Genomic DNA, 140,129 nt, shown 5'->3' on the forward strand with positions numbered 1-140,129 from the left:
CCTTATACCTTTTAAAAAATGTCTGGTGTCAAATCAGTCCAATATATCCAGGATAAAGCTGTATTTTCAATTATATTTTTCTTAAACAACATGGGTAACAAGCTCCTTTTGCGATAATGAAGCCTTTGTCTTTGGTGTTAAAAAAAAATTAATCTAATTTATTTTCTCCAGGCCAGGGACATCAGTTTTTAAAATGAGAATTTACATTTGCTACAGATGCTGCAAGCTGGCTTTTTGCACAAATAGATCAAGATGTTTCTGTTTGTCTTCAGATCCTTGCCAAGGGTTGAGCGATAATTGAACATGGCAACAAGTCTGCTTTGATCTGCATGAGGAATTTCAGTGTGGGTAGCACTCAACTGCCTGGAATTCATTCTGCTGTGGATCCAATTCAATCCAGTTATTTCAGTGTACGCATTAAATGCCTACTATATGTAAGACTTAAGTGTGGGCTTCCCTGGTGGCTCAGCTGGTAAAGAATCTACTTGCATTGCGGGAGACCTGGGTTCGATCCCTGGGATGGGAGGATCCCCTGCAGAAGGGAACCCATTCCAGTATTCTGGCTGGAGAATTCCATGGACTGTATAGTCCATGGTGTCGCCAAGAGACGGACAGAACTAAGCGACTTTCATGTGTAAGACAGTATGCTAAGGCTGAGTGCTTGTGGAAAAGAAGTTACCATATAAAAAGGAAGGGTTGAGACACGGGGTGGGGGAGGAGAGGAGATGACAGACCTTCAGTGACAACATTTGCTCATTCATTCAACAAGCACTTCACCAAGTGAGGCGTTGGATGTCTCGGTTCCATTAGCTCCTTTCTTGAGTGGTTAAGGCATTTCTAAACCAGAAGAGGAATGAATTGTGAGGCTTGGCTGGAGAGGCAGTCATAAAATATGCTGAGTTCTTTGCCAATTTTTAGTCACTTTTCCCAACTGTAACCTTTTGCTTCTCGCCCTGCTTCTGAGGCAACAGACCACATTGCAGGTATTTAGGAAACAAGCTACATTCATCTGTAAACCAAGCAATACATACTGTGCTGATTTCCCAGCTATATTCTTTTTTGATTTTGATCATTTTATTTATTTATTTACCTTTGGCTGTGCAGAGCCCTTCTTGCTGCCTGACTTTTCTCTGGTGGCACCGAGCGGGGGTTCCTCTCCAGCTGCAGCGCGCGGGCTTCTCACTGTGCTGGCTTGTCTTGCTGCGGAGCCGGGCTTTAGACGCAGGGGCTTCCTTCAGTAGTCCTGGGACACGGCTTCAGCAGATGGGGCTCGCAGGCTCCAGAGCACAGCCTCAATAGATGTGGCTTGTGTTGCTTAGTTGCTTAGTTGCTCTGAAGCCTGTGAGGTCTTCCCAGACCAGATATCAAACCTGCGTCTCCTGCTTTGGCAGGCGGATTCTTTACCCCTGAGCCCCGAGGGAGCCCTCTCGGTAATATCGTTACACAAAGAACTTTTCGCTGAGGATACTGAAAAAAGAAAACCATGCTCTCTGTCGTGGCCCTCGGGAATGCTGAGGACTGGAGTGGCTAGAAGGTTCTAGATCCTGTGCCTGTAAGACACAAGGTCGCCCCAGGATTTAACCTTGACTCCAGGTCTTTGCACAGAATTATTGCCACTTTAGGAACAACAGCCTACTATTCTCTCACCTGAAGTGGAGACGAAACACACATTCAGGCCAGCGAGGAATAAAAGGGACCAAACAGCCTCAGCTGGGGAGGGTGGGACCCCCGGGGCTTCCTGGATCTAACTCACCAGACCCAGAGTTTGGGGTTGAGAAGGGCGGGCTCTTCTATAATGCTTTAGTCCCATCTCAAGTTCCTGAACTGTCGTACGTTTCCAGGTCCCCTTTCCCGAGTTTTTTGAGGGCCCGGAAAATTAGAAAGAGGGTTTTTGAAGATCATGGCTGTGCTAGGGCTGAGCTTCTGCAGAACAAACACTGTCCTCCTGTCTGAACAGCCGTCCTCAGATGCTAAATGGGGGGTGACCTGAGGACAAGCGAAGGGAATTGATGAACTCTGTCTCGGTTGGTCAGATTCTTCCAGCAAATTCCAGTGAAAGGGCTTCTGTCACAAGGGGACCGTTAAATAAAGGACTGTTTGTGCTCAGGGGGGCACTTTCCTCCCACATGTGTTCAAGGACTGCCTTCAAAATGACAACAACGACAAAATCCCCACCCAACCAACGATCCTGGATTACCTCAGTTCCTAATCCTTCCAGGTCTTTCTAACTTGAAAAGCAAAGCTTCATCTTTGGATTGTGAGGCAAGGGTCTAAAGCCAGAGACTCATTCCCCCAACCCCCTTCCTTCCACCCCATCTCCCTTGGGGGGTGGGATGAGACCTATCTTGAGACATATTTTTAAACCAACTGCCCTGCTCTCTGCCCAGCCTCCCACTTCTAAGCCATAATTTTAAGCTATGTTTAAAGTGGACCACATGGAGACAATTAAATCAAAAAATTCCTAGGCCTGAGGGGCCCAGAGGATGAGAAAGACCTAAAGGAGAACTGAGGGAGCCAGACAGAGGTCCAAAGAGATCTTCCCTGGTGGCTCACGGTTAAGAATCTGCCCGCAACGCAGGAGACATGGGTTTGATCCCTGGGTGGGAAAGATCCTCTGGAGAAAGAAATGGCAACCCACTCCAGTATTCTTGCCTGGGAAATCCCATAGACAGAGGAGCCTGGAGGACTACAGTCCATGGGGTTACAAAAGAGTTCCAGCAGCAGCAGCAAAGGTCCAGAGGAGGGGGAGGTTCTGAGCGAGGTGTGGGGAGGGGAGAGGGAGGGGAAGGGAGAGGCGTGGGGGGCATTGAGGACATCTCGAGGGGGAGGTTGGCTCACTTAGCCTCCTGGTGGCAAGTCCAGACTGCCTCCCTCCAGGCCACCTGCCAGTATCCTGAGACCCAGTGAGCCAGCCGAGAATCAGGAACCACATCTCGTGCCGCCTTGTACATGCGTGCTAAATCACTTCAGTCATGTCCAATTCTTTGCAACCCCAAGGCTGCAACCGACCAGGCTCCTCTGTCCATGGGATTCTCCAGGCAATAATAATGGAGTGGGTTGCCATGCCCTCCTCCGGGGGATCTTCCGGACCCAGAGATCGAACCCATGTCTCTTCTGTCTCCTGCATTGGCGGGCAGGTTCTTTACCACTAACGCCACCTGGGAAGCCTGCTGCCTGCAAAGAAGCTTTCCATCACATCGGGGTACAGGTGAGGAACCTGGGGCCCTCCCTAGGGTGCAGAAGTCCAGGTTTAAGGCCACCAGCATGTGAGTAAGGACACTGCCAGATCCCCAATCAAGGACAAGGGCAGATTCCCCGTGACACTGTGCCCAGGGCCTTTCTGGTTAACATTTTCACCACTGGGGGCGACAAAGGTTGCTCCACCTTGGTTTGGGCCCCTTTCTCCTTTGAAGCTTGCATTACCCCACCTGGGGCCCTGATCCTCCCCCAGTTAAAGCACACAGCGAGAAGTGTCAGCTGTGTGGTAGGACGGGTGGCCTCAAGGCCATCCAGCCAGCGGCACCATTCAACACAGGCAGCCTCCCGTAGCTCGAGCTGACTTGGCCCAGGGATGATGCAGAGAAAACCTTCCTACCACCTTTCAATTTCTTCTCTTTGAGCTCACAGTTCCTTTAGTCTGGTCCCTTCTAGAAGAATGAGTTTTTCTAACTGGTGTCCTTTACTTCCGCCTTCAAGTTAAAAGGTGAGCCATTAGCTTTGGACTTGTAAGTCTCTGGAAGGTGACGATCAGTATTGGTCTGTTTTTGCTCCTGAAAGCTCTGTGCATTTCTCTTTTAATTAAAGTACAGTTGATATACAAAATTATGTGAGTTACAGGTGTACAATATAGTGATTCACAGTTTTTAAAGGTTGTACTCCTTTTATAATTATAAAATATTGGCCATATTCCTCACGTTGTACAATATGTGTTAGTCGCTCAGTCATGTCCAACTCTTTGAGGCCCCGTGGACTGTAGGCCACTAGGCTCCTCTGTCCATGGAATTCTCCGGGCAAGAACACTGGAGTGGGTTGTCTCTCTAGTTGTGGTGAGAGTTTCTCATTGTGGTGGCTTCTCTTGTTGCAGAACACAGGCTCAGTCGTCGTGTGCACAGGCCACAACCATGCATATAAGTCTTCCTGGAGCATGGATTGAATCCGTGTCCCCAGCACTGGCAGGCAGTTTCTTTTTTTATAGTTTGGAAGATAATTGGTTTACAATATTGTGTGGGTTTCTGCCATACAGCAACAGGAATCAGTCATAATTATACATATATATCCCCTCCCCTTTGAGTCTCCCTCTCCCCTCCTATCCCACCCCTCTAGGTCATCACAGGGTGCCAGGCTAGGCTCCCTGTGTTATATAGCACCTTCCCACTAAGCAGGTAGATTCTTAACCACTGGACCACCAGAGAAGCCCTGCAAATATTTTTTGCATGCCTGCCATTGTGCATGGCTCGCTCTCATCCTTGACTTGTTTTAGACTTAACTTTGCAGTCCTGTGAAGCTTCACTATATTTCCAGTTGTGTATGACTTGTTCAGGGGCACAGAGCAACTTGAGTTAGAATTGGAACCCTAGTCAGAAGATTCATGTACATCTTGGCTCTGTGTCCTGAAACCTTTCTTTTTCATCACTGTCTTGCTTTTCTTTTCTTCTCTTTCTTTCATAGGCTGGATTCAGCACCTTGGAGACAGACTCAGGACCTAACCATCTGTGGACCACCTGTGTGTGCCCTGTAGCCAAAGACCACCAAGAACAAAGTTGGATTTTCTGATCTGTTGCAGGGAGGGAGGCTGTGTACATGCACAGATAAGGAGTCACAGGGCCTCTCAGCACAAGGGACTTAGAATAGAACATGGACTTGTGTTAAGTGGTGTGTGGGAAGTTTCAAGGAAGCAGGGGTTTGCTCTGGATTGAATGGTGTCAGGAAGCAGGATTCTACCATCAGGAACTTCTGTTTTTATATAGAAGGTGAGATGAAGGCATCAGGGCTAAAGCCTTGGTTGTGAAGAGACAGCTGTCACTTGGGTTAGTTGAGTGATTTCTGTGGTGTGGGCAGAGGCTTAGTTTGTGTCTGTGCTCAGACATGACTACAGAATGGTCTTGTTTTGTCAGGCTTGTCTGAAGTTGGTGATGGGTGAGACTAACTCTGTTTGAGAGGAGAACGTGGCACCTAGCTCTGAGTGCCTGGCTGGTGGGAGCTTGATGCTAGGGACTACTTTTGTCTTTGTCATTACAAAGGCAAAGATTTGATCCTCCAGTTCCAGTCTTCTTTATATCCTAGTCTTGTATCTTCATGATGGGATAAGGATCCTCACATTTGAAGAGGAGGAGGAGGGATGGATGAGAATGAGGAGGGGGATTTGCTTACGGTGGGGGTGGGGTAAAATAGTGTCTTAGCTTAGAGGATTCATATCTCTGTAACCTAAATGGATCCAGGATTCCATTCCTCTGCCTGAATAGAATGATATTCCAAGGCCGTGTTAAGCAGACAGGGGAAGGAATTAGGATAACCTGTGTATGTAGGTGCCTTGTGAATTATGGGAGGAAGTTCCAGGTCGAGGGGTGGGGCAGGCATAAGAAGTGTCCATTCTCATTACAGACAACCCTCACTTAGAAAGGTAATCCACTCTCTTCGGAAACACAGGGTGATTGTACATCCCAGTTTTCTGGTATATCCTTGATTTAAGTACTATGACTATTTGATACCCTACATATAGTTTGTCTACATATTATATTGTTCTATATAATTTATTTTAGAAGTGCAAGAGATTAACTGAGGGAAACACCTGTGAAAGAGCAAGGGTTCAAGGGAGCAGCAGTTGGCAGGGAGAGGCCTCTTCAGTACAGGTCTGACCCTGTGTGAAGAGCAGCGGGGAGAAAAACAGACTGGGTAGGAGGAGACCCAGACTGCAGCACACTTCTGGGACATTCGGGGCCAGGTCTTTCAGGAGTTCCCAGGCTAAATTTTCCTCTTAGAGGGGTCACCTCTCTGGAGGGAATGGTTCTGTACTCAGTCACTGCCTAGAGGCAGCCAGGGAAAGACTGGCCCCTGCCCCTTCCCAGACAGCACAGGCTGTCAGCCAACTCCTGGTCTTGGCAGCAGGTTCTCTTAGAGCCATCTGAGCTGCACCCTCCATGGCCATCCGTGTCTTCGGTCAGCAATACCTTTCTTTCTTTCTTTCTTTCTTTTTTTTTTTGAGTCACTGAAGCAGATCAAGTCCTCCCAGAAGCAAAGGCCAAGACAGGATTAGACATGCAAGAGATTTGTTAAAGAATGCCTTTGAAGTATAAAAGGGGGAAGAGAGGAGAGGGGGAAAAAACCCTATACAAATGTGACTTACACTGTGAATAAATGCGTTCCTATAAGTGCTTTGTTGTTTTAAGCCTCTGTTAAGACATACACCCTGAATTTTGGCTTGGGAACTATGGTTTCTAAGTCGTGTTAAATGATAATACTGTAATTTAGGAAGGGCAAACAAGGTGATATGGGCTTCCCTGGTGGCTGAGCAGCAAACAATCCGCCTGCAGTGCAAGAGTCGCAGGAGCCGCAGGTTCCATCCCTGGGTGGGGAAGATCCCCCGGAGGAGGGCATGGCAACCCACTCCAGTATTCTTGCCTGCAGAATCCCCAGGGACAGAGGAGGCTGGCGGGCTACAGTCCATGGGGTCACAGAGTCAGACACAGCTGAGCGACTTAGCACGCACTCACTCAACAAGGTGATGGAGGTACAGGAGAAGTGGACCTTCCGCAAGTTCACCTACGTCTGTGCGGACCTGGACCACCAGCTGGACACGACCTAAAAGCGGCGGTAAGGCGGCTGCTACAGCGCCTGCGCAAAGACCTAGACTGAGGCTCCGCCCACAGAGGAGCCAGAGGTGGGGTGCCCAAGATGGCGGGCAGCACGGAGGGCGTCTACAACTGTCAAGACTTTCAGCCAGGTGTAAGTCGAGCCTGAGGTGATTGGCCACTACCTAGGTCAGTTCTCCATCACCTATATGAGCCTATGAAGCACGGCTGGTCCGGCATGGAGCCACCCACTCTTCCCGCTTCGACCCCCTCAAGTAGCTTGCTGGCCAGTAAAGGCACGGACTTGGCTTTAGAAAGAAAGACACTGGGATTTAAAGCATCAAATCAAGATCTGCCTCAGCCACTCTTTTTTTTCACACGGCTCCCTTCTGTGAGGACTTCGCATGTGTCCTCGCCCTCACTGCTTCTCCACTTCTCTAAAGGGTGGCTTTGCCTGGCAGGGGACATGGGGCTGTTAGAGCCAGTGCCTGGGTTACTGGGGGAGTAGGCGCTCCTCTCGTCCCAGAAGGAGTTCAGAGAAGAGACAGGGCGGTCAAGAAAGCAAAGTGAGGATTTAACTAAGCAACGGCACACTCTCAAAGGTGAGAAACTGCACCGACTTTCTTTGGCAAGCAGGACATGTGGGATGTACAAACGAAGGGGTGGAATATGCATTGGGGAGGGAGGGTTTTGGGGGGTCACGTACCCGGATTTTCATACTAGCTCCATCTTGGCCAAGGGGAGGAGGGATTTTTGTCCTTATGTAGTCTTGATGGGAAGTGTCATGACCTCGGTGCATGATAGGAACATCTTATCTGCAAGGTTTTATTGTAATGAGAGCTTAGTAAACAAAAGGTTACATTTGAATGCCAGAAATTCCTACCATTTCCCACCTTTCTTTAGCTGTCTCCAGGACACTTATCACCCCAAAATGTGTGGTTTCGCATGAGTCTGAAGGATCCTTCTTTGTCTGCCTAAGGACCCCTTTTGTTTACAAGATATATGATTTCCTGCTATTGGCCCCTGTGCCCCTTTCAGTTCGCCCCTGGCCATCTCCCTGCTCCAACATTACTGCTTCAAGGAGTCTGGACACTTAAAATCTTCTAAAGGAGAAAGTATATATGGTCCATCGTCTCTTTTTTTTTTTTTTTAAATTTTTATTTATTGGCCACATTGGGTCTTCATTGCTTTGTGCACACTTTCTCTAGTTGTAGTGAATGGGGGCTGAGACTGTAATGGTGGTGCTCTGGCTTCAGTAGCCTCAGCATGGTGTGCTGGGTAGTTACGTTGCATGGGCTTAGTTGTCCCAGGACATGTGGAATCTTCCCGGACCAGGGATCAAACCTTCATCCCTGCACTGGCAGGCCGATTCTTAACCACTAGACCACCAAGGAAGTTCTGGTCCATCTTCTGTAACTGCTTTGAACTGAGCATGAGTGTTGTCCCTGCCTGTGGGTGGAGATCTCCTTCCTGTCTGTGAGAGACAGGGATCTCAGGATTGTTTACAGTTTTGGAGGTGGAGAGTGGGGAGTAGATCCAGTGGCTGGTGGTACCTCATCTTCGGGTGGGATGAATTAAAATCCCTGATGCATCATCGTTTGAAGAGCTGGAATCCAAATCCAGGGTTTCTTCCTGATGGGTATTGCACTATCAATGAGTAGCTTCAACCTGGTTTAAGGTTTTCCTGGTGGAACTAGCTGATGAACTGCCTATTTGACTCTGGCCTGGTTATTTGGCTTGTATGTCTTAATCTGAAAGGCAGTTTCCTATTACTACTGCACAGTTGTTTTCCCAACAATGCAAAACAGGAAAGCTACCCTTAGAGGATAAAACCAGCCCCATCCCTCTGTCTTTGAGCAGCCTCAGAAATGCCAGGTCCCTTGCCAGGAGAGTGAACACCTCAAGAAGAGGATCCAGGCCTCGTGGCCTAGTTTCTGTCAGAGTAATAGGCATATGGAAGGAACTCAGTACTTACTAGCTGGCTGTTTGGAGAAATGGTTTGCACAAAGCTCTTTCTGCTAACAAAGTGAGACTCTTTGGCTCATTTTCTTCCAAGCTACATGACCTTGGCTAGTCACTTAACCTCCCTGGGCCTCAGTTTTTTTCATCTGAAGATAGCACTGTATAAAACAGCAGTGCATTCTAGTGGAGAAAATGGTTAGTTTCATAGATTGTATCATGATTTTTAGCATGAAAGAGAGACTCATAAACTGTGCTTTTCATGAGTCACCCATGAAAAACAGGTGAAGTAGAATCTAATGTTAACCTTCAGAAATAGCCTTGAAAAATCTGGGTGGAAAATGTGTTTTTACAGAATTCCTTCCCAGCAATCACAAATCCACACCAATGCACATGATCATCAACTCCTTTTCACAAGTTTCACAGTCACATCATGAAATATCTGAAAACTTTCTTCAAGATTCAGGAAGGACTGAATGTAGATAATAGATAGTACATGGGCCTCGGAACTCAACAGACCTGAAATCCAGCCCCATTCATGGATGTTCTTAGAAAAACTATCCTCTCTGCACTCTGTTTTCTTCAACTATAAAATAGGCTTAATCAAACCGCTCTCCTAGGTTAGTATGACTGTTGAGTGAGGTAATTCATGAGTTGCTGTCAGGACACAGTAAGGGGCTTGTGGGTCACTGCCCAGCACATAGTAGGAATGTCCACACTGCTCATCTTCTTTGCTTTTATGAATACTTCCACCGTCTCTCAGCAAAGCCAAAATCCAAAGAATGTGCCTGGAGGTTGTGCGAGGACACGTGAGTGGTTTAATGTTTTCATTTGAAGCAAGTATGTTTATGTGTGTGAGAGGGAAGCTCACATTCCAGGGGCTGACTCTGACCAGAGTTTGAACCAGTCTTCTTTGCTGTCCAACTAGCAGTTATGCAGGAAAGCCTGTGGTTTAGGGATATTGGCAGAGATTGATGGGTGAGTTGGCAACCAGGAAAGATATTACTGACACCTTGATTAACCTCTTCTCCAAGGCAAAGAACTGGAAACAACTGAACTTGCAAAAGAGTTTTTACCCAGTATTTTGCCTGACCGGCACTTATAGCAATATTTCAAGTTGTCCCTTTGTTGGACATCCTCAAAATTTTTGCACACCAGGGCAGCACATGGTAAAGAGGGAAATGGGTGATGGTGAAAGAGGGCTCTATCATCAGTTCTAATAAAGAGTAGTGTATAAGCTGGAGATCTAGAAACCAGTACCTTATCACTGTTTATGCACCTTGGAAAATTTTAATTTTGTAGCCAGGGCCATAAGGAATGGTGAGGTGAATGAAGCATTTAACTGGGGTACAAAATTTAAGGAAGTGCCTTAAAACTCAGTAATCATGATGCAAAATATTTGAACACAGTGCTTTAAAAAATAAAAATTAATGCAAACAACAACAACAGGTCAAAACTTAAAATCCCAGGGCAGGTGTACCCTAGCTTGAAGTCCACAAGTCTCAGTGTCTTAAAAACGTAAGAGCTTTTGCAGCTGATTAAAAATGGTTAACGATTCTCTTGCTTATGCTGCCACCTGCTGCTGAAATCAGGCAGTGCCGCAATGGCAGTTCTCTACCAGGACCCTCTCTCGTTCGCAAAGGCCTGGTGCCCTCTTGCGGGCATCCACCCAGTGCAGGAACTTTGAAAACCTGTGGCCTCCTACATCCTGCTAGATAGCTGAGTGGGGGTAAAAGAGCCCAAGACTCAGCCAGACTGAGACCTGCATCTCATTTTTGCTTCTCACTTGCTAGGTCATCTTGAAAAAAAAAACAAAACACCGCTGTTCTGAGTTTCAGTTTCTGTACCTATAATGAATGTCTTCCATCATTACATCTTCCTAAACTGTTGAATTACATGAGGTGGTTTCCATGACGATGCCAGGCAGGCTGTGTGGCAGCCGTACACACAGAGTTCACTGTAAGCTCTCTATCCTGGCATAGCCCACTCCCCCTGATCAAATCAAATACCATCAATTCACTGCTGAAGACAGGACACACCAGGGAGAAAAGCTATGGCAGAAGTCCCCACAGGGGATGATGCCATGGCTGATCTGGGAAGACCTCCCCTAAGGGGGTTACTAGAGCTGGGCCTACATGGTTGGATGGGCCAGAGGGCTTCACAGGGCCACTTCTCTGATGCTTTATCTCAGGGAAGGTCCAGTACCGTGAGACAGGCAAGGCCCTGTGGAAAGGTGGTGGAAAGGCCAAGGCCCTGGCAATCCTGGCTCTGCTGCTTACTGGCTCCGTGACCAACAGAAGTCACTCAGCTTCCCTGAGCCTCAACTTCCGTTTCTACAAAACGGAGATAGTAACATGCCTGTCCCTGGTGGATAAGATTAAATAAGATGACTTTATTTAAAGTTCCTGCGATTCAGTGGGCTCAATAAGTGGTAGCTGGTATTGCTAGGATGGAATTTTCTTTGAGGAGCAGGAAAGGGGGACACAGTCAGACAGTGTTGGTCACTCTCATTTTTGACTCCTATTCGGCAAGAAGGGGGATGCAAAGATTCCCTGTGGGCAGACCGTGCTCTCACCCCAACAGGACTCAGCGTGTCAGTGCACCCCAGAAATGAATCCCCAACAGAAAAGGGTGGGATGGGGGTGTCCCTTCTGCCCTGGAGTTCTGGAGGGGATGCTGGAGTGGAGTCTTATGATAAGAAGCCGGGAAATCGGAATAAGGGCTGTAACTTAGATAACAATAGAGTATCAGCGTTCATTTCCGGACCTTGAGGAAACGTCCATGCTTCCATGAGAAAATGTCCTTGCTTTCAGGAAACACACTTAAGTATTTAGGGGTAAAGGGGCATCACGTCTGCAATTTACTGTCAGACGGTTCAGGAAAAAACAAAATGATAAGCAAATAGGGGGAAATATTAGTGTTTGTGGAATCTGGATGAAGGGTATTCGGAAATTCTTGCAAATTTTTCTGTAAGAGGGAAATCAAATGAAATATGAAGTTGTTTAATTAAAAAAAGGCAGCTGCAGTCAAGGGTTCCGGCCTCCCCCCTGTTCTCTTCCTCCCTCCCCTTCTCTCTGCACCCAGCTCGCCATCCTTCACCACCTCTCTGCTCGCCTCCTAAGAGCCTTCTCCCAGGGAATTCCAGAAGGGCTTCTGGACTCTCCCCGCCCATGGGAACCGGCACAGATCGCAGCCACTCTCCATCACGGTGCACCCACTTTATTTGCGAAAGGAGGCGCCCAGCGCGCGGGGGGGCGGGGAAGTCCCCGCGCCCCAGCCCAGCCCTCCCGGCCCGCTAGACGATGGCGAACTGGCAGACGTAGGGCAGCTTGTCCCGGCAGCGCTTGTCGAACCACTTGCCGTTGGCCGCGCCCGACAGGGTGGCGCAGTTCTCGACCTTGCCGCCGTCGGGCTGCGCGGTGATCTCCGTCTCCCAGTTCTTGTAGGCGATGTGGCCGCCGGTCATGTCCACCCAGGCGCCCTCGGACGCCATGTCGTTGAAGCCCAGCCAGACCTCGGCCTCGCTGCCCACGCTCTGGCGCAGGTAGTCGTAGAGGGAGTCGTTCTCGGAGCCCGTCTGCGGGGTGCCCAGGGTGCCCCCGCGCGAGATGCAGTCCTCGCTCGCCTCGTGGAAGGTCTTCGCCTGGACGAAGGCCAGGAAGCACTTCATATGCACCTTGGTACCCTTCAGACAGACTGGGAGGGGAGAAGTGGCCGTCACCCCAGGCTCCCCAGCCGAGAGCCCACTGCCAGGGGCCGGCTCACCCCGCTCCATCCAGCCCTGTCGCCGCGGAGGGGCTCCAGGCCCAGCCCCGAGGGCCGTGCTGTGATGGGCACTGACGCGCATCTCAGACCCCTGATTCACAGCAGGGGTGGAGCCCCTGCTGCTGGGCCTGGGCCCAGCCCCCTCAGTTGCAGACAGAGGGCCCCTCCCTCCCTCAAGATCACACCCCTCCCCTGGGTGCCCCATCCAGCGCCCAGGGGAGGCAGAAGAGGGGGTCATCTCTCCCCCAGGCAGGATAATTCTGCCTTTAGCAGAATTAAAAGGCCCTTTAGGGACCTTTTAGCTTGGAGGCTGCACAGGGGGGCAGAAGCTGACCTTGGGTGCCCCTCTGCCGATTCTGCTTCCCACCGCCCCCCTTCACAGCTGGGACTCTAGACTCTTCCTGATGAATGAACCCCATCTCAGAGTGGGCTTCCCAGGGAGCCCCGCCAAAGCCACCCGCTCTGATCTTCCTCCCGCCCCACTCTCCCTGAGATCTGGGCCAGGGGACATGCTGACCCAGAGTCCAGACCGCACTCCAGGTGCTGAGGACCCCAAATCCCTGCCCCAGGGGCCCAGACAGGCTCCCAGCATCTGCCAGCAACCTCATCTGGGTCAGTGCTCCTGAGGGCTGGTTGGGGTGGCGATTGGGAGCTCAGAGCTGAGACTGGCCAGCCCCCGGACAGAAGAGATGGCCCAGGTAGTGGGCCAGGAGCTCGCTGTCTTGGGCTCAGGACTCTGAGGAGTCCGAGAGTTCTAAATTTGATTCTGGTCTCAAAGGTTGTGATGAAGGTGTGTATTTGGTCTAATTAGGAACATAGACTGTTTCTGCTTAGCAGTTTATTCTTTAGCTGAGTTTATAACTGAGATATTTAGACAGTTGGAGTGTATGTCTCCATTTGTCCTCTTGCTGCTGATCCTCAAAATTTTAGGGGTGGGTCTGCACTCCACCACCTCCCCCGCTCTCTCACCCGCGCTCTCTGTTACTCTCACTTAACACATGTCCCTGTATCCCCGTGAGCACTGGACACTCCTGGAACTCTCAACTCCAGGCCTGGAGCGTCACTGAGGTGTCTTACTCACAGACACTGTCCCAAGTCAGCCAGCTCTGCCATGTCCCCTCGTGTGGTGCATCCTAGCCGGGCTTCATCGCCCTTCCCAGCCTGGCCCCACACTGTCTTTCCTTCCTTCTGGGGACACTGTGAAATGCTACCTAGACCCTTTGGGGTGAAGGCCTGGCCACCCCAGCTTTTGGGAGCGCTGCCCAAAGACAACTCTTAGCTCTCAGCCTCCCTTTGGGGATTGCCTCAGTGGAAGATAGCCCCTTGCCCACAGCGTGCCCCTCCCCAGGGCAGCCCCCACCCAGGGACTGGCCCATGAGCCCCCTTGTCCTGACTCAGGACAGCTCTGAAGGGCCCTGCCGAGGTCAGGGCTCCCTCTGCAGTCTCTGGGGCCTTCACTGAGATGCAGGGCACTCTGCCCACTCCTGAGTCCTGTCTCTTCCCTTCTGATCCTGGGTACTGATCAGGTACTGATCCTGGGAGGTGCTCCCTCATGAACCTGCAGGCTCAGCTCCAGCTCAGGGCCGCTTCCTGGGAACCCCGCCCACAACACTAACTTAGTCCTCAGTAAGTGTCAGCTCTCAGTACCTTACCATCGTAACTGACATTTTGTCACTCTGGCCTACTTGTGATCTGGTGGGTTCATGCTGGCCCTCCCTAGCTCTGCTCCTGCTATGCCCTCTGCATGGAATCCCTCTTTATCTTCCTACACCTGCTTTAAGGGTGCCAAGGAATACACTGGTTCCATGGGTATATTGAGGCCCCCAGAGCAGGGCTCCACCTGTGTCTCCTTGTGCCTGGCAGAGGCTTGCTAGGTGGGGACCTCACATGTGTTTGTTGGTTGGGGGAGAGGAAGGGCAGATGGCAGGAGGGAAGGGTTTCTCCCCTAACCCCTCATTCTCTCAACTCTTTGGCTAGGTCAGCAGAGCTCAGGAATGCTTTGTGTGGGGTTCTTGGCAAGGTGACTTGCAGATTGTCATAAAGAAGAGGGTGATGAGAGAGAGAAGGCCCCCAAGCAGACCGGGAGCCCATGAACCTTCTGGGAATCACCAAATGTGGAGGGGGTGCTTGGATCTCTGTATGCCGTGGACTTTGCACAGGGAGGTCCCCACGACATTGCCCACCTCAGAAGGCAGCCGGTATCTGGGTTGCATGGTCTTTGCACAAGTGCAGAGCTTAGTCATGAGACCTTAGAGCTTGCTCCGCAAGTCCAGCCCCAGCCCTTCCACTTTACAGATAAGGAAACTGAGGCCCCGAACAGCATTGTGCGCATCTTAAACATTCCCCCATGTGTTAAGTATTAGTGATCGTCTGTAGTCTGTGTCCTCCAGGGCAAGGTCATGAAGGAGTAGGTGAGTCTGAGGTGTGTGAAAATTGGAGACAATGTGAAAGGAACTCGGTGGAGAGGAAGAGAACGGGTTGTCCAGGCAGGCTGACCAGGAAGTGCCAGGGCAGGTGGCTGTGAGCTGACTGTGTCCCCAGGCTCCACCGCTGGGGGTTCTGTCCATCCTGGCGTAGCTGGTTCGTGCAGAGCCAGGAAGACCACAGCCCACCTCTCCTCACGCCCAGCACACACCGGGCCGGCCGCCTCCACTCCCACCCTAACCTGCACTGGCCAGCAGGGGAGTATGGGCAAAACCAGGGGCTCTCTGTCTCAGCTCCCCTCTCTAGAGCAGGGATGAGAAATCCTGCCTCGGCACAGTGATGATCACTGGGAGTGACAGGATCAGCAAAGCTGCTCCACAGGTGTTGAGGCTCATGCCCTACAGGACTGTGGGCCGGCTGAGTGGGGGGTCTCCTGGGGGCTCATTAGGATGGCCTCTGCTCCACCAGCCCTCCAGGGCTCACGCGTCCAGCGGGCGGTAATGGATTCTTGTGGGAGAGTTCGTTGTCCTCTTGGGACCTTCCTGCTTCCACACATCAGGGGATCTTCCTGAGAGGAAGTAGGCTGAGGAGGGGCCTTCTTGAATCTGGTGCCTGGACTCAGGGAGCCAGCCAGTTCCCTGGTGCTGGGCCAGAGGCTAGAAGCGGACCCCTGACTGCTGGCCTGAGCCCCTGTGTCCAACGCACCCCCACCTGGAGAGGCGGCCACATCCACTCACCCGTCTGCAAGGCCTGCTGCTCCTTCAGCAGGGCCACCTCCTGGGCCAGGCTGTCCAGCTGAGTCTTGAGCTCCTCCAGCATCTTCGGACTCACGGCATCTGGGATGAAGTCAGAAGGAAGTGGGGACAATCCCTTGATGAAGGCAGGAGGGATGGGGGCAGGGCAGGGACTGGAGGGCTGGACCACCATCAGCCACAAGGGGACAGGGGATGACCCCTCGACCTTGATGTCGTGGCACACTCTGTCTCTCCCTGTTCCTGCCCGCGGTCATCCAAGTGATTGCTCGTGATTTCCCTTCTGCCAGGGACCCTCCTTCACTTGCTTCTGCTAACATGAGACCTGTACTGCATTGTGTAGGAGGGATCAGATGGGATGGCGATCAGCAGGGGTGGGGTGGGGGTGCAGGCAGAGCCTTCAGTGACCCCCCCCCGCCCCGACCATCCTCCCAGCTCCAGAGGAGAACAGAGCACGGGAAGCAGGGCCGGGGCCCTGGCGACCTCCCAGGTGTGCTTTCCCGGAGGAGCAACACACAGACCAGCAGGGCGGGTGCCCCGGCTGGCAGGGACAGGGAGAGAGAGAGTCAGGGCACTCCGCTCTCGCTGTCTGCTGTTCTGCGGGCCTCCAGCGCCCTGGGCCTCCATGGGCCACCCGCACGGCTGGGGAGGACCAGGGCATTGTCTGGTTTGACCTTCTTGTCCATGTGATGAGATCTGTGATTTACACGTTCAAATAAATACATACTACATCTTCGGTAAACTTGAGAGATTAGCAACTCTTTTCCACATTGAAAAATTCTGTTCTTTGCCTTTGGAACTGTGTATCCTTTACAAAGAACATCCTTGGTGGCAGTTTTCGCTAATGTTCATGGACATAGCATGCATGCCGCGAGTCCTCTGTTTTTAATGAACATTTTGTGGAAGGCAACACAGCCATATAATTTTTAAATACCCGAACAGTTCAAAATGTTCAAGTCTCTTTCCCAGTCAATCTGCTTTCAGCTCTCTAGTTTCTCTTCCCAGAGATAATCACTGTTGCTAACTCTTGTGAATCCTTCCAGAAAAGTTCTATGCATATACAAGTAAATATGTATTTTTTTCTTTGAAGTAAATATATATATATTTACATAAATCCCTTTTTCAAAACAAATGTCACATAAGTATCCATTCTGCTTTGAATTTTTTGTTGTTTACTTTATGAACTGAACCTTGGGGATTATTTCCTGTCGGCCCCGGGACCCGCCCATTCTGTGTTGCAGGCCTGTGGGTCTCCACCGTCCTAACGTGCCCTTGCGTACATCATCCATGACCAATGGGCAGCTGTCCATTTACAGTGGCAGCTCCGGGAGGGGCCTGAGTGCAGCTAGGCCCCCGGCCTTGCCTCGTCTGTGCCCTCGGCCCCCGGCCAGCCGTTCTGCTGCCTGCATCAGCCTTCTCATCTCCTGGAGCCCTGTGGGGGTGACAGCCCACGGCATTGCCATGGCACTTCACTAGTGTTGTCTCAACACAGCCCGGGGTGACCTCACTGCAGGCAGGGCTCCAAGGGCAGGCCTTGCTGAGGCCAGGGCCACCCAAGGACACCCCAGGCCCAGAGGCCGCGGAGGGAGAGCAAAGCCGCCTCCACTGTCCTAGTTCAGCCATGAACATTTTCATTTCCTCAAGGCTGTGATACACCGTAGAACCACGAATTGTTCGTTTTTCCTTCCCCTGTGAGTTACGTTATACCGTGTTCCAGATGCCTTACGTGTTTTCTATCATTAAATCCTCCCAACCAACCTTTTGAGCCAAGGCCCCCATCTCAGTTTCACAGTTGAGCAGCCTGAGGTTCGGAGACAACAAAGCGGAGCCTTGTCAGCCCTCCCGAGGAGAGTCGGACATCTCCAGGCTGCCGAGCCAAAGGTTTGGTTTCTCTTAAAATCTTGGGGTGGTGGGGGAGGAGTGCGTGTCCGTTAAAGTGATCTGGAAGGTTCTTTCCGATTCTAAGAGCCAGTGACTCTGACAGTTCTGACAGCTGCCCCTGTGGCTGGAGAACTCACCCCGTCCCAGTCTGGGGGGCGGGTGGGTACCTCACTGATGTTCGCTGGGCTCGGGGAGAAGGGGAGAGAAGGAGAGAAGGGAGGGTGAGGGCCTGTCAAGGAGAGAGCGGCCAGCTCCCCACCCACCTCCTTACCTTTCTTGGCATTTGCAGCCTTCTTGACCTTGGCGGTGGGGGCATCGGCGGCGACCTGGGTCAGGAGGGAGAGGAGGCAGAGGAGCAGGCAGGGCCCCCAGAGCGCCATGCTGCTGCGGCTGGGCTGCGGCTGCTGCTGCCTGCGTGGGCCTGGGTCACAGAGCACTGGCGGCTGGGGCCGAGCGGTGAGTCTTAAGGCAGCGGCCACGGGGACCTCTGTCCAGGAAACCCTCCCAAAGTTGGCTGCCGGAGTGCCAAAAAAAAAAAATATATATCCTGCAAAAAGAGGAAGGCCTGGGAGCCACAGAACCTGGCTGCTGCTCTGGGAACACCCACCCAGCATCCTGGCCCCGCCCTCTGAAACAGAGTCATTGTTTTCTAGGATTCTGAAAAATACACACTCGTCCTCAGAGCTCCCATCTGCTGGGCAGTTACCTCGGGCAGGCACTGGGTCACGCTTTTCCCTGGCCTCACAGAGGCCTCACACCAGCAATCTGAGGCAGGAGCTGGCATTTCCCCATTTTACAGTTGAGGAAACTGAGGCTCAGTGAGGTTAAAGGAGCCTCAGCTACCGGACCTGTTCGAGGCAGCACCAGTATCTGACCCCAGCCCGGGTACAGAACAGTCACGGAACCGTGTCTCCTTAGGGAGAGAGCTGGGGCCCGCTGCCAAATTGTCTGGAGTGTTTGCTGCAATTCTCTTGTGGTTCTGCGTCTGTGTTCTTGTTGCATGTTTGGTTAAAAATACAAAGAACTTTCCTTTCTTGCCTTCACTCTCCGTTTTTCAACCATCCTTTCCTGAAGCCAAGATGACCACGGTGGAAGAGGGGCAGCCTGGTGTCCCAGAGTGGTGTCAGAGACGGGGCAGGGAGGAAAGAATGTCCCCAGGAAGGGGGCCCTGGTGTGGGGTGTCAGGACGCAACAGGGTGGAAGCGGGCACCCCCCGGGGGAACAGAGGTCCCACATGCAGTGTTGGAGTCCAAGCGAGGAGAAGAGATCTGCGTGGGAGAGTGGGTGGGGACACATGGGAAAGAGTGCTTACACGTCAAATAAGTACATTTATTAAGACCGTGGGGAAAAAACAAAAAGACCATGGGAGCCAGGTTTCTCATTGTCAGGAAAGGGAGGTACAAATACATAGAGAAAACATAGAGAATGTTTCCGACAGTGTAGGATTAAAATTGGAGCTGTCGGTGTGCAGTTGTGGACTTGGACACATGGAGCCGAATCTGTAACTGTCCACGGAAGTGAGCGCATCAGTCCCCCAGCTAGACGTCTGGGTGGAGCAGCGGCCCCACCAAAGGCTTGAGCATGCCCAGCATCCAAGTGCTGGCTTCTCAATACAGCTTTCCACAAAAAGGAACCGCAGCACCTTGGAGCAACGGCTTATTACAGGGCTGGGGCAGGAAAAGGCGAAACTAAGCCCCGCCCAAGATATTTTGCCAGAACATAAGAAAATGTTTAAAGAAGGATGAGAACGTGGCAGGACACGGAACCAGCTTGAAGCAGCTTCTTAGGGCCCAAATCGGGGACAGTTTGAACATCAAAATATTGATAGTAACAGTAAAATAGGAAGCCATGAGTGCATGGAGATACAGATAAATAAGTGAATACACTGGAAGTCTGATGAGTAATGAGATATTTTCATTGTCTCAGATTATTTGCCCACAAAATACTTATTAACTACAAAGAGGAAAAGAGTCACCTTGCAACGGAGAAGCCTGGGCAGATGTCACTTTAATGAAGTGACCGAGGTCAGCACCATCAGTAACGGACCCAGCAGAGAGCCTGCAGCCCCCAAGCACCTGATGGGCTGTGGGGAGACTCCTGCCAAGGACACAACGCACAAGCCCAACCGAGGGGCTCCCTCCACAGCAACTGCCCAGCAGTCTTCAGAACTGTCCAGGACACATCTGAGGACATGAAGGAGGTCGCAGACAGAACAGCAAATGTGCTGCGCTCTGGACCAGACCCTTCTGCTCTCTGGATGCCCCTGGGATGGGGTGAGGAGCACATGGCAGGGATGGTACGTCGTGATGATGGAAGAGAGGGCCTCAGCCACAGGGACCACGCACTAAAGCGGGAGGTGGTGATAGGGCATCAGGTCAACGACTCCCTTGGAAATGGCTCAGGGGAAAAACGTTCTCTGTGCTGTAGTTGCAGATTTTGTGTGAGCTTTAGATGGTTCCACAAGAAAATGCCATGCTATGTAACTCAGGCTCTTGCAGGGACCCCAACCTTGCTCCGTCTGACCTGGGCAGGGACGTGCCGGAAGCCCAGTGGGCCAGGCCCAGCCCTGCGGTCCCCCAGGGCCAGAGCCTGGGGCAGGCAGCAGGCACTCTGTGCAGCCAGCCCTTCCTGTCCGGGCTGGCCCTCATGTTCTCAGAGTGCAAGAGGGCTTTATATTCTCAGCCGGGCCCTCAGTGGGAGGTTGAGGGCCAAAGATTAAGCAACCTACCAGGGAGTCTTGCTTCCTGGAACTCTGGATGGGTAGCACACGGTAAGAGAAATTATGATTCTCTTTTTCTTTTTGAAACTCCGTTGCGTTCCTGATTTTCTCTTCTCGGCTCTTGGGCAGCAGGGAAACGAGAGGAGTTTGTTTCCGAGTACAAGGCCAGCACAAGCCCAGTTGTGGAGGCCGTGCCCTGGGTAGGCTGGGGAGGGGGCCCTAGAGGAGCTGCTCGGAAGCCTGGAACCCTCTGCCCTGGGGCTCACCCAGGAGGAGCCACAGGGGAGCCAGGCTGCGTCAGACCTGCCTGGGGCTGTCCTCACCCGGCCGCTCCCTCGGTCACTGCACCGCGTGCCCCGGCCACTGTGCGGCCCTGGGGGTGCAAGGCACCCTCTGTGCCAGCGGGGCTGTGGCGACCTCTCCAGAGGCAAGTGGCCCAGCGTCCCTCAATCTCTGAGCTAGACAGCTGAGTGGAGGAGGACACGTGCTTTAACCGATATGGGATGTCCTTTTCCATTGATCTCCATGTGTCTGCTTAAAGCCTTCCTGGAACGAGCAGCTCATTACTCTACAACATAGCTGGTTCCATCATTCGTCGCTTGGCTTGTTATAAAGTCCCCCTGTGGTGAGGCAGGTCCCTGGTGCACCAGAACAGTCGTTTAAGGGGCCAGCAAATGTCGGCAATATACAGCCTTGACATACTCCTTTCCCGATTTGGAACCAGTCAGCTTGCTTATTTAACTTATGTGCAGAGCACATCATGTGAAATGCCGGGCTAGATAAAGCACAGGCTGGAATCAAGATTGCCAGGAGAAATATCAATAACCTCAGATACGCAGATGACACCACCCTTATGGCAGAAAAGCAAAGAACTAAAGAGCCTGTTGATGAAGGTGAAAGGGAGTGAAAAGGCTGGCTTAAAACTCAACGTTCCAAAAAACTAAGATCAGGGCATCCAGTCCCATCACTTCATGGCAAATAGATGGGGAAACAGTGGAAACAGTGACAGACTTTATTTTCTTGGGCTCCAAAATCATTGCAGATGGTGACTGCAGGCATGAAATTAAAAGATGCTTGCTCCTTGGAAGAAAAGCTATGACCAATTTAGACAGCATATGAAAAAGCAGAGACATCATTTGGCCAAAAAAGGCCTATATAGTCAAAGCTGTGGTTTTTCCAGTAGTCATGTATGGATATGAGAGTTGGACCATAAAGAAAGCTGAGCGCTGAAGAATTGATGCTTTTGAACTATGGTGTTGGAGAAGACTCTTGAGAGTCCCTTGGACAGCAAGGAGATCCAACCAGCCCATCCTAAAGGAGATCAGTCCTGAATATTCATTGGAAGGACTGATGCTGAAGCTGAAACTCCAACAGTTTGGCCATCTGATGTGAAGAACTAACTCATTGGAAAAGACGCTGATGATGGGAAAGATTGAAGGCAGGAGGAGAAGGGGACGACAGAGGATGAGATGGTTGGATAGAATCACTGACTCTGTACATGAGTTTAAGTAAACTCTGGGAGTTGGTGATGGACAGGGAGCCCTGGCGTTCATGGGGTTGCAGAGACAGACTCGACTGAGCTATTGAACTTCTGAAATGTTGGCACCTGGCCTTGCTGTCCCTCTTTGATTGTCTCTCCTTGTTCCTTCCCCTCTTCCTCCCAACTTTCCTTCCAAGATACAGTTTCTGGACTTTTAAAAATCTTGAAAGCCTCTTTGCATAGAATTCTGCTTGCCACAGTCCTCATTGTTTGTGTTTGTGTGTGTTCTCAAGGAGTCTGCTGTGGACAGGGGCCTGTCTCCTGTGTTCAGAATGGACACGCTATTCAGAAAGCCACTCTTTGTAGACACAGCATGCCTCATTTGTTGCCCATGTTGAGCTTAGGGCCATTAACCCCCCAGGTCCTCTTGTCCATCCCTAGTTCTACCCGGCCAGGTGAGGACCACCATTTCAGCCACCTGCAGTAGACTCACCACCAGCCCTGGTGGGGTTTGTGGATTTCATCCTCCCAGCATAAAAGATCTTCTCATGGACCGTCCCCCAGACCGCTACCAGCTGATAGGGCACTGAGCTGGGGGCATTTCAGCCAGGAGATCTATGCGGAGTTACTGCCCACAAGTGAAAGGAAAGGTCTGTGCGCTCACATCCCACCCTCAGGGCCCAGTCTTCTGTCAGTTTCCCTGCACAAAGACTCATTTTGATAATAAAGCCAGAGGCAGAAAAATCTGAAGAGGGCTCCGAAAGGCACGTTTCAGTTTTTTTTTTTTTTTCCCTCCCAAGCTGCTGGAAATCTGAGTTACATAAAACAAGCGCAGGCCACCCCACCCACGTTGTGCACGGATGAAAACATCCCCCACCCCCACCCTGGTCGCGCACAGATGTTTCCTTTTAGCTCCGCTGGCCCTGGGTCAACAGAAATGTGGCCCGCCTATGGAGCAGAGAACTTTCCACACTCTGTTCAAAGGTAAGAAGATCCAGGCTGCACATCTCCAAGAATGCTGCAAGGGCCAAAGACCTGTTACCATGGGCTCAGTGACCCTCGTTAGGAAAGTCACTTGTTCCTTTTTGAACCTTTCGTTGGCCTGGTTCTGTCATTCACTCAGCAAGTACTGCCCCTGCCCCTGTGTGCCAGGCCCTCGGGCACACACAGCGCGGAAGGCAGTACACCATCTGGCCAGCTTCCCGGCTCCGTGGGGTCACATTTCTTGTTGTTTTGTCCCTAAAGGTCAGCAGTACCCTAGTGGAAAGAGAACTGGGAGTCTTGGATTCTAAGCAGAGCTCAGACACCCAGCACTTGGGTCTTCTGGGGCAAGTTATTCCAGACCCAGTATCTCTTTCATAAAACAGGATAATAATCTCTACCCTGCCTACACAATGGGATTTAAAAAAACAACACTTTTTCCTTTATATTGGAGTATCGTTAATTAACAGGTGTTGTGATAGTTTCTGGTGAACAGCCGAGGGGCTCGTGTATCCATTCTCCCCCAGACTCTCCTCCCACCCAGGCTGCCATGTAACACTGAGCAGAGTTTCATGTTATACGGCAAGTCCTTGTTGGTTACCCACTTTGAATATAGCAGCGTGTACAGGTCCATCCCAAACTCCCTGTCTCTTGCCCCCATTCTTCCCCTCCCCCGAACAACCATGAGTCTGTTCTCTAAACCTGTGAGTCTGTTTCTTCCCTCACTTCATTTGCGTCATTTCTTCATAGACTTCACATATAAGGGATGTCATCCAGTCCTTCTCTGCACAGTGGAAGCCTGGGTGTGAGGCGGCCGGGCCACCTGTAAAGGTGTGGGAGGCTGGAGGATGGGGGTGAGACGCTGCACGGCCCTCAGGGCTCCATGGCCTCTGTCCGCCGCCTTCCTCCTTCCACCCCAGCACTGAGACACTAAACTACCTGACCTGTAAATTTGGGAGGAGTCAACCTTGCGTGTGCAGCCCAGTTCTGCACTTATCTGGTGTCTCCAGCTGTAACAGCTCACGCAGGAATAGATAATCTGATTAACTCTGTGGGATACTATAGATGGCCATCTGCTTTTCTGACACCTTTCCCCCACCCCTCCACAAATGGCCTTAAAATTCAGCAAATATAAACCCGGTTGTGCATTTAGGGATCCTGAAAATTCACATTATCACACTAGTCATGCACAACCTAAGTTTTGCTGGTTTCTCTTTTTCCCCATAGAACCCCTCTCCGTGCACCAGGTTAGATCTTTAGCCCGTGTCCAGAATCTGTGGGCCCCCAGGGAAGGAATGGGCTGGTGGCAGACTGTTCCCTTCCAAAGCTCTGTCTCCTCTGGAATTTTTCAGAGAACAAGCGTTTTTTTTTTCATTGATTTTCTCTGTTGATTTCCTATTTTCAATTTCATTGACATCTATATTGCTATGTTGATTTTTTATAATTTTTCTCCCTCTGCTGACTTTGGATTTAATTTGCTCTTCTTTTTCTAATTTCCTGAGGTGGGAGCTTAGATGATTGATTTTAGATCTTTCGTCTTTCCTAATATTCAGTGATTTAAATTTCCTTCTAAGCACTGCTTTTGCTACATCCCACAAATTTTGATAAGTAGTGTTTTCATTTTCATTTAGTTCAAAATATGAGATTTTATTTGCGATTTTTTCTTTGACCCAAGTGTTACTTAAAACTGTGCCTGTTTAATCTCCAAGTGTGTGTGTGTGGGGTGGGGGGTGGTTCCAGCTATCTTTCTGTGATTGATTTACAGTTTAATTCTATCATGGTCTGGGAGCAGGTCATTGTGATTTCTGTTCTATTAGATTTGTTAAGGTGCATTTTATGGTTCAGAATGTGGTCGGTCTGCATGAACATTTCCAAGTGAGCTTGAGAAGAATGTGTGTCCAGCTGTTGATGGATAAAGCAGTCTATGGGTGCTAAGTCCCTTCAGTCGTGTCTGGCTCTTTGCGATGCTGTGGACTGTCTTTACGACCCTCCAGGCCCCTCTGTCCATGGGATTCCTCCAGGCAAGAATACTGAAGTGGGTTGCCGTGCCTTCCTCCAGGGGAATCTTCCCCACCCAGGGGTTGAACTCACATCTTATGTCTAGTCTTTACCACTAGCACTACCTGGGAAGCCCCCAAAGCAGTCTGTAGATGTTCATTATATCCAGTGCTGTTGGCGAGTCCAAACACATCCTTACCAATTTCCTGCCTGCTCCATCTGTTCATCTCTGACAGAGGGATGTTGAATTCTCAAGTTATGATAGTAGATTCATGTATTCCTCCTTGCTGCTCTGTCAGAGTTTTTTACCTCATGTATTTTAATGCTCTGTTGTTAGGCATGTACACGTTACAGATTTTTATGTCTTCTTGGATTTTTATGTCTTTTTACTTTTATGTCTTTATCATTATGTAATGCTCCTCTTTATTCCTGATAACTTTCCTTGCTCTGAAGTCTCCTCTGTCTGAAATTAATATAGCTACTGTAGTTTTCTTTAGATGAATGGTACCATGGTTTATCTTTCTTCCTCCACTTACTTTTATTCTATATGAGTCTCTATTTAAAGTGAGCTTCACACAGCTTGCTTTCTCTCTCTGGACTCGCCTGCTGGTCTCCCCAGTTCAGGGAGCAGTGGTTGCCTCGGGTCCTCAGCTCTCTTCCGGCTCTGAGAAGCCCTGCAGTTCTGCCAGCCTGCTCAGTTCTGGCTTCTCCTCTTCAGTTACTCCAAGTGCCAGTGAGGCCCAACTTCAGGGGCCGTCCCAGCAGTGAATTAGGAAAACTTCAGATCTCCTTGCCAGGACATTAGGCCCCCTGCCCAGCCCTGACCCTGCCCAGCTCAGAGCCACTCCCACCTCTGTTTCCTTGGTACCTGCCAAGCCAGGTCTTGCGACTATTTTGATGAGTCATGCCTTTCTTCCCAGGGCAGGGCCTGTGTTTCCCTGCTTAGGCTGGGCTGTCATCAGCCCCTAGTTATGGGCCTGGGGCCAAGGAGGGAAGGTGTTATCACTTTATGAGAAATCTGCCTCAAGTATGGTGCCTTTGTGGAAACTGGTACGGTGTTTCTCTGGGGAATGTTTCTCTAAGGTGGGAGTTTCTTCTGCCTGCCCAAAGCGTCCAGAGGAGTATGAGGGACCAAGATGCTGTCTTTCTCCCAGGTCAGAGTCCCCTTCTTTCCTGACCAAAGCCCTGTCTCCGGCAAAGGACCCTGCCAAGGGCATCGCTTTAGTTTCCTGTGCCGCTGGGCCATTCTCGCACAAGCACTGATACTGGGATGAACTTCTGTTTTCACTCTTTGGTGACATCTCCCGAACTCAATTATTAGGTCAACGGGAATGAAATTTTTAAGACTTTTAATACACACTGCCAGACTATCTTCAAAAAAATATTGAATAGCATAGATTTACGCTCAACTGGCAGTTATTTGGGAGACCATTGCCTTTACTGAGCAAAACGCAAACTGCTGTCAATTTTCGAAATTCATGTGCTTTGTAGGCTTGAATTTACACGATTTGAGAGACCAAGGAATCAGAGAAATAATAAAAGCCATTAGAATATTCTGTAACACTGCATTCCTTCCATGCCTACCCTCACTGAGCACCCCCTGCCCACAGGCTCCTGATTGCCTTCTGGCTGATTTTAGTCCTTCTCTCCAGCATTGACTTAATGGCCAGTAAAGACAGCCTCTGTTTCTGCTGGATGAAGTAGTGGATTTCTCTAGGACAATATTTTCCCAAGTCTTTGCCAGTCTCTGCCTTCAGCTCTCTCTTCCCTTATTCTGAGAGCTGCAGTAATCAGACAATTCCAGGAAAGCCTCTCTGGGAGAGACCCTGCTCACTTGGTATTCTGTTTCATCTGTGATGGACGCTTCTTCCAGGTAGGGTGGCCCTCGAGGAAAGGTATGGATGGGGCGCTAGAGACAGACGCTGACATCTGCTTCTCCCCCTTCACCTGCACTGGAAGTGCTCCGCCAACAGGCCCAGGCGGGTGGCGGTCCCACAGCTGGACTGGGAAAGCCTCACCTGTCTGTAGCAACTCTCTGATGCCTTTAATCATCAAAACGGAAGGCTTCTCAACTGTGTTCACGTTCTGGTTGCAGCTGTGCAGTCCCACTGTTAACGGGCAGTCAACCAGCGCCCAGGGGAAGAGGAACAGGCTGATCACCGCCTCGCTGGTAGCGCTGTCGTGGCGCCCATGAGGACTCTCACTGGAAAAAAAGCAAAAAAAGCAAGCCCCGGCTGTTCTCTCTACAGGGCAGCAGCTCTGAGTCCAAGTCTAGGCAGCCGCTTCTCTCCACTGGGCACACCTGGCCAGGCCGGGAGGAGGTGCCCACACCAGGACCTCTGCAGTCAGTCTGCAAGGGCTTCAGCTCACATTATGTTCTTTCCATTTGGCAATAAAAATTCCTAACTCCTTACCCTGTTTGTTTAATGAAATGCAGAGAGTAAATGCCACGCTGAAGCACTCTCCTTCATGAATCAGCTCCTTCCCCAGGGCTCTCTTGAAGATCGATTGGGGAGTTTCAGTTCCCCGGGAAAAGGAATACAAAGACTGCTTCAACCCATGAATATACCTAATTCCAACACGCTGCCCTGTGAGTAGAACACAGGCTCATAGAAAGCATGTTCTGATGCCGTGGAGAATGGCCTCCCCTTCTGTCCCCAGAGTATGAAGGCAGGCTGAGTAATCAAATGACAACATCTCTAAAGCAGCCTTCTTAATACTGATAAAACATGGAAATCTTACAAAACACCAGGGAGTGGTTATAAAACATGAAGCAATTTCCAAACAAGAGTGATAAGAAAGGCTGGCTAAGGACCAGACTCTAGGGGAGCTTGGCTGGGATCTCTTGGAGGGCAAGATGCAAGAACCGGGCTTCCCCAAAACTCGGGAAGGCTCAACAGCCAGGCAGAAGCCCTGGGTCGGTACCCAGGGCAAAATGCCTTCTCTATCTCCTCAACCAGGAAGCCCCCAAACGCACGAGGTGCATTTATATTGTGTGTGTGTCTTATCTTGAAAGCTCTAAAGGGGAGAAAATTGACAATATACATATCATAAGCATTTCCTTTGAACTACTTTTCTGCTAGGTCTTATTTTAGTGTGTGTCTGTTGTTCTGATCTCCTGCAGAAAGAGACAAGTCTTCCCGGGGAAGCCTGTGACCAGAGTCCTCCACTGGAGCAGGTCTCTGCACCTAGTCGTCATTCCCTAGATAAGGGTCAGACTCGCCACAGAGAATGGCATCCTGGCGTACAGCTGAAGAAGTCAAGCCATGTCACACACGAGACCAGAAAATAGACTTTAATTTTACATGTACAAATGTTGCCTTAAATTCATAGCAGTTAAGAAAACAATGTATACAAACTTCAGCTTCCAAGGAAAAGGAGGATACAAACATTCGGCAGTTGGAGGCTGTTGTGCAGATCAGCCCAGGAATCCGACTTTCTGTCTCTTGGGCCCCAGGCTCTCCTCCTTGTGTAGAATACTCTGCAGGGAGGCGTGCAGCACCTTGCCCACACGCTTGCCGGTCTGCAGATGGAGAAGGGCAGACAGAAGAGGGCACATGCCTGCCCGTGAGGCACACACTCTGACCGAGAGAAGCGTCCCTGCCAACCAGCCATTCCAAAGCTGCACACATTCCATTGGCCTTACGGGACTTTTATTCAATATAAAAACCCCAGGGAGTTCCCTGGTGGTCCAGGGGCTGAGACTCCACACTCCCAAAGCAGGGGGCTCGAGTTCGATCCCTCGACAGGGAACTACAGATCCCACATGCCACCACTAAGGATCCTGCATGCTGCAACTAAGACCAGGTGCTGCCAAAAAAAAACCAAAAAACAAACCAACCCTCCAAACCCCAAAACCATACTGTAGTTAACATTCTGAGAAAGCCTCTATTCTGAGAAGGGGGAAAAAGACAAAGGAGAAGGCAACCCCCAAGCAGCAAGCAGCAAGGAACAAAAGCTGCCTCGGTCCTTAGCTGCTGCCACTAGAAGCAGCAGAACAGTCAACCCGGTCAGAACTTGGTTACAGCCACTGTGTTGCAGAGAGAAGGCATGGGGAGACCACAGGGAATCCAGAATCTATCCGATGAAGGAACAGATGGTGCTGGGAACCCTTTTTAACAAGCAGTGTCTAATTTGCCTGCCACCAAAGGAGACCTGCTCAGATAGGACCAAAGTCGCTATCTGAATAGAGTCTTTGATGTTACTGCCACGCAGAGATGCTAAAAGCACAAATTGTTGGAATCAAGACATGTCAAGAGGTCAGACAACCCCACAGGTTTCCTAATTAGCCCCTTACACAGCAGACAGAAGGGGGCCTTAACAAAAAAAGCCCAACTATATAACAAAAATCTTTCTTTATGCAACTGTTTTTGGGTCTCATGAATCATTTCAAGAATATCATGAACCAACTACAAGTTTCCTCTTCAAGCCTCCCACGTTCTCATACCAGCTTTAGTTCACTTGTGCTACTGGTTCGATTCGCGACAATGTGAGGGAGAAAGACACCCAGGCCCTGACCCCACCCAGTCCTCCTAGTCGTCGGTGGAGTCTCCCCAGGGCTGTGTGCCTGTTCCCCTGACCCCTGACTGTAACAAGGGATGAGACCGCAAGTGTTAACGAAAACTCATATGAAGAGAAGAGCTTAGTCTAAAGACTGGGAAGGGATCAGTTCTGTGAAATGCGAAGTCAGGATTAAGGTCCAAAGTGACTTTGGGAAGATTTTTATCGCAACATTAAAAAAAGGAAACAATGTCCAAGTAGGGGACACTGACTAGGGAAACGGATTATTCATATGAATGAAGGCAGGGAGAGAACAGGAAATGCGACCAACAAGACACCAGGACTTGAGAGATCTGGACCTGGACTTGCAGGAAAGAGGTTCCAGCGGTTGGGGGCGGCAGACACATAACCACCTGAGTGTCTACGCTTTATCAGGAGCAGCAGGAGTGAAGGGGACAGAAGTGTCAACTGGTCAGCTCAGGCGCAGCTGGAAAGTGCCCAAGTGGCGCTGCCAGGCCAGAGGAGACTGAGGGGAGCAACCCGCCCAGAGGCTGTGGGGGGCTTTCCCACCATCCCGCTTCATCTCCATTTACACACTTCCAGGCCCATGCAGAATGGGGAGACCATCATCCTGTATCCCCAGCTCCACCTCTGCCCACTCTCCTCAACAGACAGGAAGCAGTTGGCCAGGAATTCAGTTCCCTCATCCAATCACCGAACCCTGGGGTTTGGGAGTTACAAGTAACTCTTAACATTACCAGTCCAATGTTCTTATTCAGAAACGTGGAACTGGGGTCAGAGAAGGAGAGGACAAGGAACTCTTTGGGGCAGGTCGCTACCTCCTGGTCCCAAGCCCCCACCCACCACCATCTCAGTTAGCTCAGTGACATCTGCCTTATACCAGCTGCCCCCCAACCCCCAAAACTGGAGTGAAGAGGAGAAAATGGGGAGAGTTTCCAGTGTGCCCAAGGGGAAGGAGGCAGCAAGCGCTCCCAGCCCGGTCGCAGCGCCCACCTCAGAACCACGCTCACCTCCAGCATCTCGAAGATGCTCTCTGGGTCCAGGCTGCCCTTCCCCACCTTCCTCATGCACGTCACGACTCCCTTGCTGGTCACGGACACCAGCAAACTGGCCAAGGAGCAGGCCTCCTCCTGAAGGGTAGCGTCCACCACGTGCCGATAGCCAATCTGCAAGATGAGGGCAGCAGTGCACACGCGTGGGCAATGCACACCCCGGACCCCCACTTCTGAGGGCCTCGCGGAGGGAATATCTACATCACCCACTCAGGGCTTACGTTAGATTCCTCTCATAAGGAAAATATTTGAAGTTCTGTTTGCTCGTGCTGTTGAAAGGCCACCGTGTAAACAGTATAACAGAAGCATGAAACGGAAATACGGTGGGGTGGGCAGAGAAATGGTCAGAATTAAAATGCAGAGACCTTCCAAGTCAGGGGCTATCCAGGGGTCTCCAGCAGAGGTCCCCTGGATGTTTCGCTGATGACAGAGATGAATGCAGAGGGCCCATGCTTTCTTATGGACGTGCTCAAGAATGAGTCAAGGGCAGGTGGCTCTGGTCATCCCAACACTTCACCACAGACCAGGATCATGTAGCGATCCTGGTGGAATTAAACCTGGCCTGGCAGTCTGATCTGTATCCAGTGGATCCCGAGTGGAATCATGACAGTCTCAGTCAGAACAGGCCTCTCTGCCCAGTCCTGGGTGGTGCCAGTCACGCGTGAGCATCAGCCAGCTGCTCCACTCCACAGGCCTTGGTGCCCCACACTTGATGTAAGACACCCAGGCCCTCTGCTCCAGCCCTCATTTCATAGATGTGCTCATTAGGGCCCACAGAGGGGACAGTGTCCACCTTTCAACCACCTTTTTACTATTCAAGCAGCCCAGACACCGGAGTTGATAGAATTAAAGGCAATATGCATTCAAGGTTTTTTGGTGAAATGCCTGGTAGGCAGAAGGAGCTACGCAAACTCTGGCTACTGTTACCATGAACCCACTCATGTGCTCCTGAGACCAGAGCCATATCTTCCAGATAAAAAGAAAAAGCTGTTTATGGTAGTGGTCTCTAATATAACAAAATTAGTGGATTTAGGTTAAAGGTACTTCTGTATGGGTTGTAAACCATAACTTCTCAACCTACTAGGTAACCTTAATGGGCCAGGGCTGGAGGAGATCCGACAGGGAAGAAAAAACCATGAGATATAAGCTCATACTTTGCACAGGGTGACGATGCAGGGGACATTCTCCACGCTTAGCTGGATGCAGTCGTAGGGGTCATCCGACAGTTCAATGTCCTTTGACCCTTCTTCGTCTTCCAGAACACGAACTCTTGGTATCCTAGAAGCAGAATTAAAATTGCCACTTACTGAAAGGAAGCATGGTAACATCTTTTTCTTGAGTTGGAATCCCTGTGCCTCAGAAGATGAAGTCATGCTGTGCCCGAGTTCCCCCTCAGCCCTGCCAAAAGGGTACAGGTGACATGGATGCAGTGAGGGCTTTGAAAAGTGATGCTGGGCAGAGGCAAGTGGAGAGGGGCTAGAGGGGGGAGGGGATTGAGAGGCACAAACTAAATACTGGGAATGAACTAAATAAGCTACAAGGATACAGTGTACAGCACAGAGAGTATAGTCAATGCTTTACAGTAACTTTAAATGGAGTATATGTATAAAAATACTGAATCACTATATTGTACACCTGAAACTAATAACATTACCCATGAATTATGCCTCAACAACAACAACAAAATTTTTTAATGAAATTTAAAACAATTCTTGGTCAACCAGATATCCAAAAATGAGCCCTGATCCCTACCCTCTAACCAAACACAAAAATCCATACTAAATGGACCACAGATGTAAAGGTAAAAGGTGAAACAGTAAAGCTTTTAACTAAGAACATCTTCATGACCTTAGAGTAGACGAAGATTATTACACAGGATACAAAGTACTCGTAAAGGAAAAAAAAGAACAGATTCAATTATAACTGAATACACACACACACATATCTTGGAGATACTGCAGGTCTGGTTTCAGACACTGCAATAACGCAAGTCACATGAATTTGTCCATTTCCCAGTGCATATACAGTCATGCTTACATGTAGTGTAGTCTATATGCTTGGTATAAGCATTATACCAATAGAAAAAAAAAAGTGCACATACCTTAATTTTAAAACACTCTTTAAAAAAAAAAAACATTTATTTTTAATTGGAGGATAACTGCTTTACAATATTGTGTTGGTTTCTGCCATGTATCAACATGAATCAGCCACAGGTATATGTATGTCCCCTCCCTCTTGAACCTCCGTTCCACCTCCCATCCCCACCCCATCCCCCTCGGTTGTCACAGAGCACCGGATTTGAGCTCGCTGTGAAAAACACTATTATTAAAAAATGCTAAACATCATGTGAGCCTTCTGTGAGTCGTAACCTTCTTGCAATAGTAACATCAAAAATTACTGTGACAAATATATAAATAAGGAAAAAGTCTGAATACTACAAGAATTATCAAAACGTGACACAGAGACATGAAGTGAGAAAATGCTGTTGGGAAAATGGCACTGAGGGACGTGCTCAATGCAGCGCTGTCACAGACCTTCACTTTGTAGAAAATGCCATATCTGCTAAGCACAGTAAAGTCACGTGCAGCGAAACAAGGTATGCCTCCGTGCGTGTGTATAATATAATAAAGATCAAGATGATGAACTTCTGCTTGTCAAAAGGCATTCTTTGGAAACTAAAAGATAATCCAGAATAGAGAAAACAAATTATTTCTCTGTGTGAGTGTGTGTGTATAAACTGACACATTACATAAAGAATTCCTACTGAACAGAAAAGACAGACGACCCAACAGAGAAATGGGCGGAAGACTTCAACAGGAACCTGTTGAAGAGGCTATTCACATAGCCAATAGACACACAGAAATGTGCTCAACTTAAAATATTCGTCAGGAAAGTGCAAAATAAAACTACAATGTGATACCAAGACACACCTACCAGGATGGCTAATATTAAAAAGACAAAAAAACCAAGGGCTGGCAAAGACGCAGAGGTGCTCAGACTCTGTACACAGCTGGGAGTATCATTTGGTAAAAGCACTTTGGAAAACCGTTTCACAGCATCTGCTAACACTGTTTGCAATGGCTCAAAACTGGCAACTCCTCAGATGCTCATCAGAAGAATCAGGGGTGGCACATTCACTGGCAGTGGAACACCGTACAGCAAAAACAAGGACTCTGACCACGAGCCACAATACAGATGTCTCAAAACATGATGCTCGGTGAACGGGGCAAACGTCAGGGAGAAAACACTGCGGGAGCCCATGTGTGCCAAGCACAAACCGACCTGTGTTAGGACTGCGGCTATCCTCGGGGTGTGCAGTGACTGCTCGGGGGTACGGGGGGGGGAGGGCTTCCCGGGGGCTGGCGCTGTTCTTGTTTCTTGAGCTGGGTGCTAGAAATATGGTGAGGCCATAAAGCCGGTTCATTCCAGTGTGGGGTGGAGCCAGGAAGGAAGAGGTGGTCCATCCAGCTACTGTTATGGAAGCAGTGGTTTTTCCCAGTGTCTCTGACAAAAGCCCCCTCTGATTCAGTCCTGCTGCCTGTCCCTACACACGCCAACGTCCAGAGCAGAGGAGTTTCAGCCAGAGAACGTCCTGCTGGAGTCCTGTGCCAAGGAGGCCTGCTGTGGTCTGCCCTGCATGAAGTCTCCGTGTCAGGGGCCCCCAGGGTGGAAGTACTAAGTAGTATCAGGTGAACAGTCTGAATTCTGATATGGTAAAAAATAAGCGCACATACATACACACATACCCCTTCCCATCACACACACACACACACACACACCCCTTCAATAAGTGCACATACATACACGCACACCCCTTCCCATCACACACACACACACACACACACACACACACACACACCCCTTCCCATCACACACACACACACACACACACACACCCCTTCCCATCACACACACACACACACACACACACACACACACCCCTTCCCAATCCTCTGGCCATAACGTGGTTCACCAGAAGGGCTAGAGGATGCTCGCGAGAATGGCCACCACCCTTCTAGAAGGCCCTGACTATAGAGGCCTCTCTGCACACCAGGGGGACCGAGCGCCTTGCAGAGTCCGCACCCCCTGCTGCCCGCCCGGCGGCCGTGCGCTGGGAAGGGGCCTTGACACTGCGCCCCTGACGGGTGTCTTCCCCAGCCTGGGCAGCTGGGTTCACCGTTCTCATGTACAGTTTGCCCAACAGCTGCATCTGGTTCTCCTCTCCCTTTCTGCCTTGGTGCCCATGGCAACCAGCTGGCAAGACAGGGAGTGATTTCTGAGGCTTGAGGTACAACAGATGGCAACTTCCTTTCTTCCCCAACAAAGCCCAAGGCCAGGCTGCTGCGGATAGCATCTGGGATGCGAGCCCTCACAGTGGCCACAAAGGCCAGGCCTGCCCTTGGCTGGTGTTAGCCAGGAGTCTAATGGCCCAGCAAGGGGAAGGGGACCCTACAGCTTTCGTTCTCAACAGAGCTTCCACCCTGCAATGTCTGACCTACATTTATTAAACTTTGTTTTTGTTTGTTGTATTTTAAACTGTGCAAGTGGTCTAAATTCACCACAGGATTCATCACACTGCTTCCATAGCTTTTTAATCACCCATAATGTGAGCACTTGAAAATAATCATAATGTCCATTTGGGGATATTTATGTCTGTCGCTATTGTTGTTCAGTGGCTAAGTCGTGTCTGACTCTTTGGGACCCCGTGGATTGTAGCCCACCAGGCTCCTCTGTCCATGGGATTTCTCGGGCAAGAATACTGGAGTGCGTTGCCATTTCCTTCTCCAGGAGATCTTCCCAACCCAGGGATCGAACCTACGTCCCCCGAGTTGGCAGAAGGGTTCTTTACCACTGACCCACCAGGGAAGCCCAGAGAGCAGAGGACAAAGCAGGCAAAACCCTCGTCCCCGTGGAGCTTTATCTGGTAACAGTATTTGGACAACTGGCAGGGTCACTGGTTTCAACTCATTCTGCTGTTCTGTGGTTTTCAAACATTTTCCTACATGGTACATGGTTACTTATGAGAATAATAATCCAAAAAATAAATACAGAAATATATCTAGTTTTAACTTATGAAATCTGTTTTCTGAAGCTTAAAATTAAATACCACTACTGTCAATGGGGAAACCCCTTGTCATCTTCGCTGACGCGCTTCAGCCGTAATGCCCTCTGCAGTCCACCACAAGGGGCCCCTCAGGGTCTCCACAGGCCCACGGTGCTGTCTCCAGGAAGGCTTACCTTGTGTTGAAGAGTGCAGCCTTCACAGCTATGGAGATGGCATCGAACAAATTCCCACCACATTCCAGCAGCTAAGGGAGACGGAGTGAGGGGGAGAAACAGTGAGCATCATTTCTCACCTTAAGTATCACCCAATGAAAGCACGCTGGTTCCTAACAAATACGGACCAAGAGTTTACACAGACCAGAAAGCAGGGCGGTGCTGCCGGCTCACCGCCCCGCACGGGGTCTTCCCGCTAACCACAAGTGCTGCCTTGCTGTCCTGGCTGTGGCACCACCGCTCGGGGCCCCCGACTGTGTGCAGAGCTAGCTCCTCAGGCAGTCGGGCCTGCGATGAAGGAAAAACTGCTCACTGGCGTTTTGCCCCAGGTTAACTCTCAGATGCACTCGGCAAGCATCCCTCTCATCTCTGCTCTCACATACCCAGCCTCCAGACAAGTACAGAATGGCGGCCACTGATGCTGCCGCCGCCACCGGGGTCACGCTGACGCCCGCAGTCACTAGTGCATGTAACGGCCGATGTAAATCTGACGCTCAAACACCTCTCACTCCATGGTCTCTGTCAAGCGTCGCAACAACTAAGGTCTTTCACACGTTTTCACCTCTGAGCAAAAGTGTTGACCATACTCGACTGCTCCTGTCCAGGGTGGGTTGGAGTCCATTATTAAGTGGAGGGCAACACACCCTTCTTCTTATTCTCAAGAAGCCTTGGCCTGAGGTTATGGAATAAAGCCAACGGGAAGAGAGGAGAGGAAGTCACGTGGAAAAAAGAAAAGCTGTGTATTTCCGTGTGTGTTTATTTAGAGTCTGTCTCCTCTTCATCTGAACTACTGACTCCTGAGGCTGGACGCTGTCAGCTCTGTTTATTCCTTTCTCTTCAGAGCCCAGCAGAAGTGCTGCCAGGAAGGAGGAGCCTGGCGATTATTTATGGAAGACAGGCAGGCTCGAATCCCGGGCCTTCCAAACTCTGAGAATCAACAGTCACACCTGGCATGTCTCACGCACTGCGTCCACGCCCAGCACAGACTCTTAATTCCCACCTTTAAGCTTTCTGGGCAAGCCTCCAGTAGGCTCCAAGCGTCTCTCCTACCGCCTCGTGTAATTACTGCTTATTAGAATATGATCTCCCAGTCTGTATCACCAGCTGGCTTGCTAACTGCAGCATGTCTGTCGAGCAGCTGGGCTGGCTCCCCTGCACCCTGGTTCACCTACACACTGCTGCATGGCTAGACGCTGGTGCTGGCCAGTGCACTTCGATTCCTGCCTTTGCTGGGTGACTGCTGACTTCCCCAGTCTGGACCTCACTTCCTCAGGCTTCAAGAAGGGTGAAAGCCACTCTATCTCCCAGAGGTGTTCAACATCTGAGTCTTTGTAAAGCCCTCCGAAGTGTGTCTGGCACACAGGAGGTGTCAGCTAAGTGTTTTAAAATAAATACGAATTTGCTCTTTATCTTCCCTTTGTTCTCCTCACAGACTGTCCAGTGCATCTGCAGCTTCTCCATCTTCCTTGCTGACAGCCCCTTTGGAGAAGAAATCCCGATGCAAAAGGCCTGCGGGTGACCAGGACACAATGACCCTGAGCTGCTCCTGGTCACCATGCATCCCTGCTCACGGGAGAAGCCTATTGGTTCTAAGGTGAGACAGTGTCCCTTTGATGTTCACCAGTTTTGCAAGAGGCTGCACTGAGAGGATAGGCTTCCTGCCCGAATCAAAAGTGCATGAGGCCCCCTCGCTGGGCCAGCCTCCTAACAAACCACAAGTGTGTGGGGTGGCACCTCCCTGGGCAGCTGTGAAGCCTGCCTCTTGGCAATGACTGTAGGCTACCAGTTCCCGCCCTCCTCAAAACCAGCACCTGTAAAACTACCTGCTTAGTAGGAACCAAACTCCAAACACAGCCTGGTTATTGGAGATAAGAAAAAGCAAATGAACTTGTAATTTCATTATTTTTACCCAAAAGCATCAGCATTCAGAACAGACCTAAATCTGCTGGACAGTTAAGCACTGCTCTTTTGGCTAGCTCTGCCCCGTCTATGATCAAACTAATTTAAAAGTTTCCAGAGAGCCCTGCCCTGTTTCATGCAGGGCCGACAATTAGATAGCCAGGCTGTTCCCAGTAATGAAGCTCACTATCAGTCCAAGATCGGCTTTATCTTCATACGCATGAAAGGACTTGTTTGGTCCCTGGCTTCACCCTCTGCCCTCAGTATGAAGTGGAAGATGTAGTCACTCATCTCAAGGTTCATAAGATTAAAGGAAAAGAGACCTAACAAGAGCCTGTATGTGAGCAAGAAACTGGCAAAATAAAGTATAACTGTAGGAGAAATTACGGCCACGTGCCCAAAACTGGGCAGACAAGTACTTAGAGGGAAGCACCAGGAAGGGAATGGAGGGCCAGGCCAGAAAGACTCCTGCAGGCACAGACTCTGGAGAAGGGAGGAGGCAGGGCCTCGGGTCCTCACGGGAAAACAAGGGGGTCAGAGTAGGAGGGCTACAGTGTTTCCAAGGGAGGATGAGGTGAGGTCACGAGTCGGCCCTGGCATTAAACAGAGCTGGTTTTGGAGCCCAGGATCACTGCTCACAAGCTGAGATCTCCTGGCAGAGTCACTTGACTTCTCTGTGTCTCAGTGCCCTCACTTATAAATGGGGAAGGCAAGTGCCCACCGGCAGAACACCTGTAAGGGCTACACGAAAAGGCAGGTGAACGCTCATCACCTTCCTTGTCGCAACTCTGCCGATCAACTCTGTCTGGCACCATCTAGAGGGCATCTCTTGTTTCCGTCTTCCCCGACAGCCTCCTTGGATAATTTGGTGCCACCGTGGTGCAGCTGCTGGCAGATTTACTGCCAGGTGGCATCACCCGTGCCCTACTGCATGTGTGCTGTATGTAAGTTAGAAACCGCTACAGGAGACCAGTGTTTCCCCAAGTACTCTCACCCTGGGAGCTGAAGACGGAAAAGGCACAGTGAGGCGAGCAGGCCCACAGGTACCCACGGGCGTGGGGCGTGGCCGGGGCAGTGACGGAGACCTACCAGCACGTCCACGTAGAGAGCCCAGCAGTGCTCCCGGGGGCTGATGCACAGGGACTCGAGGTCGATGCTGCTCTTGTTAAATATCCGGTACAGGGTGTTAGCAATCTCCGTGCCAAGGTCATCACCTCCGCGACCTTCAAACTCAGGGGTAGCGCTGGCGGAACTACACAGGAGGGTGACAGGAAAGGGGTGAGTCTTGTTGAATGCAGAGCGGAGGGGCAGGCTTTGTTCCAGGTTCCCTGGGGGACGCTGGAAGACCAGCGCTGGGAGCAAGGCCACTGTGGGAAGGCTGCATCTGCCACTTTTCCAGCCAGACACAGGCCATGAACCGGGCCAGGACCGCGCCCTGGCTGTGTGGCTGTGTGTGGTGGGAGGGCCCACTGACTTCTCACAGAAGCCATCTTTATCCAAAGACAAATGAGAAGACTGGTGAAATGAACCACTGCCAGCAGTAATGAACTCTCATATCCTGAACGTTTACTAGACTCTTCTCTGGCAGGCCAAGGAAGTAGGAGGCCGAGAGAATGAGTCTGGTCTACAGAGGGGTGACAGTATACACACCAACCCTAGACGATGAGACCCTAGACAGAATGACAGTGTAGGTACAATAACTTTCCTGGGGTTACTTAGGATATATATATACACACATATATCTGATTCTTGTTGATGTATGGCAGAAACTAACACCATATTGTATAGCAATTATCCTCCAATTAAAACTGTTTTTAAAAAAGACACATATATAATAGTATGTCAGAGTTCTGTCATAAACTTTAGATTATCATGGTACTGAAAAGCAGGAAACTAAAAACTGCTGACTTAAATATCTCTTCACTTTGGTTATCGCTTTTATTTTTCAAGAGAAATGCTTTTTCCTTCTTAGCCTCTTGAATTTTATGCCAAACTACCTCCACAAAGAAGGAGCAAGCATCAGCAATGTGCCCACCCCCAAGCACTACTCAAGTGTTTTAACAGGAAATTTTTGAGGGTTTTGCCTTAACAAAAACAAACCCTTGGTACATGTGTGGGATATGTAAACACTCCAGTGATTATTTTATTGTAATGAATTTAAGGCCCAGAAAGATAAGAAATCAGTTGTCTCAGTATGGTCTCTACAAAACCACATGTGGAAGCTCTCTGGTCCCTGTCCATCTGTCCACCCGCTCGTCCTCCCGGAAGGTCCCAGGCCCTGGCCTAGGCACTAGCGACCTAGTGGGACAGGTGCAGAGCCAAGCCTGCAGTTCCAGGGATGCAGGAGGGAGTCACATGGACCAGGCCCACAGGAGCGGTCGGGAGGGTTGCGGAGGATGTCAGTCAGTGCTGAGGGTTGTAGGGAGTCTCGAACCTGAAGATGAGACAAGCTGGTCTGACCACAGATAAGCAGCGGGATTCCAGGCCAAGCAAAACCTCTGTGAAGGCTCAAGGCTGTGCCCACCCAACCTGTGTATGCTGAACCAAACCTCACCTCACAGGTTTCTGTGTCCCTTCTGTCTGGTCCATTCTAATACAGACGTAAGATGAATCCTAAAACAATCAGAGTGTAGCGTTGTGTAATAACATTGCGTCTCTCATCATATAGTCTTCCCTGACCACTACAAGCCAGGAGAAACCCCCCATTTAAAAATCCCTAAGAGAAACTTCATCACTGCCATAGCAACCTCACTGTTCCTTCCCAGCCTCGGCCAGACTCGGGCACCGAGCCATGAAAAGCAGCTCATTGATGGTAAAATTATCAAGTCACTAGAGACCAAGTTCATTATTTTGCAGAGCCAGCAAAAGACAACCTGTTTCTAATGTAAACCCTAAGCCATCAATATTAAGTCCCATCTTTTAAGTGTTTAAAAGCGGAACTGTACAGAGCTCTGGGTGGACAAATCCAGCAGAGGTCCTTATGCTTAAAATGTTTATCCTTCCCTCATTACAGTAGGCTGAGTCCTCCTGGGTGTGACTAATGACTGGGGATGGATTCATTAACTCTTCTACAGCCCAAAGGGACGGTTTAAGAACTTCCCAAGCCAGATGGCTAAATTAATCTACCAACAAAACCACACCCCACTGGTTTTTTTTCTTTGACATTGGGCTGATTTAAAGTGGAAAATTTTCCCATTTTAAATGATTTCTCCCTCCCCACCCTTAAAAAAACCACACACACACACACACAAACAGGTTAACCCTTTCTGCATAGCTGGCAGCCAGAGAAAGGAGGATTTAGAAGCCCATGAGACCATGGAAAGCTCCCGGGCTCTCCCAGAATGTGTCATTCAGCACGCTTGGCTTGTAGCCTAGCCTCAGTCAGGTGAGTGCTCTTGGGCCTGTCTTATGTCTTACGTTTCAAGGTGATGAATGGGTGCTCTGGTCATGGGACTTACTACTAGACTGCAAATGTTGGAGTCAGTGAATGCAGACCAAGCAAGTCCTAAATAAAAAAGCTTCTCTATTTAGTACCAAGTTTAGAGAGAGAGAGACAGAGAGAGAATGCAGGCTGGTAATCTTAGCCCCCTGTTCACAGGTATCACTGTATAGTCTTCAGTCGAGGAACATACACTTGGGGATTTTTTATATAAAACAAGTGCTTTCGATAATTACAGTTACTGAAACCGATTCAGATTCTTCATGAAGTATGACCCAGCCCCTCTTCCAGGGCTGCTGGGAAATCGATTATGGAGCTGGATAAACAGAAAAATCCTGGGAAGGCTGCCACTCCCAGTTCTCTAGCCTCCTGACTCATCACCTCCACCCTGCTCCTCCTGCTTGGCATATCTCTGCTCTGACTGGATTAGGCTGAGATCAAGGCCATGTCTACCTGCAGCAGACCTGAGACACTAGGCCCATTGTAGTTCCCCTAGCAATCGACCTAGCCTGCAGAGCCGTGAAGCCTCACAGCCAGGTGGCCCAGGGATGACTCCAGGTCTCACCCTCTAGTCCGCCAGCTCCCAGGGCAGGTCCCAGTTCCCCTGACTCCTCTAGGGGCACACTGCTCATTTCCAAGCTGGTTGAAGTGCCCCAACAGAAGGATATGGGAACAGTGGCACATTCTGAGTGTTTCATCTTAAGCCCTCATTTGAAGTTCCTGGGAGAGTTACCTTGTCAGCTCTGCAGACTTTCAGAGCCCAGCGAGCCTCAAATGACTGCTGCAGGTTACCTCTCTGCTTTGCCCCCACCCTCGAGCCTTCAGCAGAGAACAGGGCCCACCTCAAGCAGCATGAAGTAGGTAAGGAAGAGAGATCGAGTGGCTCCACCCACCACTTCAGGGCTTGAAACCAATCCAGGTTCAGCGTGAGTGAAGAAAACAAATGATCACACTTGAAAACAGTTAAGATTCCAGACAAGTGAAAAGTGCAGGACACAATGAAATGTCCATGAATGAAACGTGCTCTCCCCAACTGCCCCAGCTAAAACCGGAAGCCTCTGAGACCAAACACAGTCCCTAAGCCCATCAGCACGGTGGCCAAAGAGCCGAGAAGCGACCTGACAGACGGCCGCTGTCGGTAACCAGAGTGACACACCAAGCTCACTCAATGCTCACCTTCTGGCCTTCAGACGGAAATCACCTTTTCCCAAAGTTTCACCTTCTGATAACACAGCCTGTTCTCAGGCTACAGCTAACAGGCCAAAGACACAGAGGCAGGAGCCAGAAGGTCTGAGTTCACCCCCAGTTAAAGGTGCTGCCACGCATCTCTGGAGCAGAGCCCAGGAACCCCAGCGTTCTCCTCCTCCACTGGTACAGGGGTCAGGCCCATGTCTCAGGTACCCTTCCCTAAGGGCATCACTTCTGAAACCCAGGGAAAATCACTGGGGCAGGGGAAGGTGTCTACCCCAGGCTCCGTATTTGACTCCAAGCAGATGAAAAGAAGTAGAAGCAATTAGAAGAAAAGCAAATAGGTTTCTGTGACCTCTCTACCACTGGGAATTGAAATAATTAAAAATATGAAGGTTGCTGGCAAGTAGTTAAATCAAGCTGGGCTCAGGCAGGCAGGAGGGGGTCCCAGCACCACCCAATTACTTTCCTCCCACTGGGTAACAACTCTGTTTCAGCCTGTGGATGGGTGTGTGCCTTGAGGTCTCCGGCAGAGGCCCCACGCCTGGGGCCCAGGTGGGGTTGGGGGGCAGCACCCTGAAGCCTGGGCACAGCCACAGGTGCCCAGAAGCCGTTCCTATTCGCTGCGTCAAAGTGAAGGGGTTTGTTTACACAACTATGAGTTGCTCTTTGAAGATGCAAATAAGCTTCCGATAAAGGTGGCAGCCGGAGGTGCTTGGTGACCTCTTGTTTGCAGGAAAGTGGGGTTTTATGAATCTCATGGTGATTCCATCCTCTGGCTGATCACACCGAGCCTCTTAAAGATGTTGAAGGGTGCCACCTTGAGAAACAGATTTAGGAGAACTTCCCCGGAAAGTGGGGCTTCTAAGCCTGCTGAGGTTCTCTTGAGACTTACAAAGAAGAAAGAGAGCAGCAGGCAGCCGCTCTCAGTCAGGAGAGAGGGGCTTACTTCTAGAAGCCAGATCCGGGGAAGAGGCCACTCACAGGCTCCGCCTACCTTGGAGCCACCCTCTCCAGCCAGGACTAGAAAGGGACATGAGAAGTAGGCCAATCTCGAGCCATGTTCAGACTCGGGCCACAGTGAAACGTGGCCCCTGCAGAAAGCGTGAGTGCATCACTCTCTCTGGCGTGGTCGCACTGACTGCCTTTGATCTGCCTGAGATGAATGAGGCGGGAGATAACGAGAGGAAGACAAGGAGAGCAGACGACAGCCCCTAACACGTGGTATTTTTTTCTTCCTCCACGAGCCAAGGAAAGGATAAGCTGAAGGCCTGAACAAGGTCACCACCATGTACAGCAACTTAAAAGATGGGCCGGTTCCACTGCACAGCCCGGGAAGCTGAGAGCAGCTGGGCAGAACCGAGGGGAGATTGCTCCAGGGGATCAGGACTGGAGGCAGCAACACGCTGGAAGGAAAACTAGCCAGAAAAATGAACACAGACACATTCTGGAAACTCTATGCAGGATATCCTGCTAAGGCTGGCTGCCGCAGGCTGTATGAAATAGAAAGAGCAAAGGCTCAGAGCTGGATAGACCTGAGCTGGCATGACTAGCTGTGTGAACCCAGGAAAGTCACTCACCCTCCGGGAACCCCTTGTGTCATCTCTCTTACTGGAGTTTTGTGAGGACCAACACCTGTGTTCAGAAGTGAAGACCGCAAGGCTGCAACTCGCGGTGGGTCAGCATCTTTGCAGGAAAGGGCTGACATCACAGGCGCAAGGCTGCTACCTTTAGAAGGGCCTGCTTGCGGGGCTGGCCCTTGGCTCGCACCTGGGCACTCGGCTCTTAAGAGAGGACCCAGTCAGCGGTAAACTGTGCCGAGGCCGTGCAGATAATGTATGGTGTATGCCAGACATCTGCTTTCCTTCTGGGAGTCTGCAACTTCAGTGTGTGTAAAGCAGACGGTGCCTGCGTCCCCAGTCAAAATCTTGGGTGTTGAGTCTCTAATGGGTTTCCTTAGGCAAAATCATCACACATGTGTTGCTGCGTTTCTGTAACAATCACAGCTCTGAGTACAACTATATGCTCTATGCTAAGTCCTCCGAGTCCGTTCAGGAAATCTCCGACTGTGGGGGCGGTCTTGCCCCTCCACCAGTAAAGTATCAATATTACATATCTGCACCTAGCATGAACCAATAGAGAGCCTCATCCATTTCAAGGTTCGCTGTCTCCCCTGCTAGCTGGAAGAGGAAGTTACAGATAGAAGATGAGACTGGGCTGGCAACCCAGTGAAAAGCCCCAAGCCTTCGAAGGGGAGGTGGAGAGAAAGAACACTTTGGAAAGCCCATGGAACGTGTAATGACTGGGTGCTCACTCTATTTGCATCACTTAACTTCCTCATCATCACCCCAGTATCATCACCTCCATCCTTTAGATAACAAGGTTTGGGCACAGAGGGGCTGGGTAACCAGCCCGAGGTCACACAGCTGGTCGGAGAAGGTGGTGACAAGGCTGGCTGGCCGGCGAGGGTGCAGAGTGTTTGCTCTTCCCTGTGCCCACGCGGCTTGCCCGGCTGCCACCCCCTCAGCCTGCGAGATGCTTGGCTGGTCCTCGTCCTCGCTCTGCCAAGCGAGTCATGAAAAGTTTTCTGCAAAGCTAGAGCCGGAAGACAGATGGGGCCTTATAGAGCAAATGATTCTCGTCAGCTATACAGGATTATTTCTCAAAGCTCAGTGACACCCATCATTTCATGTGACTCTTATACTATCATGTGCTGGACGGCCTGGCAGATGTCCTCCTTTTTCAGACGGGGAAAATGAGGCCCCGCTTGGCTGATCAGGACAAAGGCAGGCCCGAAGCCCAGGCCTCCTCCTGTATTTCCTGGGGCCTGGCACACCAGAGAACTCGGCACATATCTGCTGGCCGGATAAAGGATGATTAAATACAAAATAAAAGTGGGCTCAGCAGGAAACCACAGGTTCATTTTCTGAATCTTCTTTTAAATCGCTTTTCTTTAAAACCATGTGCAGAGTACTGACCAGTCAACGAAGAACTCCAAGTAACCTTCATTTGGTTTCTCCAGCTTCGGTGTCCCCATTTCTGCTTTCACGCCCACCAAGATGTCGGTGTGACCCTGTGGACACAAGCAAGAAGGGTCCTCACTCAGGGCGGACAGCCTGCCACCCAACCACGCCCTCGTCTCCCAGACACACACCTCCGGGGGACTCTCTCAGGATCAGTGCTGGGACTTGAAAAGGGGCCCTTGGAGAAGGACAGGGGTCCTTCAGATCTACAACACGAACCCCTCCCAGAATTGGCTGTAAGTCTTATGTTTCCCCTGGAACAAAATGCACCCTGAAAGTCCAGAGAGGCTGGATCCCGAGAGCCAACCCATTCCTCAACATCAACATCAGTACAAACCGTGGGTCCAGCACTCACCAGCTTGACCCTGGCAGACCCACTGGTGTTGGACACCACGTCGGTCTCCACTTCAACACATCGGTAGTCTTCACAGCCGCGGCCGTCCACACGGAGGTCTTCCTGAGTGCGAAAACCAACATCCTAAGGCTGTGGGCCTAAACCTCCGAGAGGCTCCTCAACTGACTCACTCCATCCCCCCTAGAGAAATATGTACAACAGTTCCTTTTAGGGATTCATCCAGAAATCCTATCCTGAGAGCTGATAACATTACTGTCTTACATATGAGGAAACGGAGGCTCAGAGAAGTTAAGCAACTTGTGTTCAAGGTCCCACGGTTAGGGAGAGCAAAGCTTGGCTTCCCATCTAGGTCTGAAGTGCAAAGTCCAAACTACATACCACCCTCCGGAACAGGTACACACAAAATCCGAACAAGAGACACAATAAATAAAAGCTTTTTCTTTCCAAATCTGCAATTCTGAAGCCACAGGAAATAAGGATTGTTAGTTACAAGTTCAGTTGTCTCAGCTTGTAGCCCTCCTACCCCCTAAACCCAACCAGATCTACTCTGTAAACGGCTGGAAACAATCAGCTGGTGTCTTCTAACACAGGCATTCTCTAGGACAGGGTCAACAGAGTTAGGCCCACAGGCTGCTTGTTCTGTAAGCCGTTCAACAGGAACCCAGCCATGCCTGTTCACGCAGGTATTCTGTGGCTGCTTGCACAAAACGGCAGAGCTGAGGGGCTGGGGCAGAGAGTACATGACTGGTGGACAGAGACCCACATCACTACCACCCAGCCTTTCACAGGAAAAGTCTGCTGACCCCTGCTGCAGAGGACGGGTTTCAGGGTTGTCAACGTACTACCTGGCTTTATCCTGTTATTTACTTCCTCAATTATTTACTTCTATCTGTATAACTCTTGATAACCATTTTATGCTGTGGTTTACTCCTAGCATTTATCTTGTTGCTCAACAAGAGTTCCAGATTTCATCACTGGGAGCTCCCATGGGTTGGTTCCTGCATTCTCTAAACATGCCTCAGATTTCTCTGGAGCACTTCTTCACTTCTGATAACACAAGGAGTTCCAATCTCTGGGATTTTCCCTGCCCCAACCCCAGGATCAGCCCATTTCCTAAGGAGCCCTGGATCCTTTTATGGGAGAATGGTACATAAAAACCAAGGTCTGGGTGCTAAGTAGATTCATTGCTACTAGGGTATCATTGCTTCTAGATCTTCTCAGTAGAACAGAGTCAGAAAAAAACATGTGTGTACTAACCCACGCATACACACATACCTTTATTTATGTGGATTATCTATCCACATGTGGATTAAAGAGCCATGTGTTCATACTGAGAGTTGGTTCCAACCTTCCTCCTTGTCTTATCTGTAACTTCTCTCAGACAGGGAGAAACCTGGCTCTCATTATCTACATATATCTCTGTATTTGTTAAGTTTCTGAATACACATAGTTTCAGAATTGTTACTGCCATACCCCTATGAGAAACAAATTTACTAATACAGTATTTGTGTAGATTTCTTTTTGTCTTTAGCCTTACATGTTGTTTTTGTTCAGTCCCTCACTTGTGTCCGACTCTTTGTGACCCCATGGACTGCAGCACGCCAGGCTTCCCTGTCCTTCACCATCTCCCCGAGCTTGCTCAAACTCATGTCATTGAGTCGGTGATGCCATCCAACCATCTCATCCTCTGTTGTTCCCCTCTCCGCCTGCCTTCTATCTTACATAACCCACTCAAAATACGGTTTCCAGTTGTCTCCCCCCATCCTCCCTGCGCCTCTCTTCCTCATTTGCACCCCTTTCAGGTTCAACTGTAGCCGCGGATGTTCCATTTTGAGTCGGCCACGTCCTGGCTAATTTTAATTCCTACCTACGTTTGGGCCAGGTGGTCTATCACCAGGGCTGTAGGAGTCACAGCTGTCAGGAGAGGTGTGCTCAGAAATGCCCCTCTCCCCTCATCCCTCGTTTCAGGCTCCCCTCTTCCTACTGCCTCCACCCACTCCAGGCAGGGAACCAATCTCCTTAGCTCCCGGTCCATCCTTCCTGTATTTCCTTTCCACAGATGAACCTTTACATGAGTATTTTTAATATCTTTTTCTTTCTTTTACAAAAGATAGCATACTACAGATACTCTTTTACACTTTGCTTCTTTTTAAACACCAATGTCTATGCAGGAAACCACTACACATCAGCTCGTACGGACTGTCCTCATTCCTTGTCAACTTTTCTCCTGAAAGCTTTCTTTCAGAAAAAGAATCATCACCTCGTTAGATTCTCAAAGAGGTTAATGCTCCTCAAAACGTTAAAAACAAGCACAAAAGAAACCAAACACTAGCAAAAAAAATCCAAAACCAAAAAGCAAACCACTGTTCTAAAGTATGTAACTATCAGAAACTTATCTTTAAACTGCTTGGCTAACTGCATATCTGACTTTTTTTATTTTGAGAAATTAAAATACAGAAAAGGAAAACACTGCCTGCTCTCGCCACACAGTACCGACTACTACCATCTGTCGTTTTTGTTTCAGCTCTTTCGCTCTTTCAACTCCTATTAAAGGAGAGAAAATAAACAATCCTAAGTCAGGCTGAAGTCCCTTTGCAGCCCTGCCACTCACAGCTGTCCTCTCCTTGGAGACCCCTACCTGGAGTCTGGGGAGACGGGTTCTTAAAAAGAATTTCATGTCTAGGAGAATGAGTCTCCTGAACTCTGTAGAGGGATCTCTCTTCACTGGAGGATCCAAAACTATATAACTGTGTCTCTTTACAACCCCACCTACCCCCATCCACCCCCATCCACATGAAGATTTCCTAGGTCCATCTCTGCTTGCTCCATCCCTAAGGTATGCATGCATGCTAAGTCTCTTTAGTCGTATCCAACTCTTTGTGACTCTATAGACCATAGACCACGAGGCTCCTCTGTCTATGGAATTCTCCAGGCAAGAATACTGGAGTGGGTTGCCATGCCCTCCCCCAGAGGATCTTCCCGACCCAGGGATGGAACCTGCATCTCTTATCTCTTACGTCTCCTGCATTGCAGGCAGGTTCTTTACCACTAGGGCCACCTGGGAAGCCCATCTCCAAGGTAGACCCTGATGGAAAGTGAAAACCTGGCTCAGAAACATTTACATTGAGTCTTTGGTAGGTTATACATATGGTACAAGTGTGAGCATCACTAGGAGCCTTAGTCATGGGCTTCAGGCCTGGTCCTGCCATTGACTCTCTGCTTGACCTCAAAGGTGCTTCTCTAATTCTATGGATGTATACATTAAAAGAACTACCACTGTTTGCAAGAACTAAAATAGCAGCTACTGTTTAACGTGCATTTACTATCTACCAGGCTTCTCCCGTGGCTCAGTCGTAAAGAATCTGCCGGCAATGCAGGAGATACACAGGAGATAAGAGTTTGATCCCTGGATTGGGACGATCCCCTGGAGTAAGAAACCGCAACCCACTCCAGTATTCTTGCCTGGAAAATCCATGGACAGAGGAGCCTGGCAGGCTACAGTTCATGGGGGTAGAAAACAATCAGACACAACTGAGAGACTAAACAACAAGAAAAAACTACTATCTACCAGATAATGTGTTAGGAAACCCATACATGTTAATATGTTGAATCTTCACAATAACCCTGTAATGTAAGATTTTTCATTCCATTCTACAAAAGAGGATCAAATTGAGAGATGCTAAATGGCCCAAGGCCAGAGCCAGTAAATAGCACTTGAATTCCAAGCCAGAGCTCTTAACCACAACTCTGCAGTCTCCTGTGATTTAAAGGGTCTCTTCATCGTGCAGGTGAGGCAGCACAGGCCTCCTGGAAGGACAAGCTGGCTGGTGGACCACTTGGCCCCAGTGAGGATGCTAACGACTATGAAAGCAGGGGGCCACAAGGCTACAGGGCTTCCAACTATGCTTTAAATGACCACTTGCTCTGGAAAGATCTAATCAGAACCCTTTGCAATGACAACCCCGTGTTCTAGGATGAGGCTGAAGGGATGTCAGAAAACTGGGCCACCAAGGCTTGTCTTTCCAGCCTTTAAATCACTCTCTGAGCCCTCTTCCCTCAGCTGGGAAGGGTTGGGTGACAAGAGATAAACAAGAAAGCTACAAATTTCTCTTTCCAGGGATGCATGTTTTTGTTGTTTTTTTCTGTCAAAAAAAGCACACAAAAGGAGAAAAACAAACAAAATCCATGAATCACTGCACACAGGACTTTTTCAAAATCCACTTTTTCTCATAAAAGGCTCTAGGAATTGCCCAAACCTGCTTGGCCTGGCTCAGAACTTGACACCCTACCACAATTTTTTATCTACCTGCAGTACTCAAACTAAGGAACCAATCCACATGTGAACACTTAAACACTGGCTGCCTTGAAGTAAAAGCTCCATTTAAAAAATCAGTAGAAAAAAAAAAAATCCATGGCAGTGTCTAGAGGTGACTGACCACACCAGGGAGTGGAGCCTTGTCCTCAGGGGACAGGGCACTGAGCACCTTTCCAGGAAAAGGCCTTTTGAATGCTAGGAAGGGTCCTGGTGACTCAAGTTGTTCACTCTGTGATTGCAACAACCCTGCTGGCTAGGTGTGACTCGGGACCACCTTCAACCTGTATTTAAAACTCCACTGTTGCACACCAGCTTTGGGACCTTGAGCAGGTTAGTTCCTCAACATCTCTGTCTCTTTGTGTAGGAGATCAAACCAGGTAACCCTGAAGGAAATCAACCCTGAATATTCATTTGAAAGACTGATGCTAAAGCTCCAGTACTTTGGTCACCTGATGTGAAGAACCAACTCATTGGAAAAGCCCCTGATGCTGGGAAAGATTGAGGGCAGGAGAAGAGGGCGACAGAGGAAGAGATGGTTGGATGGCATCACTGAGTCGATGAACATGAACTTGGGCAGACTCCGGGAGATGGTGAAGGACAGGGAAGTCTTGCATGCTGCAGTCCGTGGGGTTGCAGAGTCGGATGTGACTGAGTGACTGAACAGAGCACAGAGCTCACTGGAGAACTGAGACCAGATGGTCTCCCTTACTAGGAAGCCATCCCACTTTAGAAGTAGCCCGGCTCTGCAGGCCCAAGCCCAAGACCCAGCAGGCAAACCAGATGCTGTCCTCGTTCCACTCTCCAAGCCTGCTGGGTGGGCTCGCATTCCTTTAGGATGGGATGCTGTTCGCCTTGCAAAGCTGCAAAGGCACGCAAGCTGACCAAAAAGCACGCAGGCCAGAGAGTGCCCAGCTCTCTGAGGCCTGAAACTGATTCTCTCCTTGGAAACTGATCTCTGATCTGGGAAATACTTGGCAGGGAAAGAGAGTTAAAGAGGAGCTGACACGTCATGATGTGGAGGGAGGCTGGAGAGGCCTCACAGAAGTAAAGATGGGAGGATGGTGTGTACCCAGGGGCGGGCAGCAGGACAGCAAGTGGCTGCGGAGAAGGGAGACACGAGCAGAGAGAGGTAGGGGTCTCACCAGAGACGTGAAGGCAGGCAGAGTCACACAGACACGTGATCCACACTGGGGCCCCGGACAGGCAGTGTCCAGGAGCTGCCTAGGGACTTCCTACACTCAACAATCTGACAATCTCTCAGTTCAGGTCACTCAGTTGTGTCCAACTCTTTGCGACCCGACTCAAACAATCTCTCCAAATAAAAAGAGCTTCAATCTCAACAGCCACAGGCTGAACCTCTCACGGGGTCACTGCAAAGGCTGTGGATATAGTACGGATGGTTCCGGGTGAAACCACACTTCTGACGGGAAAATCTCAACTGGGAGCCAACTTCTCTTCAGGGCTGACCACACGCCATGTTCTCTTTTCTCGTCATTCCTCACAGTCCTGTTCTGTCCCCCAGACGGCTGTGTTCCCATTTTACACAGGCGGAGCTAGTTTACTACACTCTTACTGTGAATGGTGGAGTCGGGAGGAGCCCTGCTCGCTCCACTCCAGGTCCTCATTCAAACAGAAGCTGGAGGCCACGGACCTTGTGAGGGGAACCACCTGCCCTGGCCAGACCATGAAGGTTCCTATAATAACCATCAGTAGGAGATATGTTATCTTACAACAGGTTGTCCTGGTAAGGAATGCAGAACGAACAAGCTACTGCTAACTGAAGAATCTGGGAAAAGTCAAAAGGAGAGAGAGGACGCCAATTCATATATACTGCTAACCTCCCAGAATCCGCCTCGCTGGAATCCATCTTGGCTGAGAGATGTGTGCGCCACCAGGAAGGATGCTGCGTCAGGACGACTGGCCAGAGGCAACCCAGAAACGAACTTCATCACCGTGAAGCCCGAGCCTGCGAGCTGCACAGGAGAGCAGTTCTCCCTGGCCCACGTACCCTGCTGCTCTCCACCTGGGTGCCCCCTCCCAATAAAGTCTCTTGCTTTGCCAGCACGTGTGTCTCCCTGGACAATTCATTTCCAAGTGTTAGACAACAGCCTACTCGCTGGCCCTGAAAGGGGTCCCCCTTGCTACAACCTCCTCAGGCAGAAGGGCAAAGATTTCTGCAGCAGATTCCAGGCAGGCTGGACCCGGCCAGTGGCTGGCCCAAGGTCCAATGTCTAGTGACTGCATCAAAATCTCCCAACGTTTATGAAAATACCCAGTCCCAGGCTCCAGCCCCGGCTTCAAGGATTCTGATCCAGAAGGTCCAGGTAAAGCCCAGGAAGCTGTATGTTGTGAGTAAAAGGCACTTCAAGGTTTCAGAATTACTAGGCTAAGACAGAGGTTAGCAATGTCTTTCCAGGGAGGAAGAAAGCACACATTTAGCCAGTTAAGCAAACCTGAAAAGAAGATTAAATGCTAATTCTGGAAATTCTGAAATCTGCCCCCCAATTCCTGATTATAAGAAACAGCTTGGGACTTCCCTTGTGGTCCAGTGGTTAAGACTCTGTGCTCCCAATGCAGGGGGCCTGGGTTGGATCCCTGGTCAGGGAACCAAAATCCCACAGGTCTCAACTAAAGATCTCACATGCTGCAACAAAGACTAAAGATCCCTCAACTGAGACCCGGCCTAGCGAAATAAATAAAATCTTTAAAAAACAAAATCAGTTAGATACAAGTAAGTAAAACAAAGGCTGTACAAGAAAAGGCTAACTAGGGTTCTAAAGAAGCTTAGAACCAATGTGGGAAAACTACCTAAAAAGGTAATAGTAATATATGTCCATATACTATTTAAGGCCTAGAAAAATGGTAGGGGTTCAGAACTTGCCCTCCCTGTTCTTGTTTCGCCAACGTGCTTTCAGAGGACAGAGGAAAGAAAGAGAAGTAGAAGCAGTGGGGATTCTCCCTGGCCTTTGCCTTTGGGTGCCTATTTTTAAAAAGGGAAAATGGCACAAGACTTGAGTTGGGCTTTACAATCAGAAAGATCTGGATTTATATCCCAGTTCTACTGTAAAAAGAGAAGGTAGGGGGTCCTGGAAACAGGGAACCAGGCAGGCATGGCTTTCTGGACACAAGGGAAACCACTTTAGTCCTCAGCCTTTTTGTGATCTACGCCTGGCCACAATGCCTGCCCTTGAACATATCTTGGTAATTAATGATCTTGAGGGAACTACAAAATGCAGGAAAAAATGGAAAAGCAATGAAGAAACAACAGTTCTCAGATAAAATGGAGCCCTAGTTTTTCTTCAATGGATATACTTAACAGTCTGATACAAACCTTTGAGTTGTTCCACAAGAACTCAAGTGCCCACTCAGCTGGAGGATGGTAACTCCAGGATAAGACCCCAAAGTGGTCACAACCTGAAGATGATATTGCCCTTTTCTTCCCCTTGGTGAAGTGAAGTGAAGTGAAAGTCTGACTCTTTATGACCCCATGGACTATACAGTCCATGGAATTCTCCAGGCCAGAATACTGACGCCATTCCCTTCTCCAGGGAATCTTCCCAACCCAGGGATCGAACCCAGGTCTCCTGCATTGCAGGTGGATCATTTATCAGCTGAGCCACCAGGGAAGCTGTCCCCTTGGTGACTCCAATCAACTAAAGCTTGGACTCTGCTGACCTCTGCCCCAATTGTAGGCTAACTCCTCTACTCAAGCCCCTTCATGAATATACATGTGCCCTTAGGTTGTTTTCCAGTTTTGCTATTGGTAGACACTGCTTTTGAAAAGATTCCCAGAGTCCCCTTATTTGATGCAATTAGTTAATTCCTCCTTCCCCCATTCTCTGGCTTGGTTGTGTTTTTTGGTTCAACATCCAAGAGTCGACCCTGGAGAAGCGATGGCTACCCGCTGCAGTATTCTGGCCTGGAGAATTCCATGGACTGTATAGTCCATGGAGTCGCAAAGAGTCGGACACAACTGAGCAACTTTCACGACCAAGAGTCAAAACCCAGTTTTCCGATAACACCACCAGACACTTACCTTAAGACCTCAGACAAGTGACTTAACCTCTCTGAACTTAGTTCCTTATTTGTAAAGCAGACATAACACTCACCTTCAGGACTTCACAAAAATTCAATGAGATAAAACCTATGATAGAGTATGTACCTAACAAAAGTGAGACAGCTCAGCCTTCAAAGGCTGAGAGGGGATTTAACAGAATCAGTGACTGCCCACCGCGTCCTACCCGGGCTTGGAACCTTGTAGACCCGGAAAGATCCAAGTACGCATACAGTCCTAAACGGATGCTCGCCGCCTGGTGCCAAACACGCCGGCACTGGCGGCTTTAGAGCTGCACATGCCGCCCGCACAGCGATCTAATCAAAGGTAAACCCAACCTGCCGCAGTCTTTCCGGGCGAGCCGAGGCCCGGCATCGACCCGCAGGGCCAGGGGAACCCGGAGGCCGGCGCCGGTACCGCCCGCTGCCGCTACCTGAACGCCATGCACAATGTACACCTTCTCCGCTTCGCTCAGCGCCACAGACGCCATGCTGCCGAGCCTCCCCCGCCGCCTGACGTCATCCGCCCGCGTCGCCCCTCGCCAGGCACGACACCCCCCACCCGCCACCAACCCCGCGCCCGTGCGTCATCAGCCTGCGCGGCGGCCGCTCCTGCAGCTGCCGCGGCCGCCACCACCGCCTGGAGCTCGATGGGCTTCTCCTGCGCGCCGCCCTGTGTCTGGCCGAGTCCAGGGAGCCGCGGCGCCTCGTGCCGGGGAGCCATCGCTGCAGCCCAGGTCCCGGGTCGGGGACTGAAAGGGGAGCGACGACGGCAGCGGCAGCCGGAGCCCCACCGCGGGGGCCTGGGACTGGGGAACTGCCTCCGGCTTCACGGTCAGTCGGGTGAGGAAACTGGGATCGGGTGAGAAAGCTGGGGCGAGACGACAGGCGCGGGCCGATTCCGGAGCTCGAAGGGCTAGCGGTGGAAGAGGCGTGGGGCGCAGTTTGCTCAGAGCTGGAGTTGAAGTGGCCGGTCGTGCGTGTGTGTGTGTGTGTAAGAAAGAGACCGACCCCAAGTGAGAGGTGGCGGACGTCGCGATTGGCCTGAGAGAGGCTGTCTCTTGGGTCTCCTTCCTGCCCTCATGTCTTGCGTTTCTCTGGCCCATAGGGTGGTGGGTAAGAAAGAGGCGATCAAGCCCTCTTCAGGTCGTTCTCGCTGAGAAGGCCAGGAGTGAATGCCCGCTAGTCCCGAGACGTCTTCAACTGCACCCCAGGGACTCCCCCACCCCCAACCCCTCTCTCTCTGGGGCTGGCTGACCGAACGCAGATCCCCCGGGAACCTTGCAGGATCCCCATTCTCCGGATGGTTGCCGGAGCGTTGTCCCAAAGAGAGTAGAGGGGAGAGTCTTGGTCAACGCTGGCGGGGGGGTGGGGGGGGGGGTGTGTTGCGGGGGCGCAGTGCCCCGGCGTCCCCAGCGCTTCCCAGCAGGGACTGGAGGCCCTGGCTTGACCGGGTGATCGCTGGGAATCTTGGACAAAAAAAAAAAAAATGCCGGCCCCGGTCGTGACCAAGTAGGAATATGGGCCTTGAATATCCAGAAAGGATACCTGCAAGGTGAACGTGGGGTCACTGAAGGAGCCCATTAAGGCGTGGTTGATAAGGCAGGGAACAGATTTTAAAGGGGCCACGTAGATAAATGGAGGAAAGTTAACCCAAAGTGATAGTAGCAATGAGGGGATCTGATGACTTTTCCAAGTGCCCCACTTTTGAGGAACCTCCCTGTTGTCAGAAGTGAAACTAACCCTTGACTGCTTGATCGTCCAAAGAATGGCCGGTGTTTCTCAGATAGTAACCTCAGTACAGTTTCACAGATAACTCTTGGGAGCCCACTGTTGATGGGCTTTGTGCTAGCTTTGAGACACTGAGAAAAGTGAAACACAGCTTCTGCCCAGAGAAGCTCCCAGGCAGAGGGAAGGCTCCAGACCCAGCATAAACGTGGTGGTGAAGAGCTGGAACAGTGGCACCAGTGAACATAGTGGGATAGGGAGGTGGTATACCCCCTGAAGAGGGTATGGAGAGGAAGTACTTGCCCAGATTCTGAAGCACTAAACTGCTGGGCCCCCAAATAGATGGTCTCTTCTTAGTAGACTGGACATTTAGTTGTTTCCGGTGTCTCTCCATAACTCTCTGCAGGTGTACCTATAGGGAGGATGTCTTGCAGTGTTGAATTTTGCCCTCCAGGAAACTCGGAGAGGTAAGCCCGGAAGGGTTTCCTCCTTCATGAAAGTACAGGTGCCCCACCTGTTGGGACACATGCACCTTGAGGCTTTTGTGTGATTGAACGTCTGGATTCTAATGAGCACCTGGGTGATGAGATAACAGGGGACTTCTGATGTTAGAAGTGGTGTCTTGTGCTTGAGATCACTCAGAAAGAAGAGACCCCAGATGTGAAATTTTAATAGGTAGGATATCTAAGAGGATCGAGGATTTAAAAAGTGGCAGCGAATAGGTCAGAAAAGACATGGATAGAAAATTCTGAGTTTGGATACCATGGGATCATCTTTATGTAAAAATCTTTCAGTGTGTCTTGAAAACTATAGAACATACATTTGAAGTGTTTCCCAGATAAATGACTAAAGATTATTTGCTGGAGAAGGATTGGCAGTATTTGCTAAATAAAATTACAAACAATGTCTGACGTGTTAGCCTAAATCAATATAAGAGATGCAAACAACAGAATGTTCGTTTTAAATTCTCTGCTAAAACAATGACACCTTCACTAACTGTTGTACTTTAATGCAGCCAGAACATTTTTTGTCACATTTGTTGTGATCATACATTAGATATTTCAAAACCCCATAAATTCAGAGTTCTTTTTGGTTTACTGAAGCAGTTTGAAGACTGTACATTTGCCAGAAAATCAAAACACCAAGGATGGCATATTATTCTATTAACCAGCTTGTTTTCCCATCACTGTCAGATTCTTTTGAGTGTATACTGATTTGTAGGTCCATCTGTCCTAAATCTCTGTATTCTTATTAATTTTGTCTAACAATAACTTAAGCATAACAGTGCTTACTATGTGCCCAGCACTGTTCTGAAGCACTTCACAAAGACTAACTGGTTCAGTCCTATTAACAATAGCCCTGTGAGGCAGGTGCTATTATCCTATTTTACAGATTGGGAAACTGAGGTACAGAGAGATTGTCTTGACCAAGGTCCCAGGTCACATAACTGGGAATTGGTAGAGTCAGGATTTGAGAGCAGACAGCCTCGCTCCCACACCTGCATTCCTAACCACCCCCTTATGCAGGTGGCCCCTTTCATTTCATTCACCAGAGTATTTGAAGGAGGCCTGTGTTTCTTGTGGGCTTCCCTTGTGGCTCAGCTGGTAAAGAATCCGCCTGCAATGTGGGGGACCTGGGTTCGATCCCTGGGTTGGGGAGATCCTCTGGAGAAGGGAAAGGCTACCCACTCCTGTATTCTGGCCTGGAGAATTCCACGGACTGTATAGTCCATGGGGTCGCAAAGAGTCGGACACGACTGAGCGACTTTCACACTTCACTTTCTGTTTCTTGTAGGTTTCCCAGGTGGCTCAGTGGTAAAGAATCACCTGCAATGCAGGAGACGTGGGTTCAATCCCCGGGTCGCGAAGAGCCCTTGGAGAAGGAAATGGCAACCCACTCCAGTTTTCTTGCTTGGGAAACCCTATGGACAGAGGAGCCTGGTGGGCTACAGTCCATGGGGTCGAAAGAGAGTCAGACATGACTGAGCAGCTAAACGACGTATTTGTTATGGGAGTGGTAGTGCCACATAAGCTATCAGTCCAGTCAGTTCAGTTGCTCAGTCGTGTCCGACTCTTTGCGACCCCATGAATCGCAGCACGCCAGGCCTCCCTGTCCATCACCAACTCCCGGAGTCTACTCAAACCCATGTCTTAGTTTTAATTCCAAAAGCAAGGAATGTGTTCCTTTCTTGAGGGGAATGTTGAGGGTAGTGATTGTAGGAAGCCCCTGTGTCTGTTTCAGCCAGCCCCTTTAGGTAAGGGGAAAAGTTACATACAGACCAAGTAGAGCTTAACTCAATGTAGGCGAGAGCCCTCAACAGCAGAGAAGGCCAGTGGATCTGGTAAAGAGGGCTGAGATAGGCGTGGAGACCCAGGTTCCAACCACGTGCTTACTCCCGGAATAAACATCTAAGAAGCTCTTCAAACAATCAGGAAGTACTTGTTTGCATGCCTGTGTGTCCCTAGTGTTCCCGTGGGCCTCAAGTGATAAGGAAACTGCAAACACACACCTGCCTAAGAGAAGCTGAAGACTGTATTCTAACCGGGGAGCCCAGGCTCTTGAACTAGTACATGAACAAGACAATAAAATAAAGTGCTTACTTGAGACACATGGCAATTAGATGAGAGGCCTGCCTAGAATGAGGTGCTAATTGGGCAGGCCAGGCATCAAGGGCAACAGGTAAAGAGCTGTTCTTAGCCACTGGCAGCAACAATAACTTTACAGCGATGGAGGAAATCTGTCCCACCTACCCTTGTTAATTACAGCAATAAAAATAGGTTTAGGGAAGAGCTTGGGGCAGTGCTGAGTCCATGGTGCTGAAATTGCAGAGAGCTCTTAAGATCCCAGCAAGGGAACACTTTATTCCTGGTCTTAAGCAGAGGAAGCCAAGTTTTGGGCCTTTTCCTTTGCGTTCTTCCGCTTAGCAAAGCAGAGCACCAGAAAAGCAAAAGTGAGCTATTGCTGGGGACTGCCCTGGCAGGCCAGTGGTTAAGACTTCGCCTTTCAAGGCAGGGGATATGAGTTCAATCCCTGGCCAGGGAGCTAGGATCCCACATGCCCTGTGGCCAAAAAACTAAAGCATAAAGAAATGATACTGTGACAAATTCAATAAAGACTTGTAAAAAATGTCACATCAAAACAATCTTTTTTTTTTAAAGAGCTATTGTTTTCTCTGTAGAGCTGTTTCCTTTAAACACTTTGCACTTGTCCTGCCTGTGCCTTGTCTTAAAGAACACTCGGTGTAAATAACCTGTCACAGGCCAGCAGGTCTGTCTGTCTCGCTATTGTAGAAACCATGCCTTGTGATTCCAGTGATAGGAAAATTGATGGGAATGCATGGGTAAAGCTTATTCTGCTGTAGAGGAAGGGTCTTTGTGTGTGTTTCATTTTAAGAGAATGGCAGAGTGCTTCCCATGTCTTTCATGAGGGCACGTGTGAGAAAGGGGCAGTCACGTGTCCTGATGAGCCTATCTAGAAACATTTAAACACACATACATCCTGGTGGGCTACAGTCTGTGGGGTCACAAAGAGTCGGACACGACTGAGCCCCTCACACACACACACACACACACACACACACACACCCTGTCTAGAAACATTTAAACACACATACATCCTGGTGGGCTACAGTCTGTGGGGTCACAAAGAGTCGGACACAACTGAGCCCCTAACACACACACACACACACACACACACAGAGTCTGTGGGGGTCACAAAGAGTCGGACACAACTGAGCCCCTAACACACACACACACACACACACACCCTGTAGCCATTGAAAGTAACAGAGGCTGAAGTAGAAATGGAGGTGTAAAGTCTGGCCATTGACCTGCTGGGGGAACTAAGGAGGCTAATACCACTCCACCTCGAGTTTCTTCCTGTTTTTTTGTTTGTTTGTTTGTTTTGTTTTTCACTTTTAAATCATTTCCAGAGACAAATGACCAGGTTATTACTGGCTCTCAACTGTAAAGGTAAGAAGGCCACCTTGCATGTCCCACCTAATCCAGTCATTCATCTAGGCAATGTGAGGAAACATCAAGAAAACTGTCTCTTTTCATAGTTTCCTCCAAATTGAATGGGCTTCCCTGGTGGCTCAGTGGTAAAGATTCTGCCTGTAATTCAGGAGACACGAGTCTGATCCCTGGGTCAGGAAGATCCCCTGGAGAAGGGAATGGCTACCCACACCAGTATTCTTGCCTGGAGACTCCCATGGACAGAGGAGCTTGGCGGGCTACAGTCCATGGGGTCACAAAGAGTCGGACACGACTGAGCACTCATACACACACTCCAAAGTATAACCATTCAGCTATGTAGAGACTTGTTGATTGAACTCTTCAGATTTTCTGGTCAACTTGAGACACAAATACCTCCTGTTCAGGGTCAGTGGATGAAATGCCCTTGGGTAGGATTGCTTTTTCACCTTTGGATGGTGGCCCTAGGGGGACAAGTACAGTTGACGCTGCAGTTCCCTTGTAGTAAGTTTGGACTTTGCTCTGTACAGAGTGTGCATTCCTAAGTCAAGAAGGAGTAGCAGAGCATCCTGAAAGACGGGTTGGCTAGGAAGATAATGATCTATGCTGGAAAGACTCCAGTGATGCAGACCTTGCCACTAACTTGCTTTGTGACTTTGAACAAGTCAAGCACTCCAAATCTCATTTTACATGAAAATGGTCTCTCTTAGTAGGTTATAGAAGTCCCAGTAGATCTTGGATTTACAGACATTTAAATACTGAAAAGTGGTCATGTTTAACTTTATATTTTAAGACTTTTCTTTGACCACTTTCTAATGTTTGATGTATTTTAGTAGTGCTTTTCCTACTCCACAAAACATTAAATGAAAGAACAAAGGAAGCGGTAATTACATGCCATATTTCATTGAAAAAAATTGAATATGCTCAGGAAAATTGCTCATGGTTGTTTGTGGGTTTCTTTCTGAATATTAGCAAAGAATAGGGAAAGGATGTTAAAGGATACTTTTGATCATTTAAAAAAAAATCCAAGAAATTAACAGAGATGTTGAAGTTGTTCCTGAGAACAGAGAAATCAGAATCTGAGCCCTGCAGCAGACCTTAGCAGCCAGCTTCGTCTCCCCTCTTCCTTTATGGATGAGGAAGCTGAGCCCATGGAGTGTAACTGTCTTATCCCAGATTGTGAGTTAGTGAGCAGCAGGTGCAGGGTAGGATTCTGGCCACTTGACTCCAAACCGAGTCTTCATTCTGCTTTAGTCTGTCTCCAAAGCCCTGCAACAGCTCGTCACGTGGCAGGCAGGGGCAGTGGATGTGTGAAGCCTTGCTTCCTCGGGCCAGACTCCCCCAAGGCCCTGTTCTTGCAGGACGTACAGAACTCGGGGTGAGTGGAATCACCAGGAACCATCCTTGAAGCCTGGCACAATGGCCATAACTGGTTTTCTCTTCTCCTTCCCTAGTTCATCTTTCAGATCCCTCCAAGCACTTTTGCTTTTAGTCCCTAAAAAAGCCAAGCTTTTGCCTGGGTGATGTCACAGAGGCTGCATGTCTGCACATGGCACAATGTGGGGCCGGGTGCCATTTTCAACACCCTCAGGTGGGACCCTTTGCTGGGTGCTCTCGGCCTAGCATGGGTGGGCTTTCCCCCCAAATAAGCAGCGTGCTGGAACTTGGCCCTCCCGGAAGTGTCCCCCAGCAGAAGCAGACTTTAGGGCCTCAGCCTTAGGGTGACTCTCCTGGCTGACGCTCCATAGTCCTCCTGCTCCCTCAGTGAGGGCAGGACCAGTCTTCTGAACGTCAGCTGGTGTTCAGCCAAGGCCCCACCTTAGGGCCCAAAATGCTCGCGTTCAGCTCTGTGTTCTGTGAACAGCGCTGCACGTGGCCCACGCGATAGTGCCATCTCTGCGTGACCATGTGTGGGCAAGAGATTGAAACTGTGAGTAAGCCAGGGTCACTGGCAGAAACACCAGCACCCCTCCCCCTTCTGGTTCTAGTTAATGGGCAGCATTAACGATCACAGAGAGCAGTTAAGGATAGGCTCTGCAATGAGAACAGGCTTGGCGATGTATCCTGTCTCCACTGCTTCCTAGCAGTTCTTGTTTCTCCGCTTGGTCGTGTCCAACTCTTTGCGACCCCATGGCCTGTAGCCCGCCAGGCTCCTCTGTCCATGAGATTCCCCAGGCAAGAATACCAGAGTGGGTTGCCATTTCCTTCTCCAGAGGATCTTGCCAACCCAGGGATAGAACCCACATTGGCAGATAGATTCTTTACCTCTGAGCCACCAGGGAAGCCCGATTAGTTGGTATCATCCATCAGAACTAGAAAGGAAGTTAGCCACCTCTCTAACTGTTTTATGGAAGCCAGCTGACTCCTTGAGCTTCGTTTCTTTATCCATCTGTAGAAGAGCCTGGGCTAGAGTATGGAAGGGGTCAGCTAGTCCCAACGGTCTCTGTGGGATTTGAGGCTGTGGATTTGAGGGCCGGGCGCTGTGCTCCATTAAAGAGACAGCCCACTAGCAGTGAAATGGCTCACAGAAGAAAGACGGGTCCTTTTCTTTTTTCTGTTTAACAGTATTTTAAGCTCCCCTCAGGAGTGGAAGGAAAGTCTGCCTAGTGTCCGTTTCTCAGGTTCTTAAAAGAGAGCCACAAAGTTTAGAGAACTGGCTGTCCCCACTTGCTTGAAAGATGAAGACATGAAAGCTAAGTTTCATTTAATGCAGTGACCTCTCCTTAGCACCATGAAATGTGTGCAAGGAAGTAGGAAGCAAAACTCCTGTATTCTGCTTGGTCATTCTCCTGTCCCCCTCTTGCAAAAAAAAGAGAGAGAGAGGAAAAGCAGCCACATGCTGTTTTCAAAACATGGTCTGTGGAGGCAGGCAGAGCTGGTTTTGGATCCTGGCTTTATCTGACCTGGGGAATATTATTAAAAGCCTCTACACCTCCCTCTTTCCGTCTCTATGATGAATAATAAAAGCTGCAGTGCTAGGTTGGTGTGAGAACTGAGAGCTGCTGCTCCATATGCGTCCTCAATCTTAACGGGCGCGCGGCTAACGTTCGTGCCCGCCACCGTTCTTCATCAGAAAGCAGAAGAATTTGACTAAATTCTACTAGTCGGTCTTTATGGTTCTTCCTCACTCTAAAATTCTGACTCAGATAGCGATTGTTTTTACTAGTTGATCTTATGCGTAGTCTTGTTTTAATTTTTTTCTCATTGTGGCAACATGTGATAAAACATGCCCATAAAAAACAAGAATGTGTTACCCAAATGAATGGTAGTTTCTACTGATTCCCAGCGTTTCTGACGTGTATTGTGCGTGTTAGTTGCTCAGTCGTGTCTGACTCTTTGCAACCCCATGGATTGTAGCCCGCCAGGCTCCTCTGTCCATGGGATTCTCCAGGCCAGAATACTGGAGTGGGTTGCCATTCCCTTCCCCAGGGGATCTTCCCAACCCGGGGACTGAATTCAGGTCTCCCTCATTGCAGGCAGATTCTTTACCATCTGAGCCACCAGGGAAGCCCGTGACATAGATTATGTCATCCTATATGTGGGTGTATTTTTTTTTTTTTTAATAGATCCAGAAAGCCTAGAGGCAGTGCTCCAGCCAGTTTTAGCACAGTAGTACTCGGTTGTAGTAAGCGGAGGAACTGTTAGCCTCCGTGAGTTTTCAAATCCCAGACTTTTTTCTGAAATGGAGACTCATTGTTGGGAGCCTGAGTTTGTACATGAGTGGGTTTTGTAAGAAGGTGACTGATTATGAGACAGGAAGGCAACTTTAGCTTACTGACCACTTCCTGGTTCCCTTAGTGAATTTTAATGTGTATAGGATTTGCTTTTGGGGTGTGATGTGTTTCTTTTCTTTCTTTCTTCCTCTCCCTCTCCATCCCCTCTCCTTCTTCCCCTCCCTCCCTCCTTTCCTTTCTTTTCTGTTTTTGTTGAAGTTAAGTATGACAGAGACAGGAGGCAGGCAGGGGAAGCCAGACCCTCTTATAGAGAGAGACACAGTGTAGACCCCTTGGTCAAGATCCAGAACAGACCAGCAGCGCTGCCTGTTTGGATACTTTCCTGGCCTGGCAGGATACAGTGGAGAGGGGAAGATAAAGCACCTTTCCTTTGGACCACACCCTTACCTTTGGGAAACATTAGAGTGACTCATTCTGGGTTTTTTTTTTTTTTTTCATTCTGGTTTTTTATGAAGCATTTCGAGCATAGTGCTTCATAGCTCATTCTTTTTCTGAGAATCATCTAAAAATGGGTATAAAATTTACAATCCCTTTGGATCCATACGCAAACTAACCGAAATTGTTAAGTAAAGAAATAGATAAATCCATTTTTTACTTGATAAGATTCTTTTCCAGAGCTTCCAAGGAATGGACCTTTTATTCATTTTTGAAGTTGCAGTGCTGGCTTGTGAATACTTTCCCACTTGAAGTTCATTCTTCTAAAACATGAGAGGTTCTGAATCTATACAGTTCCAAGATCTGCTTGTATGCTGTGTTTGAATGCATATGTGGACATTAGAGCATTGAGTGGGTGTGGTGTTTTTGGAAGGGAATCCTCACAAAGTTCTTTGAGTTGCCTGTAGGACTTCAGTTTAGATCTAGCTAAGCCGTGTGTGTGTGTGTGTGTGTGTGTGTGTGTTTGTGTATACATGTATGTGTGTGTACGTGTGCGTGCGTGAGCACTCAGTCATATCTGACTCTTTTCGATCCCATGGACTGTAGCCCACCAGGCTCCTCTGTCCGTGAGATTTCCCAGGCAAGAATACTGGAGTGGGTTGCCATTTCCTTCTCCAGGGGATCTTCCTGACCCAAGCATCAAACCCGCATCTCTTGTGTCTCCTGCATTGGCAGGCGGGTTCTCTACCAGCTGGGCCACCAGGGAAACCCATGACTTTAGAGAGAGGGTTTATCTTGTCTCAGGAAAACAGCTGGCAATCTGAGAGGGTCTGGGGTTCTTTGGATATTCATTAGATCAAGAACAGTGGGTATTTGGGGGCTCCAATAATCTGATACTGAACTTTTATGTGATGGTCATGTCTTTGACCCTTGTTCATAAAGCGTGGACTTTGGTCAGTTTTCTTAGGCCAGGTGACAAATTTATAAGGATTTGCCCCTCACTCAACAAATAATGATTAATGGAACTTCCCTGGTGGTCCAGTGGCTAAAACCCAGGGGGCCTGGGTTCAATCCCTGGTCAGGGAACTAGATCCCGCATGCCACAACTGAGACCTGGTGCAGCCAAATAAATAAATATTCAAAAAATAAGTAAATAAAGTGATTAACTACAGACATATAGCTGGATTCTGCCCATTACTAAGTGTCAGCCCTGGGCCAGGCCAGGAGTCTCAGATGGCCAACAGCCTGCTGTTGCCCACACTGGAATGGGGCCTGTGAGCTTGGCCTCTGAGTCACCACTTTGAAACCCTTTCAGCTGCCCAGCCATGGATAGGCAGCACGGACCTGGGTCCTGAGTGCTACACTGCAGGGGCTCATGGGGCCGTCGGTGGCATTTCACTAAGTACGTTTTTGTCTGCTTATCTGGATTTGTGGAAGTGCACAATTGTAGCCAAGCATAAGGAAGCACATGTGTTACAGTTGAATCTGGGGGCCATTCTCTGGACCAGAAACAGTGGCGTTTTTGGGACATTAGCACTCATGTCAGTCATTTCTTGATTTTTGCTCCTGAATCTCCAAGAAGGAAGATGGGGTGATTTCCTGAGACTCTGCACACACTACCCCCCACCGCAGAGCTCAGATCGTCATTCTGGACACCGTCTGCCTTATCACTGGTGTCTGTATCTCTGGGGAGCCCCAGGACGCCTCTAGGCCTGCCAGTCTCTCTCTGCTTTGACTTTCGTGGCCCCCAGGCTTACTCCTTTTACCTTCCTGGCCCTCGGGTGCACTCCTCTGTCAGGAGGGAGGAATAGTTACTTCGGGGTTGAATTACTAACGTGTGAGAAAGCCATCTCTCTTTATTTTAGTTACCGTGGTTGATACCTTTGTGTTCTTTTTAAACATGTTTATTTCTTTGCTTGGCTGCATCAGTTGTGGCCCGTGATCGCCGCTGCGCCACGTGGGGTCTTTCCTTGCACAACAGACCCTCTCGTGGTGCACGGGCTCAGTAGTTGTGGGGCTCTGGCTTAGCTGCCCTCGGCATGTGGTATCCTAGTTCCCCAACCGGGGATCGAACCCACGTCCCCTGTGCTGAAGGGTGATTCTTAACCCCTGGACCATCAGTGGCTAAGCCATCTATTTCTAATGCTACAAAACCCTTGGCCAAAAAAATACAATTTTATTAAGCTTCTCAGATTTGCATTTTTGACAGATTAAAAGCTTCATGGTAACCCTGCATTGAGCAAAGTCTGTTGGTACCATTTTCCAGCAGCATTTCCTCTCTGTATCACATTGTGGTAATTCTTGCAATATTTCAAGCTTTTTCATTATTATTGTATTTTCTGTGGTGGTCTGCAGTCAGTGATCTTTGATGTTACTACTGTGACACCCTGAAGGCTCAGTCAGTCAGTTTAGTCACTCAGTCGTGTCTGACTCTTTGCAGCCCCCATGGGCTGCAGCAAGCCAGGCTTGCCTCTCCATCACCAACTCCCGGAGCTTCCCCAAACTCGTGTCCATTGAGTCGGTGATGCCATCCAACCATCTCATCCTCTGTTGTCCCCTTCTCCTCCTGCCTTCTGTCTTTCCCAGCATCCCAGGGTTTTTTCCCAAGGAGTCAGTTCTTCACATCAGATGGCCAAACTATTGGAGTTTCAGCTTTAGCGTCAGTCCTTCCAACGAATATTCCGGACTGATTTCCTTTAGGATTGACTTGTTTGATCTCCTTGCAGTCCAAGGGACTCTCAAGTCTTCTCCAACACCACAGTTCAGAAGCATCAGTTCTTCGGTGCTCAGCTTTCTTTATAAGTTCAACTCTCACATCCATACATGATTATTGGAAAAACCTAGCTTTGACTAGATGGACCTTTGTTGGCAAAGTAACGTCTCTGCTTTTTAATATGCTGTCTAGGTTTGTCAGCTTTGCTTCCAAGGAGCAAGCGTCTTTTAATTTCATGGCTGCAGTCACCATCTGCAGTGATTTGGAGCCCAAATAAAGTCTCTGTTTCCATTGTTTCCCCATCTATTTGCCATGAAGTGATGGGACTGGATGCCATGATCTTTGTTTTTTGAATGTTAAGTTTTAAGCCAACTTTTTCACTCTCCTCTTTCATCTTCATCAAGAGGCTCTTTAGTTCTTCGCTTTCTGCCATAAGAGTGGTGTCATCTGCGTATCTGAGATTATTGATATTTCTCCCGGTGATCATGAGTCCAGCTTGTGCTTCATCCAGCCTGGCATTTCACATGATGTACTCTGAATATAAGTTAAATAAGCAGGGTGACAATATACAGCCTTGATGTACTCCTTTCCCAATTTGGAACCAGTCTGTTGTTCCATGTCTGGTTCTTACTGTTGCTTCTTGACCTGCATTCAGATTTCTCAGGAGACAGGTCAGGTGGTCTGGTATTCCCATCTCTTGAAGAATTTTCCAGAGTTTGTTGTGATCTACACTGTCAAAGGCTTTGGCGTAATCAATAAAGCAGAAATATATGTTTTTCTGGAATTCTCTTGCTTTTTCGATGATCCAGTGGATGTTGGCAATTTGATCTCTGGTTCCTCTGCCTTTTCTAAATCCAGCTTGAACATCTGGAAGTTCTCAATTCATGTACTGTTGAAGCCTGGCTTGGAGAATTTTGAGCATTACTTTGCCAGCATGTGAGATGAGTGCAATTGTGTGGTAGTTTGAGCATTCTTTGGCATTGTCTTTCTTTGGGACTGGAATGAAAACTGACCTTTTCCAGTCCTGTGGCCACTGCTGAGTTTTCCAAGTTTGCTGGCATATTGAATGCAGCACTTTCACAGCATCATCTTTTAGGATTTGAAATAGCTCAGCTGGAATTCCATCACCTCCACTAGCTTTGTTCATAGTGATGTTTCTTTCCTAAGGCCTACTTGACTTTGCATTCCAGGATGTCTGGCGCTAGGTGAGTGACCACACCATCGTGGTTATCTGGGTCATAAAGATCTGTTCTGAATAGTCCTTCTATGTATTCTTGCCACCTTTTCTTAATATCTTCTGCTTCTGTTAGGTCCATACCATTTCTGTCCTTTATTGTACCCATCTTCGCATGAAATGTTCCCTTGGTATCTCTAATTTTCTTGAAGAGATCTCTAGTCTTTCCCTGAAAGGCTCAGATGATAGCATTTTTTTTTTTTTTTTTAGCAGTAATGTATTTTTTATTAAGATATGCACATTGTTTTTTAGACATACTATTGCACACTTAATAGACTACTAGATAGTATAAAAATAACTTTTATATGCACTGGGAACCCAAAAAATTCATAGACTCACTTTGATGTAATATTCACTTTGTTGAAGTGGTCTTGAACCAAGCCCACAAAGTCTCCTAGGTCTGCCTGTAATTAGAATTGCAAAATGATCACTGCTCTCAGTCCTTCTTTGGAAAACTGGTAACCCCTTACAAGGAGAGAAAACCTAGTTCCCCCAAAGCAGAGCCGAGGCCTGTTGCCTTGGGGCCTCCCTGGGCTCAATGGCCTCTGGTCCCAGAGCCCTCTCATTTGTCTTGCCTGTCACTGCTGGCATCACCTTCCTAGAGTGTGGACGTGTTCCCCTCACAACTTTCCTCAGAAGCTTTAGTGGTTCACCAGAACCTCCAGGGTGAACTCCCAACTCATTATGAAATCCACGGCTTCTAAAACACAACCTACTCCCTACTTTTAAAGCCACATTTTTCCAACAAAGCCCACGTATGCACATGCGCACTCATTCAGCCCTGGACACCCAGCCACCCCCCCCCAGCACTGCCTCTCCCCCTGCCAGGTCCACCCACCCCCTTGACTTTGAGCAACACACCTCACCTAGCTCCGTGCCTGCTCTCATCCCTCCCCTCTGAAGTTCTATCTTCGGAGAAGAAGTCTGTTTATCTCAGTTCTGGGATGTATGTGTGTGAGGGCTGGGGTTTTTTTGGGGGTACTGTTTGCCCCTCTGTTGTGCTGTTCATTAGACACCTATGTGTTAGGATTATCACAGGGTGTGTCTGTCTGATTCTTGAAGGAACCGTTGATTGGAGCACTCACTCATGCCATATACCAAGATACAAAGCTAAACAAAATGGGACTTGCAGTTTTGTAGAAAAAAAGCAGATGGGACTGGTCTTACCAGGCTGGGAGCTGGGGGAGGGCAGGGCAGGGCCCGAGCAGAGCAGCTCACACACATCATTGTCCTCATCACCGCTGGGTGTGCGCCCCCACACAGCTCCAAGCGCTTAGTGGCTGCGCCATGCATGTCTTTTTGAGTTGAAATGAAGAGAAGGTACTTGAGAAAGCAAACAGGGGCCAGGGCATGGGGTGCAGAGGGTGGGGAGGGAGATGGGAGGAGGCGGCCCCTTCTGAGGTCTGAGCAGGCTGGCCCAAGTGGTGCGGGGGACCCACTAGCCTCCCTGTGGGCCTGCCCCCGAGGCTGAGTCCTGCCTGTCTCTGCTCACACAGGACTCATGTCGGGAGTGGGTCTTTGACAAAGAGCCTCACCCCAAGGATTGGCATTTCCCTAATTGGAAAAGGAAAAGAGTGCAGTGTTTGCCTGTTGTCAGTTGTTGTTACTAGTGGCAGGGTGAAGGGAATGTGTACAGTTTGTTTTTCAGGGTGGTGAATTGAATCTTGGGGACCGAGGTTTGGGTGAAGTAGAAATGAGTGACTTTATTGCTTCGCCAGGCAAAAGGGGACACAGCGGGCTCGTGCCCTTAAAACCACATGTCCCAGCTTAGGGAAGATAGTGAGAAGTTTCATAGTAATTGTTCAAAGAGGGCCTGGCCAGCTCGTGGACATTTCTTCTGATGGGTTGGTGGGGAGGTCCCGTAGCGGTCAACATCGTCACCTTTCAGGTCCAGCTGGTCTGGGGTCTGCATGCTTGTGGGCAGCCTACCATTACTTCTGCCACCTTGGAGGGGTTCAGTATCTGCAGAAGAGCTCAGTTACTGTTGTGTGCATCCTGCGATGGGGAAGCAGGACTCTGCTCCAAGGCTGCCCCTGGCTGTTTGCTCCTCCCTGGTCTCACATCCTCTCCCTTCCCTGATTAACAACTGCATGAACCTGCCCCTTGGAACTCAGGGAAGGTCTTGGAGGCTGAATGAAGGTTGTTTCCTGTAATCAGAGGAATGGGGAGACACAGGCCTTGTGCCCAGGAGCCCCACAGAGGCCTGCTCGGTATCAGAAAGCTGCTTCCGCTGCGTTTGGAGGGGCTGGGAGTGGAGTAAACATTTTAGCGCGGCATGTCTTCCTTGGTTTTGATTGGACTACTTGAAGCTCTAAAGTGTGGGTTGGAACATGCTCTTCAGTTCAGCCCTTAGTGTCTGGCTCTGCCAGCTGCACCCGTGGTGGGGTCCTTGCCAGATTTCAGGCGCCCACTCACCAGTGAGGGGCGGAGCAAACACAACAGCACCTTTGTCCAGCCTTTGGTCTCACGTTGTCTGAAGGTGAAGCATCTGTAACCACGAGTAAGAGTCACAGCACCTCTATATCACGGTCCTATCGGGGGCATCCTCCACCGTCTGGAACATGGCCACAGCCCTGAGAGTAATCACACGAGGCCTCCGAGAGGTGGGCCTAGGACCACCCACCTCATGCATCTTCCTCTCATGCTCATGTAGTGAACACAGGTGGACGGTTACTGCGTGCCAGGCCCTGGGCTAATGGAAAGGCAAGGCTCCCCGCCCGCAAGGACTGTGTGGTAGGAGAGCATAGCAAGTGTCCTCCAAAGGCCTGGCACCTAAAATGAATACCTTGCTTTTATAAACAAGTCTAGCAAGACTTAGTTTTCTTTGCTTTTCCAGCCCACAGCCAATTAGCTGTGGTAAATAAAGGGTATATTGGGGGTAGCCATAGACACAGAAATGACAGCCAGGAATGGAGGGGAAAGACAAAGAGCCATAGGAAGGAGACTCCAGAATTAGAATTGAAATAGTCTTTGCAGGGCCAGTTGGTGTAAAGCCGAGAGCACAGTGAATCTCTACACCCCCTGAAGACATCATTACCTAACACACTCCAGTAACTGATGTTCCCAGTAATGACTCTAAATCATTCCAAAGAAATGGATGGTTACTGTGCTTAAGACAAAAACAGCTATAATATATATTTTTTGTTGTTTTTGATTTTACTTTTATTTTTAAGATTTCCAGCTTAACCATCCAAATGGTTAAAATGTGTTTCTGCTTAGAAACAAACCACAGTTACCTGGGACATTTACTTATGTGGAAGGATCTATTCCTCAGGAAAACCACACATACGGAACACAACTCAGGTTTAGTCATGTCATTGCCATCTGATTGGTGGCTCAGGCGGTAAAGAATCTGCCTAGAATGCAGGAGACCCAGGTTTGGTCCCTGGGTTGGAAAGATCTGGAGAAGGGAATGGCTACCCACTCCAGTGTTCTTGCTTGGAGAATCCCATGGACAGAGGAGACTGGTGGGCTACAGTCCGTGGGGCTGCAAAGAGGCGGACACGACTGAGTGGCTAACACTTTGACTTCTCACAGTAAGAATGAGCAGTTGTCAGAGGACAGATAGAATACAGTCAACTACTCTGAAAATATACTGTGAACGAAATATACTCACTGGAAGTATGTAAGTTGTAGAAGCATTGCTCTAAATTTGTCTGTTTCCATCAGAGTTCTTGGGTGAGTACACATTGTCAGTGAGAAGTACTGTTTTGAAAGGAATCTTTCTTCCTGAGTAGTAGGTCTCAACAGAGGGCTTAAAATAGTCAGTAAATAGTCTGTTGTAAACAGATGTGCTGTCGTTCAGGCTTTGTTTCCGTTTATAGGGCACAGGCAGAGTAGATCCAGCGTGAGTCTTAAGGACCTTGGGGTTTTCAGAATGGCGAATGAGCACTGGCTTCAACTTTAAGTCACCAGCTACTTAGCCCCTGACAAGAGAGTCAGCCTGTCCTTGGAAGCTTTGAAGTCAGGTATTGACTTCTCCTCTCGAGCTATGGGAAGTCCTAGATGGCATCTTCTCCCAATAGAAGACTGTCTTGTCTACACTGGAAATTTGTTCTTTAGTGTAGCCACCTTCATGAATTACCTCAGCTGGATCTTCTGGATAACGTGCCAACGTAGCTTCCACGTCAGCACTTGCTGCTTCCCCTTGCACTTTTATGTTATGGAGATGGCTTCTTAACTTACACTTCACGAACCAAACTCTACCAAGCTCAGACTTTTCTTCTGCAGTGGCCTCACCTCTCAAAGCCTTCACAGAAATGAAGAGAGATAAGGCCTTGCTCTGAATTAGGCTTTTGCTTGCAGGAATGTTATGGCGGGTTTGATCTTCCATCCAGAGCACTAAAACTTCCTCCACCTTGGCAGTCAGGCAGTTTCGCGTTTTTATCATTTGTGTGTTCACTAGAGTAGCACTTTTCATTTTCTTCAAGAACTTTTCCTTTGCATTCACAACTTGACTAAATTTCATGCAAGAAGCCTAGCTTTCCGGTCTGTCTCAGCTTTCGAAATGCCTTCTTCACTAAGCTTAATCGTTCTAGCTTTTGATTTAAAGTGAGAAGACATGTGACTCTTCCTTTCATTTGAACACGTAGAGGCCATTGGAGGCTAATTGATTGGCCTGATTTCAATATTATTGTATCTCGGGGAATAGGAATGACTGTATCACAGGGAGTGTTAGAGGCAAACAGTGGTGTCGTGGAGCAGTCAGAACACCAGCGCGCTCACCATTTAAGTTTGCTGTCTTATATGGGGGGGTGTTCATTGCTGCCCTGAAACAATAAAATAGTCATATCAAAGATTTCTGATCTCAGATCACCATAGCAATAAAATAATAACGAAAAGGCTTGAAATGTCATGAAGATTACGAAAGTGTAGAGACATAGTGAACGGATGCTGTTGGAAAAATGACACCAATAGACTTGCTCAACACAGGGTTGCCACAGACGTTCAATTTGTAAAAAATGTAGCATTTGCATTTCTTATAGCGTAACAAAGTGAAGTGTAATTTTTTTGGTGAGTAACAACTATCGCAGAACCAGCAAACTTCTGTAAAGAGCCAGAGTAAATACTTGAAGCTAATGAGTCTTTCCATCACAGCTACTCAGCCTTGCCATTATAATGCAGAACAGACATAGACCCTATAATATGTGTAATCAAATAGTGTGGTGGTGGTCCAATAAAGCCCTACTGGTTTAGAGCTTAGACAGCAATCGTGGGGGCCTGGGTGATATGCATACAAATCAGTATGGCAACAGGAAAAACCAGGAGAACACTTGCATTTGGATGTTGTCAAAATGGTGAGCCTTGATCAGCTTTTGAATCATAATGAAATTTCAGCTTTTCGTTTGTCGGGTTTGGGTCATACAGAGTTTAGAATTTTAGAATCTCCCTGCCGTGGGTCAGGTCCCTGCAGCCCCGGTTCTCAGTCTTCTGCTGTCCTTCGCTTTGGTGCTGCAGATGGTACCCCTGCATCTTCTGATGCCTCTAAGTTGTCCCTGGCAACACCGATTGCCCCTATCTTGTGAAGAGCACAAGGTTGCGTTATTGGAAAGTTCTGGTTGAATGTGATAGTCACTCTGAATATTTGTTGAGTCAGTGTTCCCTTTTTTTTTTTTTTAATTTTTTTTTTCACTGTTCTGTTGGACAAGCACACAATCCACATTTAACTGCCTTTCAGCCATTAATTCTCTGCCAGCCTGGGAGGGGAGGCCTGGCTGCCCTCTTTCACTATTAGTCTATGCAACTTTTGACTCTGGAATGTCTGTCACTTGAGTCATAGTTACTGTTCTCCCCTCTCAGCTTTCTGGACACGTCCTTACTTTTCATGACGGTACTGTATTCTTTTCAGATCCTCTTTCTTCGCTGGGGATGAGGGCAGTCGAGGAAGGAGGAAAATTGGGCAAAGGGCGGGGTGGACCAGTAGAGCCATCGCGAGCTCACTCTTGTCCGTCAGGAAAACAGACAGAGCCAGCGCCGCCGTGGAGGGATTTCCTCTGCTGTGAAGGGACTCAAGTTCTCTGCAGACGGAGGTGTCGTTTGCCTGCCTCGTAGACTGTGCTCTGCGGTGGTTTTCCCTCAGCTCCTATGTCTGGCAGAGAACTGGAGGCCACCACGGCTTCTGAGAAACCTGGTGGGTGAAGTGACATGCCACAGAGTATAAGATAAAGAACCGGAGGGGGGAGTCTGGACTTGCTGTCTTGCAGCACACGCCGCGGACAGATAGACTTCAGTTACCAAGTCTTGGTGATTTCATGGCCGTCTCCAGAGACTTGGCTGGAGCCTTGAGAGAGCGGTCACCTTGCTCAGCACGTACTTCTGAAGGAATGGACGTCTTTCCTGGAGAGAGGATGTGCACACCGTCTGTGAGGTGTGCAGGGTCTTACAGTCCATAGCGCATGTAACAGGCACCTCCAGCTCCCTGGACCTTCACACCCACCCTGTCCCGAGGAGGGGCCTGGGGCTGGTGGTGGGGAAACACCTCTGGGCTCGCTGCCCAACATTCCTCCACTTTGCTCCGTCACCACAGGTAGAGCCTAACTCAGAGAGAGTCTCTCATCCCTGGAAAATTAACCATTTTGGCCAGAGGGCTAAAAAAAAAAAAAGCTTGGCTTGTTTCTAGAACATTCCCCGTGCTGCTGAGTGCCATGGCTTTATTTTCGGCTAATGCACTACAGTAAGTTAGAGCAGCTTAACCCTAGGCCTTCTGTCCTCCTACCCAAACCCAAAGAGCCTCAGCATGACTCTCGGGTCGGTCCACAGGGTAGAGGCAGCAGTGTTACTGATGAAGCGTTTCCCCGGCGGCCTGGTACTCCTACCCACCCCCACCCCTTGTCTTGTAGGTCAAAATTTGAATACATCTATTAGTCCTACCTCCCATCTGGTGTGCTGTGTGTGCGCCTGCTGTTCTGGCTGACCTTGGGAGAGGTCTTTGCCTTTTTTTTTTTTTTTTAATGTATTTTTGGCTGTGCTGGTTCTCTGTTGCTGCGAGGGCTCTCTGTAGCTGTGCCGAGCTGGGGCTACTCTCTGGTTGCGATGCCCGGGTGTCCCATTGCAGTGGCCTGTCTTGTTGCAGAGCACAGGCTCTAAGGTACATGGGTTTCCGTAGTTGCGGCTCCTGGGCCCTAGAGCGTAGGCTCAGCAGCTGCGGTCCACGGGCTCAGTTGCTCCGCAGCATGTGGGATCTTCCCAGACAAGGGATCAAACCCGGGTCTCCCGCACCGGCAGGTGGATTCTTTACCACTGGACCACCAGGGAAGCTCGGCATTTGCCCTTTTCAAGCTCCCCCGCCTTTCTTTATCTGTCACGTGAAGGTTTTGGGCAAGGCGGCTCTGTCTCACAGAGGCTAACTTAGCTCGCAGGAGTAGGGACGAGAACTCAACGTTGGAAATGAACAGAAAGTGTAGGCAGCTTTCCGATAAGAAGTTCACACCCAGATCCTCATGGCTCCCTTGGGAAAGGTAGCTTCGTGAAGTCTCCCAACCGACCAGACCACGCCGCCATTTCCGGATCCTTCCTTCTCTCTTCCAGATGCCAGTATGGACAGAATAGCTTATGATGCTTATCCCCGCCCACCACTTCCGAGACATTGAGCGGAAGCCGGAGTACCTCCAGCCGGAGAAGTGCATCCCACCTCCCCACTCGCGTCCCGCGGGAACGATGTGGTTCATCCGCGACGGCTGCGGCATCGCCTGTGCCATCGTCACCTGGTTTCTGGTCCTCTACGCGGAGTTCGTGGTCCTCTTCGTCATGCTGATCCCGTCCCGGGACTACGTGTACAGCGTCATCAACGGACTCGTGTTCAACCTGCTGGCCTTCCTGGCCCTGGCTTCCCACTGCCGGGCCATGCTGACGGACCCCGTGAGTATGTCTGGGCTCGTTTTCACCAGCCCGCACTCTCCTCCTCTGGCCCGCGCGCATGGCCGCAGCCTGCATGTGCCCCGCTGAGCTTAGGAACGCGAAGAATAGGAGGGCCTGTTCTCTCTTCCACAGGGGTGGGGAAGTGGACTCGGGCGCCAAGGGGACCCCGTCTGTGCCACGGCCTCTCTGGGTTGAATGATACTTTCTCTACATGGGTGTCTGCATGAATGGAGCCTGCCGTGGGCGGGGTCTGGCCAGGGCAAGCCTTGCCTCTGGTTAGAAAGACATGGGGAGGGCCCCATGAGGCTGGGGCCGGATCATCCGAGCAGAAAGCACGCTGCCGCTTGGGTGGGATTGGGGCCTCCTCGTGAAGACAGGACTGGCGCTCGGTGGAAATGAAATTAAAGCCCTACCCAGGCCCAGAAACCTGCATGGCAGTGGCCTTTACCTCACTTGGGCAAGGCTTGTCTTTTCCTGAAAAGCTGGACAGGCCTGTTTCAGGCCGTGGCAGGCAACTCTCAGTGCATATCTGTGGGCAAAGCTGCGGTTTTCTGCCCAAGGACTTGGCTAAATATACCAAGCTGTGCAAGTGGCTATTGCGTGTCTCCTACCCTGGTATTAAATCCTCCGTTCCCGCTCATTACTGTGTGTGGGAAAAGCAAGAGAGTGCGTTATTTGATAAAGACCTCTTGTGGCTTAATTGTCTCAGTAGTGGGACGAGTGTGTTTAAATTAAGAAAGGGATGGCAGTGGCCCCAGCCACACAGATCTCGTTTCTTTCTGTGAGTCCCGGGGAAGGCACAGTGAAAGGGCTGGGTCCTTGACTAGTTCACTTCTTGAAGGGCTCCACTTCCTGCTGGTTCGGGGTGGGGGGTGGGGGTTGGGGTTGGAGGGTGGATCGTTAATCCGTCCCTGGGGAGAGCTGCTTGCCCCTCGATCACAAGTCAGTGCCTGGCCCAGATGGCACCTCTGCCCGCACATGCGCCTGGGGAGATGGCACACACTGGCAGGCAGGGGCCTGCGGACCCAGTGTTAGCGCTGCTCATGGGCTTGCTGGAACAATTGTCACCTGAAGGGAATGAAGTATAAGGTTATAAGTGCCCCAAACACAAGGGTATGAATGGTTTTCCCAGCAGCATCAACTTGACCATACTGGAAACAGCTTACGGGCTCATTCACAGATTTTCCTGATGCCCTTGCTATTGGGGACACAAGACTAAAAGACATTATTCGTCTCAGCTTATAGTTCCGGTGTCTGCTGGGCCCCAGGCCCGCTTCCTTCCCTCATGGTGCCCTGACAGGTGAGGTCCACCTGTGTGATGAAGGCTGCGACAGAAGGAAGCACGAGTGGGTGTGGAGGAGTGAAAATCCACCAGCCTGGGAAGGGGGCGGGGGGCTGCCTGGAGGAGGCAGCCAGCTCCAGCTGATCAGGCCAGCTCTGAGCAGAATCGTGGACAGGGCAGGGAAGGTGGAGGGTGTGGGGGCGTTTCCGGCACGGGGAGTGCAGAGCGCGCACAGAGACACACGAGTGCTGGGGTGTGCTGGTCTGGAGTGGAGAGAACCCAGGAGGATGGGTTTGGGTTGGTCACGTGGCCAGAGTACCAAGGAAGTGGGGTAGGCGTGGCATAATGGGGGCCCTCAAGAGCCCCTGAGGATTTGAAACACTGGAGTGATGAGCTCAGGTTGTCACTGTACAAGGATCACCCTGGCAGCAGTGAGGGGGATGCTCTGGGGCGGGGTCAAGTGAATGCCGGTGCATGTTGGGTGCCTACCATATGCAAGGTCCTTCTGAGCAGCCAGCTCAGCTGTGAGCAAGGCAGACCGCGGTCGCTGCCCTCCCCCCCACCTCCCGGCCTAGGGTGTCGGGCAGTGAAGGACAAGCGAAGGAACAGGGCAATTCCAGGAAGCGAAAGGGGCTTTTAAAGATCCAGGGGCTCTGGTGGATGACTTTTCTGGAGGGAAGCAGGACCGTTAGGAGGAAGGTGATCTGAGAAGGGCCCCTGAGGCCTGAGTGACATGAAGCAGTGCTCAGAGGCCCAGAGGCAAGAGCGTGGTCGGCACGTTTAGAAACAGGACTCACACCAGGGTGACCAGAGCATGGTGAGTGGGGTGAGAGGGGCTGGCAGAGGCGGGGAGGGCTGCGGAAGCCAGGCCGGGGAGGGCCTGTGGGCCTCGTGAGAACCTTGGTCTCTCTCGTCAATTCAGTGAGAAGCCATCCGAGAGGCATGATGTGACCTGGTTTTGAAAAGGGTACTGCCTGGCTTGCGATGGGGGGAACTGAGGTGGAGCCGGGAGAAGCAGGAAGCTGAGAGCTATGGCAGTGGGCCACGCAGGATGTGGTGGCGGCTCAGACCAAGGTGGGAGCAGTGAGGTGGGGGGAAGAGAAGCTATTGGACTCGGAATATGTTTGAAGCCATTAATGCTCAGGTTTGCCTGCACATTAGAATCCCCTTGGGCAGCTTTTGAAAAGTACTGATGCCGTGGGCCCGCCCCCAGAGATTCTACTCTGATTGGGGTGATTTAACGCTCCCAGTCGTCCCTCCTATTCAGCCAGATCTGAGAACCACCAGAGTGGCAGAAGGCATGAGGGATCAGGGAGGGTGCCTTCCAGAGTCTTGGCCAGAGCACCTGGGAGATCTGCTGGTGCCCCTTGTTGGATGGGAGAGCCCGGGGAACAGATTTTGGAGGAGAAAGTAAGGCTTCTCTTCTGGCCAAACTGCAGGTGTTACGTGTAAGCAGGGGTGCCAGGTGGGCAGTAGGTAGCCAGGTCTGGGGCTGGTGGGGATTAGGGGTCAGACCCTAGAGTATACAGGGAGGTTACTGGCTTCTATGAATAGAAGGCGTTGGCTGTCAGGCGGGAGGGAGAGGAGGCTTCCGCCCTGGCATTCCTGCTGCACTCACAGGCGTGTGTTCTTTAACCCCTGCATGGTGCCCACCCCCACCCCCCCCAAGGTCTTCTTCAGTCTGGCCCCGTCAGTCAGATGCAGGAGAGAATGAGCCTCACTGGCATGTTGCTTGGCTTCCAACCCCAAACCCTTGAGAGCTGGAGTTGCCATATCCCAGACACCACCCAGCTTCTCAGAAGTACGTCTTGCCCTTGGCCCCAAAGAAAACTGGACAAGCAAGTAATAAAGCCTCTGTCAAATAAATACCTATAGCCGTAAGGGGAGCAACTCAAAGCATGTCCTGCTGACGTGCCCCGTCTCAGGCTCCTCATGCTGCTGCCTGCCTGTCCCCACTCCCAGCAGGTGACATCTCATGTAAAACCCTGCATGCAGAAGAGAGACAGGTGGGCTGCAGAGCCCCTGGGAACACCCCCACGCCAGGTTCCAAGGGATGGAGCTGGAAGCCCAGCTCTCACCTTGAAAGTAGACAGTAGGGGCTTCTTATTAACACTGCAGGCAGAGTCTGGGTTTAGAAAGATATCATTTCAGGATTCTATGGAGTTTCCTATAGAGCTATATTGTTTTGTAAGTCAATTCATGCTGTGTGTAATTTTTCAGAAAAGTTTATGCCCAGAGGTTATAAACAATGTATCATAATGTATACATTGTATATTGGTCAGAAAAACTTGCATCCTAAGGCATAAACAGTGTATAACAATGTATGTATTAGGTATCATTTTGGTTTGTTAGTATTACTAGTAAAAGAAAACAAAGAAAAAACCCTCCTACAGCCAGTTACTGGTGCCACTTTGAGCTCTGAAGTTCTTCTTCCAAATGTAGCATCAGAACGGGTCGCAACCACTACAGCTTTCTGGACCATGTAGCAGTCACTTACTCCAATGTAGTTGTAAACAGGTCCGCAGAGAGCTTGAACAGAAAAGGGAAGAAAGACATGACCTGGAGGCGGAGCTCCCCTTTGAGCAGTGGGGTGAGAAGGCTGGGCCTGTGAGGAGGGAGGCAGGTGGACAGAGGGCCCGAGCCTCCCTTGGCCACTGTGCTGGCTGGAGCAGGCGGGGCTGGCGCACACGTCGGACTGGTGTTTGATCTCAGGTGCCCACTCCGTGCCCTCCCTGAGGCTGAGCCATGTCCTCAGAGGAGCTCTCTGTGTTCCTAAAACACTTCAGACGTAGAGAGGTCTGGAGTGGCGCCACTGGCCCGGAGGAGGCCGCCCCTTGAAGACAGCCCAGACACCAGCTCTCATCTCGGCCCCTTCTCTCTCCCTGTCCCATCCCACTTTCACCACCCGTCCTTTTCTTGTTAGAAGTGCTCATCCTGGGAATGCTGGAATCCTCAGGAATCCTGAAGGATTCCGTTTAAAATTTAGTTCTGGGGGTCCTGGGGGTCCAGTGGTTAAGAATCTGCCTGCCAATCCCGGGGACATGGGTTTGATCCCTGCTTGGAGGAGACCCCCACGTGCCTCGAGGCAACGGATCCCCGCGCACCACAGCCGCTGAGCCCGCACGCCATAGAGCCTGTGCTCCTTGGGAAGAGAAGCGCTGCAAGGAGCGGGCTTCCAGGGTGGCGCTCGTGATAAAGAACCCACCTGCCGGTGCAGGAGGCATAGGAGATGCGGGTTCGACCCCTGGGTCGGGAAGGTTCCCAAGAGAAGGGCATGGCAACCCACTCCAGTTTTCTTGCCTGGAGAATCCCCTGGACAGAGGAGCCTGGCGGGCTGCAGTCCATGGGGTCGCACAGTCAGACACGACTGAAGTGACTTAGCACACACACATGCACACACTGCAGTGAGAAGCCCCCGCACCACAAAGAGGAGGAGCCCCTGCTCGCCGCAGTTAGAGAAGCCCGTACACACACAGCAACGGAGACCCAGGGCAGCCAAGACCGTAACTTCAGGTCTGGGACCGTGTCTGTCTCCCAGCAGATGCTTACAGCTGAGAGTTGATTTCTTTCTGTCCTGTCTTCTGGAAGCCCAAAGCCAGGTATACTACATGATCACAGCAGTTGTGGCAACCTTAGGATCAGTTACCTTTTTTTTTCCCCCCTTTCTTTCTTTGGACCTAATTGTTTATTATCCTCCTCATAAATTACCTCAAATCTGAGATTAGAGAACAAGGGGACTAGAAATCAGTTCTGTTTAACCACATCGTGAAGGGAAAGAAAAGTCCTCTGTCTGCCTGCCGGTGCCCCTCCCTGCCTTTGGACCCCGCCCTGTGAACACCTGCTTATGAATGGACCTCACCTGACTCTGAGACCACCGCAGGCCTGCCGCTGGAGTTTCAGCCACGGAAACTGGAATAACAGGCCTCACTGCGGTGTGCGGCTGCTCGTGCCTGCTGGAGTCTCTCTCAGTGAGCTTAATGAGGGTCTGTTTCAGGCTCGTGCTGCAGCAGAATGATGTCAGGCCCGTGGAAACATGGGACGAGAGGCGCGGGGCCGCCCCAGAGTGCCGTGTGCCATGTGTGGGAGCTGAGTGCCGGACGCAGCCAGAGAGGGGCCTTGCGCACTTGGCCCCCAGGCACTGGCACTTTCCCTGGGTGGGGTCAGGGACTTGCCTCAGGGTTCGCTTGAGGAGGGCGCTACATTCTCCTTCGTGCCTGGCGGTCTCATACCTGCCGCTGAGTAATCCACAAACGCCAGCTGGAAAATCTGTCTAGCTCCAGAGGGAAGAGGGTGATCCATGTGGGGGTTACCCCCCGCCCCCGCCTTTCTGTGGAGGAGACAGGTGGCCTTGCGGCGCAGGCCGGGGCTGGTCACCTGTTCCTGGTAGGGGCAGAGATCCTGCAGGGGCTGCGATCCCGTGGGTCCTGAGACAGTGTAAGCAAGTCTTCGTACTTGTTGCCTGAGATGAATGGTTGGTGCCTCTTGGTAACCTTTCTCCTCCGCTTTCCAAGTGTGTCCTTTTTATATCATCATATTATCCTGCATACTGATTAAAGTAGGCCTTATCATTTGGGGTCTTGTTTCAGTCTTAATGTTTGTCTAGTGAGACAGTTCTCAGCAGGGGAATGGTGTTATGGCATCAAGGCAAATCAAAAATCTCTTCGACCAGTTAATAGAAATATCTAATGAATACATAAATTGTCTTTTGATGATTGTTGTTCAGTCGCTCAGTCGTATCTGACTCTCTGCAACTCCATGGATCTTTCCCAGTGTCAGGGTCTTTTCCAGTGAGTCGGTTCTTCACATCAGGTGCTCAGAGTATTGGAGCTTCAGCTTCAGCATCAGTCCTTCCGATGAATATTCAGAGCTGATTTCCATTAGATTCTGGACGTGGGTCTGAATCCTGCTTCTGCCACTTAGTAGTCACGCGATCTCAGAAAACTGCTTAACTTTTCTGCCTTAGTTACCGGGTCTTTAATATGAGGAATATCATAGTCTCTCCCTCATAGGTTTATTGTCAGAATTAATTGACTGTGTACAGTGAAGCCCTTGGAAGTGTGCCTGACATAGAAGCAATCAATAAATGTCTGTTATATCATCACTATTAACTCGGCTTGGATTTATTGCGGGCTTGCTCCCTGCCAGGCCCTGGGCAATTCATTGGGCTGCAGATTAAAGACATTGTCTCTGTCCTCCAGGAATTTACAGTCATGTAGGAGAGATCAGTGCATAGTTAAATGATAGGTGTTATGAGACAAATAGAGGCTGTGGTAGCACAAAGGCGGAGTGATGGGCTCTGTCCCGGGTGTAGCCTGGGGCCGTTTGAAGGCAGAGGGTGTGGTCCAGGTTTGGGGCAGGCGCAGGGCCCCCCTTGTGGCTCAGGCGGTAAGGAATCTGCCTGCTGAATCACGAGATGCAGGTTCGATCCCTGGATCTAAAAGATCCCCTGGAGAAGGAAATGGCACCCCACTCCAGTGTTCTTGCTTGGAGGATTCCGTGGACAGGGGAGCCTGGTGGGCTGTAGTCCACGGGGCCACAAAGAGTCGGACACGACTGAGCGACTAACACACAAGCCGGAGGCAGGGGCGAGCCTGAGAGACGAGGGGGGGGTGCTGACTTGGGCCCCTGAGGGCACAGGAGGAAGGCTTGGAGAGCACCGAGCTTTGGGGTCGTCCAGGGCGTGGGAGGGAGATGGCATTGAAGGGGTGGTTCAGGGCTGGGTCTCAGTGACCTTACCTGGGCCATGCCCAGGAGCTTGGACTCTGTACCACGTGAGGGCTCTGGGGAGCCAGGGAAAGCTTTTTTTAGGCAAAGGGAAGAACATGATCAGATTCATGTTTTAGAAAGTTGACTCTGGAAATCAGTTAGGGGGAGGCGTAGAGGTGAGGCTGCCGGATGCAAGGGAGAGCCTGGAGGCAGGCAGACCTGGGGACTCTCGTATCTGGGATACATGGTGATGGGGCTCAGCTAAGGCCGTGAGCATGGCGTGGAGGGGAGGATATTGGAGTCAGGGCGTAATACGGGGCCACGTTAACTTGGTGGAGTGGGTGGGAGTTTGGGGCGGAGGGTTAGAAGAGTTGAGGAGGACTAGTGGGCTTCTACCCCCAGTGACCAGGCAGATGGGTGTCCCATGGGCCAGGAAGGGGAGAATGGGAAAGAGAGTTTGGGGAGGAAGTGGTGGGGTCAGTTCTAGCAGGTTGAATTGGGAGGAGGGGAAGGGGTGGGATTATTTTGTCTGAATGCTTTTGAACAACCAGGTAGAAACACATTCAGCTGCAGAGGAGGTCCGAGCTGGAGCTGGTGGCCAGGAAGGTTGTCTGGGGAGTGCAGGATGAATGGGGATGAGGGCAGCTGGCGGAGCCCGGAGGAACACCCAGGTCCAGAGGGTGGAGACCCCGAGGGCATGGAGCAGCCACAGGAGAGAGACGGGGAGGGTCTGGTAAGAGAGGGCGGAGGACTGACGTTTGGACTTGGCCACAAGGGGGTTGCTCGTTGACTTGGTGAGAGCGGGTCCCTGTTACGGAGGCATTAGAGGCCAGAGAGCGTGAAACAGTCTGAGATGAGCAGAGCGCAGTGCACACAACCCCGGAGAAGCTTAGCTGTGACGGGGAGAGCGTGGAGTCTGCTCCAAGAGCTCAAAGGGGAAAGCTCCGAGGTAGACGGATGAGCCCCTCGGGGTCCAGGGATGGGGGTGGGGAGAGGAGGAGTCTGGAGGGGATTACTTCAGCAGCCTCAGTTTCCTCTGACATGGAAAGGGAAGTGAGTAGGGATCGAGGAAGGTACTGGAAGTTTGAGCTAGCCACTGAAGGGAATGGATGATGGAGTATCATGCCTCCTGCCCCCAGATTCAAATGGATTCCACTGCAGGATGAAATCTGTTTTAGACGCTTATGAGCATTTTTTATGGGTGTATAGATTTTTTTAAAAAGTGTTTGTAGCTTACTATGTGAGCTTCCTACAATGCAGGAGACCCGGGATCGATCTGTGGGTGGGGAAGATCCTCTGGAGAAGGAAATGGCAACCCACTCCAGTACTCTTGCCTGGAAAATCCCATGGGAGAAGCCTGGTAGGCTACAGTCCACGGGGTCGCAAAGAGTCGGACACAAATGAGCAACTTTACTTACATGTGAGCTTCCCAGGTGGCACTAGTGGTAAAGAACCCGCCTGCCAATGTAGGAGACGTAAGAGACACAGGTTTGATCCCTGGGTCAGGAAGATCCCCTGGAGGAGGCCAGAGCAACCCACTCCAGTATTCTTGCCTGTGAAATCCCATGAAACAGAGGAGCCTGGTGGGCTACCATCCATGGGGTGGCAAAGAGTCGGACACGACCAAAGCGACCTAGCGTGCAGAGCTTGTTATGTACAAGGAGAAAAGACTGGAAGACCACACTCCAAAATGTCAACAGTCCTAATCTTTGGATGATAGAATCTGAGGGGTGGGTTTTCCCCGTTTGCATTTTCTCTTCTCTCTGCATTTTTAAAAGTCATGAACAAGTATTGCTTTGGAAATGAGGAAAAGACGAGTAAGTTTTGCTCTGCTGAGGTGCAGTGACGTGGAAGCTTTGAGCCACCCCTGTGAGATGTAAGTGGCGGGTGGACGAACAGGGTGTTTCTTTTAGTGCACGTGTGACACCTGTGGCAGAAATGTCTCAGCGGGCCTTCCAACTCCGCGGAACAAACTTCCTTACCATGAACTAGTACGTTCTGAAATCTGCGGACATGAGCCCAGGAGAGCCTGTTTGTTTGTTTTTCAAAGAAGGACAGAGAAAGGGAGCAAGGCGGATCCCTCAGCTCTGGGAGTGGTCCAGCTCATCTCTAGCTCTGCGAGGGAGGCTTCCTGGGTGGGGGGGTCTCGCCTGGATGGGAGTATGCCTTCAAGGAGATGTGTGCAGAGGCAGTTCCATGGAGGGGAAACCTTTGGAAAAAAGGCTGTGCTCTTGAATCGATGTTTCTCTGGCTGGGGTCTGGAATAGCAGACGGTAACGAGAAGACCAAAAGACAGCTCCAGGTGCCCTTGGTGGTGTAAAGCTCTTGTAGCCTTTATGGGGGGAGAGGGGTCTCCTGAGGTTTACAGCAAATTCTGGTGGCAGGGACCTTAAATGCTGGACCTGGGTGGGGGGCTGAAAAAGCGACTTTCATTTAGGAAAACAGCCCCATTGCCTCATCTCCTTGGGGAGACGATGTTCCTTAGTGCTTTTCCCTCATACACGTGACAACAGTGACTTCCAGATGTGGTTCTTTGGCTTCAGGATCCATGAAAGGTCACATGATTGCCCAAACTCAGTTGCTTTTTTACATTAAAGAGAATTTAAAATACAGTCCTCTCGAGTTCCGTGCAATCCTTCTTCCTGGGTCAGCGCCCTTCCCAGGCCCCTCTCAAAGTCCATCAGGGTGGTCTGGGCCCTGGTTTGCCTCTGAAGACTTCCAGACCCTGACGCTCCACTGGTGCTTTAAGGGGGACCCTCAGCTGTCTCAGGATGAGACACCTCATAGCATCTCGGTTACATAATTCAGGAAAGTTGCTCATACTCCTGCTTTGGATAGCTCCTTCCTGAGTATCTATTTTTCCTGGTTTTTCAAATGAGTTTTTTTCCTTATTGTAGAAGCCACATGTTCATATTAGAATATTTAAGAAATATAGTTAAAAGTTAATAAAAAATTACTGTGATTTTACTACATGAAATAACCATTAATACTTGGCACACACGTGTTTCTATATTTGTATATGTGTGATCTTTACCAAAATGGGCCTGTAATCTACATATTGTTTGAGAATCTACTTTTCCCTGTAACAGTCTATCATAGATGTTTCCTGTGTCAATAACTGTGTACTTTTATGGCATATTTGATGTCAACTGCTGGTTGTTCATTCATGTCCAACTCTGCGACCCCGTGGACTGTAGCCCACCAGGCTCCTCTGCCCATGGAATTCTCCAGGCCAGAATAATGGAGTGGGTTGCCATTCCTTTCTCCAGGGGCTGTTCCCGACCCAGGGATTGAACCTGGGTCTCCTGAATTGCAGGTGGATTCTTTTACTGTCTGAGCGGAGTCCACCCAACTGTGTCCTAAATGACATTGTATGTACCAGGTAGTCCTTGCCTACCAAAGTTTGTTTGCTTTTAAAATTTCTGTGACGGGCTCTTCTGGCATCTGACTGTATTTTGAAGACCAGATTTTTTTTTTTTACTTTTGAACTTTTAGAAAAAATTAAAATGAAATACTTGAGACAGTCGAAAGGGTATCAAGGATAATATGATGACCACTCATGTGTTTATCTCCCAGCTTTGTAAATTAAAAAAAAAATTACAAAGACAGGTTAGCCTCTATATGTCCCACCCTCATCCCCACTTCATTCCATTCCCAGCCTCCCCACCACCACAGAACTGATCATTTTCCTGGGTCACGTCTGGTTTTCAGCATCTTGGTGTGAAGAGCACATTGAATATTTGAGGGCAGTGGCTCACAGTTTCTTGTGGATTCATAAGAACTAAACAAAGATTACCAATCCATGACAACAGTCCTGAAAAAGAAGGAAATAACACTTGATTCCATTTTAAACAGAACCCAGTAACATTCAGAGCTGTGCATTTTGACCTGGGTGAACTGGACTGTTTGATGTGATAATCCCCAGTGAACATTCGCAAGAACTGAAGCAGTCCCTGAGAAATCTAATGTAGACCAAAATAGTAGTTGATGAGTCACATCCTCAGTGAAATATTTACTGGTACATAGGAGAGGATGCATTCAGTGAAAACAGTTTTAGTAAAATGGCAATAGAAGGTCATCAGGAACAATGTAACTGTCCAGTGTGGACAATTATTCACTTTTCCTAGGGTAATTTATCCCAAGGTAAATTCTTATCCTCGGTGTTGGCATAACTCTGAACGGAATCCACATGTTGTTGGCATGAAGATGCCCTGTCCCCGTGCGTGGAACTGCTACTTTCGAATGACGGCCGCCTCCGCGGTATGTCACAACCTAGGAACCCCTCGCCTGACCCTGACGTCTCTCTTCCTTACAGGGGGCAGTCCCCAAAGGAAATGCCACTAAAGAATTCATCGAGAGTTTACAGCTGAAGCCCGGGCAGGTGGTGTACAAATGTCCCAAGTGCTGCAGCATCAAGCCTGACCGAGCCCACCACTGCAGGTACGCCGTGCCCGCCCGGGCCCCCTCCTCAGCCCTGCCCCCCACCGTCGCCCTCACACTCCCCCCACCGTCGCCCTCCACACTCCCCCACACCATCACCCTCACACCTCACACTTCCCCCACTGTCGCCCTCCACACTCCCCCACACCATCACCCTCACACCTCACACTCCCCCCCCACCGTCGCCCTCACACTCCCCCCACCGTCGCCCTCACACTCCCCCCGCCGTCGCCCTCACACGCCCCCCCACCATCACCCTCACACCTCACACTCCACCCACCGTCGCCCTCACACTGCCCCCCACCGTCGCCCTCACACCTCACACTCCCCCCCACTGTCGCCCTCACGCCTCACACTCCCCCCACCGTCGCCCTCACACTTCACACTCCCCCCACCGTCGCCCTCACACTCCCCCCACCGTCGCCCTCACACTGCCCCCCACCGTCGTCCTCACACGCCCCCCAACAGGCGCCCTCCCCCACAGGGCTTCTGAAGGTGCCCCGCTCTGAGCACGGAGTGACCACTGCGACTCTCCCTCCCGCCTGTGTGCAGGCGGGCAGGGGTGGGAAAGGTGCTGGGTTTGGGCCCAGCACACCTATATCGCAGAGCTGGCTCTGCCACACGCTGGAGGGCCCCACCCAGGCCCTCACCCGTCGTCGTCTCCGCTCTGTGTCCACGTCTGAAACTGAGCGGATTCCTGCCCTTCCTACTTCACAGCTTTATACTGTATGAAGGGTGCTCAAGGGAAAGCTTTAGAAAGTCATTCTGGGCATGTCTAATACCTGACATCTCTGAGGGGCAGCTCCAGTTTCACAGAAATTGGAGATGTCACCTGCTTTCTTCCTGGCATTGAGGGCCGTGGAAGCACGTGGGAGTCCTCAGGGTGGGCAGGTCATGCTAATGTGGATGGCCACAGGGAAACAAAGGGGTTATTCTTGAATGAAAAAAAAGACTTTTCTTACAAACAAAACTTGCAGAGGTCTGACTGTTGTAGAATTCAGCCAAAAAAGGTGGTTTTTCCCTTTTGATTTTCAGACTTCTTTGTTCTTTTGAGTCTTCTATGCCAAAAAAAACCACAAAAACTTGTAGCTAGATATTGCGCTTCATCATGACAAGAGAACTTTAATGCTAAATTACAGAAATACAAGTATGTCACTTGGTCCATTTTTCACATGAGTGTGTGCGGGTGCTGGGGAGGGGCTGCAGAGGAATGAACCGCCTCTCAGTGTCAGGAGGTAGCGTCAGTCAGATGCTGTGGAAGCAGCTGGGCTTTATGAGAGGTCCGAGTGGTGAAAGGTGGCTTTTCTGTGTGGGCTGTGCTGCCCACCTCTTGGAGGAAGGCGGTCAGTCTCCACATCCAGGTGCCGTGGTTGGCTCCCAACACCTGCTATGTCCCGGGCACCTCAGCCCACCCCATCTCATCATCGTTGTTCCCACGGTCACCCCCAGAGATAGCTTTGCCATAGCACCAACTCTCCCTGGATGAGGAATTCAGGCTGTCTGTCTTTCCGTCTGTCTGAGAGAGCGAGCTGGAGCCCTTCCCAGCTCCTTGCCACATCTCAAGGGTAAGGGCCAAGGAGCATGGGCAGAGGCCATGGGAATTGTCTTCTGTCTTCTGTCGCTGGGTCAGCTTGTTTCTGAGATCTGAGATCTGTTTCTGAGATCTTTGAACCTAATTCAAAGAGGGAGGCAACCATCTAACCTTCTTCTGCCCGCCTGAGGCTTAGGAGGTCAGCTGCCTTCCCCTCCCGGCTGCCGTGATTCCTCGGGGCGTCCCAGTGTGGTGGAGTGATGCTCCGGTCAGCATTGGAAGGGCAGTGCTGTCCCGGTCACACCGGGGACCATCTCTCAGAGCCTCAGCTCTCTCCTTTATAAAAAGGGTTGTTCCTCCTAGCTCGAGAGGATTCAGTATGAATATCTGTCTGTTGGTGGAGGAATGTGTGAGCGCTGGGGATGTGCTGGGCTTACACAGGCGGGACCACAAACAGGGAAGGGCGAGCTGTGTAGAAAGCACCCGGGCGAGCACAGTGGTCCTCTTCCCCTTCCTCCCAGCGCCGGGCATTTCCTCACCCCTCCCTCTGCAGGGTGATCTGAGGGAGGTGTTCTTGAGTGCTAGTAAACAAATCGGCCTGAGCCAAACAAGAGCCGCTGACTCAGATAAGCTCAAACTCAGAGAAACCCTAGTGACGATGCCTGTGTGTGGCCTGTTCCTGTCTCGGGAAATGTGTGCTGACAGCCACTCCCTGGTGATGGCTCGTGGTGGCCCAGGCCATCCAAGGACCCACGGTCTCAGATGAGCAGGGTCCCCAGCACACGAGATAGAGCTGGGTTTGTGGCTGGTGGAGCCGAGGGGCCTGTGGCCCTGCTGGGAGAGAGTGGGCATCAGTCCTCTTGCTCAGGTGAAGGGGCCACTGTTTGTGCCCAGCTCTCTGCTTCCTCTCCTCCCAGAAGAGTTTGTGGAATTTAAAACCTTCTCTGTGCCCTCAGCTCTGATGGGTACCATGCATATTCCCTGACATTCACTTGTAGGTGTTCCTCCCAGCCTGGTAGTCTGTGAGTGGGTCTTCCTTCCAGCCAGGCTGCTTTCTTCCTGACATCGAGGACCACAGAAACATGTGGAAGTCCTCGGGGTGGGCAGGTCATGCTGACGTGGATGGTCAGGGCGTTAGGCTTATGTGTTAGGTTCTTCTGCACAAGGAGATGGAGATGTCTGATCGTGGCGAAACCTCATATTCCCCCCCACCTCTCAGCACACACACGCACACGGACACACACACAGGCTGAGACCACCGTGGGCTGCTTAGGCCCCTGCCAGCTTGTTCTGTCTTCCTCGTGCCCTGTTTGAGCACTTGTTGTTGTTGTTTACTCACCCAGTTGTGTCCGACTCTTTTCTACCCCGTGGACGGTAGCCCACCAGGCTCCTCTGTCCAGGGAATCCTCCAGGCAAGAATACTGGAGTGGGTAGCCATGCCCTTCTCCAGGGGATCTTCCCGACCCAGGGATCGAACCCGGGTCTCCTGCTCGGCAGGCGGGTGGTTTACATCTGAGCCACCAGGGAAGCCCATTTGGGCACAGCCTTGCCCCAAGTTGTGTCTGAGCTGGGACCACGATGCTGGAGATGCCTTTTTTGCTTGTAATTTTAATTACAGTGAGTGAGGTGTGAGGTGAAAGCCCATATGCAGAGCATGGTCCCCTCGGGACCTGCCAGCTGGGTGCTTTTTCCTTCTGTGCTGTGGGGTCCCCGCCTGAGGTGGTGGGACCTGTTTCCCCATCTGTAGTGTCAGAGCCTTCACTCCGCTGACCCTTGCTAAGCTAACCCGAAGCTTGGCTCTGGGCTGTAGTGGTGGAGAGGAGACGGCCCTAACCCAGGAGCTTACCGCCCAGGCAGGACAGATACAGCTTGATGGGTGCCGCTGTAGGGAGGGTGGGCAGAAGCCCTCAGCCCGCTCCTTGGAGCCTGAGGGCCAAGGAAGGGCCCTTGTGTCTCCCTGGAGAAGGAGGCACGAGCCCCAGGAAACCTGAATGCATGGGATCCAGTGAGCTTGTCGGGCGCTTCTAGGCTTTCCAGGGAAGCGCTTTGGGGATGGACACTGGTAGGGAACCCGGAGGAGGAGGGGAGAAGCCCCCTCCCTCATCTGAAACCAGAAGGGACTGGGGGGGACCCTGAAGTCAGGAGCACCCAAAATAACCTCCAGGGAGGACCCTTGGTCTTTTCAGCGACTGCCATAGCGTGCTTAGGATGTGCCTGTGCCCGCAGCGTCTCGCACGGGAGGCACTAAAGCTGGCGCAGGAGAGGAGCGGGGTGGTGGGTTTCACCAGGAGCTGAGCATGGAGAGAGGACCCTCTGGGAGCCCGTGTGGCCACTGTCGGGGGGAAGGGACGCCAGGGAGCCTCCTGCCCCTGGGGACTGGGCAGAAGGCTGGCTCTGGGGTGTAAGTCCCCCATGGGGTGGCAGGGGCTGTGGAAGGCCCACGTCTTTTCCTCCTCCCCCTGATGGCTGGCGTCCGAGATGAAGTAGCCAGGCAGGTGAGGGCAGTCTCCCCCGGGGCCAGGAGCATCCTTCACCTGGCCCCCTGCAGACCTACCCCCGGCCTTGCCCCTGCGGCTCTCCCACTCCAGTCCCAGAGCCGCTCAGGCCGGGCGTTCATGAGCCGTGGGTCTGTCGGCCTCCAAAGAGAGCCTCCAAGCCTCCTGTGTGGATGGACCTCCCACGTGTACCACCACTCGACCCGGGAGCCCCGCTTCTGAACAAGTCTGTAAGGCAGAGGGGGAGGCAGCGTCTTGGCCTGTCCTGTCTCTGCAAATAGGAAAGAAACTCAGAGACCGGCACTCTAGACAGCGCCTGCAGCTCTCAGGTGGCTGTGTTCCTGCCTGCTTCTGGAAGGACGAGCCATGTTCTGATTTGACTGCCCAGAGAGGCTCACTCTTTGTGAAACCCATTTTCCCAGATTCACACTTGGCCTCTCCACGGAGGCTGGGAGGGGAGAGCAAAGGACAGATTCGCTTAACCCCTGACAGCTCTCAGAGGATGCCAGGCGCTTTGGCACCTCTCTGCTGCTGAGCAAACACTGTCTTGGAGCACCCACCTTAAATCCCTTTTACAAAATAGTGTGAGTGGAAGAGAAGCTGCTTAAGAGCCTAGAACAGGGAGGTGGTCACCCTCAGGAGTTCCCTTGATGGGGAGGGGTTTAAGAAACCCCAGAGCTGAGGAAGGACGTGGAAGAGATGGTCTACAGGGCTGGTTTCATGGTGAGAATGTGTTGGATGAGGCCCAGGACGCAGGGAGCTTTGCTGCCTGCTCGTCGGGACTTGCATGACTATACCCTGGGAACAAGGAAAACCTACTCATTCATTCATTCGTCCACATTGGTAACACAGAGGCAGAGCGAGGTTGACCAGTGGTGGTGCTCCTGGCTCCTGGCTTTCTGTTTACTGCCCTCCATGGCCCTTCCATGCATCCTTCTCTCACCCTGCCTTTCTTGCTCCCAAGGAGACTCTGGCGCTGGGCCAGCATCTCTGAAATGTGCTCATTTCCCACAGGCCTGTGTTATCACGAACCTCTGAAGCTGTGGGAAGAACGAGGGTGGGGACCAGGACCAGCATGACGCCCCCACTGGTCTGAGCCAGTATCTCTTCTCACTTTCCCATATGTATCCTGTGGGGCGGGGGGCTGCCGGGGGGAGGTCTGCTTTGCCAGCAGAGCTCATGCCGGGTTTAGGAAAGGCCACGCCTCCCCCTTTCAGAGTGGTCTGTGCTTCTTGACCACTGTCTGGGAACAGATCTCCTGCAGCCCCTCCGCCCCCCCATCCCCCCCTCACCTTCAGTAAGAACCTGAGATAAAGTTGGTTATGGAAACTAGTGGAAATAAAAGCTGGTGTGAACTAAGGGCCTTTCAAAATATATATATATAACAAGCTTGTATCTACAGTATTTCAAACTGTTTTGAACACATAATGCCCCCAAGATAAATTGTCACGGAGCCTATTTTAATGAATTGAAAAAGAAATGGTTCTCGATGAGTCCATCTCTTGGCAGATGGCTCTTCCTGAACTTGAGCTTTGGGAATAGCTGCTTTTGAGCCCCTATTTAAGCTTTGTGCTCTTGTTTCAGATTCTTACGTGTGTCGTCCAAAAGGGAATGGGGAGGGCATGTTTTTTTTTAATCAAATATCATAGCTTCAAACAGTTCCAGACCAAAAACTATCCCAGCAACAAGTCAATAACTGTTTGCAAGTTCGTGGGATTTCTGGTCAACACTTAAGCTCAGATGACTCTTCTGTTATTTTTAGCTAAGTGGATATTATCTTAAGAGCTGAAAGATCCTTAGAGGGGGACTTCCTGCAGCCCTGTGACAGGCCATTCTTGACCCCACTCTGAACTCTTCAAGTGCTCACTTTCTCTCTCTCTCTCTCTCTCTCTGTGTCTCTATTTCATCAGCCACACCCCAGCAAGTTCAGGCCCACCCTTAGGTTTTTTGGCCTTTGGGGGAAATTAGGAGTAGCTCTATCCCATCTCATCCCGTCAGGTTTTTGAAACTGCTTCTTTTTTCTGTCCTCTCAGTAAACCAAAGTCTCAGCTCACTCTTCCCTCAGGAGAGCAGTGTCTGTCTCAGTCAAGTCAGTTCCAGCCTTTTTCTCTGTGAAACAAGAGAAGAGGCCTTAGCGGCCTCCGCCCATCCCCGTCTGAAATGACTGTGACCTCGGGGGTCATGTCCCTGCCTTCCAGGCCCTTCCAGCACACACACAGCGAAACACTGGGTGGCGCCCGAGTGCCGCTTGGGAGGAGTGGGATGGAGCGTGGGTTCTGAGTCCCCTTGGGCCTCCCGCCTCCGTGGGGACCCCCCTCAAGGTCTGCCTCGCGGCTCTTTCAGCGTCTGCAAGCGGTGCATTCGGAAAATGGACCACCACTGTCCCTGGGTCAATAACTGTGTCGGCGAGAACAACCAGAAGTACTTCGTCCTGTTTACAGTAAGTCAGCTTCCGAACGCCGTCCCCACCCTGCGGGGAGCACGCGCCATTTGCCTTGCTGCTGGCCACGTAGACTTCTGCCTTTCTGCCAGAGCTCTCCTTGGTTCCACACGGCCCGCTCCCATGCCCTTCCCTCGAGCGTCTAGAAAACTGCCTCCAGATAATTAGCTCTAAGCAAAGGGCCATGTTCTGGGCTCCCAGGCCTGGTGTCCGAGCTCAGTAGCCAAGAAGGTGGCCACCCTCCTTCAGCGGCAGGTAGGTGGAGGGCATTTAGCATCAAGGGCTGGAGGGACCACAGGCAGTCAGTGCCCTGACCCTTCAAGGGCAGCAGGCCCAGAGCCCCCAGGACAGCCCAGGTCCTGCCTGCCCCCAGGGAATGGCCGAGCACCTCCGACCTAGGGGTGGGGCCGGTGGTGGGGGCGGGGGGAGTCACCCTTCCTGCTCAGCCCTCAGCCTGAGTGTTCCTGAGTGGGAGGCTGCAAGCACCCCATCCCAGGCGCCTGCAGAGCCAGAAGGTTCTCACAACAATGGCGTCTGCCCTGCTTTCCTGTTGCAGATGTACATAGCTCTCATTTCCTTGCACGCCCTCATCATGGTGGGATTCCACTTCCTGCACTGCTTTGAAGAAGACTGGACAAGTGAGTATGTGCCAGGGCTTCCCTCCCTGCTCCAGGAGGGGCGCGTGACCGGAGCAGGGGTGGGCTCTTTGTCTCCGTCCTGGTGCCAGGGGCCAACCTCATTTTATTAGATCTCCTGCAAGCCTATGGACTGACCAGGGAAGAAACAGCAGAGGCCCGAATATCTCTTCATGAAATAAAGCAGCCCCTTAAAGTCAGTTCCACAGGTAAAGTCGTGAGTCGGACAGACCCTCCAGCCTGAGCGGGCCCAGGGAAAAAATGCAAGCCCCAGCAGGGAAGCGCATCCCAGGAGCAGAACCGTGCCTTTAAGTGAGGAGCTTTAATTGAAGATCATTGCATCGCAACCTTGCAGAAATCCATTTTTAACTTTCTGGCTAGGACATGGGTGTTTTTTGTTCATTTGGGTCTTTTTGTGTGCGGTGATTTTTTTAACTGCTTCATCATCCATGTTTGTTAAGATTGTAGACAAATTCTTCCTGCTTTTGAAGTATCTCGTTTAAAGATGCAGATGCTGAGGAAGGAACTCCAATCATAAGACTGCATAGATCCTGAGGGGAAAAATATAGATGCTGAACATATAATTAAAATTTGAAATTTTTTAAGAAGAATAAAAATGAGATATAAGAAAATAATTTTTGATATGGTAGTCCCCACTTATCTGCAGGAGGTATGTTCCAATATGCTCTGTGGATGCCTGAAACTTCAGATAGTATGGAACACTACATATACAATGTTTTTCTTTTATACAGACATACCTATGATAGGGGCTTTCTGGGTAGCTCAGCTGGTTAAGAATCTGCCTGCAATGCAAGAGAGCCCAATTCGATTCCTGGGTCGGGAAGTTCCCCTGGAGAAGGGATAGGCTACCCACTCCAGTATTCTTGGGTTTCCCTGGTGGCTCAGATGGTAAAAAATCTGCCTGTAATGTGGAGACCTGGATTTGATCCCTGGGTTGGGAGGATCTCCTGGAGGGGGGGCATGGCAACCGACTCCAGTATTCTTGCCTGGAGAATCCCCAGGGACAGAGAAGCCTGGTGGTGTATGGTCCATGGGGTCACAAAGAGTCGGACATGATTGAGGACTAAGCGCTGCACAGCATACCTGTGATAAAGTTTAATTTATGAATCAGGCACAGTAAGAGAGTATCCGAATAGCCAGCATCACCACTCTTGCACTTTGGAGCTGTTACTAAGTAGCATAAGAGTTACTTGAACATAGGCTCTCTGATACTGTGGCAGTCGACTTGGTCACCACAATGATTGGTAGCATATGCAGCGTGAACATGCTGGACCAAGGGGTGGTTCCCATCTCATGTGGACAGAGCCAGGTGTGAGATTTATCATGCTTCTCAGGAGAGTTTGTGCTTCAAAACTTCTTATTTCTGGAATTTTCCAGTTAATATTTTTGCACCAAGGCTGACTGCAGGTAACTGAAATTGCAGAAAGCAAAACCACAGATAAGGGAGAGACTGCTGTAGTTGCTGGAGGAATGAGGCAAGGCTGCCTGCCAGGCTCCTTCTTTTACACACAGTCTGTGAGACAAACACCTCGAGCAGAAACATCGTATTTCCACCCTTTTACCATTGATTGGTCCCCTTCTTCATTTCATCATTTTTTATAAGTTTTCCTCTTCCTGCATGTACTGACTTCTTAGGTGTCTTTAGCTCCTGACCAGATATTAGATTTTTCTAGCCTCTGTTCCTAGCGAGCATCTGCCCCCTTCTGTCTCTCTGGTCCACCTGGCTTGACCTCTCCTAGGGGAAGAAAAACCCAATAGGTACTGGTCACCTCAGGCTGCTGCAACAAGATGCCATAGACTGGGAGGCTTAAGCATTTATTACTCCTGGTTCAAGAGTCTGGAAAGTCCAAGATCAAGGTACCAGTCAGTTCCATCCTGCGAGGACCCTTTTCCCAGCTTGCAAATGGCCCTCTCCTCCTGTGTCCCCACCCGGCAGAGAGAGGGAAAAGCAAGCTCTCTGGTGTTTCTTCGTAAGAGGTCCTGAGGGTGGGGCCCTGGCAGTAGAGTTCGTGCCCTTAAGAAGAGACATGCGCAGTGCTGAGAGTACTGAGGGCCGCTGGTGGGGCTTTGGAGTTGGCTGGGACCGTCGTTTCAGTCTTCCCACTTAGTGCACAGGAGACTGTCAAGCAGGGTCTTACCTCAACCTTGTAACAAGCCTGCAGGGTAGGAGAGATACTCCCCTCTTTGCAGATGACAAAAGCCAGTGCTCACAGAGGTTGAGCAAGTTACCCTGTCACATGGCTCAGAAGAGGGCCTGTGATTCAGGCGTTAGTCCAGAGCGGGTTTTTCCTACCCTGTCTGGAAGACTCCACCACCCAGGGTCTTACCTGCATGCTCTGGATTATGGAGTGGATTTCCTCCATTAGTGGATTTCCTGATGGAGGCAGCTTGAGGCCCCCAGTTGCTCTGGTCTCAGGGCAGGGGAGGTGCTGGACAGTCCCCAGAGTACAGGCTGTCTGTGCCATTAATACCATCTCTGCTCAGCTCTGGATCAGTGGGGCATCCAGCTTATGTTAAGAGGAATCCCCCAGGATGAGGGCATCTTGAGCTGATGTTGAGACAAGGGTAAGGAGGCAGTTCCGCCTTCCTTCAGTCTGCTTCCTGCCTCCCCAAACACCACTTGCAGTTCCACGGCCAGCCCATGAGAAGGGTGCTCGCAGCTGTGCCAGGATGGTGGCCAGGCCACCGCTCCAGAACAGCTGTAGGGGGTCAGGAAGCACGGCACCCTTGTCTGAGAGCAGTGCCCACTTGCTCATGCTGGGCTGAGGCGGACCGGGGCAGAATTCCCGTCACGAATCCTCGACCGTCCCACAATACAGAAAGGAAAACTAAAGCTCAGAATGCCCCGACCTCTCGCCCAGATTCTTTTGTCATCAGGCATCGCTCCAAGGCTGATGGCCAACACCAAGCCGAACAGAAAGTCCCTGCCCTCCTGGAGCCTGGGGGTGGAGCGGGCAGGGCAGACATCAGACAAGGGCAGGAGGAAACAGGCGACTCCTGACGCACGGGCTGTGATGGCATATTAGTGCAAGCTCATGGTGTCGGGGCTGGTGCGGGGCCCTGGAGGCCAGCGAGGAGCCCGGTCCTGCGGGGCTGGAGGCAGAGTGGAGCTCCGAGCCTGACATGTCCCCTCTCTCTCAGAGTGCAGCTCCTTCTCACCGCCCACCACGGTGATCCTCCTCATCCTGCTCTGCTTCGAGGGCCTGCTCTTCCTCATCTTCACGTCCGTCATGTTCGGGACCCAGGTGCACTCCATCTGCACGGATGAGACGGTGAGCACGGGGGCAGCCTGCCGCCACTCCCTCCACGGCTGGGGTGGGGGGCAGGGGCTGCCTGCAGGCCGGACCTGGGAGCCCAGTGGCCAGGCCCCATTCCTCCACTTGCCGTGGCCCGCGGTCTTCTTCCTCCCTGCTTAGGACTTTCACTCAGGTCACACAGGCATGGGGCCCAGCGGCCTCTCTGTTACAAGCCCTCCCAGCCTCCCGTGGTGGTTCAGTCTTGTCCATGGCGTCACTCTACGAGGCACTGGGGTGCCCTTCCTGTCTAGCAGCCATGGGCCTGGAGACGGGTGATGGACAAAGGGTGCCCTGACCCGCATGGCACAGGCAGGGTCAGCTTCCCAGTGAAAGCATCTTTACGACCCGATCCTGAGAGTGACGTCAGGAGACAGCGCAGCAGGGGCCCCCAGAGCAGTGGGCACAAGGCCGGTCCTGGTCCTCGTCCGCGGCCTTCCACGTGCCCCCCTTCTACCTGTTCACGGCTCCTTCTCTGGGAGCTTCGAAACTGTGGAGCCCACACCCCTGGTGCCGGTGCTGCCACCTCGAAGCCTTCCTAAGGTGTCCAGAAGCCTCCTGGTGGCCAGTCCCTGGCTGTGGTGTGGGCATTTCTTCCCTCTTTGGCTTTGGGGTCTGGGTGAGGGGTGCCAGGCGGAAGGGGCAGCCCTGAGCTCTGGGGGGAGGTCCTGAGTCCGTCCTCACCGGTTACCTCGGGGTCTTTGGGAGTACATTGGCCAGGTGGGTAGGCAGTCTTAGCTGGAGGCTCATAGAAAGACTCAGCCCTAACTGCTGCTGCAGCCCCACCTGAGGGCGTGGAGACTCAGTGGGCGGAGGAGGACGGTGTGCTGGCTGCCAAGTCACCAGCATTGGGATCTAGGGCAGTGCCCGGTGGTTTAGGAGGTTGCGTGCCTCTCAGCACCTTTTTTTCTTCTATAAGCATTAGTACCCTTATAAACGAGTGTCTGTAAAAATAGTAGCCGATGGGGTCCACCCAGCTGTGTGTCTCTGCAGCACATGTGACCGGCTTCTGTGCATGAGGCCTGCAGGGAACCCAGAGGTGACCGCCTGGCCCCACCCGCTGTCACACAGGCCGCGGCCCAGCGGGGCCAGAAGGCAACCTCTCATGGCCCTGGCCTTAGCTGTTCTTCCCCGTCAAAGCCGTTCCTAAAGGGAGCCGCGCTGAAAGGAAGGGAGAGAGGAGTCAAGGGCCTGCCTCGCGTGGGCGAGGGCGTCCCGCCCTTGACCGGTATGGTATGGTCCCAGGGCCCTAGGCTGTGAACACAGTCGGACTGGGCTGTCCCCTTGGGCCCCAGCCCTGTTCCTCCACCTCACAGAGACCATGGCAGATAGACCCCTGGTCGGGCCCCTGCCAAGCCGCTTCTGCCTTGTCCTCCAGCCCCACCCGCTCACCAGCTCCTTCCGGAGAAGGGGAAAGGAAGGGACCGACCTGCTCCCCCAGCTCGTTTTTCCTGCGAGGCTTGGCTGGGGGTGGTGTGAGCTCCGTGACAACTGCTGAGGCCGCCTCAGGTCACCCTTGTCCCCAGAGGAGCCCAGGAAGGCCTTGGCCGGGGCCGAGGTGGAGCGGTCTGCCGGGGCGGGCCCTCTAACCTGCACTAATCCCTCTGTTCCTCCTCTGTGCTGACCTCTTCCTCCTGCTCACCTCCTCCGCTGAACCTGGCCAGCCCCTCTGCGCCGGGCGCTCCTCGGCCTCCCCGGCTGGCGGGACAGACAGCGCCAGAGCGGTCGTTTGACTTGGTCCTTTTTTTTTTGTCTGCAAAGTGGTCATAGCAGCTTCAGAGTTCCCACGAACCAATGCTTGGCTCTCACGAGCTCAAGCTCCCCACGAGCTGAGGCTCTGCACACCCCAGCCTTCAGAGCGCTCACACACACAGCTCGGCACTGGGCCCAGACCCCCCGGCCAGGACTCACTTAACACCGGATTGCGTGACTAGGAGCAGCGGCTTCGGGGCCCACTGACTTTCTTACGTGTCCCTTCCTGCCTGGAGGGACTTACACAGACGTGCCTGTGTGCCCACCCAAAAGAAAAATGATGATTCCTTTTTGTCTTTAGTACTTTTCATGAGAGAAAGAGAAGAAAAAAAAAATGTACTATGTAGATAAGCTTCATGGCTTTAAAAAGGAAGCATTTACTCCATTCACCTCGAGCTAATGGATTTCTCTCCCCCAAAAAACCACAGCAGTAAAGTGCTTGACTGAAAGTATGATTGTTCTTGTTTTCAGGGAATAGAACAATTGAAAAAGGAAGAGAGAAGATGGGCTAAAAAAACAAAATGGATGAACATGAAAGCCGTTTTTGGCCACCCCTTCTCTCTAGGCTGGGCCAGCCCCTTTGCCACGCCAGACCAAGGGAAGGCAGACCCGTACCAGTATGTGGTCTGAAGGACCCTGAGCTGCATTGCCTCTCAGACACAAACCCTGTCCCAGCACTACTGTCTGACCCGTTCTCATGAATGTCTAAACCGAAAAGGCAACACAACTACTCTGATACATTTTTTTTTTTTTTTTGATGTCTCACATAAAATGGCTGAACATTGCAGAGAAAAAAAAAAAATGTCCCCATGGTTTTTATTTTTGAAAAGATCATCCTTTCTATTTTTTGGTGACCGAAGCTGCTTTCCTTTTTTTTCCTATTTAAAATCACTTCTCTGGCCTCTGGTTTCCTCTCTGCTGTCTGTCTGGCATGACTAACGTGGAGGGCACTGTCTCCAGGCCACGCCCCCGCCTTGTACTAACTGAGACGTGACGCTTGTGCGTGGACGGACCGGCCCGGACGCCTGGTGGGGGACCCATAGGAGAGAGCCAAGAGGGCCCGTGACCTCCCACTGCCCAGGAGGCAGTGGCAGGTGCCTCAATGGGACTTAAAACCTCGCTGAAGATGGATGCTCACCCCTTGTGACCTGCGAGGGCTGAGATCAGGGCTGGAGCCCCAAGAAGGGTCCTTGACCCCAGCAGCCTCGTGCCCCGTGTGAACACGATTTGCCTCTGAATTCACAAAATCAATTGCCTGCCTTGTACTTTGTGGGCTCTGGGTACGTAGAATGATTTTGGGGGTGGGGGGGGGTGGAGGTGAAAGGGGTCTTATTTGTATTCCGAATCACTGGTTATATTCTGACTGATCATTTGGAAGAATGTGAAGGAAAGAAGTTTTTCCAGTTCATTTCAAAATGCCTTACACAATCACGAAGAGAAGAAAATGACGCAGTTTCAGGCGAGCTCCGTTTCCCTTATTCCCTCTGCTTCCTGTCCGAGCGTCCCACCTCCCTCCCTCTCCTAGAGCGGTGTTCAGCAGTGTTACTGCCAAGCGAACCATCCACAGCCCCACAGTCGACCCCCTCCTTCCTCATTTTTGTAGATCTCCGCAGTGGGTTTACTTCTGGATGTTTTAGACCCATAAATGTACACGTCTCCATGTCTTGTCTGTATTTTAACCTGGGAGGCCATGGACCTGCGTGGGCTGCCCGTGATGCAAAGACACCATCACCAAGTTGAGAGACACCCACCCGTCCAGTGGAACCAGCAGACACCTAAGCCTGCGGCGCCAAGACTAACTAGCGTTTCCATTTGCACACTTGTGTGTTGAGTCTAATTAGAAGGAGGGAAGGCCTGAAGACCGTGAGGGGAGGTGAGGGGACGGGAAACGTGCACCAAACGCGGAAGTCACATAAATCTGACTGTCGACCGTCTCACATGGGGAATTGTTTTTAAATGATCACCACAAACTTTTTTTTTTTCTTTTTAATCTGCTTGGGGTGGGTTTTGGGGTGAGGTTCACGAAATCAGCCCGGGGTGGGGAGAGATTTCGTCTAGCTGTGTGATCTTTCAGAAAAGTAAGTGGAACATGCTGCCTCTTTTCAATTCTGTCAGTGCTTCCACATGGAAACCAAACGCAATAAAATTTTTCCAAAACCTGTTCTGGCTGAGCCCCCCATCTCTCACGGAGTCACCCCTTGGGTAGAGCTGATGGTCCAGTCAACGTGAATGTGCTCTGTTGGGGCATTTCTTTCATCGCTTTAAAGGCATCTGTGCATGCTCCTTTTTGCGTCATCACCTCTAAAGGATGTTTACAGCCCTCTTTTGGACAAACTGGCTCCCCCGGGCCTCTCTCCTCTGGCTTTTTCTGCAGCCTGTCCCTTCCCTGGTGCTTGTGGATTCTTTGGAACAGAAAAAAAAACTCATCAGGTCTACAAAATTTGCTTCTCCAGTTGGGCCTGGGAGAGAGACCTGTTTTCCTCTGCCCACCCACCAAAAAGCAAAGTGAAACCAGAGGAAATGACTGGAAACTTCCACACACATCCTGGGATGTGGCTTTGAGGCACTCTCCACCACCCATCAGATGTTTATGCAGAGAACCCTTTTCTTAGCAATCTTTTCTGAGTCAGTTAGCTTTGACCTGCCTCTGCTCTGCTGTTTATGCTATAGTCAAGCCTGCAGTCTAGGCTTTTTTCTCTCAATGCTGTTTTTAAACCTAGTCCCTAGCATTTGTTCCCTATGTGCTTCCCCCATCACCCCCAACCCCACCCCTTACACTGATGAAAGAAATGTGGTTGTTGAATGGCCCTAGAGCATTTTAGAAAGCCCTCACTCTGCTGTGTTCCCTCAAGGATCTATCCCTGGGGAGAGAGGGTGCTTTTGCTGTGCTCCCTCCTGCCAGGGAAGAGAGAGTAGGACTCAGGGAATATTGTCAAGTATTTGAAGTCCTCAAAATATCCCATCTTCAAGGGCATTTTTTTTTTTTAATGAATCATGTTGGTTCTTCTCCCTATGGAGTTTCTAAGGAATACAGTAGATCATGCTGAAGATGTATTGAATTTTGTTTTCAAGTCCCCAAAATAGAAACTCATCATTTACACCTGAGCGTACCACCTATATCTTTCCCAGAGAGTCTCCTCCTGACATCCAACGTGATTCTGTCTCTGGGTTTTTACAAGCCCTTTGGCTGAAAGAATGAATGTTCCTAGTTCTCAAGCCAGAATGAAGAGCTGCACTCAGGACATAGGAAATATCCCCAAACTGCCTGTGTTCTTCCTATTTTATCGTGTTGAGATGGAGAATGTTTTGCCAGGAACCCAGTGAGTGGAGGCTTCCCGGATGGCTCAGCGGTACAGAATCGGCCTGCCAACGCAGGAGACGCAAGAGACGCAGGTTTGATCCCTGGGTCGGGAAGATCCCCTGGAGAAGGGCGTGACGGCAACCCACTCCAGTGTTCTTGCCTGGGAAATCCCATGGACAGAGGAGCCTGGCGGGCTACAGTCCATGGGGTCGGATACGACTTAGCAGCTGAGCAGCCGCAGCGGCGGCCAGCGGTGAGGAATGTGGCTGTTTTCTGCAGCACAGTGGTTGAGCTTCCGCCTCGCATCCACCCAGGAAGAAATAGGCATCCCTGAGGCATCCTCAGTCTCCCAGGATGTCAGATGAAGAAGGACATCTCCACACAAAGGCAACCCAGCCTTTTGCTTCGTCACGGGAGTCCCAATAGCGCTGAACGGTGCAGGTGTGGAAAAATGAGCCAATAGTAGCCACGGTCTTCCAGGATGTGGGCTCTGGGGAGTGGAAAGGAAAAATAAAGAGGAAGGTGACTTGATCAGTTGGATTGGTGACTCCTTACCACCTTTCAACTTCTGGTTTGTTTTCATAGCAACCAGACTGAACATGCAAAAAGCTTAGGAGCAAACCAATCTGTGCATATTTACATGGGCTTGGTGACGTCATGCACAAGGTGGACGCGGGTAGAAATGCATGTGCTTCGTCTCCTAGTCATATACTATTTCATCTTTGTAATACTTTTTTCATGGAAGAACGCAAAGTGAGACATCTTGACTTACTAGCTTTTAAAACCCACCTTGCTCATGAGGTAAATTAGACAGTGTTTATTGAACACTTAGGTGAGGTCAGTATCACACAGAAACCCCAGACCTTGGAAGGCTGGGCTGGGTTCTTTCAGCCAGGCTGATGGGTTTTATGATTTTCTCACTTCAAAGCTTGCAGTACATAAGCCTACACAGTGACCTAGCCCATAGAGGTGAGGGGTTCCAACCTAGAAGGGGCCCTTAGTTAACAAAGATATTTGAAGAGAGGAAGATTTTGCTAGAATCCCTCTTGAGAATCTTCCTGCTGAGGGATGTACTGAGACAGTGCATCTCCAAGTGTGATCCATAGACCAGCAGCAGCCTCATCTCCTGGGGACTTGCCAGAGGTACAGATTCCCAGGTGCCACCCCAGACCTGCTGAATCAGAAACTGGATGGGGAGCAGCGATCTGGATGCTCACAGCCCTCCAGGTGATGTGGTGACGCACGTTCAAGTCTGAGGATCCACTTGGGGGCTACAGGGGTTACCCACAGGCCTGCCAATGATGTGGTCTTGGGTGCTGCAGGGCTCAGCATGGTGCCAGCTGGGGTTTTGCCCACTGTGAGCCCTTCTTCCCTCACAACCGGCAGCCTCCCCAGCCAGTGAGTGCTAAGAAAACAAGGAAAGTGTTTGAAGGGGAGCCAGACTTCCACCTGTCCAGTGATCTTCCTCCCTATCTCATCTGACCCACTGGTTTCTGGACCAAGAGGCCCTTTGGGTGAAGAACCCTCCCAGAAGAAGATGGAAAAGAGTGGTGCCAGGGTTGTCCCAGCAGGAGTGGTGGCCAGTGAGTAAGTGAGGCTTGGGGCAGACACAAGAATGTCCTGGCCTTTGGTTTCTATCTGTGGACCTCAACACCCATGTGGCCTTTTCTTGCATCTTTTAAATATATATCGCCTGAGAATCGCCTAGTAGAGGATGATGGATACACAGTGAAACAAAAATAAGCTACTGACAAGTCTACAGGCTTCCCTGGTGGCTCAGTGGTAAAGAACTTGCCTGCTGATGCAGGAGATGCAAGAGACATAAATTTGATCCCTGAGTTGGGAATATCCCCTAGAGAAGTGGAGTGGCAACCCACTCCAGTATTCTTGCCTGGAAAATCCCATGGACAGATGAACCTGGTGGGCTATAGCCCGTGGGGTTGCAAAGAGCTGGACATAATTGAGCAACTAAACAAGTCTACTCTCCCAAACTGAAGACTTCCATTTCCCCCATCCTCTCACTCAAAAAAAAAAAAAAATCATTGATGACTTGAGCCTTGTGATTATACTAGCAAAGCAGAGTGAGCCCCAGGGATCCCTCATCTGTGAGGGTGAGAGCTGAAGAAGCTGATCCAAATAGCTGATCCATGGAATTATGAACAATGTTGCCAGGATAGTGTTTGCAAAAACCTTTAGGATGAAGACACACACTGACATGGACATAAAAGATGCTCTGAATTCCTGCATCCGAGGTCATGTGGTGACAGGACCTTGGGCCCTCTGTCTTTGGTTCCAGTCTGGCTCAACTCCGTCCTTCCTGTGACCTTAGGCAGTAATTTGCTTAAGCCTCTGCTCATCTGTAAAATCCTGGAGATAATATAACTCAAAAGGTTGCTCTGAGGATTCAGAGAGAGGAATGGATGTGAATGTTAGTATGGTGTCTGGCGTGTTGTATGACTCTAGAGAACGTTAGCTCTGGTGAAGCTGTGCTTTTCAGATCATGTGCACAACTGTTCAAGTGCAAGATCAGTTTATTGTTTTGCAACAGCATTTTTTAAACAAGAATAAAAAATAATGCCTTACACCTTGTAAAAGACATATTTTCATGAAACTTTGGGGTGTGTGTGTGTGTGGTAGGCTGCAACAGAATAGTATTCCCAATTGTTTAGTCGCTCAGTCGTCACAACTCTTTGTGACCCCATGGACTGTAGCCCGGCAGGCTCTTCTGTCCGTGAGATTTCCCAGGCAAGAATATTGGAGTGGGTTGCCATTTCAAGGCAATGGCAACCCACTCCAGTACTCTTGTCTGGAAAATCCCATGGACAGAGGAGCCTGGTAGGCAGCAGTCTATGGGGTTGAGGAGAGTCAGACACGACTGAGCAACTTCACGTTCGCTTTTCACTTTCATGCATTGGAGAAGGAAATGGCAGCCCACTCCAGTATTCTTGCCTGGAGAATCCCAGGGACGGCGGAGCCTGGTGGGCTGCCGTCTATGGGGTCGTACAGAGTCGGACATGACTGAAGCGACTTAGCAGCAGCAGCAGCCATTTCCTATTCCAGAGAATCTTCCCGACCCAGGGATCAAGCCTGCGCCTCCCTGCATTGGCAGGCAGATTCTTTACCGCTGAGCCACCAAGGAAGCCCGTTTCCTGTTGTGGGTTGCACTAAAAACATGTGAAACCACTGATGAAGAGAGGCTTGCCTGGCCGCCTCTGAGGAGGGCACGTTTGCATGGGCTGCAGCAACTCCGACTTTGTACCTCTGAGATGCGGGGACCTCCTGCTCTTCCTCTGTGGGCTTCAGCCGAGTCCTTACAGAGCATGTGCCTGGTGTCCGTCTCCTGGTGACCCATGGTCCTGGTTCATTCATTCTGGGGCATTGGTCAGTTGGCTTATAGATCACTACTCACATGGCACCCAGGCTGATCAGGCCTGAAAGGCTGAAGTCACACACTGCCTGCGAGAAACGCTGGCTTAGGCAGTTGCCCCCTTACCAGGAATCAACAAACCATTCCTGTTTGCTTGAGCAGAAAGTGGGTATCACTGCCGCCTCCACAAGCCTCCAGCTTAAGAACTCTGCCTCCTGGACACCTTTAAATCTACACAGAACTCAAAAGTGAGTCCTACCAGGGAAAAGAAACCTCACTGGCTCCTTCTGAACGTCATGGTCCAGATCTTCAAAGTTTCTTTTTTTTTTAATCTTTTTGTTTGTTTGTTTACTTATTTGGCCTCCGTGTGGCATGTGGGATCTTAGTTCCCCACCAGGGATCAAGCCTGTACCTCCTGCTGTGAAAGCAGAGTCTTAACCACTGGACCACCAGGGAAGCCCCCTTCTGCCTTTCTTTTGCATCAGATTCATTTGGAGTATTTTTCCTTCTTCAGACAGACACTCCTGGATGTTTGTCCACTTAACTTCTGAGGAAGTTCGTCTGGTGGGCAGGCCAGGCTCTGTCTAGAACATTTTTACAAGCTTGCTGAGGAGGTTGAGTATCATTCTGTGGGCTCTCTTTTTATTTTTATTTTTTAACTTATTTATTTAATCTTTGGCCACACTGGTCTTCATTGCTGTGCGCAGGCTGTCTCTAGTTATGGAGAGTTGGGGCTACTCTTTGTTGTAGGCTCTAGACACATGGCCCATGACATGTGGGATCTTCCCTGACCAGGGGTCGAAACTGTGTCCCCTTCATTGTCAGGCAGATCCTTAGCCGTTGGGCCCCCAGGGAAGACCCCCCTCTTTTTATTTTTAATTAAAAATTTTTTACTGAATAGTTGATGTATGATATTATATGTTAAAATATAGTGATTCAAAATTTTTCAAGGTTATACTCCATTTATAGTTATTACAAAGTACTGGCTATATTCCCTGTGTTGTACAATATATCCTTGTAGCTTATTTTATACACAGTATTTTGTACCTCTTAATAACTTATCCCTATATTGCTCCTCTCCCTTCCCCTCTCCCCATGGATAACCACTAATCTGTATCTGTGAGTCTGTTTCTTTTTTTGTTATATTCAGTAGCTTGGGTTTTCTTTTCTTTTTCTTTTTTTATGATTCCACATAGAGGTGATATCATACAGTATTTTTCTTTCTCTGACTTATTTGATTTAATGAATTCAGTTATTTCAACTTAGAATCCATCCATGTTGTTGCAAAAGGAAAAATTTCTTTTATGGCTGAGTAGTATTGCATTGTATATATATACACACACCACTATTTCTTTATCCATTCGTCAGTTGTAGACACTTAGGTTGCTTCCATGTCAGTGCTACTGTGAATATTGCAGTATCTTTTGAAATCAGGTTTTTTTCTTTCAGATATATCCCCAGGAGTGGAATTGCTGGGTCATATGGTAGTTCTGTTTTGTTTTTTTAAGAAATCTCCATACTGTTTTCCACAGTGATTGCACTAATTTATATTCCCACCAACAGTGCACAAGTGTTCCTGTTTCTCCACATCCTTGCTAACACTTATTTGCATTGTTTTTGATGATAACCATTCTTACAGGTGAGAGGTGACATCTCCTTGTTGGGGATTTTTGGGGGCTGTGTCTGGTCTTAGTTGCATCATGTGGGATCTTTGCTCTGACATGAAGGCTTCTCTCTAGTTCCAGCATGCAAGCTCCAGAGCGTGCAGCCTCAGTGGTTGCAGCACCTAGTTGCTCTGAGGCATGTGGGATCTTAGTTCCCTGACCAGGGATTGAACCTGCATCCCTTGCACTGAAAGGCAGATTCTTAACCACTGGCCCACCAGGGAAGTTGCTTATTGTGGCTTTGACTTGCATTTCCCTGATTATTAATGATGTTGAGAATCTTTTCATGTACTTATAGGCCATCTGCATGTCCTCTTTGGGGAACTGTCTATTCAAGTCTTCTGCCAATTTTTTAAGCAGGTTGTTTGTTTTTGATGTTGAGTTGTAAGAGCTGTTTATATATTTTTAATATTAACCCTTTTTTGGTCATATCATTTGCAAATATTTTCTCCCATTCTGTAGGCTGTCTTCATTTTGTCATTGGTTTTCTTCAGTGTGCAAAAGCTTTTAAGTTTAATTAGATCCTACTTATTTATTTTTGCTTTTATTTCCTTTGCTCTAGGAGACAGATCCAGAAAATACTGCTACAGTGTATGTCAAAGAGTATTCTGCCTATGTTTTCCTCTAGGAGTTTTATGGTTTCTGGTTTTAGATTTAGCTCTTTATTTTGAGTCTGTTTTTGTATATGGTGTTAGAGAATGTTCTAATTTCATTCTTTTACAGGCAGCTGTCCAGTTTTTCCAGCACCACTTATTGAAGAGACTGTCTTTTCTCCACTGTATATTCTTGCCTCCTTTGTGTTAGATTAATTTATGAAAGATGTGTGGGTTTTATTTCTGGGCTCTCTATTCTGTTCCATTGATCTGTTTGTTTCTATGCTAGTTCCATACTGTTTTGATTACTATAGCTTTGTAGTATAGTCTGAAGTCAGGGGGCCTGATTCCTTCAGCTCTTGTTCTCAAGATTGCTTTGGCTATTCAGGGTCTTTTGTGTTTCCATATAAATTAAAAATTTTTTTTGTTCTAGTTCTGTGAAAAATGTCATTGGTATTTTGATAGGGATTTCATTGAATCCACAGATTGCCTTGCATAGTATGGTCATTTTAACAATATTAATTCTTCTAATATGAGAACATAATATTTCTTTCCATCTGTTTGTGTTGTTCTGTGGGTTCTTTTGCTTCATTTCCTCTCCAGCTTTTCCCTGCCTTTGAGTGAAGATTTGCGGTAGGATTGAAAATGCAGAGGGCACACCAGTTCCCATCCTGGTTCTGAAGCACAACCAGCAGGACTAGCTTTGGCCACTGTCACAGCCTCCCAGCACCTGTGTCTTCTCTGCCAACTGTCAGCACTAACAACCACCTCCCCTCAGGGTGGTTGTGAGAATCCATGGTGATAGCTTTGAGTGAGCCCAGTCAGTGCAAACCCACCATTCTGGCATTTCTGGATGTCTCCTCTGTAGCCTGGCCAGCCACATAGCCACGCCCCAGCCCCTCCTCTATCAACAGGCTGCAAGTGATCACTCAGGAAGGAATGCGGGATCCCCAGAGCAAGTCCCCTACCTGGCCATCACTGATTCTGCTAAGGAGGGAGGCCTGGCGAGTTACCAGATTGTGAATATCATGGCATCCTGTGCCCCAGATCCACATGAGCCTCCCTCAAGAGTTGTGTCTACATGGTCCATTTCCTGACACAGCTTTCTCATTCTCATTATAAAAGTCACCCCTGTTCATTGGTGAAAACCTGAAACAGAAATTAAAATCCCATTCTCAAACCCCAGATCCCATGATGATGTCACATGCAACTTTGCTTTCTTTCCTTGTCACCACATGGACAAGAATTTCCAGTGTGTGTAAACCTGTATCATTGCCACTTGTTTAGAATTTTTATTGAAGCATAGTTGGTTTACAATGTTGCATAAATTTCCCTGTACAGCAGGGTGATTCAGTTATGTCAATACATATGTATATTCTTTTTCACATTCTTCTCCATTATGGTTTCTCAGAGGAAATTGAATACAGTTCCCTCTGCTGTACAGTGGGACCTTGTTGTTTATCCATTCTATATATAATAGTTTGTATCTACTAATCCCAAAGTTCCAGTTCTTCCCTCACTCACCTTTCCTTTCCCTTGGCAACCCCAAGTCTCCTCTGTATCTGTGAGTCTGTTTCTGTTTTGTAGATACACTCATTTGTATTGTATTTTAGATTCCATATGTAAGTGATACCATATAGTGTTTGCCATTCTGACTTACTTCCCTTTAGTATAATAATCTCTAGGTCCATGCATATAGTTGCAAATAGCATTATTTCATTCTTTTTTATGGCTGAGTAACAGTCCAGTGTGTGTGTGTGTGTTTGTGTGTGTGTGTTTGTGTGTGTGTGTTTGTGTGTGTGTGTGTGTGTGTGTGTACATATAGGTTGTTTCCATGTCTTGGCTATTGTAAATAGTGCTTCTCTAAACATAGGGGTGCATGTATGTTTTCAAATTATAGTTTTGTCTGGGTATATGTCCAGGAGTGGGATTGCTGCATCATATGGCAACTCTCTTTTTAGTTTTTTGAGGAACCTCCATACCGTTTTCCATAGTGGCTGCACGAATTTACATTCCCACCAACAGTGTAGGAGGGTTCCTTTTTCTCCACGCTCTCTGTAACATTTATTATTTGTAGGCTTTTTGATGATGGTCATTTTGGCCCATGTGAGGTGGCACCTCATTCTCGTTTTGAGTTGCATTTCTCCAGTAATTGGCAATAATGAGCATCTTCTCATGTGCCTAGTGGCTATCTGTATATCTTCTTTGGAGAAATGTCTGCTTAGGCCTTCTGTCCATTTCTCAATTGCATTGTTTGGTATTTTTGTCGTTGAGTTGTATGAGTGAGCTGTTCGTATATTTTGGAAATTAAGCCCTTGTTGATGCCACTTTTATTAACAGCATTAGTGTTCTGCTTATAGAAAAACATAGAAAATTTACTTAGCCATCATTATTGGACATTTTGATTGTTTTTGAGTTCTCATTATTGTAATTCTGCATTCAAGACTATATTGCCTAAATCATGGTGTCTCAGATTTTTTTTTACCTTTTTACTGAGACATAATTTCAGATTTAATCAAGAAAATGGTAAAAATAGTACACAAAGAGCTCCCATATGCCTTTCAGTCTTTCCAAATGTAAACATTTTCGAAAACCATAATACAGTATAGAAACTTGTAACTTTTATTGATACAAGACCATTAGCTGATATGATACCATTAACTAAAAGAGTGCTGGAGAGACAGTGACTCAGACACAGACCGATCCCAGCCGGTGCGTGTGTCTCTCCTGCACAACAGAGAGGACTGGGCCGGTTCGGTAAGGATCCTAGGTGGAAGAGAAAATCTAGAACTGGGTACTCAGAGGTCCTTCCGAGGTGGAAAGCACTATCCGTGGGCAGGACGGGTGCCCGGCCGTTGCCCCTGGCAGAATCCCTGGCTCCAGAAGAGGCGGAGCGGGCAGCGCCCCGGTGGGGGTAGAGGGTGTTGTGGGTCCGGCCTGGCTGCGCCTTTAACTCCTGCGGCTTCTCCCCCTCCCCAACACCCTCTCTGTGGCCTGGCGCACCGACACCCAGAGGCAGGTGAGTGGGCAGCTCGGGAGAGGCCTCAGGGCGTGTCCCCCGCATGTGCCGGCCCGCGGCCGGCTCGCCCCGCAGAGCGGCCCCGCGTGCCCTCCGGCTGCCCCTTGCATGTGGCGCTCGCTGTGCACGCGGCTGCCTCCTGCCCTCACCTGTCCCGTGTTCCCTGCGCTCCCCGTAACCCCAGCATCCCGCTTCAGGCCCGTTTAGCTGCGCCTGCTGTTGGACGGGGGAGTGGCCCAGGATTCTTGGGGAGGGGGTCATCTTTCCAGGTGGCCTTAGGATGGGAGGTGGGGGTGCAGCTCACGCCTACAGAGGTCTGAGGGGTTACCCCTTGGCCGTTTGCCACCAGGAAGCCTGGTCGCTGTGCAGCAGCCATCTTGGGCACCCTTGGTCCTGTGGAAGGAAAGGGCGGGCAGGGATAGGAAAGGCAGGCCCTGCTTGCTGTGCTGCTCGGTGCCCCTCCCCGCCCTCTGAGGAGACCACCACCCCAACCCCGGCGCCCCTCCCCGCCCTCTGAGGATACCACCCCCCCACCTCGCGCGCGCCCCTCCCCGCCCTCTGAGAAGAATCCCCCCACCCTGCGCCCCTCCCCGCCCTCTGAGAAGAACCCCCCCACCTCTGAGGAGAACCGCCCCCCGCGCCCCCCCACGCCCTCTGAGGAGACCCCCCTGCCGCGCCCCTCCCAGCCCTCTGAGGACCCCCTCCACGCCCCTCCCCGCCCTCTGAGGAGACCCCCCTGCCGCGCCCCTCCCAGCCCTCTGAGGAGACCCCCCTGCCGCGCCCCTCCCCACCCTCTGAGGAGAACCGCCCCCCCGCGCCCCTCCCGCGCCCCTCCCCGCCCTCTGAGGAGACCCCCCTGCCGCGCCCCTCCCAGCCCTCTGAGGAGACCCCCCTGCCGCGCCCCTCCCCACCCTCTGAGGAGAACCGCCCCCCCGCGCCCCTCCCAGCCCTCTGAGGAGACCCCCCTGCCGCGCCCCTCCCCACCCTCTGAGGAGAACCGCCCCCCCGCGCCCCTCCCCGCCCTCTGAGGAGACCCCCCTGCCGCGCCCCTCCCAGCCCTCTGAGGAGACCCCCCTGCCGCGCCCCTCCCCACCCTCTGAGGAGAACCGCCCCCCCGCGCCCCTCCCAGCCCTCTGAGGAGACCCCCCTGCCGCGCCCCTCCCCACCCTCTGAGGAGAACCGCCCCCCCGCGCCCCTCCCAGCCCTCTGAGGAGACCCCCCTGCCGCGCCCCTCCCCACCCTCTGAGGAGAACCGCCCCCCCGCGCCCCTCCCCGCCCTCTGAGGAGACCCCCCTGCCGCGCCCCTCCCAGCCCTCTGAGGACCCCCTCCACGCCCCTCCCCGCCCTCTGAAGAGACCCCAGCCCTGAGCCTCAGCGCTCTGCTGTGCTCAGCGCTCTGCTGACCCTCTGTATCATTCTCCCCGCAGGGCATCGAGCGCCTCCAACGAAAGAACCAGCGCAGGCAACGCAGGGGCAGCTGGAAGTCGGTCAAAGAGACCTTCGGCGGGGACTTTTCCCTGAACTGGTTCAACCCCTTCTCCGGACCGAGTCACCCAAAGCCGCTGAGCGACAGAGACTGGGTGCGACAGGTGTCCTCGGTGTCAGACACGGAGAACACGGAGACCACGACGGAGGAGCCGTCGGAGGAGCGGAAGGACTTGGACTCCGCGGAGGTGGTCAATGAGTGACGCTGCGGGGCAGGGGGCCCGGGGCGCCTGGGCACCCCACGCGCTCCCCTCACGCTCCTGACCTCCGACCCCCCTCCCTCCCCCACGCCGGGCCAGGTCAGGCGGTGGGGGTGGACGCAGAGAGACTTGCTCTGAGCTCCCCACCCCATGAGGGATTGTCAGGAACCATCCTCCAGGCTGGGCGCGCTTCCCAGCCTGCACGGCCTCACCCAGCAAAGGTAGCTCCCAACAGGGCAGCCCAGGGGCAGAAAAGAACTTGCCTCTGTCCTTTCTTGGGGTGTCTGTCTTCTCTTGAGAAGGCTGGGGCCCAGGCTCCTGGCTTTTGGAAACTAAAGCTGTGATGAGGTGGTGACAGAAGGACAGAGCAGGGCTGGCCTTCGAAACCCCAGCATTAGCAGAGATGGGCCTGGGCAGGCAGCGAGGATCCTGGCCGCAAGAAAGGGCTACCCCCCAATCCCCCGTGCCTGCCTTACTAGGAGACAGCCATGGCGGCCTCGGCTACCTGCAGGGCTCCAGCCTGGTTTGAGAGAGGACCCCCACACACATGGGGTGTCCCCAATTGGGCACAAGCCTAAGTTGTGACAGCAGCACGCATACTCCGCTTGCGTTCCGCAGACACCAGAAGCCTCAGTCCTCTCCGAGGTGTCCTGTCTTGGGGCTAAGAATCTGTCCACTCCCAGTGGAGGGGCAGAGGGACAACCTATGTAGGGCTCCTGGAACTCCAGCCTCCCCTGTGAGAACTGCATTTAACTGTCCCTCCTGAAAAGAGTCTAAGCACCCACACGGGCAGATCGGACCAGAAAATCCAGCCTGAGAGTCTTAGGCCTGTAACCCAAGACAGTGCCCTTTCTTGGGGTGTCTCTCTCAAACCATGGATGGTAGCCAGGGCCTGCCGATTGAGAAGCAGGAAGGCCCCCTGTCACACACACAGACCTCCCACACTACCAGGCTGAGCCGGGACCCTGCTTATCCCATGTGAAGCCTGAAGTGTCCGTGATCATTCCTGAAGGCCTGAGCAGGGCGTCCTAGGTTCACAATCCCCGTTCTCATAGCAGCTGAAGCAGCATCTTTCACAGAGTCCAGAAGAGGGTTGGTGCCCTGTGGTGATTGTGGGTAAGAAAGGAGGGCCAGGCAGTGGCCTTTCTGGGAGGGCACCCTTGGGCATTCTGTAAAGGTGGCGATTTGTCAGACACTGCCGTCCACCCCCAGTGACCCGCCAGGCTCTGGGCTTTCTTGAGGAGGGGCCGCTTCTTTCCTCATCCCAGCTCTAATGATGTCTCACAAGACGGTGACAGCAGGACTCCGGGATTGATAGAGCAGTTGGCAGGGCATGGGGCCATCCACACCCAGGCCGTAGGCCTCTTTTCTGGGTCCATATCAGCTTTAATATTTATTAACGGCCATATAAAGGACCCTGGGGGGCTCTGAAGCCTGTTAACTCACCATCTACGCAGGGCGTGACTACGGAGGCCTGCTAGTTTTTATCCTTACTCAAAAAGGTAAAGGTATCCTTACTGCATCCAAGGCGCAGGCTTGATGGACTGTATACCCAAGAGACTCCACATTGGGGAAGGAAAGCCATCCGAACCCCTGGAGTCCCCAGGAGGCCATGGTTAGAAGAAGGGGAGAGGGGTCGCTGGTCACTGTTTGCGCACAGCTTCAGGGGTCTCTGCTGAGTCCAAGCCTGAGGTCAAAGGCATGTGCTGAACCTGGGCCCCTGAGAAATGTCCTTGCATGACAGGTTTGAAACCTGTCTTCCTCTGGCCATCATGGCCTGAAAGCAGAGGTACCCACCAGGCCCAAAGTCACTTCTGCTTTCAGATTGGTGGGTGGGGAGGCCTTTCACCCCCACAGAGTGGGACCCAGCCCCGACCCCTCTCCTCGCTGAGCCTATCTCCCTCCACACTAGACACATCAGACCGTGTCCCGGGAGGGACACCTGGGCCATGTGGGAATCATCTGCCCAACCTTAAGCCTCGTGGCCTCGCACCAGCAACCACAGTGGCCTTCTCTCCATGGTGGCTGTCGCCAGTGTGATATTCTGCTTAACCCCAAACTAACCACCGGGCGACTGATGTCAGAACAAGCTGAGGGCTGCAGGGAGGGAGGCCAGGCGCAAGCCTCCACCTCTTTGTTTGAATAAAAAGCTCTCTGGTCCACCTCAGCTGCCAGAGTCTTGTGTCTTCATGGAGCTCCCAGTCCAGGCCCGCCAGGCTGCATCCTGCCTCTCAAGTCATCTTAAGGACATCTCTGAGCCTCTTCTCTCCCATTTGTGGCCCAGGAGACAAGTGTCACACAACTACACCTTTGTCTTGGAATCTTCTCCCCGTGGTATTTCCAGCAGGAAGAAAACTCACATTTCATGCACCCAGCATCGATGGAGCATCTACTGTGGATGTTTGGGCCAAGAGTGCCCAGAACTGAAGGTCCTTGACTCTAGAGCCCAGGCTTCCACCTCTGAATTTCCTGCAAATTTCACATAAAATATCTCTCATTCAGCCCACATGGTGCTACACGGTGCCTCTGCCAGAATGTGTCCAATTGGGGTTACAGCCTTAGAGGGAGGAGCAGGCATCCCCAGCGGGGTCCAGAACAAAGAAGCCTGACCCCAGAGAGAGACAGTTCCTTGACCTGGGAAGTTCGGAGGATCAGATAGCTCTCCAGGTACCCACATGGTCCCAGCATAAGACACTAAGAAGCTTGTTCACAGAAAGCTCCGGGTCCACCTGGAGGACCACATGGTCATCTTGAAGGCATCGGAGTTTAGTTAAAGGTGCACTGATCATCTGAGCAAATCTCTGGAGGGCAGCACCCAGAGAAGAGCTGCAGGTAACACAAGGGCTTTGTGTTGGCACAAGGAGGTGCCTCCTTCTGGGAAGGGACAGACCCCTGCCCGAGGGAAGGAGGTTCTCCCTCCCAGGCTGGGCCACCTCCCTGTGGCCGAGAGCCTGTCAGCAGGCCTGAGGCCATCTCTCCGGGTCCCTGTGCTCCTGTCCACAGCTCTGCTTCCAGGCCGCCATACGGGGCCAGTAGCATCAATGAGATGTGTGGGGCTAGGTGGGAGCCTTCATGGCGGCACCCCTTGGGATTCTTCTTTACCCCAGAGGTCAGGAAGGGTCATCCTTCTTTTCCTGGAGCTGGTTCAAGTCAGGACCCTTCTGGCTGGCCGGCCTGCTTCTGCACCCTGAAGTGGAGTGGAGACCTACAGGGTCACTAAGGCAGCTTTATTCCTGGGGGTCGAGGAGTGAATGGGAGGTATAGGGCGATAGATTTTAACCTCCTTGACCGTGAGAGGGAGAAACCGAAGCAACAGGATCAGCGAATTCAATGACCGGTCTAGGGCCATGTCCAAGGTGGCTCACAAGGGCAGGCTTTCCTGAAAAGGGAAGCTGGGGTCCGGGGGCATGGGGGACACAGGGCTGACCCTGCTTACCTGGGCAGGGGCCTGGGATGGGCTTGCTGGTGTGAGGAGGAGGGGTGCTTGTCCATCACTCCCACGGCTGCCTGGAGGAGGTGGGTGTTTTGGGTGTTAAGAGTGAGAGTGAAACATCTGGATGAGAACACCGTGAGGAGCCTGTGGCTTCCTTGGAGAAGGTTCAGAGGCTGTTTGGAGGGAACAGGTAGGCAGGCTACCTCACCAGGAGGGGTGAAGCCATTCACCATCTTCCCCCTTCCCTCCCCCTGCGCCCTCATGTCAGCCCTCTTGAAGTTTCCTGATTTTAACTACCATCATCAAGTAGGTGGGACCACTGGCTCACCCACCACCATCACCAAGGGGCTGGGGCTTCTTCCACGTGGAAGACTGGAAATGGCCCCTGCACTGCAGGTGCCTCAAAGGCCCACCAGCCATGAGGAAGTGCAGGCATGGGTCATGAATTTTGGTTTCAGGTGCCACAGTTTCAAGTTGCCTGAAGTTGTCAAAAGTCAAAGGCAAGCAGACAGCACGTGGTCCTCAGTCCTGCGTCTGGTTTGGGCGCAGGCTTGGTGTGTGCCGAAGTCTGTAGGAAAGGCCCTGTCCCCCTGCTGGCCCTCAGGCCCCCTCGGGGAGGGAAGAGAGGTGGGAGTGAGGCATGGGGCAGAAGTCCTTGGACTCCAGGCAGACACAGCGGAGAGAGAAGATACTTTCAGCAGCCCCAGCCAGTGTGGGCAGAAGGCTGTGGTCAGCTGCTACTTCCAGGGCTGATATGCACTGGGGCTGAAGAGGTGGTCCCTTCTCACAGGGCGAGTGGGCAGCAGCTCTGGGCTTCTGATAGCCTGGGCTATCAGGCCAGCTCTGTGGCTATGGACGCCTTTGGTTCTGACCACAGAGAGCCATGGTCCAAAACTCAAGGTGGCAGGGCAGGGCTCTGGGACCCAGGCTGGGCATTTCTACTGTCAACAAGGTGCCCCTGTGATTCCACATGACCTGGCCCAGTAGTTGTGCTGCTGTGGTTGGTTGACCTTTGAATGCTATCTTTCACCCAGCTAGCTCTTGAATCTGCCCTCATATGAGTAATCAAACCTGATCGTCTGAAATCTAATGAGTAATAAAATTTAATTATCTAAAGCTAATACCTAAGGTTTCCTTGGAAGAAAAGCTACGACAAACCTAGACAGCATATTAAAAAGCAGAGACATCACTTTGCTGGCAAAGGTCCATATAGTCAAAGCTATAGTTTTTCCAGTAGTCATGTATGGATGTGACAGTTGGACCATAAAGAAGGGCACCAAAGAATTGATGCGTTCAAACTATGGTGCTGGAGAAGAGTCTTGAGATTCCCTTGGACAGGAAGGAGATCAAACCAGTCAATCTGAAAGGAAATCAACCCTGAATATTCATTGGAAGGACTGATGCTGAAGCTGAAGCTCCAATATTTTAGCCACCTGATGCGAAGAGCTGACTCATTGGAAAAGACCCTGATGCTGGGGAAGATTGAAGGCAGGAGGAGAAAGAAGGGGACAACAGAGGATGAGATGGTTGGATAGCATCACCGATTCAATGGACATGAGTTTGTGCAAACTCTGGGAGATGGTGAAGGACAGGGAAGCCTGGGGTGCTGCAGTCCATAGGGTTGCAAAGAGTCTGACACCACTAAGCGACTGAACAAAAATCCCCAGGCAGGAAATGCTGAAATGTTCAACCAAGGCTCAGAGCCAGTCAGAGCTGCCACCTCCTTCCAGGGCATCAGGCAAAGTCTAGTTGGCAATGAGAACAGTCTTCTCAGCAGGAACCTCTTTCACCTCATTGGAACTAAACTTGTTGAGAAATTTCTTGAGTCCAGCTTTTGTTGGGATGCCTTTTATGTTGAATCCGATGGTCTCCCCAGGCTTCACTGTCCTGGAAAATTCAAAGATACACAACCATGCAGTTGGCTGGGAGTGCTGCAGGAGAGGGGAGGGGCACTGTGAGAGAAGCTGGGAGTCCCAGCCTCAGCTCAGTCTTTTTGAAGGGTCCTGGCTGGCCCTGGGCAGGGCACATGGGCATCCACACTGGGCGCTGTGAGAAATACCTAGGAACTTTAGATGACTACTAATGACGAGAGCCAGGCTGGAGAGTCAGTCGCAGCTGTCAGGGCTGGGCAGGGACGTCAGTAGTATTTCTGCCATTGGGAGCACTAGGTATAAACCGACGAGGTGAAGACAAGTTCAGCCTCCAACTTGCTGAGTCTGGTCCACACACCGACTTTTCCAACTTGGATTACTATAGAAGACCTTCACACTGTAGAACACACATGCTCCTCTAGCTTATTCTGGAAGATCAGATGGTCCAGAAGTGCAGCTCTCAAGTTCCTATACAGTCTCAGCTAGCCAAGGGGAGCGGCAGCGCCTACTGTTTACAAGGTACCTCAAACTTCCCTAGAGACGTGACTGCCTGGAGATGCGTGTGTTTTCCCAACACCTCTCAGGAAATGTTTTTCTACTAAGCCACTTGGGTGAGGGTGGGAAGTGAAATTCCCCAAGAGAAACTCTTGATGCTTAAGTCATGAAAGACCCCTCTCTGCCTTTGGGGGGTGAGGTGGGGGCTGCGGGGAGGGCAGGAGGTGCACACCTGACAGGAAAGAGTTGCTAAGGAGCTTTTCACTGTAACTTTCGCATCTTTAGAATTTTGTACTACGTGCAAATAATTATTTATTCCAAAAATTAAAATGTTAAAGATTCAGTTGAGCAAAAACTTTAAAAATAAAATTGCCTATTGATGCATCACTTCTTCAGAAATTCTAATTTGGAAAAGCAAGGTGTTATTTTTCTTAGGAATGCACCTGGCCTGAAGAATAAGCCAACCAGGGCACCCCCGCAGGGGTCTTAGAGACCCACCCTGAGCCAAGACCGAGCTCCAGGCAGGAGCCCTTTCTGCCTCTAGTGGCTCGCCTCTACCAGGGAGCTTAGCATACTGGAAAGATACAGATTCCTGAGAGGCGGGCATTTCTTCGGACTCTAGAATTCTGCAGTGATGAAACCTTTGATGATTGGTTCATCATCAAACATAGGCAGTCCAAGTAGGTATTGGAATCCAAGGACAGAGTCTCTTCAGATGCTGCCAAAGAGCTAGAGAGGAGGGATGTGGTCATTACTACAGTCCTCCACAATGAGTTACCATCAGGCACAGAATTAGAAGAAATCTGGATGGACAGAACTGGGTTACTTTGTGTAAGTCTCTTCCTCTCTCTGGAAAACAAGCAGCTGAGCTCAAGATGAAATAATAATTGACTGCGTTCTCCAGGCTCCCATCCTGAGTCCATGGAGACTCAGCTTTAGAACTTTTTCTGCCCATTCTCAACTGCCCTGGCTACCCACAAACCACTGGTTAGAGTAGGCATTTGAGACAAAATCTTTGCCATCATTAAAGACTTCCAATGCTACTTCTAGCACCCCTGATTCATGACTGTGATGAACTCCAGGCTTCTAGACTAGTAGTCTCTTTGGCCCCTATTTTCTCTGTGCATAGATTCCTTATAACTATCGAGTGGTAGCTACTTAGGAAATGTTCATTTGTGTTAACTCACAAACCATGAAAATCAAAAGCAGGGTCTCTGAAGCAGGGACACACGTGTGCGTGGGGGTTATCGTCCACCCTTGGACACAGGCGGACCAGTCTCAGGAGGAAGCTATGTGGCCTGGTGGTAGGGGGTGGGGTCCTGCAAGGTCTCCACGAGAGGTCTGGAACAGTGAGGGTCGGGAGGTCAGACACGGGAGGCAAGAGTTAAACCGGAATCAAAGAGATGCTCACTTCCTGAGCCAGCTGTCCTGGACTCCCGCGGGGCAAGTGTGGGACAGTCCTAGCACAAACATAATTAACAACAGGAACAATCGTAAACCACTGGGGACAGATGGGATCCCCGAGCCCACACAGAGAGACTGTTTCATAGATGGACAGGTGATTGATAGATCAGACAGACAGATGATAGACTGCAGAGAAGGAAGGGCTTTGGTTACAGAATACTGGGCCCAGCACATAAGCGCAGAGGGAGCTGAAGTTGGGAAATGACTGTGGAACCATCATAGAGAAGGCTGGTTCAGACATGAGTTGTCATGCATGCACACTCAGTCGTGTCCGACTCTGTGACTGTAGCCCGCCAGGCTCCTCTGTCCATGGGATCCTCCAGGCAAGAATACTGGAGTTGCCATGCTCTCCTCCAGGGGATCTTCCTAACTCAGGGATTGAACTTGCATCTCCTGCATTGGCAGGTGGGTTCTTTCCCACTGAGCCACTTGGGAAGCCCCAGTATGAGCTGTCAGTGGAAAGTAAATTGGGGGGTGGGGGTGGGGGGCAGGGAATGACGGGAATGATTTTCATGAGGACCAGGATATTTGCATGACCTCATTTACTTCCTGTTTACTCCAATGAACTCTGTCCTTTCTGAAATGAAATGAGGAGGTGAGATGCCTCGGGGAGTGTGAGGCAGCAAACGCTGAGATGCTGGGTGACACAGCAGACTGAAGTAATGCAGTCACAGCCAGGGTGCCTTTAGAGCCTTGAAAAATCTGAAGAGCCACGAAAGGATGTCTCCAAGGAGCCTCCCAAGAGGACCTGGCTGTGATCATGCCTTGATTTTAGACTTCCAGCCTCCAGAACTGTGAGAGAGTATGTTTCTGTTGGTTTAGCCACCAATTTTGTGGCCATTTGTTTCCGCCCTAGGAAAGGAATTCACAGCACAGAGTCCGTGTGTAGCGCTGGAGTGTCCTCCTCGCCCGCCGCCTCCTTGGGGCCTGCAGCATGACTCAGCACCCCCATACGGGTGGGTTAACGAGGTCAGAGCAGTGCTGGGACTGCAGGAAGCCATACCTCAGCTGTCATTTTTTTATTTTTAATTTTAATGCTTTTGTTTTCTGTAGTTATTGCACCTGGCTGGGTAGAAAAGACTGAAATGTCAACTGCTCGTAATGTCATATCATAAATGCTGGGGAACCATCCCAATCAGGGTAAGCTGCGAGCAAAGTGTCGGCAGGATACAACTTCCTTGTTTTTCGCCACCAGTGGGCGAGTTGGAATTTAAATCCTCTCAGTATTAAAAAACAAAACCAGCCTGCATAATGGATGATGTTTGCTGTAACTTCTGCCTCTTGGAGTCTCGAGAGAGAGATGACAGATGGAGACACACCGTTAAGGTTTTAAAAGGCAAAGTTGCTCTTAAACCAAAGTTAGCGATAGTTGCTAAGGCGCTCTTGTGAGACCATCAGCCTATGACTTTTCAGCTTGTATGCAGATTTCTGGCGGGGTGTGGGGGGCACTGTCCAATCAGGACTTGAAAAATGACAAGATGGCAACTTCCCTGGGGCAGGGGGGGTGGGGGGGGCGGTCCAGTGGTTAGGACTCTGTGCTGTCACTGCCAAAAACCAGGATCCAATCCCTGCTTGGGGAACTAAAATCCCAGAGGCCAAGTGGCGCAGTCATAACATAACATAAAATATTATAAGAGCTATGGAAGGTATGCTCCTGAATTTGAAGAACATCTGCCTGGGTAAAGTCAGGAAGGAACTGGCAGGCAGAGAGCAGCCAAGCCCCAGGCCTGGAAGTGGGGATGGGATTTCAACTCCCCTCTGAGAACTGCAGCTCACCCTAGTTGTTCTTCCTCCAAAAAAATGAGGAGAGGAAAAAAATTAGGACAGAATCGAGATTGCACACCTGGCAGTTTTAACTTACAAAACAAGCATTTATTAATCTAGTTTTTCTTCTCTTGCCTTAATACAGAAGCATGAGGCTGATGGTCTGGTAACATCGATGTGAAGCCGAAAGCCCAACCAGTCCTGATTCCAAAATCCCGTGACTGGCCTTCATTAGGCAACAGGATTGCAGTTACAGTGTGGTCTCAAGTCCATACAGTAAGCTGACCAACCCCAGGGTCTCCTGCGCCTGCTGGGGCTCACTGGGTGGGCTGGGGAACGCGAGAGTCAACAGCACAGTGCAGATGGATGGAGGAGGCGGCTTCAGGCAGAACACTGCCGAGGTGTACTTCCCCTGACAGAAGCTGGAGCTGTCCACCCACAAGGCTTCCTGGTAACCGGCCTGCTTCCCTGGGCAGCATCGTCCTCTGGCCCAGGGTCAGAAGGCTGTGCACCCAGATTGCCCTGAGCTGTGGTCCCCACACGCCAGCCCGAGCCTGAGCCGCCATGACTGTCTTTCCAGCAGGTCTGCCTGGCCAGCTGGTGCTACCGCTGCTTGTAAGGAAGGGGCTTCCTGGGCGGTGGGAGCTCCCGGTGGATCAGGGTGAGTCCGCAGAGGATGAGGAACACTCCACCCCACCACAAGACCTCCTGGCACTCTCCGTACAACACAAAACCCAGGAAGGCCTGTGGGACAGAGACAGCTGTGAGGCTGGGCGGATAGGTGCCCGCAGGGTGGGCGGACACCACCTGACTCCCCTGTGGGCGAGTGCCTCCCAGGGCAGGAAGAAAGGTCTGGGGCTGGAAGTCTTGGGCCTGAAACCCAGCTGTGATCTTCAACAGGTCTCACCTGTAGAAGTGGGCCGGGTACCTCCTCAGAGCACTGGACCAGCAGAGGGGAACAGAGAGGCCAGCAGAGGCCGGAAGCCAGGCCCTGCACACAGCCGGCCCAGCATGCGCTCCCTGGCTCAGCCCCACTGGGAGGGAAGACCCTCCACCCTCCATGTCTCCTGCCTGAGTTCACAGATCCCTGTGGAGCAGCAAACAAGTAGGCTTTTGAGAGCTGGACTTCCTCGCCATCTAACTTGAGAATGTCACCAAGTTTGAGAGATTGAAGGAGAAGTCACAGGGAGTCAAGATACCACCCAACCTCTGCTTCAGTTCCTGTCCCTTCTCCTAGGTGGGAAAGCAGGAGTTGCCCAAGGACAACCCACCCAGAACCCAGGTTTGGGACAGAGGAACCATACGCTCAGGCTACTCACCGAGTTGAGGATGTTTGAAAAAGTCACCGTGACAGAGGCAATGGCTGAAGACATGGACAAACTGAGGCCCCGGCTAAAGAACGTCCACATCAGAGAATTGGTGGTAGCCATCATAATAATGCCCAAGACGCAGAAGCCCACGTTCACCTGCAGGAGAAAGGGTCACTGCAGCCACGGTCAGCCCTGGTCAGGCTTGACCAGCAGCCACCCTGACAGCCACCCAGGGTTATGGTCATTGCTGGCAGCCAGGCTGCCATAGCCTGGGGTCCTCAGAGCTTTCCTGCACAGGCCTTCACTTAACCCTCAGCCGGCGCACACTCACTCAACAGCTGAAACAAACTCAGAGAAGACATTTATTTGGCCATTGTACCAGCCATGTGACCTTGGGCGGAAGTGCTAATTCATATCCAGTTATCTTCTATTGAACACCAGTCTGTTACGGCCCCACAGTGACCAGTGTGGTGGGGGAAGTTTAGTCTTGGTGGGCCAAGTAGTTATCCCCCGGTCTGAGTAAATGAGGGGCAGAGTCCTCACATGCTAGAATCAGGTGAAACAGGAATTGGTGGTCTCCCCGCTGCCCTGTGCAGCCTAGAAGCCATTCAGCCCGGTCCCACCGGGCATTCTTGAGCTTTTACTTGGTAGCAGGCCCTGGGCTAAGTGTCATAAGTACATTTTCATTTATTCCTTAACTTCATTGTACAGATAAGGAACCTGAGGCATTAAGGAACTTGCCTGAAGCACCATAGCTTGGGGAATCCACCAGGATTCAGGCCCAGGCAATGGGACCGCATGCTCTGAACTAGGACACGGCATGGGAAACCACACCTGGGAGTGTCTGACTAGTGATCCCAGGCATCACTTGGAGAACATGCAGATTTCATTCATTTGTTTGTTTCAGGAGACTACTGAGAGAACAGAGGATCTTTAGAAGCCTCCTATAGAAAGGATGTGCAGACCCCTTACTTGGTTTTGAGTTATTAACCTGCCTGCAGACAGAGAGCCGCTTCCCCTGGGGATGGCACCCATCTACACCTCCTCTTTCTCCTAACAGTTTTCCAGCAGCTGAATATATGGTGTCTTGAGGAAGGAGTGTCTCTGCATAATTTACACGGAAGCACCGTTATGTGCCAATGGCAGCCTACTTATGTAAAGGCTTATGAAGGTCTGCTGCACAACTGAGAAAACAAGAAAACCTCGTGGCTCATGGTCACTCATCTTACTTTGGACCACTTACTCCAATGAGAATTACACACGCCAGGATACTAACTTCAAGCATGGCAGGGCCCACTGGATTAGCCCTTAACAGGCTTACACCTAAAGAATCAGCCTTACACCTAAAGAATCAGCCTGTCTACTGTCTCAAGTCTGGGATTAACCTTGAGTTGCAGCAGTTGCAATGAAACCTCTTTACCAAGCAGAAGCTCGCCTATATGACTTGAGATGGGAGAGGCCACCTTGGCAGACCTGGGGAGGCAGTTCAAGAGTTCTCAGCATTGGGAAAATATCCAGAACGTTTGTCTCAGTCTTCCTTTTATACCTAGGACATCCCAAATTCCCAAGTTTCCTGGCAGGTGGGTTGATCAGTCAAAACACCCGTTAAAGACGGAGTTGGGCAACAGGCTTCTCACCTTAAGAGTCACGTGGAGAGAAATGCTCAGGCACAAAGGGCTTAAAATGAGAGGTAGAGAGTGGATGTAGGAGGTGTGCGTCTTGCCCGAGAGTGAACTAGCCCAGTCGGAGGACAGATTTTTGGAGTCCCTGGTAAGGGAACAGGCCTCAGTCCCCGACGTCTCTTACCACCTACATTGGACGAGGGCTGGGCGTGATTCCGAGTAGAGGTATGCTCTTCTGCCCACGCTGTTCTGCAGCGCCCGACTACGGCTGGGCCCCCCAACCCACCCCCCAAAACAGACCCGCGGGGGTCGGACGGCCCCAGCGCCGCCAGCCCGGCCCCGCCCCGGAGCCCCGCAGCGCCCCTCCTCCGCCTGGCCCCTCCCGCCGGCCCACCGCAGCAGCGCCCCCGGCTCGACCTCTCTGCCGAAGGCCAGCTTGGCGGAGGCGGCGGCCAAGGCCCCGAACGCGCCGGCGCACAGGCAGTTGAACACGCCCCAGAAGCGGCGCCGCATCGCGCCGGCCTGGAGGTGTGGGGGGAATCCGGCAGAGGTGTTAGGGTAGGCGGCGGCGCACACCCCACCACCTCCGGGCAGCGGTCTTCCCGCCATGGCGCTCGCAGCCACCTCTCGGGGCGCCAGCCAGCGCCTGGGCCGGAGGCGCGCGACGATTGGACAGCGGAGTCACGTGAGCACCGCACCACGTGAGTCACATGGCCAATTGCGGCTCCGCGATGGCCTCGAGGGGCGGGGCTGCCGCAGTCTTCCTGGCGGTGGCCGGTTTTCCGCGTTAGGTTTAGGCTTTCGCGGGAGGACTGCTGGACCGGTATATCCAACGCTGACTGTGGTCGCTGTTGTAGAACAATTCTTCGTGACTCAGCAATTTCAACCCCTGCTACTTGGTGGGGTCCAGCATCGGTTTCCCCTAGGAATTGTTTAAAATGCCGAATCCCAGACCCTGCCCCACACCCATTGAATCAGAATCTACATTTAACAACCCCCAGGAGACTGACCTGCACCTTCTAGAAGCACAAAATGGAGAGATGCGTTATGACAGAGGGCGCTAGAGATCTGCAGGCTCAGTAAGAAAGCGGAGTTGGAGTTGAGGGCTGGGAGGGAGGTTAGGGCTTCTGGCAACTCAGATGGCCCAGATGGTTACAAGCACACTGTAGGAAATTTAGAAAGTATAATTAGAAGAAAGTGTCATCCATCATCACCCCACTGAGATAATCAGGATTGACATCACTTCCACTTTCCCATACACTTAAATACTGCTAAAATGTTTTCACTTAAGAAGAAGTACATTTCTCTGAAAACAAACTGTTGTTGGAAATTTCCTGGCGGTCTCGTGGTTAAAACTCTACTTCCACAGCATGGGGGCACAAGCTTGATTCCTGGCTGGGAAACTAAGACTGGCATGCCATGTGACAGGGACAAAAATAATTAATTTAATTTTGAAAAGATATATGTGCTTAGTTGCTCAATTGTGTCCAACACTTCGAGGTCCCATAGGCTGTTCCAGCCAGGCTTCTCTGTCCATGGGATTCTCCAGGCAAGAATACTGGAGTGGGTTGCCATTCCTTACTCCAGGGAAATCTTCCCCACCCAGGGATCCAACCCACATCTCTTGAGTCTCATGCCTAATCCCCAGCACCCGTGAATGTGAATATATTTGGAAATGGGTCAACTGTAATCAAGTTAAGATGAGGTCATTAGGGTGGGCTCTAATCTGGCTAGTGTCTTTAGAAGAGAGGAAGACACAGGGCAGAATGCCCTGTGACCACAAAGGCAGAGATTGGAACACTGTATCTACAAGCCAAGAACCACAAGGGTTGCCGGCAACACCACAAGGTAAGAGAGGCATGGAACAGTTTGTACTCTGGAGGCGTGAGCGTTGCCAGCACCTGGATTTTGGACTTCTAGTCTCCAGGACTGAGAGAGAATATGGATCGGTTGTGTTAAGCCACCTGGTTTGTGCCAATTTGTTGTGGCAGACCTAGGGAACTCAAATAGCTGAGAAGACCCAAGCCTGTGTATTACCAGCTTCCCTAGTCCACCACCTTCTCCCACCTGCAAGGCTGCCATCCCCTGTAAGATGGGGGGCCCTCCCGCCAATCCAGCTGGCCCTGTGGATCACAGGACTACTATTGTTAAGTCAGTCCCTACAAATGAGGTGACCCCATTAATTCAGTCAGCACCCTCATATCACTTGACTCCCATATATTGATATTAAACCAGCCCCCTAAATCCATCACTCTCCCTTTCATGGAAGCATAATAAAGGAAAGAAGAAAACAGTGTCCAAAAGTAGTCAGTGCACCATCAAGGCTTCCTTTTTAGTATTCCTATAGAATAGTATTTTAATAGACTACAAATTTATTGAAGATGGACCTACGTGATAACAGTCATGTTTTAAAGGGGGATATTAATTTTTGGTGTCTTGGGACTTCCCTGGTGGGCCAGTGGTTAAGACTCTGCACTTTGAATGCACCAATGCAGGGGGCATGGGTTTGATCCCTAAATGGCAACCCGCTCCAGTATTCTTGCCTGGAAAATCCCATGAATGGAGGAGCCCGGTAGGCTATAGTCCATGGGGTTGCAAAGAGGCAGACACGACTGAGCGACTTCACTTTCTTCTTTCTTTCATGGGAAACAGAATCACACACACACAATCATTTTCAAGATGCATCAACAGTAGTTGTTTTATGTTATCGACATAGAGCTTATATATTACCTTTTAGAATGCCATGACACTTTAAAAAGTTTTAGATCTTTATAAAGATATATATAAAATATATATATATATACACACACACTCATGTTATTTTTCAAACCCATCTGAAGTACAATTTGATTGAAGCAAAAAATAGTATGTCAAAGAATAAGTAAAAGCAAACTAACTTGCTCCAAACCTCCTGTTGCCAGTCACTTTCCAGCTCACTGTGAGGTCATGACCCATTAATTTCCATCATATCTCTGCCTTCAGCTTCTGCTCCTCTCTCCTTCCTCACTCACTGGCCTCCTTATGTACCCAAGTGATAACTGGAGTATTCCAGATTTAGAATATTTGCATTTCTTCTGTCTTGGTTACTTTGCCCCGACATCCACATGGCTTGCTGGATAACCATCTTATTTATTCAAATGTCACTTGCTCAGGGCCTTATGGTTTCCTCTTTGTTTAAAAATACAGGGAATTCCCTAGTGGTCCAGTGGTTAGGAATTGGTGCTGTCGCTGTTGGAACCCAGCCATGATCCCTGGTCAGGGAATTAATTAGGTCTTCCCTTCCCTCGTTTAGTTTTTCTTCTCGCCATCATCACTTGCTAAATACACATTTTATTTTAATTTTGCTTGTTATCTGTTCTCTTGTTTTCTTTTCCCCACTGGAATATAAGAATATACGCTGCAAAAATTTATGATTTTTTTTTTTTTGCTGTGATTTCCCTGGAGCCTAGATCTGTATCAGTCATATAGTAGGTACACAGTAATATTTGTTGAATGAATGAATGAACAGCTATAAAACAGATATAAAGAGACAATGCACAGGGTTTTAATGCTGTACTGTGTGCGGTGAGATTGTTGGAACGAGAGTTTAGGGCCAAGAATAAACCAGGACCTAAATATTCATCAATAGTAAAAAATTGGTTAGTGTTTTTAAAGTTATTGACAGAGACCATAATAGTAACCATTTTTTCCTCTTGCTTAATGTTTGCCTTTCTGAACATTATTTTATGTATCTTAAAAAGGGGGTTATGATACTTTAAAGGAGGGTCAGGTTAGAATGCTCTTCCATCATGAGTTAAAGAAAGAAAGGTCTGGAACACTGCTATAGGACAAGACTCAAGGATTTGTTTCTAGAAAAAGAGAAAGGAAGGAGGAAGGCAGGCAGGCAGGAAGTGACAGGGACAGAGTAAGGGATGAGGTGGTTGTTTTGTCGTTGTCTGTGCCTGTCCTCAGTTCTGACACTTTGCGACCCCATGGACTGTAACCCGCCAGGCTTCTCTGTCTGTGGAGTTTCCCAGGCAGGAATACCGGAGTGGGTTGCGTTGTCCTTCTTCAGGAGATTTTCCCGACCCAGGGATTGAACACATGTAGCTCACATCTCCTGCATTGGCAAGCAAGTTCTTTACCCCTAGCGCCACTTGGGAAGTCCAGGTAATTATTAATAAGTAGTTGATTCCACTAGGGGACTCTAGTAAAGAAAAAAGTATAGGAGACCCCTGTAAGTTATTGATCACTGAAGAAAGCAGGTTTGTTTAGCAGCAAAACTGCAACATCAGCTTGAGACATGCCCGAAAACAATCAAGCAATTGTGGCATGAGACCCACACCCTGCCCTGTGAGCTCAGTAAATTAATGATTCTTCCGCACACACTAAAAACAAAGATATAAAGGAAAGGTGATATACTAAAACCTGAGATGATTTACCGTTTCGATCATGTTCTACTGCCTTTTCGCTCATTTCCATTGCGCAGTGACAGTCCTAGCTTGACATGTAGGGATGAGGAAGCTCCCCTGCCTGACGTGATGATGTAGGCATGATGTCTACTCAAGAATGAGGAAGGAGGCAGTCTTTCCCACTCTCCACTTTTCCTTCGATGATAAACCTAGCCCACTAAGTTTTCGGGATGTGACCCCCCTCTCACCCGCCTGTCTGTAAGCCTCACAAGCCTCCTACTGTAGTAAATCAATTCTTTTTTTTTTTTTTTTTTCATTTAATTCCTATGTTTATTTTTTTTTTCTTTTTTTTTTTAAATTTTTTTTATTAGTTGGAGGCTAATTACTTCACAACATTTCAGTGGGTTTTGTCATACATTGATATGAATCAGCCATGGATTTACACGTCTTCCCCATCGCAATCCCCGCTCCCACCTCCCTCTCCACCCGATTCCTCTCGAAACATCCCACCCTCGCCTTCTCCCAGAGAGTTCAAAAGTCTGTTCTGTATTTCTGTGTCTCTTTTGCTGTTTTGCATATAGGGTTATCATTACCATCTTTCTAAATTCCATATATATGTGTTAGTATGCTGTAATGTTCTTTATCTTTCTGGCTTACTTCACTCTGTATAAGGGGCTCCAGCTCCATCCATCTCATTAGGACTGGTTCAAATGAATTCTTTTTAATGGCTGAGTAATATTCCATGGTGTATATGTACCACAGCTTCCTTATCCATTCATCTGCTGATGGGCATCTAGGTTGCTTCCATGTCCTGGCTATTATAAACAGTGCTGCGATGAACATTGGGGTGCACGTGTCTCTTTCAGATCTGGTTTCCTCAGTGTGTATGCCCAGAAGTGGGATTGCTGGGTCATATGGCAGTTCTATTTCCAGTTTTTTAAGAAATCTCCACACTGTTTTCCATAGCGGCTGTACTAGTTTGCATTCCCACCAGCAGTGTAAGAGGGTTCCCTTTTCTCCACACCCTCTCCAGCATTTATTGCTTGTAGACTTTTGGATAGCAGCCATCCTGACTGGTGTGTAATGGTACCTCATTGTGGTTTTGATTTGCATTTCTCTAATAATGAGTGATGTTGAGCATCTTTTCATGTGTTTGTTAGCCATCTGTATGTCTTCTCTGGAGAAATGTCTGTTTAGTTCTTTGGCCCATTTTTTGATTGGGTCATTTATTTTTCTGGAATTGAGCTGCAGGAGTTGCTTGTATATTTTTGAGATTAATCCTTTGTCTGTTTCTTCATTTGCTATTATTTTCTCCCAATCTGAGGGCTGTCTTTTCACCTTACTTATAGTTTCCTTTGTAGTGCAAAAGCTTTTAAGTTTCATTAGGTCCCATTTGTTTAGTTTTGCTTTTATTTCCAATATTCTGGGAGGTGGGTCATAGAGGATCTTGCTGTGATTTATGTCAGAGAGTGTTTTGCCTATGTTCTCCTCTAGGAGTTTTATAGTTTCTGGTCTTACATTTAGATCTTTAATCCATTTTGAGTTTATTTTTGTGTATGGCGTTAGAAAGTGTTCTAGTTTCATTCTTTTACAAGTGGTTGACCAGTTTTCCCAGCACCACTTGTTAAAGAGGTTGTCTTTTTTCCATTGTATATCCTTGCCTCCTTTGTCGAAGATAAGGTGTCCATAGGTTCGTGGATTTATCTCTGGGCTTTCTATTCTGTTCCACTGATCTATATTTCTGTCTTTGTGCCAGTACCATACTGTCTTGATGACTGTGGCTTTGTAGTAGAGTCTGAAGTCAGGCAGGTTGATTCCTCCAGTTCCATTCTTCTTTCTCAAGATTACTTTGGCTATTCGAGGTTTTTTGTATTTCCATACAAATTGTGAAATTATTTGTTCTAGTTCTGTGAAAAATACCATTGGTAGCTTGATAGGGATTGCATTGAATCTATAGACTGCTTTGGGTAGAATAGCCATTTTGACAATATTGATTCTTCCAATCCATGAACACGGTATATTTCTCCATCTGTTTGTGTCCTCTTTGATTTCTTTCATCAGTGTTTTATAGTTTTCTATGTATAGGTCTTTTGTTTCTTTAGGTAGATATACTCCTAAGTATTTTATTCTTTTTGTTGCAATGGTGAATGGTATTGTTTCCTTAATTTCTCTTTCTGTTTTTTCATTGTTAGTATATAGGAATGCAAGGGATTTCTGTGTGTTAATTTTATATCCTGCAACTTTACTATATTCATTGATTAGCTCTAGTAATTTTCTGGTAGAGTCTTTAGGGTTTTCTATGTAGAGGATCATGTCATCTGCAAACAGTGAGAGTTTCACTTCTTCTTTTCCTATCTGGATTCCTTTTACTTCTTTTTCTGCTCTGATTGCTGTGGCCAAAACTTCCAACACTATGTTGAATAGTAGTGGTGAGAGTGGGCATCCTTGTCTTGTTCCTGATTTCAGGGGAAATGCTTTCAATTTTTCACCATTGAGGGTGATGCTTGCTGTGGGTTTGTCCTATATAGCTTTTATTATGTTGAGGTATGTTCCTTCTATTCCTACTTTTTGGAGAGTTTTAATCATAAATGAGTGTTGAATTTTGTCAAAGGCTTTCTCTGCATCTATTGAGATAATCATATGGTTTTTATCTTTCAATTTGTTAATGTGGTGTATTACATTGATTGATTTGTGGATATTGAAGAATCCTTGCATTCCTGGGATAAAGCCCACTTGGTCGTGGTGTATGATTTTTTTAATATGTTGTTGGATTCTGTTTGCTAGAATTTTGTTAAGGATTTTTGCATCTATGTTCATCAGTGATATTGGCCTGTGGTTTTCTTTTTTTGTGGCATCTTTGTCTGGTTTTGGAATTAGGGTGATGGTGGCCTCATAGAATGAGTTTGGAAGTTTACCTTCTTCTGCAATTTTCTGGAAGAGTTTGAGTAAGATAGGTGTTAGCTCTTCTCTAAATTTTTGGTAGAATTCAGCTGTGAAGCCATCTGGTCCTGGGCTTTTGTTTGCTGGAAGATTTTTGATTACAGTTTCGATTTCCTTGCCTGTGATGGGTCTGTTAAGATCTTCTATTTCTTCCTAGTTCAGTTTTGGAAAGTTATACTTTTCTAAGAATTGGTCCATTTCATCCAAGTTGTCCATTTTATTGGCATAGAGCTGCTGGTAGTAGTCTCTTATGATCCTTTGTATTTCAGTGTTGTCTGTTGTGATCTCTCCATTTTCATTTCTAATTTTGCTAATTTGGTTCTTCTCTCTTTGTTTCTTAATGAGTCTTGTTAATGGTTTGTCAATTTTGTTTATTTTTTCAAAAAACCAGCTTTTAGCTTTGTTGATTTTTGCTATGGTCTCTTTAGTTTCTATTGCATTTATTTCTGCCTTAATTTTTAAGATTTCTTTCCTTCTGCTAACCCTGGGGTTCTTCATTTCTTCCTTCTCTAATTGCTTTAGGTGTAGAGTTAGGTTATTTATTTGGCTTTTTTCTTGTTTCTTGATGTAAGCCTGTAATGCTATGAACCTTCCCCTTAGCACTGCTTTTACAGTGTCCCATAGGTTTTGGGTTGTTGTGTTTTCATTAATTTCTATACATATTTTGATTTCTTTTTTGATTTCTTCTATGATTTGTTGGTTATTCAGAAGCGTGTTATTTAGCCTCCATGTGTTTGAATTTTTAACAATTTTTTTCCTGTAATTGAGATCTAATCTTACTCCACTGTGGTCAGAAAAGATGACTGGAATGATTTCAATTTTTTTGAATTTTCCAAGACTAGATTTATGGCCCAGGATGTGATCTATTCTGGAGAAGGTTCCGTGCGCACTTGAGAAAAAGGTGAAGTTGATTGTTTTGGGGTGAAATGTCCTATAGATATCAATTAGGTCTAGCTCGTCCATTGTGTCATTTAAGGTTTGTGTTTCCTTGTTAATTTTCTGTTTAGTTGATCTATCCATAGTTGTGAGTGGGGTATTAAAGTCTCCCACTATTATTGTGTTACTATTAATTTCCTCTTTCATACTCATTAGTGTTTGCCGTACATATTGCAGTGCTCCTATGTTGGGTGCATATATATTTATAATTGTTATATCTTCTTCTTGGATTGATCCTTTGATCATTATGTAGTGTCCTTCTTTGTCTCTTTTCACATCCTTTATTTGAAAGTCTATTTTATCTGATATGAGTATTGCGACTCCTGCTTTCTTTTGGTCTCCATTTGCATGAAATATTTTTTTCCAGCCCTTCACTTTTAGTATGTGTCTCTTGTTTTGAGGTGGGTCTCTTGTAGACAGCATATATAGGGGTCTTGTTTTTGTATCCATTCAGCCAATCTTTGTCTTTTGGTTGGGGCATTCAACCCATTTACATTTAAGGTAATTATTGATAGGTGTGGTCCCATTGCCATTTACTTTGTTGTTTTGGGTTCACGTTTATACAACCTTTCTGCATTTCCTGTCTAGAGAAGATCCTTTAGCATTTGTTGAAGAGCTGGTTTGGTGGTGCTGAATTCTCTCAGCTTTTGCTTATCTGTAAAGCTTTTTAATTCTCCTTCATATCTGAATGAGATCCTTGCTGGATACAGTAATCTAGGTTGTAGGTTATTCTTTTTCATTACTTTCAGAACGTCCTGCCATTCCCTTCTGGCCTGGAGGGTTTCTATTGATAGATCAGCTGTTATCCTTATGGGAATCCCTTTGTGTGTTATTTGTTGTTTCTCCCTTGCTGCTTTTAAGATTTGTTCTTTGTGTTTGATCTTTGTTAATTTGATTAATATGTGTCTTGGGGTGTTTCGCCTTGGGTTTATCCTGTTTGGGACTCTCTGGGTTTCTTGGACTTGGGTGGCTATTTCCTTCCCCATTTTAGGGAAGTTTTCAGCTATTATCTCCTCGAGTATTTTCTCATGGCCTTTCTTTTGGTCTTCTTCTTCTGGGACTCCTATGATTCGAATGTTGGGGCGTTTCACATTGTCCCAGAGGTCCCTGAGGTTGTCCTCATTTCTTTTGATCCTTTTTTCTTTTTTCCTCTCTGCTTCATTTATTTCCACTATTTTATCTTCTACCTCACTTATCCTATCTTCTGCCTCCACTATTCTACTCTTGGTTCCCTCCAAAGTGTTTTTGATCTCATTCATTGCATTGTTCATTTTTAACTGACTCTTTTTTATTTCTTCTAGGTCTTTATTAAACATTTCTTGTATCTTTTCAATCTTTGTCTCCAGGCTATTTATCTGTAACTCCATTTTGTTTTCAAGATTTTGGATCATTTTTATTATCATTATTCTAAATTCTTTTTCAGGTAGGTTCCCTATCTCCTCCTCTTTTGTTTGACTTGGTGGGCATTTCTCATGTTCCTTTACCTGTTGGGTATTTCTTTGCCTTTTCATCTTGTTTAGATTGCTGTGTCTGGAGTGGGCTTTCTGTATTCTGGAGATCTGTGGTTCCTTTTTATTGTGGAGGATTTATCCAGTGGGTGGGGTTAGACAATTGACTTGTCAAGGTTTCCTGGTTAGGGAAGCTTGCGTCAGTGTTCTGGTGCATGGAACTTGATTTCTTCTCTTTGGAGAGCAATGGAGTCCCCAGTAATGAGTTTTGAGATGGGTCTATGTGTTAGGTGTGACCTTGGGCAGCCTGTATGTTGACGTTCAGGGCTATGTTCCTGCGTTGCTGGAGAATTTGCGTGGTATGTCTTGCTCTAAAACGTATTGGCTCTTGGGTGGTGGTTGGTTTCAGTGTAGGTATGGAGGCTTTTGGACGGTCACTTATTACTTAAAGTTCCATGTAGTCAGGAGTTTTCTGGTGTTCTTAGGTTTTGGGCTTAAGTTTCCTCCCTCTGGATTTCAGTTTTATTCTTCCTGTAGTCTCAGGACTTCTCCAACTATACAGCACTGATAATAAAACTTCTAGGTTAATGGCGAAAAGATTCTCCCCCGTTAGGGACACCCAGAGAGGTTCACAAAGTTACATGAAGAGGAGAAAAGGGAGGAGGGAGATAGAGATGAGCAGGAGGAGAAAAAGGGGGACTCAAGAGGAGAGAGACAGATCTACGCAGCTGTCTGTTCCTAGAGTGTTCTCCGTATCTCAGACACCTACAAAGATTCACAGAATTGGATTGGGAAGAGAAGGGGAAAGGAGGAAATAGAGGTGTCCTGAGGTAGAAAACAGAGAGTCAAGATTGGGAGAGAATAATCTTCGGTTTAAAGATAGGGCTTCTCTTCCTTTTTTTTTTTTGTAAGGTTATAGTGTATTGAAAATGAAAATTAAGGAGTAGTAGAGGAGTACTAGAGGACTTTAAAAGAAATAAGAGAAAAAGAAAAATAGAGAAAAGAAGAGAAAAAGGAAAGAAAAAAAAAGAAGAGAAAAGAAAAAAAAGAAAAAGAAAGAAAAAAAAAAGAGAAAAAAAATTTTTTTTTCCCTAATTAAAAAAATCATAAAAATCTATGAAAATGAAAGTGAAGGAGTAATGGGGGAGTAATAGGGAATTTTAAAGGAAAATAAAAGAGAAAAAATAAAAAAGAGAAAATAAAAAAAGAAAAAAAATTTTTTTTTTTTTCCTTCCTTACTTAGAAAAAAAAAAAAGTAAAAATATATCTAGGAATTTCTCTGGAGCTGTTGCGGTCAGTGTGGGTTCGGCTCAGTTTCAGATAGCTCCTCGTTCCAGCTTACACTTCTCGATATCTACAGGCCCCTTCCGGTGTAGTCCGTGTTTTCTACGGGGATTTTAATCTGTTGCACCAGTCCCTTCTGAAGCGGTTCCCTTTGTTTATTTGGCTTCTGTTTGCCGGTCTCTTCAGAGCCTCATTTCCGCCCTGACACAGGCGGGCGGACGTGGACTCTTATTCAGGTAGCTAGTTCCGTCGCTCTGCGGGGAGGGGCTGGCGCCGCGGGGACGGGCTGGCGCTGCTTTCTCCTTCTGCGCTGCTCTCTCCGTCTGCGCTGCTCAGGCTCCCGGCTGTTCTATATGGAGCGCGCCCCGCGCTGCGCGAGGCTCCAGCCCTCGGGTGTTCCACAAAAGCGCGGAACGAAAAGCTGAGCCTGCTCTCTGTGCCTTCCCCGTCAGAGCGGTCCAGGCAGCCAGGGGCTCGGTGGGCGCACTCTCCCCAGGTGTGGCGCGCCCCCTCTCTTCCGCGGACCCAGTCTCAGTTTCCGCTGGCGCCAGTCGGGTGCGCGCGCCTTCTGCCCTCCGCGTCCCCAGCCCCAGTCCCCGCCCGCGCCGGTCGGGTGCCTGCGCCCTGTGTCTCGCCGCGCCCTTCCCCTCCCCCCTGCCTCCTGCCTCCGGCGGGGCTGGGCCGGTCCGTAGCCTGCGAGCTCTTCTCTGGACTTTCTCAGTCCCTTTGTTCTGCGAACTGCCGGCAGTGTGTTCTGGCCGGTTAATTTTCTCTCTCTCTTTTGGTCTCCCACAGTTCAAGTTGGCAACTCACAGAAGCTCCCTCCGATTGTCCTCAGGGCACTCAGGCCCGGACCCTACCCCAAGCAATGCCGCCTAAGACTCCCTTCCTGGGACGGATCTCCGTCCTTAGCTCTTTTGTCTCACTTTTTATCTTTATATTTTGTCCTACCTCCTTTCGAAGACAATGAGCTGCTTTTCTGGGCGCCTGATGACCTCAGCTAGCGATCAGAAGTTTTGTGAAGTTTGTTCTGCATTCAGTTATTCTTTTGATGAATTTGTAGGAGAGAAAGTGGTCTCCCCGTCCTGCTCCTCCGCCATCTTGGCTCCTCCCCCAGTAAATCACTTCTTATCTATCGTTTTGCCTCTTGCAGACATGGATTTGATTCCTGGTCCGGGAAGACCCCACATGTCGTGGAGCAGCTAAGCCTATGTGACGTAGTTATTGAGCCTGAGCCCTAGGGCCTGGGAGCCGCAGCTACTGAAGCCCAGAGCCCCAGAGCCCGTGCTCCACAAGAGAAACCACTGCGATGAGAAGCCCGAGCACCGCCTGGAGAGCAGTAGCCCCTGCCTGCTGCAGTTAGGGGAAGACCGAGCAGCAGCGGAGACCCAGCAGAGCCAAAAACAAATAAATAACAGTGTTTAACAAACAAACAGAAAGCCAGGAGTCCGAGCAGATGGCAGACAGGGGTCGTAGAGAAGCATCTTACTGGGGTCTGCATTTGTTTGTTTATTTATTTATTATCGAACAAAGAAAAAGCAGGCTGAGGAGCTGAAGTAAGAAGACTGGTGAAAGTGGTTGCAAAGAGGTCCTGGTTTAGGCCTGACACCAGGAGGGAGTGTGTTAAATTTCTTCTTGCTGTCAGCCATTCCCAGGTGAACTGAATAAATAGTTTAACCTTCAGGCACATGGGGGGAAGGGTTCCCAGAGAGGAGTCGCTGCATATATTTTAAGCTATGGGCAACATCCCTTTAATGATTAACTTGTCGCAAAAGAAAAAGAGAACAAAGGCTAAAGTAAAAGAAACAGACCTATTGCGGAGGCAGGTTTGTTGATTACCTATTCCAGCCTAATTCAGTTCATGAATTTTTCCTTAGGTAAAGGTTATTCTGCTGGCCTGGATGTAAATAACCATCAGTTTGTCTTCAGAATCATGTCTGAATCACCACAATATATTGAGGCTTTTCTTGCTGTATCAGAGGAGCTAACGAAAAGCAGTTTTGATTAGGCCAAAGGTAAAACTGGGAAAATCACTATCATATAGACAATGACTGCGGGGGCTCCATAACTGAACTTGGTTTCATAGATTTAAGAACAGCGAGCTGCAAAGTATTCTGACAGAGAGGCGTGTTTTAAGAGATGAAGGGGAATTCTGGCTCTGAGGAAGGAAGGGCCCTGTCCAGAGTCTGTCAGGATAGACTCAGCAGAGCTTGAACCAAAGTGATTGTAAGAGGGTCCTAGATCAGGTGTTTGTATGCTATTTATTTTTGTTAATTCATGCTTCTATTCAGCTACTGTTTTTGAAGCCCTACTATGAGCCAGTTACTGTTCTAAGCGCTGTGCATATATCGCATTGAAAACAATCCCTGCTTTCCTTCCTTCTAAGGAAGGGAGAGTGATATTAAGAAATAATTTACATGTGCAGAGCTGGGCGGGTAGATTGAGAGCACCTGCGGTGGAGGTGGGACTCGGCCAAGGCAAGGTTGGCTCCGGAGCTCAGATCTGCAGGGGAAGGAGGGGTGAGGAGACCTGAGGAAAGAAGGCTCTAGACAAAAGAGCGAGCGAGTGTGAGTCTCCAAGGAGGGGCCACCTGATCTGCTTGAGGAACGCTGGGAGGTCAGGGTAGTCAGAGCCCAAGAAGCAAGGGAGAGATTAGCAGGGCGGCGAGGAGGAGCCCAGACTTAGAGGGCCGTCGGCTACTTGAATTGTGGCCAAGACCTGGCGCCACGTGAAGACCTTGAGCGGTGTATTTGAGAAGGCCCAGCCTGGCTCCTGTGTTCATAGTAGGCATCAGGGTATGAGGGTGGAAAGAGGGGGCTTGTTCGAGGTTCTTGTGGGACGCAGGCAAGGGAGGCCGGGGGATTTGACCAGAGTGTCAGTGAAGGGACACTTGAGGGGTACTCAGGGTTACTGACAGGAGGCTTGCTGAGTTGGAGGAAGAGGGAAGAGTTAAAGGCGTTCCCATCGCTTTTGTCTTGAGAACTAGAGGAATGAAGCTGGTGTTTCCTGAAATGTGTGCTGTGTTCAGTCCGTCAGTCATGGCTGACTCTTTCCAACCCCTTGGCCTGTAGCCCTCCAGGCTCCTCTGTCCATTGGATTTTCCAGGCAAGAGTACTGGAGTGGGTTGCCATCTCCTCCAGGGGATCTTCCCGACCCAGGGATCGACCCTTCGTCTCTTTGCGTCTCCTGCATTGGCAGGTAGGTTCTTTATCGCTGTACCACTGGGAAGCCTTCCTGAAATAGGAAGACCCCATGAAAGGTAAGTTCAAGTCATCTCTTTTATTTATTTACTTATTTTTTTTTCAAGTCATCTCTTTTAATATAGAGCTCTGTCTGTGTGTGTGTCTTCCCTTTGTAGTTTATTGCTTACCTCTTGAAAAACTAGATTATATGATGTATATGGTTTTACACAATGTGGATTTTGCTGATTATTTCCCTTTGGTGCCATTTAACATGTTCCCCTTTCCTCTGTGTTTTCTAGAAATTGCCAGGTGGGGACTATAAGCTTGATGAAGTTCATGTCTAATCTGTTTCACTGTAGTGCCGTGTGCGGGCCCTCCCTTCTCAGCCTTCTCTCGTTCCACGCGTGGCTGTGTTAGCAGCCGTGGTGTCCTCTTTGCTGTCTTCAGTCACTTGTCCGTGTCTGACTCTTCATGACCCCATGGACTGTAGCCCTCTGTCTGTGGCATTCTCCAGGCAAGGATACTGGAGTGAGCTGCCATTTCCTTCTCCAGGATAATCCTCCTTATATCCTACTAACGTGCTACAAGTTATGAAATGATGACACTCTAATTTATCATTTAGCCTTCACTGATGAGCTGCAATATTTCCATAAAGGGAGTAGTTAGCTATATGACAGTTCATCTAGGTAATATGGGCTAAATGCTGGATTTTTTTAACCCTCTTTTTCTGATAGTCAAAATAATGTGTTAGTTACCTAGCATCTTCCAAAATTAAACATTTCTTTTTTTTTTCTTCCAGTGAACTTATAGAATTAAATATCCTTGATGTATTTTAATCCATTGCAGGAAATTCTGATTGATGTTAAGGAAAATCATCCTTCTTTGGCTCTGGGTATTGAATGACCCTCTGTCTCCAGTAGTTTTTTTTTGTTTCTGTTGTGACAATATGTTCCAGACTCGTCTTACCCAGTTGCAATCCTGGAATCAGGTATTTCTCCAGGAGCCTAGTTTTCTCTTAATGGAAAATGGTATTGAGTGATGACAGTCTGGTGCCAGAGTTTGATCCTTGTTTGGGGACTTTTTCAGTGGACAGAGCTAGGACGTATAACTGCATTTTAAAAAGGATAACCTCATTAAGTTATCTTAGTGACATAGTGACACTTCTAATTCAAATGCAGAAGTATATAGGATTTTTTTTTGGCTGGGTCGTGGCTTGTTTGATCCCTGACCAGGGATCAAACCTGTGCCCCTCACAGTGGAAGTGATCTCGGGTGGGCTCGGCCT

At 49.9% G+C, this 140,129-nt stretch overlaps 4 protein-coding genes and 2 long non-coding RNA genes across 10 annotated transcripts; 3 read left to right on the top strand and 3 right to left on the bottom strand.

Moving 5' to 3' along the window:
- Positions 1-11,950: 11,950 nt before the first annotated feature.
- Positions 11,951-18,128, bottom strand: CLEC3B (C-type lectin domain family 3 member B). The gene is made up of 3 exons (XM_061128836.1): positions 17,841-18,128; positions 15,674-15,772; positions 11,951-12,443 (listed from the first exon to the last, which is right to left on the bottom strand). Exons 1-3 carry the CDS (start codon positions 17,947-17,949, stop codon positions 12,043-12,045), a joined length of 609 nt encoding a protein of 202 aa, XP_060984819.1. The 5' UTR covers positions 17,950-18,128; the 3' UTR covers positions 11,951-12,042.
- Positions 17,151-52,130, top strand: LOC133046043 (uncharacterized). Its single transcript, XR_009690397.1, has 3 exons — positions 17,151-17,569; positions 37,030-37,191; positions 50,181-52,130. It is a non-coding gene; the product is annotated as an uncharacterized LOC133046043 (long non-coding RNA).
- EXOSC7 (exosome component 7) lies at positions 28,027-54,395 on the bottom strand. Its single transcript, XM_061128835.1, has 8 exons — positions 54,304-54,395; positions 45,502-45,603; positions 45,102-45,196; positions 38,586-38,748; positions 35,559-35,629; positions 31,475-31,598; positions 30,279-30,434; positions 28,027-28,270 (listed from the first exon to the last, which is right to left on the bottom strand). The coding sequence occupies exons 1-8, from the start codon at positions 54,358-54,360 to the stop codon at positions 28,166-28,168; spliced, it is 873 nt and encodes a 290-aa protein (XP_060984818.1). The 5' UTR covers positions 54,361-54,395; the 3' UTR covers positions 28,027-28,165.
- A 58-nt stretch (positions 54,396-54,453) lies between these two features.
- On the top strand, positions 54,454-114,872 carry ZDHHC3 (zinc finger DHHC-type palmitoyltransferase 3). 5 transcript variants are annotated; one of them, XM_061128839.1, is made up of 8 exons: positions 54,454-54,712; positions 75,152-75,481; positions 86,785-86,909; positions 93,279-93,375; positions 93,932-94,013; positions 94,124-94,219; positions 97,173-97,303; positions 112,448-114,872. In XM_061128839.1, the coding sequence occupies exons 2-8, from the start codon at positions 75,176-75,178 to the stop codon at positions 112,706-112,708; spliced, it is 1,098 nt and encodes a 365-aa protein (XP_060984822.1). In that variant the 5' UTR covers positions 54,454-54,712; positions 75,152-75,175; the 3' UTR covers positions 112,709-114,872. The 5 variants fall into 5 exon arrangements, with proteins under 5 accessions (XP_060984822.1, XP_060984820.1, XP_060984823.1 ...); XM_061128837.1 differs by having other exon boundaries at positions 54,455-54,703; XM_061128841.1 differs by lacking the exon at positions 112,448-114,872 and adding an exon at positions 99,548-101,237 and having other exon boundaries at positions 54,458-54,703.
- A 6,946-nt stretch (positions 114,873-121,818) lies between these two features.
- On the bottom strand, positions 121,819-125,327 carry TMEM42 (transmembrane protein 42). Its single transcript, XM_061128843.1, has 3 exons — positions 125,082-125,327; positions 123,052-123,198; positions 121,819-122,476 (listed from the first exon to the last, which is right to left on the bottom strand). The coding sequence occupies exons 1-3, from the start codon at positions 125,271-125,273 to the stop codon at positions 122,336-122,338; spliced, it is 480 nt and encodes a 159-aa protein (XP_060984826.1). The 5' UTR covers positions 125,274-125,327; the 3' UTR covers positions 121,819-122,335.
- An 11,806-nt stretch (positions 125,328-137,133) lies between these two features.
- LOC133046047 (uncharacterized) lies at positions 137,134-139,553 on the top strand. The gene is made up of 3 exons (XR_009690398.1): positions 137,134-137,318; positions 137,541-137,678; positions 138,769-139,553. It is a non-coding gene; the product is annotated as an uncharacterized LOC133046047 (long non-coding RNA).
- The last annotated feature ends 576 nt before the right edge of the window (positions 139,554-140,129 follow it).

This window comes from Dama dama, chromosome 24, assembly GCF_033118175.1.
Source record: "Dama dama isolate Ldn47 chromosome 24, ASM3311817v1, whole genome shotgun sequence".
NCBI lineage: Eukaryota > Metazoa > Chordata > Mammalia > Artiodactyla > Cervidae > Dama > Dama dama.

What these genes read in the sequence shown, in the direction of transcription:
- TMEM42 (XM_061128843.1), bottom strand. Translation starts at nt 125,273, where the DNA reads ATGGCGGGAAGACCGCTGCCCGGAGGTGGTGGGGTGTGCGCCGCCGCC. An exon ending in AGCTGGCCTTCGGCAGAGAG is followed by an intron (nt 123,199 to 125,081) that starts GTCGAGCCGGGG and finishes TTTCTCCTGCAG; the next exon opens with GTGAACGTGGGCTTCTGCGT. An exon ending in TTTCAAACATCCTCAACTCG is followed by an intron (nt 122,477 to 123,051) that starts GTGAGTAGCCTG and finishes TCTGTCCCACAG; the next exon opens with GCCTTCCTGGGTTTTGTGTT.
- EXOSC7 (XM_061128835.1), bottom strand. Translation starts at nt 54,360, where the DNA reads ATGGCGTCTGTGGCGCTGAGCGAAGCGGAGAAGGTGTACATTGTGCAT. An exon ending in GGTCTGCCAGGGTCAAGCTG is followed by an intron (nt 45,197 to 45,501) that starts GTGAGTGCTGGA and finishes TTGTGTCCACAG; the next exon opens with GGTCACACCGACATCTTGGT. An exon ending in CTCTCTACGTGGACGTGCTG is followed by an intron (nt 35,630 to 38,585) that starts GTAGGTCTCCGT and finishes CGTCTCCCTTAG; the next exon opens with CTGCTGGAATGTGGTGGGAA.
- CLEC3B (XM_061128836.1), bottom strand. Translation starts at nt 17,949, where the DNA reads ATGGCGCTCTGGGGGCCCTGCCTGCTCCTCTGCCTCCTCTCCCTCCTG. An exon ending in GGCTGCAAATGCCAAGAAAG is followed by an intron (nt 15,773 to 17,840) that starts GTAAGGAGGTGG and finishes ACTTCATCCCAG; the next exon opens with ATGCCGTGAGTCCGAAGATG. An exon ending in GCAGCAGGCCTTGCAGACGG is followed by an intron (nt 12,444 to 15,673) that starts GTGAGTGGATGT and finishes CTCCCCTCCCAG; the next exon opens with TCTGTCTGAAGGGTACCAAG.
- ZDHHC3 (XM_061128839.1), top strand. Translation starts at nt 75,176, where the DNA reads ATGATGCTTATCCCCGCCCACCACTTCCGAGACATTGAGCGGAAGCCG. An exon ending in AGTACTTCGTCCTGTTTACA is followed by an intron (nt 93,376 to 93,931) that starts GTAAGTCAGCTT and finishes TTCCTGTTGCAG; the next exon opens with ATGTACATAGCTCTCATTTC. An exon ending in CCTTAAAGTCAGTTCCACAG is followed by an intron (nt 94,220 to 97,172) that starts GTAAAGTCGTGA and finishes CCTCTCTCTCAG; the next exon opens with AGTGCAGCTCCTTCTCACCG.